This window comes from Schistocerca cancellata, chromosome 9 (assembly GCF_023864275.1).
Source record: "Schistocerca cancellata isolate TAMUIC-IGC-003103 chromosome 9, iqSchCanc2.1, whole genome shotgun sequence".
Taxonomy (NCBI): Eukaryota; Metazoa; Arthropoda; class Insecta; order Orthoptera; family Acrididae; genus Schistocerca; species Schistocerca cancellata.
Genome location: NC_064634.1, coordinates 14,480,316 through 14,602,211, shown reverse-complemented (window position 1 = coordinate 14,602,211; position 121,896 = coordinate 14,480,316). Strand labels below are relative to the sequence as shown.

General features: G+C 46.7%; 1 protein-coding gene across 1 annotated transcript; it reads left to right on the top strand.

Annotated features, from left to right (window-relative positions):
* Window positions 1-551: 551 nt before the first annotated feature.
* On the top strand, window positions 552-57,876 carry LOC126100702 (glucose dehydrogenase [FAD, quinone]-like; the record flags this gene model as incomplete). The annotated part of the gene is made up of 8 exons (XM_049911318.1): window positions 552-845; window positions 5,051-5,210; window positions 17,929-18,092; window positions 27,603-27,707; window positions 35,633-35,848; window positions 44,820-45,062; window positions 45,845-45,981; window positions 53,962-57,876. Coding segments are annotated over 8 exons (1,728 nt in total), but the record flags the coding sequence as incomplete, so codon positions are not given.
* Between the last annotated feature and the right edge of the window lie 64,020 nt (window positions 57,877-121,896).

Here is a 121,896-nt window from a genome sequence, read left to right as displayed (position 1 = left end):
TCGAGTAAAATATGACCATTATCGAAATTTTGGGACCTTCACCCAGAAGCCGACATGTAAAGATACAGGTAACGTCAAAATCTTTTTTTTCTTTTTTTTCTTTTTTTCTTTTTGGCTATTAGTTTCTGTGAAATCTTTCAGAAACGTTGCAGGGCGTGCGACTCGATTCTTTCAGCAGGTGTCGCCAAACAGCGTGCAGAAAGTGGGCAACGAATGTCTCAGTCATTCCAGTTAGCTGCCATTCTGTGCTGCCTCATTACACGAGACGAGGATATTTTCCGTGATGGGTCAAGCTGCCTCGCACGGGCAGCACCCTTCTGTGCGCACCTTTAGTGTTACGTTGCTCGGCTAAGGATATCTGGACGGCACTACCAGTAGCAGACCCCGTGCTGACGTTAAATGCCTCCACTGTGCTGGTGTGCAGAGCGATGCGCGGGGCCGTGCTGGGGCGGCTGGCAGCTGTGGTGCTGCTGCTGCTGTCCGGGGGCGGCGGGGGCGGGGCGGCGAGCCAGTCGCTGGCGGGGGCGGCGGCGCGGCTGCTGCGCGAGGCCCGCGAGTTCGCGGAGGCGCAGCCGGCGGACGCGGAGCCGCGCGCCGAGTACGACTTCGTGGTGGTGGGGGCGGGCTCCGCGGGGGCGGCGCTGGCGGCGCGGCTGTCGGAGCGGCCGGGCAGCAGCGTGCTGGTGCTGGAGGCGGGCGGCGACGAGGCGCTGGTGCCGGGCGGAGTGCCGCTGCTGGCGCCGCTGCTGCAGCTCGGCCCGCAGGTGTGGCGCCACCGCAGCCGCCCCGACGCCGCCGCCTGCCTCGGCTACGTGGGCCAGCAGTGCAACCTGCCCAGGGGCAAGGTGCGTGGCGGCTGCCGGCGTACACACCTACTGCTATCCTCCAAGTTACATGTCTGTGTAGCAATTCGAACACTGGTGATGCAGGTCACGGTCTGGTCTGTACGTGTCATACGCCTGAGGTGACAAAAGTCACGGTGCCTCTCCTAGCACGGCGTGCACCTCCTTTTGCCTGGTGGAAGTCCCCTGCTGAACCATTGACCCATGTTGCCGGTATAGGCGTCCACAATTCCGAAGGTGGTGGTGGTGGTTAGTGTTTAACGTCCCGTCGACAACGAGGTCATTAGAGACGGAGCGCAAGCTCGGGTTAGGGAAGGATTGGGAAGGAAATCGGCCGTGCCCTTTCAAAGGAACCATCCCGGCATTTGCTGAAACGATTTAGGGAAATCACGGAAAACCTAAATCAGGATGGCCGGAGACGGGATTGAACCGTCGTCCTCCCGAATGCGAGTCCAGTGTGCTAACCACTGCGCCACCTCGCTCGGTAATTCCGAAGGTGTTGCCGGTGCGCGATTTTGTGCAAGAGCTGACCTCTCGATTATGCCATATAAATGTTCAATGTAGATTCGCGTCGCGTGATTTGAGTGGTCAAATCATTCACTCTAATTGTCCAGAATGTTGTTCAAACCAATCGCAAACGCCGGCCGGAGTGGCCGAGCGGTTCTAGGCGCTACAGTCTGCAACGGTCGCAGGTTCGAATCCTGCCTCGGGCATGGATGTGTGTGATGTCCTCAGGTTAGTTAGGTTTAAGTAGTTCTAAGCTCTAGCGGACTGATGACCTCAGAAGTTAAGTCCCATAGTGCTCAGACCCATTTGAACCAAATAATCGCAAACAATTATGCCCAGGCACATGACTCTGTTGTTGGGGACCATGAAGTCTATGACTGGCTGCAAATGGTCTCCAAGTAGCCGAACATAATCGCTTCCGATCAATGACCGGTTGGACAGGAGGACCCGCTCCATTCCGTGCAAACACAAGCCAGACCATTATAGAGCCACCACGGGCTTCCACAGTGCCCTCTTGAAAACCTGTGTCCATGCTTCGTCGGACCTACACCTCACTCCGAACCTTCCGTCAGCTACTACCAATTGAAAACGGCACTCTTCTAAGCACGCCACGGTTTTCCAGTCATCCAGGGTCAAGCCGACACGGGTGTGAGCCCACGAGAGGCGCGATACGCGACGCCACGCTGTTAGCAATGGCTCTCGCGTAATTCGTCTGCTGCTATAGCTCGTTAACGCCAGATTTAGTTTTACTATCCTAACGGATACGTTCCTCGTACATCCCACGTTGAATTCTTTGCTTATTTCACGTAGTGTTGCTTGTCTGTTAACACTGACGACTCTAAACGCTAACACTGCTACTATCGGTCGTTAAGTGAAATCTCTCGGCCACTGCATTGCCCGTGGTCAGAGATAATGTGTAGTATCTGGTATTCTCAGCACACTCTCGACACTGTGGACGTCGCAATCTTCAATTCCGTAACGACAGCCGAAACTGGATGTCCTATGCTACTACCACTCCGCATTCTAAGTCTGTTAGTCCCTGAAGTGCAGCCATAATCACGTTGGAAACATTTTCACATGACACACTTCAGTACAAATGACAGCTCGACCAATGCACTGCCCTATTACACCTTGTCTACTGGCACCGTCTGTATGTGCAGATATCACTATCCCATTACTTTCGTCACCTCAGTGTTAACTGAAGTTCGCTGCGGCGTTCTCTGCCTCTGTATGAAGGTATTTTGATACAGTTTTCAATAATACACTCCTGGAAATTGAAATAAGAACACCGTGAATTCATTGTCCCAGGAAGGGGAAACTTTATTGACACATTCCTGGGGTCAGATACATCACATGATCACACTGACAGAACCACAGGCACATAGACACAGGCAACAGAGCATGCACAATGTCGGCACTAGTACAGTGTATATCCACCTTTCGCAGCAATGCAGGCTGCTATTCTCCCATGGAGACGATCGTAGAGATGCTGGATGTAGTCCTGTGGAACGGCTTGCCATGCCATTTCCACCTGGCGCCTCAGTTGGACCAGCGTTCGTGCTGGACGTGCAGACCGCGTGAGACGACGCTTCATCCAGTCCCAAACATGCTCAATGGGGGACAGATCCGGAGATCTTGCTGGCCAGGGTAGTTGACTTACACCTTCTAGAGCACGTTGGGTGGCACGGGATACATGCGGACGTGCATTGTCCTGTTGGAACAGCAAGTTCCCTTGCCGGTCTAGGAATGGTACAACGATGGGTTCGATGACGGTTTGGATGTACCGTGCACTATTCAGTGTCCCCTCGACGATCACCAGTGGTGTACGGCCAGTGTAGGAGATCGCTCCCCACACCATGATGCCGGGTGTTGGCCCTGTGTGCCTCGGTCGTATGCAGTCCTGATTGTGGCGCTCACCTGCACGGCGCCAAACACGCATACGACCATCATTGGCACCAAGGCAGAAGCGACTCTCATCGCTGAAAACGACACGTCTCCATTCGTCCCTCCATTCACGCCTGTCGCGACACCACTGGAGGCGGGCTGCACGATGTTGGGGCGTGAGCGGAAGACGGCCTAACGGTGTGCGGGACCGTAGCCCAGCTTCATGGAGACGGTTGCGAATGGTCCTCGCCGATACCCCAGGAGCAACAGTGTCCCTAATTTGCTGGGAAGTGGCGGTGCGGTCCCCTACGGCACTGCGTAGGATCCTACGGTCTTGGCGTGCATCCGTGCGTCGCTGCGGTCCGGTCCCAGGTCGACGGGCACGTGCACCTTCCGCCGACCACTGGCGACAACATCGATGTACTGTGGAGACCTCACGCCCCACGTGTTGAGCAATTCGGCGGTACGTCCACCCGGCCTCCCGCATGCCCACTACACGCCCTCGCTCAAAGTCCGTCAACTGCACATACGGTTCACGTCCACGCTGTCGCGGCATGCTACCAGTGTTAAAGACTGCGATGGAGCTCCGTATGCCACGGCAAACTGGCTGACACTGACGGCGGCGGTGCACAAATGCTGTGCAGCTAGCGCCATTCGACGGCCAACACCGCGGTTCCTGGTGTGTCCGCTGTGCCGTGCGTGTGATCATTGCTTGTACAGCCCTCTCGCAGTGTCCGGAGCAAGTATGGTGGGTCTGACACACCGGTGTCAATGTGTTCTTTTCTCCATTTCCAGGAGTGTAGATAGACTGATCCGTGTAGAAACAGATGGTACCACCACCAGCTTGCACAGTCCCTTGCTGACAACCCAGCTCCGTGGCTTCGTGGGGTCAGTGCCACATTCTAACCCTACCATTAGCTCTTAGGAGCTGAAACCAGGATTCAGCTGAATGCGCCACGGTTTTTCCAACCGGGGTCCAACCGATAGGGTCACGACAACAGGAGAGGCGCTGCAAGGGACGTCGTGCTGTTAGCAAAGCCCCTCGCGCAGGTGGTCTGCTCCCATAGCCCATAAAGACCAAATTTTGCCGCACTGTCCTAACGGATACCTTCATCGTACGTCCCACACTGATTCCTGCAGTCACTTGTCGGATTGTTGACTGTTTGTTAGCACTAACAACTCTACGCAAACGCCGCAACTCTCGTTGGTTTAGTGAGAAGTATTCTCGGCACACCATTTCGTGGATCGGAACAATCAATTCCCTAACGATTTCCAAAACAATGTCCCACGCATCCGGCTCCAACTACCATTCAGCGTTCAGAGTCTGTTAATTCCCATCATGCGAGCATAACCACGTCGGAAAACGTTTCATACAAATCACCTGAGTTCAAATGACAGATCCGCCAGTGCACTGTCCTTCCCTACCGTGTGTACGCGATACTACAGCCCTCTGTATATGTCCAGTCCACCCCCGGTAGCTGAGTGGTCAGCGCGACAGAATGTCAATCCTAAGGGGCTCGATTCCCGGCTGGGTCGGAGATTTTCTCCGCTCAGGGACTGGGTGTTGTGTTGTTCTAATCATCATCATTTCATCTCCATGGACGCGCAAGTCGCCGAAGTGGCGTCAAATCGAAAGACTTGCACCCGGCGAACGGTCTACCCGACTGGAGGCCCTAGCCACACGACATTTACATTTGTGTACGTGTATATCGCTACCCCGTGATTTTTGTCACCTCAGTGTGTTAATACGCTACACTACAGAGACTCCCTTAGAGACGCCACCTTAGTCTGGGACTAAGACCCGCGCCGCTGTCCAGGTGCTGGGCGGCTCCAGCAGCGTCAACTACATGATCCACACGCGCGGCAACCGGCGCGACTACGACGGCTGGGCCGCGCTGGGGAACCCCGGCTGGAGCTACGACGACCTCCTGCCCTACTTCCGCAAGCTGGAGAACGTCTCTGGCGTTCCAGACCTGGGTGAGTACTGCCGAGAGCCTGCCACCCTGGCAAGCACCGGGGTGGGTACAACACTGGACTGAAAAGTCTGGCGAATCGTTACAGAATCCTCTCCGCGCATTACATGACGCACCAGGCATATTGCAGTTTCACATTTATGTTCAACATGCACAATACGCTAGTACAGACCATTAGCAATCGGCCTAAGCTATTATAAAGTCATACTTAAATGAGCATTACAAACAGCAACAAAAATAACACACTGCTACAACAGAAATGCAGTAACATTTTAATAAAAATAAATCTGACGAGATCCGAAATGGAAAGGATTGACGGTTAATAAACACTGTCCTGTACATTAATGTGGGCACCTGTTAATAGCCTGAATAACCACCTTTTGCAGAGCAAACCTGCAGAAAGATAGTCAGTGACGTTCTTGAAGGTACCAACAGAGACGTGCAGTCAGGTCAAGCCCAGTGCTACTGCCAGCTGCAATAGGTTTCTCGGATGAGGGTCCACGGTGCGAACAGCCCGATCCCTGGCGTCCCACAGATTCTCAACTGGGTTTAAAACGCGGGAGGGGGGGGGGGCTGGTGGCTAGGAGGGTACGGCAGAATCATCTTGATGCTCTTCCAACCACGCAAGGACACCGCGAGCCGTGTGACACACTGCATTGTCCTGTTGGTAGATCGCCAAACTCCACGTAGGACGTTGTCCCCAAGGATAGATGCTTACTTAAGTTCATCCACAGTGCCTTCCACAATGACGACATCACCCACGTAGTGACACAAAATCACTCCGCAGAACATATCGTCGCTCCCTCCTCTGACTTCAATTTTTGCGAATATTGTTGAAGGGCCATGTCCACCAAAAGCCATCTGTCCGACGGAGCATAAGACCGTTTCATCTGAAACGGCCACGTGTCGCCGTTCAGTGGGCGTCCGGTTGAGGTACTGGCGCGTCAATTCCAGCTTTCGCCGCCGGTGAGCAGCTGTCAACGTGAGTGCGTGGATCAGGCGCTTCCTGCACAGGCCCATACGCAGCAACGTTCGATGAATGCTTTCTGACGAGGCACTGTTGGTAGCCCCTCGGTTCACCTGGGCTGTCAGTTGCACGTCTGTTCGCCCGTACACATCTCCGCAGCAGTCCTTCACCCCCGTCATCTGTGGCCCATGTTGCACCAAAGTTGCCTCGGCGCAAGTTCGATAAGTAGCACCATTTTCCCCACGCACGGGATATCGGCGGCACGCTAACAGTTTACAAACTTAGCCGTTTCCGCAACGTTTCCACCCTTAGCTCGAAAGACAGTGATCGTGCCCTTTTGGACGTCAGATAATTCCTTTCCGCATTTTGACAATGGCTGCACATTCTTCCGCGTCCCGCTCTCCACCCCGACCCTTTATATACCCTCCAGTGGTAGAGCTGCGACTTGCTGTCTGTGACTGGTCACTGCGAGTTGACATCGAACACGGGCGGTGGTCACATTAATGTGACTGGACCGTGTGGTTCTTTACTAACAGGAACTTCACTTGTTGTAGTTGTTGCTTTTATTGGAACCCGCTAAGTGTACCTTCCTGCCACTTTTATGTAAAACTGTGGTTCATAAACGGATATTTAGTAAGCACTCGACTACTCAAACCGAACGACCAATAAATTAAGAACAGCTACAATATCCAAAAGATAAGACGCTAGGACCAGTGGCAAACCGCGAACTCCCGTCTTACGAGAAAACTGCGAGCTCTTCCAAAAAATGCGGCCAACAGACGCACTGGGCGCCGCAAGTACCACACACTGTTGGTTTCTCTCCCCGGCAGAGGGCTGTATGTATCGAAGTGGTGAATGTTCCATTTGGAGACGTGTCAGCAGCAGTGGCTGGAAGCTGCTAAGCCACGGCTGGGGAGCAGCTTGTTGTCACCAACGTCCTGTCGTTCTTCTTCCCAGTAACGTATAGTCCTGTACCTCAAATGATTGGACCCAGTATCAGCAGTCAGTGGGGAAGCGTAAATTTTTAGGCCGTGGTATCCCGACGAAAACAAATTTGAAACATGAGTGCCGGCAGAGATTATCACAGAAACCTATCATTAAATTTGATCGATTAGTTTATAAGGAAAATTGATTTTTAAATCGTCAGTTTGACTGAACTCCAGACAATGGAGCCCTTAAGTTAATGTTGTCGATGACAATAGTCAGGCGCACGAAACCCTAAAAACGTAAATGAATACATGCTTACAGCTAGTATGAAAAAAGGCTGCCACATACTAAAACTTAGAAATAAAATACCGCATACTGCTATATACTGAAATCCATTGTAGGTGTGATTAACGCAGACATCAGGAAGTGTGATATCGAAAACTACTCCAACTGCTAAAAATTAATATGAAAACCAACATTTGACCTGAGTCGATCGTATCCCACTGAAGCTGTAAACTAAATCTGTTTTATCGATGGCATCTAACAATAGTTGTAAAATCCGATCGTATGTGTTTCTCTCACTATACAGCTACGTTCTTTACCGCTAATTTATTTGATACGCTCCTATCAGTTGACAACTGGCTCACGCTCTTTGCACGTAACAACCTTACAACCTTTCAAGACTTTAGTGTACAATCTCATGATATAATACCAAGAAAGAGTACACTAGCGTATCATGACACATTCACAGAAGAGCCAAAGAAACTGTTACACCTGCATAACACCGCGCAGGGCCCGTGAGACCACGCAGAAGTACCTCAACACGACGTGGCATGGACTCGACTACTGTCTGAAGGAGTGCTGGAGGGAAATGACACCATGAATCCTGCAGGAATGTCCATAAATCTGTGCGAGTATGAGGGGGTGAAGATCTATTCTGAACAGCACGTTGCAAGGCGTCACGGATATGCTCAATAATGTTTATGTCTGGAGAGTTTGATGTTCAGGGAAAATGTCTGAATTCAGAGGAGTGTTCCTGTAGCCACCCTGTAGCAATACTGGACGCGTGGGGTATCGCAGTGTCCTGCTGGAATTGCCCAAGTGCGTCGGAATGCACAACGGACATGAATGGAAGCAGGTGATCAGACGTACGCTTACGTATGTGTCACCTATCAGAGTTGTATCTAGACGTGTCAGAAGTCCCATATCACTCCTACTTCACACGCTGCCACGTCGCGATTCAATACGCAACAGCATTTATTGCACTACTTTTCAGTACGGCTCGTAGCTTTGGAGCCGTTGGCGGTGACAGAAACAGCCGCTTGTATCTTGGCGTGACTCGAACGCACCTGTCGCTAGCCTAGCTGTGCGAAGCGGTACCTGTGTCAGTTCGAGCGACAGAATACTCAAGCCCCTAAGAATATAAATAAACTATATTAAATATTACTCGATTTAGTTAAAAGTCAATACACTGCCCTTTGTTATTAAAAAGAAGATTGTGTAAAAATCTCAGCTTTCTAGCTGACATATTTTCAGAGTTAGAGAAAATTACCTAAAACACCCCAAACCGAGACTTGTAAGATTAAAGTCAGTTAGGATTCATAACAGTTTGTCTTTTAGTGTCATTTGGAATCATTATTGAAGTTCACAGAATGCTAGGTCAATTTGTTTGAATTTTCGTAATTAAAAACGTTAACTACACTCCTGGAAATTGAAATAAGAACACCGTGAATTCATTGTCCCAGGAAGGGGAAACTTTATTGACACATTCCTGGGGTCAGATACATCACATGATCACACTGACAGAACCACAGGCACATAGACACAGGCAACAGAGCATGCACAATGTCGGCACTAGTACAGTGTATATCCACCTTTCGCAGCAATGCAGGCTGCTATTCTCCCATGGAGACGATCGTAGAGATGCTGGATGTAGTCCTGTGGAACGGCTTGCCATGCCATTTCCACCTGGCGCCTCAGTTGGACCAGCGTTCGTGCTGGACGTGCAGACCGCGTGAGACGACGCTTCATCCAGTCCCAAACATGCTTAATGGGGGACAGATCCGGAGATCTTGCTGGCCAGGGTAGTTGACTTACACCTTCTAGAGCACGTTGGGTGGCACGGGATACATGCGGACGTGCATTGTCCTGTTGGAACAGCAAGTTCCCTTGCCGGTCTAGGAATGCTAGAACGATGGGTTCGATGACGATTTGGATGTACCGTGCACTATTCAGTGTCCCCTCGACGATCACCAGTGGTGTACGGCCAGTGTAGGAGATCGCTCCCCACACCATGATGCCGGGTGTTGGCCCTGTGTGCCTCGGTCGTATGCAGTCCTGATTGTGGCGCTCACCTGCACGGCGCCAAACACGCATACGACCATCGTTGGCACCAAGGCAGAAGCGACTCTCATCGCTGAAGACGACACGTCTCCATTCGTCCCTCCATTCACGCCTGTCGCGACACCACTGGAGGCGGGCTGCGCGATGTTGGGGCGTGAGCGGAAGACGGCCTAACGGTATGCGGGACCATAGCCCAGCTTCATGGAGACGGTTGCAAATGGTCCTCGTCGATACCCCAGGAGCAACAGTGTCCCTAATTTGCTGGGAAGTGGCGGTGCGGTCCCCTACGGCACTGCGTAGGATCCTACGGTCTTGGCGTGCATTCGTGCGTCGCTGCGGTCCGGTCCCAGGTCGACGGGCACGTGCACCTTCCGCCGACCACTGGCGACAACATCGATGTACTGTGGAGACCTCACGCCCCACGTGTTGAGCAATTCGGCGGTACGTCCACCCGGCCTCCCGCATGCCCACTATACGCCCTCTCTCAAAGTCCGTCAACTGCACATACGGTTCACGTCCACGCTGTCGCGGCATGCTACCAGTGTTAAAGACTGCGATGGAGCTCCGTATGCCACGGCAAACTGGCTGACACTGACGGCGGCGGTGCACAAATGCTGCGCAGCTAGCGCCATTCGACGGCCAACACCGCGGTTCCTGGTGTGTCCGCTGTGCCGTGCGTGTGATCATTGCTTGTACAGCCCTCTCGCAGTGTCCGGAGCAAGTATGGTGGGTCTGACACACCGGTGTCAATGTGTTCTTTTTTCCATTTCCAGGAGTGTATTTTTCATGGCGAACTGACCGTGGGTAATGGTCTTAAGTGCCATGTCGAGGACGTAGTAAGAAACTTGCATTGTGCAGGAAAACAATAAGCCCCCGACAAATGTATCCGAGTTCTTCAGTGAGTGGTCTTTTATACCGAGTCTTGTTTTGAGTTAGTATATGGTAAACATGCCGTCATGGAGCTGACGATCACAGTTCATGGTATTAAAGGTATTTCAATCATGCCGAAGTGTTGGCCAGTTGGAAGCTGAATAGGCCTTCCGACCAGATGCCCAACACCTCGGACGAGATGGGTCACCTGTTTATGAGATTTCGCTGCCGACTGCCCATCGCCCTGGCTCCAGCGTGCAGATAACGCGTGGGCCACCAGGTGGGAGGAGCAGCCACTGCTGACCGTACTGAGAGCGCAGCACTGATGAAGACTGCAGTCGGACCGTCAGCTGAGACCATCATGAGCCGTGTTACGCAAGCTGGTCAAGGAACAAGGCGTGCCGCCCACCGGACAAATCTTCCAACATAATCGTGCAAGCCGCTCTTGCCTTGTACGAAAAAGACGCAAATGGAGTAACTAATGCCAAAGAATTGTATTTAATTGTGAGAAATTCATTTCTTTCCGAGTTCAGTATCCACCAGGGCGACAGCAAGCGCCGAAATGTATCAGGATGCGATCAAGGCAAAATAAAATATCACACAGTGGGTGACCTACAGGGCACATGGGAATGCCTTTCAGGTGTGCGTTACGCAGAAGTGGAAGTACAACTATTGAATTGTCTTCAGATTCAGAAAGTGCCCACCCCGTTTGAAACTGTGTCACTCTCACTTTATGGTGCATTTATTTCGTCCATAAGAGTACTTTAGTTGAAGCACAGACATCTGTGAGATTGTTGTACTGGACATTTAAGGAAGCACAGTTACGTGATAAAAAAAACAATGTAATACGTCACACTAGATTAGGAACGTTTAAATGCGTACCACACTTAATACATTTATTCTTTTCACCACGGAACACATTTCTTGATAGCTACATGATCTGGTGTTACGTATTTGAAGTGAAATATCGGGATAGTTCGGATTTCATACTGACAGATATACCTGTAATGCAGTCATAATTAACAGGTTTTTTTCTCTCATTCGTGTATATTCCTTTAAATTATCAGGCACTCAAGTAGGAACGCCCTTGATTTGTTGACACGCAAGTAAGCCCTAATTAAGAGGCGTGGAGGCTGCTGGTTATGAAACGTTGATCGACAGGCGCAGGATCTTTGCGAGACACAAACGAAGTAATTCGTTGCATGGAACGTAACGTAACATCTGCGAACAGCAACAACACCGTACCTGCTAGGACGTCGGACATCAAGTACAAGAAGATTCTGACGATGCGGTCATATGCACAACTGAGAGATAACGCCCTTGCAATGTTCTCGCGCACCGAAATTGTTGCTGTGATAAGATGTTATGTGCCTAGTGATGTTTATATTAAAGCAATTACACACATATTCATAACAGAATAACGCAGATGAATTTTGTGGAAAGGAAGTGTTGCGAGACGCTGATAAAACGTTTAAAGCAATGCTCCTGCACTAGCTGACAAAGTAAAGATGCGATTCGAAAGTGCTTCTTCGCCGTCCGGGGTGGCCGAGCGGTTGTACGCGCTTCAGTCTAGAACCGCGCGATGGGTACGGTCGCAGATTCGAATCCTGCCTCGGGCATGGATGTGTGTGATGTCCTTAGGTTAGTTAGGTTTAAGTAGTTCTAAGTTCTAGGGGACTGATGACCTCAGATGTTGAGTCCCATAGTGCTCAGAGCGATTTGAATCATTTGATTTGAACCAAACGGCTTCACATGATTCTGTCCAGAATATTTTCACAAACATTCGCACGGAACGGAAGCACATGTCGACACATACGAGGGAAATTCAAGGTGTTCTCCGTCTGAAATTTTGTTTTATTTTCAGGCGGAGAGGGTGCGACGGATAATGTAAATGGGCGGTGGTGCGTCGGATACAAGCTACTGGACTCCCAGGAGAGATTCAATGATGTGATCGTAGCCGCGTTAGTCCCTTGCCGAAAACTTGACTTGGAGCCTGTAATTTTCAATCTCGATGCTACTTCTGTGTCGCATCGTGAATATGATATTGCGAGGGATAAACTAAATGGGCAGGTTAAAGTTCCCATTTTTAATACATGAATATGGTCATCTTGTACACTATTAAATTTAGTCCACCGAATTTTTAATTTGTCAGTGCGATCAGTACATTATTATTTGTCCACAGGAGCAAAAAATCCGTCTTTCTCTTCTACATGACCATCATTTGATGTAGGTCTTTGTCGATCTTGTCTTTCGTTTGCTTAAGTTTTGATAAGGCAATGTAACGCATAGAAGCAAATCCGGAGAATACGATGACGTGCACCATTCGAAGAGAATGCCCCGCAGCATTCCACCAAGTGTCCGAGCCGTTTGCAATGGCACCTGAGTGTGACGGCAGGTAGTATCCGTGTTTGTAATTTGTTGGGTTTGGCTTGAACAGCATCCTTGCACTGATTATTAACAGGCGGCGGCCGGCGGAAAGCATTGTCATATCCAAACCGTAGCGTTAAATGTGGTAAGCACGGTGCGTCGGTGTGTTGGGTATCTCAGTGCGAGTTCACGTAACTTGAGCCGGCAATCACTACGTACGCCGTTATGCATTTTTGCCACAATCACGGCAGTCGCACACGTTTGATCACGTTGTGAATATTAACTTTCAGTGGTTACACGGACACACTGCAGAAAACAAAGCGGAAGACTCCTCTAATGCCAACTAAGTCCTCTTTTATAATAATTAGGGTTGCACTCCGAAAAACGTACCATTTTACCCTAAGTAATAACTCCGTATTATCCCCTTTCTTGGAAAACTTAAAACTTCAGTGGTTACAAAATCGCCTGAAACAAGTAACTACACATACCCTGTTTTATACACGGTTATTGGGTGGCAAAAGCCACGAGAAGGCGATACGGTAACGTGTAGACTGGCATCGTCGGAGACTACGATTTGACCGTACATTCTCCCGGGTCGACTTCACGGTCGCGCGTATCTCCTATTCCTGCGAGAGGTTCAGTCGGACACGCTGGATGATGTTCCCATGCGATTCGACGCAGAGACAAGTGAGAGCACGTCTGCAGGCCACCTTTCCCGGTCGGTGGATTGGTCTCGGTGGCACTGTCTCACGGCCGCCACGATCAGCCAATCTGCCTCCAATCGATTTTTTCCTGTGGGGGTATCTGGAGGGCCTTCTGTACGAAACACCTGCTACATCGCCAGAGGACCTATTGTGTAGGATTGTTACGGCAGCAGGGTCTCTTAGAGATACATCAACAACAGGGTATCATCGAGGTACATCGAGAGAATAAGCTGCTCAATGCAGCGTCGATGTGAGGCGTGTCTCGATGTATCTGGGCAAAACTTGGAGCGTCTTCTGTAGCGAGAGTCAATTTGTGGCACATGACTGACTGCAACGCCATTTAGTAGCCCCGGACGGACTTTGCGACCCTTGTGCTGATCCTTGTTTTAGTCCGATGTGTCATGCCAGTTTGTAAATTTTTTATTTTAATTATCTTGTATATCGTCTTTGGTTCCTTAAGCCGCTAACTTGATAACTGCTTCTTCGTGTGCAACATTTGTCTCAGCGACTAAATAAACAGCTTTTATACTGTCAGTCATATGCGTTTTGCCCGTTTTAGTTTTGAACACACTTTGTGTCCAGTAACATGTAATTTGGTTTTGGTGTGTTTATAAAATAGGTGCACATTAAAACATCTTTAAACGCATTTCTACATTAAACTCCTATTGTCAAGTTAATAAAAACAATTACAGAACTTTTTAAATAATCCACTAAGATTAAGTGTGTACTTTCCTCAAAACTATGCCGCTGTGGAATTGAATTTGGTTATATCCTAAAATCTAGGCTGTCCTATTGTGAGCATTTATGTGCATGTTTTCCTATCCCCACTAAACGTTTTCCGTTTTTACATGTATTTACACTGTATGAGGAAGTATTGCCAACTGACGAGGTGGCTCATTCTGTCACGGTATTTGCGCTTTGGTGGCAATATTCATTTGAGATTTTATCTGTTTATAGGGCGTGTAAGTTATGGTGAGGCAAAAGTAGGAGAGAAAGTAACGGAGGAGTGACTAGTAATTAATATTTAGCTTCTAGCACTACCTGTGTGCGTCCATTATCTTGGATGGCAGGCAGTGCTACATTTATCTACAAAACTCAAACATACCTTCCATCTGCCTAGTGTATGAATCTAGTAAGAAGCCCAGTTTGTATTACAGCTTTCGGAAATAAAGAAAAGGCACGCGTGTGGCAGACGAACAGCCTTTCGCGTATAGCGGAAACTGACCTCAAACACGGTGGGGCAGCCACGACTGTCCACCCAAAATACGAACAGGCTGTTTGGTTGGTTGATTTGGGGAGAGGGTACCGAACAGCGAGGTCATCGATCTCATCGGGAGGGATTGAGAAGGAAGTCAACCGTGCCCTGTCAAAGGAACCATCCCGGCATTTGCCTGAAGCGATTGAGGGAAATCACAGAAAACCTAAATCAGGATTGCCGACGTGGATTTGAACCGCCGACGTCCCGAATGCGAGTCCAGTGTGCTAACTACTGTGCCATCTCGCTCGGTATTACGCCCAGAGTGAGTAAATCTATCGAGGTGTAGTTTGCGCTAAGTTACAGCATGCAGTATGGGGTATTTTCCGTAGTACGCAAGCAATTTTTAACGTTTATAGCTGCCGAATTGTGAAACCGACACTGCTTCTTCAAATTGAACTACAACATATACTTTATGTGATCCAAAGTATCCGGACACTCCCAAAAACATACTTTTTCATATTAGGTGACGGTGCATTGTGTTGCCACCTACTGCCCGGTACTCCATATCAGCGACCTCTGTAGTCATTAGACATCTTCAAAGAGCAGAATGGAGCGCTCCGCGGAACTCACGGGCTTCGAACGTGGTCAGTTGATTGCGTGTCACTTGCGTCATACCTCTATACCCGAGATTTCCACACTCCTAAACATCCCTAGGTCCACTGATTCCGATGTGATAGTGAAGTGGGAACGTGAAGGAAGACGTACAGCACAAGAGCGTACAGGCCGACCTGTCTCTTGAGTGAGAGAGGCCGCGGACTGTTGAAGAGACATGTAATAGGCATACATCTATGCAGACCATCACACAGGAATTCCAAACTGCATCACGATTCACTGCAAGTACTATGACAGTTAGGCGGCAGGTAAGAAAACTAGGATTTCACGGTCGAGCGGTTGTTCATAAGTCACAAATCACGCCGGTAAATTCCAAACGACGCCTCGCTCTGTGTAAAGAGCGTGAACATTGGACAATTGAACAGTGGAATAACGGTGCGCGGAGTGACGAATCACAGTACACAATGTGGCTATCCGATGGCAGGGTGTGGGTATGGCAAATGCCCGGTGAACGTTATCTGCCAGCGTGTGTAGTGCCAACAGTAAAATTCGGTGGCGGTGGTGTTATGGTGTGGTCGTGTTTTTCATGGAGGGGGCTTGCAGCCCTTGTTTTTATGCGTGGCACTATCACAGCACAGGCCTGCCTTCATGTTTTAAGTATCTTCTTGCTTCCCATTGTTGAATGGTTACACGACAATAACATCCATGTAACAGACTGGCGTGCACAGAGATCTGACCTGAATCCCACAGAACACCTTAGAGATGTTTTGGAACGCCTACTTCGTGCCAGGCCTCACCGACTCACATCGATACCTCTCCTCAGTGCAGCACTCCGTGAAGAATGGGCTGTCATTCCTTAAGAAACCTTCCAGTACCTGACTGAACGTATGCCTGCGAGAGTGGAAGCTGTTCAAAAATCGTTCAAGTGGCTCTGAGCACTATGGGACTGAACATCTGACGTCATCAGTCGCCTAGAAGTTAGAACTACTTAAACCTAACCAACCTAAGGACAGCACACACATCCATGCCCGAGGCAGGATTCGAACCTGCGACCGTAGCAGTCCCGCGGTTCCAGACTGAAGCGCCTAGAACCGCTCGGCCACAACAGGCGGCGTGGAAGCTATCATCAAGGCTAAGGGTGGGTCAACACGATGTTGAATACCAGCATTAACGATGGAGGGCGCCACAAACTTGCAAGTCATTTTCAGTGAGGTGTCCGGATACTTTTGATCACATGGTGTACCAACAATCGACGGATACACAGCCGCTGTGGATTTCCTGAGCGAAGTTATTTTCCTGCGTAGGCTGTTTAACTTTTGTAATAACCACTTTATTCCATAATTTAGCAATTAGCTAATTTCACCACATTAAAAAACTGTAATGTATGTAGCGCGAAGTTGGGTTCTATCAAAGCTACGGTTCGGTAGTTTTGGTAGAGTACATGAATGACGTAGTAAATTGTAGGATTACCGGTAGCATTGGTAGGAAGAGAAATGTAAAATAAAATGTGAAAGAGAAAGAGGGAACCGACGTTTTAGCCTTGTTTGTTTGTTCACTTCATTAGAACCGCACATCACTTAGTGTTAGCCCTTTAACTTCTGCATTTTTACGTAACCATATCAATTATTTTTTATGCAAGTAGTGTTTACATGTACAAACATTAAAAATGTACGTAATTATTCTTATTTTCTACTCAATAACAAGTTATTCATCATGATCAAAGGAAAGAGTTTCCTGTATGACTGGCAAGTTTCCGTAGAAGGTTATTACACGAGTGTTTTTATCAAGGCAGGAGATGCAAGTGCGTTATACCAATTGTAAAATTAGAACTGGGTTAGACAATAACTGTCATACATATATTATCTAATAAATGCGTGAATGGTATTCTTCAGGTATGTTTTTGAATTCCCGTATTCTTATATTTCATTCTTATATCAGTTCTTAAATCTCCTATTCTTATATTTCATTTATATGCTTATTCTTCAGGAGGACTCGGTGCATTCGCTTCGACGATATCGATCGTACAAAGAATCGACACAGAGAAATTCCCAACACTACGAGCATCGCGCGAAGGCACGTTTGCCTCTCCTCGTACGAATTTCACTCGGGAAAGAAACGTCATTGACACTGCTGAAGACTGCACGCGTTGGCAGTAATTTAACTGCTAACGTCGCATAATGGATCACTTCTCCGAAAAGTGGCGCATGCATTTGATCATGAATCAGTATACACCACAGGAATTTCACCGAAAACAATTCTAAATCATTTTTCCATAGTTTTTTTTTTAATTCTTTGACGAGACATATAGAGCTAGTAAACGAAAAGATGCAATATCACTTCAGTATACACTGGCAAACATTCGTGTTTTAATCTTCTACGGACTTGGTTAGATGAATGAACGGCAGAAATAAAAGTAATAATCAGGTATCGAACAATGGACGCGAAACTGTTAAGCCGCGACGCTAGCCCCTGTGCAGCAGCTTCGGCTGACTGTATATTCTGTAAAGGGCACACAAATTACCTCGAAAACTTCGACGGTCGTTTTCTCGAAAACGGTCGATTATCTGTGGATACGCCGGGACAACAGTTTGCTTATGTTGACCGCTCCTCCGCTGAGCGGGTTGTGGCACTTGACTTGTTGTCTTCGTCAGTCTGCTCCCTAGTTCCGCAGCCTGCACTTGCCTCGCCTGCTCCTGACGCCCTGGTCTCTCTGCCCCTCTGCCACTGTGCGCAGCGGCGGACACCGAGTTCCGAGGCACGTCGGGCCCCGTGTCCGTGGAGCGGCCGTCCTTCCGCACGCCGCTGGCCACTGCGTGGGTGTCGGCCGCTCAGGAGCAGCTGCGGCTGCCGCCGGCCGACTACAACGCCGCGGACCAGGCCGCCGTCAGCTTCCTGCAGGTACACGCCTCGTCTGGCACAGCGTTCCGAGGTGTGGGGTTCATCTGTTACTCTGAGCAACGGCTTAATCTGAGATGTACCCTTCACCCTGTGGCTCCTGCAAGATGCAATTTCCACCCCCACACTACTACAGAAGTCAGACAGACGCTCCTAACGTTCTAAAGAGAAATGCCTGAAAAACTTTCAGCAATAAATATCTTCTGGAGTCGTACGCTGTAAGGAAATGACACAAAAATTCACAAAATTTCTTTACGTAACTTCAAAAAATGGCTCTGAGCACTATGGGACTTAACATCTATGGTCATCAGTCCCCTAGAACTTAGAACTACATAAACCTAACTAACTTAAGGACAGCACACAACACCCAGCCATCACGAGGCAGAGAAAATCCCTGACCCCGCCGGGAATCGAACCCGGGAACCCGGGCGTGGGAAGCGCTTTACGTAACTAGTGGGATACTTGGGTACTGCAGTAGTGCTAGTTAGTGTAAGAAAAACATGAAACTAACGAAAGTTATTATTTTTTTGGCAAAAATTCTGAGAAATCACAATGGCACTTTTAGTTATGAATTGAACAAGTTATATCTTGGTTCTTTTCGGAATGTGAAGTTACCTCTCAAGGTTAGGATTCGCTAATGAAATTTCTATACAAAGTTTAAGATGCTTGTTGCCTAGGCAGAATGGCTGAGAGGCGCGCCTACTCAACTTGAATAATTATCCTTTAGAATGTTACTAGGTACGGTCGAGGCTGTCGCGTGTGAAATGCAGTGAAGTGTACTGTTGTGGACGAAATATGGGGCCCGCAATAGCTGTAGCGCACAATACCGTAAGCTGCGATGACTGCTGTTTGCGCCGCTCGCTGCTGACAAATAAGGTAACTCTCGTTCTATCTGGATTGACCTTCGCCAATCAAACTCTCCCTATGCATTGATGAAGCCAAGGATTCCTATTCACCCCTAGTCTTAACAATTGGCGTGGTACACCGGTCAGATAACCAGTCCACCGCGCTGCCACTCAAAAATTCGCTCGCAGGCGTTTAACTATAACTCTGTCCGTTCACACCGCACAATAAGTGTGTCGGTCAACACAGTGAACAACGCTTAATCGCAAGGACTCAATATAGAGCAGCACTTCGATTCTCTCTCGACAGAGGTACTCTCCCAGTGAAGTACTGAGGAGAGACTTGTTCCTCGCTCCAAGAGCGACAACGGAACGGCGCCTCTCCACACCAGACGTGAAGGGGTATATCTTTCGGTCTCTTCCATTATTCCTTCAGCTCAAGGCGTCATTAATATCGTCTGACAATCAGCACTGCTCTTCTAAAGCGGGAGAACGACGTTTCGTTTAAGGCGACCAATCCGGAAACCTGTAGCATTAGTGTTTGTCTTTTGCTGTCTCTGTGAAAATCTCAAACTGTGTGCTATGTGTAAAGAATGCGTAGGCTCGCCGCTCCCACACAATGTAGCGGAATTTGCATTTAAGCCGAACACGGGGTTGTTCCCCCTATCACTCAGGCCCACGCTTTCCGCTACACGGGTGGTCACCGGCCGACATCGGCTGGGTCGTCCTCTGAAGGGACCGGCGTCCCGTTGTGTGGTGTCTCTCCCGAACTAAAAGAAGCTGTGACCGTCGTATCTGGAATGTATGTGTCCACGCCAGCCTCGAGTATTTCAACCACGGTGCGCTTACTTGTTAACTGCATATCGTTTACATGAATTCATACAACATTGACTTTATCTTATCGAGTTTGGGTTCGAATGAAGAGTCTTGATGTGCGGAATATGATTTGTGAGGGCAGAATATGTAAGCAATGAAGGTCAGGAGACCACAATGTCTTACAGCATCTACAGGTACGCGCCACGCATACAATTTCTGGAGGTGCTTACAACTTTCCCGTATGCAATCCTGATCCATTACTATCACATAAGCATTAAAACATCATACGTGTCACTAAATTGTGACCAAATCTTTATTTAATCATCCAGATGTCACTGTTCTCTAGGTTACTCAGGACAGGGGGGGAGGGGAGGGTTATAACCGATTACAAATCCATTCGACTCGGCGTTGCATCCCCAATCGGTCCTATGACTATTTCCCGCCACTTACACTTTCTTCCAGCTTTGGCTGTCACTGGCTGCGGAAGTTACTCAGTGGGAAAAGAGCAGATTATCTCCAATAGAACCACACCGACTAAAGCAGCGCTCTGTTTAAATCGGCCTTCAGGCAGACGATAGTTTTACCTCAAGATGAACAAATATCTGCGTTTAAGTTTAGTGTGTTTATTTCCCTAGTACCAATGCTACAAGCAATGTCAGCTCAGTATAGCTGCCAAGTTCGTTAACTGCACTGAAATATAACTATCTATCAGAGTAAAACATTTTGAAAATTTAAAATTTCTTTACGAAACTATTTTAATGCTTAGATCACACTTAAATGAGAAGATAAAAATATGATGACTTCCTAATTTCAGTTACTAGTAACAACCATCTTCAGATCCGTAAACAAGCAAAATACAGATAATCGCCTGAGAAAAACCTCTTCATAAATTATCTTCAAAGTAGAAATGTAGAAATCTTCAAAGTAGAAATCTTCAATGTAGAAATCTTCAAAGTAGAAATCTTCAATGTAGAAATCTTCAATGTAGAAATCTTCAATGTAGAAATCTTTGAAGAAAGCAAGAAACATGAAGATGAAAGCTAAAAATCTGGTAGAAACGGCAATACCTAACAATGTAGGTAAAAAGCTGCGCATAAAAATTGATGTCTACGCGCATGACACTCAACTACAGTGTCACACCGTTTTTACTGCGACAGATGGTTTGATAGCCGTGCCATGATGTTCCCTTCAGTCATTTTAAAATTTTGAAGGTTATCCGGTGTGGACAAAATTATGGTAAGCCATTCACTGTTTTGTGTAGTCCTACAGGTCTACAGCCAGGCTGACCTCTGTTGTTGTTGTTGTTGTTGTTGTTAGAATTACATTTCCTGTTCATGTTGCCTTCTACACAAGTGCACGCCCCTGTTCGATGTTTATTACCGGTATATTCAGTTGGCGTTTAACCTGCACTCAATATGATCATGGCACTTTATACTGAAAGCATTAAACTTTTTGTCAGTGTAACTCTGTACAGTCAATTCTGATCACGTTCACATAATTTTTTTATATACTTCTTTATCTTTGTATTCTGTGTTTTCTTGGAAAATTTATACTTTGAATATCACTTCATAATGAGGTTTCTTTGTAATGCGATTTTCGGCATTTTGCTTCTTCAGAGATCTGAAAATTGCTGTTACGAATCTCTGGACATGGTAGCGCGTCATGGTGTACAAAACTACTAATGGAGAAAAACCAACGTTTCGGCCACGGTTAAAGCGCCATTCTTTTTGTTATGTTATTAGTGTTTAGCAGTTATTTCAGCTTCACACACCTGTAACTTCTGGGAATCAGAAATGGAATGGTGCAGCTCCTATCTTCAGTAATAGTCTAGATCTAATTATTATTGAAGGGATAAATTCTCTTTCTCATCCCATTAGGTATTTTATTTGAATCAGCAGAATTGAAAATAATAATACTGTCGATACCCAGAAGAAGGCTGCTGCAGTCGTGGCCGAAACACTGGTTTGTCTGCACCAGTAGTTTTATACAGTATCACGCGGAACCACACCCACTTTCACGTCGACTGGCTCTGGCCGCGGAGCGTACGCAATTATACGAAACTAGTTAGTCGTGACATTTTAATCTTCTTACGTAAATGCGATCTGGGTATTAAAAACTTTTGTAAAGCAAATTAAACTTGAACAAACTACATAAAGATCGCATTCTCCATTCCTGATGTCAGGCGTTACTAAGAGTAATTTGTTAGCAAGACAATCGACTTTCATGTCTGAACTCAATAACTGCTTAGGAAATTTTATCTCCTCCTCAAAATGCTGACTGAACCGCTTCCTAACTAAACAACGATGTAGGTAAATAACAACAATAATAATAATAACAATATCATTATTATCAAAAGGATCAATAATTAGGATTTACCGTCCTAACCTAAAAATGGATGAACCGGCAGGAATCGGAATTCTCGGCTTCCCGAATGGGAGCTAGAGTCTTCTCCAGTTTGGCATCTCGCTTGTTTTTATTCTCTCCTATAATCAATTTTTTTTATTTTTGTACCACAATACGTGACAAAATACGATAAAGCACTTTACCTACAATCAAAAATGTAGTAAATGTATATCTTCCGACATAATACACGCGAAATAATTAATAACAGCACTTTCGAATCAATGTGTATAGCGTGATATTGTTGGTTAGTTCTAACTGCTTACTGTCAGTACAGTGGCAATAGTGATTAACGAAATTTTCATCCAAAAGCATTTTTCAGTGTCCAGAAGAAAACAGCGAACGGTCAGCGGAAAGATTATAACTTTTTTTTGCGACACGCTCTACCGCGTTTAAATGTTGTCCCTATCACAATACTTGGAAAGACGGATTTAGTTCTTTGGTCGACTGCCACTTTGTCTACAGACAATGAGTAAAAGTTTTATCGATGTGCGGAACTGGAAAACGGACAGAGACCGAGTAAGTTTATTTTTGAGCTCATAATGAACAGTAAATTATTATTATAGTCACATTAGCATTTTTCATCCGACATTGAAGTCACCTGCCCCGGAACCTTCACGGCCTCCACAGTAGTTTCTGCGCCCACGTCTGCTTGCTTCCCACAGTTGGCAGTACCTGGTCATTCGCGATACGCGTCTGCCAGTACCTTCTTATGCCAGCACTGTTCACGTAAACCCAACCGTTTCAGTTAGTTATACGAATAAGTGGTGTCTGTTCTTTCGAACGACGCAGGGAAACTAATAATTTGAAGTAGGGTCGGTCCACAGGCTTCGTAAAATTATTTAACATAATTGTTTCCGTTACAGCAGTCAATTTAATGTTTACTTACTGGATTCATATAGCCGCTGATGCTTGGACTAGGGGCTATATTTAGGCCAATGTCTATATTCATATTTGAGACTTCTGCCTAATGATGGGTGGTAATACTGGAAATTTCAGCAAAAATAAATAAAAAATAAGTTATTTTAAAGCCGTAACAGGAAAGAACCATGTTTAATAATGTAAACTTAAGACACCGCTTCTACGACAGCCAGAATAAATGAAGAAAGGTGAAAGAAAAAGGGACAACGCAGTGTCAAATTACCCCTCGCGAGTAGCTAGGGATGGGTTTGCTTACTTATTCTCGAATTTCCCCTTTTACATTTGCAGCGTGCTTTAAGGAGAGAATCAGATACCTCTTTGTAGCCATCGACTCTTACCTTCTGCGGAGGATACTGAGGTGACAAAAGTCGTGCAAGAGCGATATACACGCAGACAGATGGCGGTATTATCGCGTACGCAAGGTGTAAAAGAGTGGAACACTGGAGGAACTGCTACTTGTACTCAGGTAATGCGAGTGAGAAGGTTTCCGACGCGATTACGGACGCACGACGTGAACTGATAGACTTTCAACACGGAATGGTAACTGGAGCTTAACGCAAGGGACATTCCATTTCCGACATCGTTAAGGAATTCAGTATTCCGAGGTCCATAGTGTCAAGAGAGCGACGAGAATACCAGATATCAGGCATTACCTCCCACCACGGGCAAAGCAATTGCCGATGGCCTTCACTTAACGACCGAGAGCAGCGGAGTTTGGGTAGAGTTGTCAGTGCTAACAGACAAGCAACACTGCGCGAAATAACGGCAGCAATCAATTAGAGGATATACGACGAACGTATCCGTTACTACAGTGCGCCGTTAGTGAGTTAGGGCAGCACTCGAAAGACGCGGGTGCCTCTGCTATCAGCACTAGAGATGGGCAAAACTGTTCTTTTCAGAGATTGGATCAGAACTGTTCACTCCCTGAAATGAATTAGCTCTTTTTCATGACTCACCACTCATTTACAGTAGAAAATAAATGGAAGGCACATTGCCCTTTAAACTTGGTTTATTCCAGTACTATACCTGTACTTTGATCTTGAACACAGATAATGAGTAAGAATTTTGTATTGTTTATTGAAATTTCCACGATATGACAAAGTTTTTGATTACTGATTTATTTTGCACTATCGTGGTTTTTTGGGTGATCGGAAAATTTCGTAACTTGAGATTTACATTAACAATATATTTGGTTATAATGTATTAAAATTTCATTAACCTCATAAAAATACATCGCAAGCCATATACACTCCTGGAAATGGAAAAAATAACACATTGACACCGGTGTGTCAGACCCACCATACTTGCTCCGGACACTGCGAGAGGGCTGTACAAGCAATGATCACACGCACGGCACAGCGGACACACCAGGAACCGCGGTGTTGGCCGTCGAATGGCGCTAGTTGCGCAGCATTTGTGCACCGCCGCCGTCAGTGTCAGCCAGTTGCCGTGGCATACGGAGCTCCATCGCAGTCTTTAACACTGGTAGCATGCCGCGACAGCGTGGACGTGAACCGTATGTGCAGTTGACGGACTTTGAGCGAGGGCGTATAGTGGGCATGCGGGAGGCCGGGTGGACGTACCGCCGAATTGCTCAACACGTGGGGCGTGAGGTCTCCACAGTACATCGATGTTGTCGCCAGTGGTCGGCGGAAGGTGCACGTGCCCGTCGACCTGGGACCGGACCGCAGCGACGCACGGATGCACGCCAAGACCGTAGGATCCTACGCAGTGCCGTAGGGGACCGCACCGCCACTTCCCAGCAAATTAGGGACACTGTTGCTCCTGGGGTATCGGCGAGGACCATTCGCAACCGTCTCCATGAAGCTGGGCTACGGTCCCGCACACCGTTAGACCGTCTTCCGCTCACGCCCCAACATCGTGCAGCCCGCCTCCAGTGGTGTCGCGACAGGCGTGAATGGAGGGACGAATGGAGACGTGTCGTCTTCAGCGATGAGAGTCGCTTCTGCCTTGGTGCCAATGATGGTCGTATGCGTGTTTGGCGCCGTGCAGGTGAGCGCCACAATCAGGACTGCATACGACCGAGGCACACAGGGCCAACACCCGGCATCATGGTGTGGGGAGCGATCTCCTACACTGGCCGTACACCACTGGTGATCGTCGAGGGGACACTAAATAGTGCACGGTACATCCAAACCGTCATCGAACCCATCGTTCTACCATTCCTAGACCGGCAAGGGAACTTGCTGTTCCAACAGGACAATGCACGTCCGCATGTATCCCGTGCCACCCAACGTGCTCTATAAGGTGTAAGTCAACTACCCTGGCCAGCAAGATCTCCGGATCTGTCCCCCATTGAGCATGTTTGGGACTGGATGAAGCGTCGTCTCACGCGGTCTGCACGTCCAGCACGAACGCTGGTCCAACTGAGGCGCCAGGTGGAAATGGCATGGCAAGCCGTTCCACAGGACTACATCCCGCATCTGTACGATCGTCTCCATGGGAGAATAGCAGCCTGCATTGCTGCGAAAGGTGGATATACACTGTACTAGTGCCGACATTGTGCATGCTCTGTTGCCTGTGTCTATGTGCCTGTGGTTCTGTCAGTGTGATCATGTGATGTATCTGACCCCAGGAATGTGTCAAAGTTTCCCCTTCCTGGGACAATGAATTCACGGTGTTCTTATTTCAATTTCCAGGAGTGTTTTTTTAAAGTGAACGTTTCCTTCCGAAGACGCCTAAAATCGCAAAATATAAATTTGACTGTAAAACGAAAGTGCTGCATATAGCCTTACGCAGAATAAAACAAGGAAAATATTGGTGTATCACATTTTGCGATACGTTTATCGGTTCGCTCGTAATTAAAGCGTAAATTCGAGTGTCCATAATAAAAATCCTATAGTAAGAGGAGTCATCAGGAACCTAATCTAATCAGTTTAAACTAATAAAAATAAAATAAAAACAATTGATGTATACATAACATAATAATGTAATATACATAGCGGTATTACTACGAAGAACAATATCCAGTAGGGACGAACTCCGATGCAGAGGTGCTGAGTCGAGCAGGTCGAGCCGCGAGCTGTATTACTGCGTGAGCTGAGACCGCAGAGACCAGAGTGACACCTGAGTCGCTTTGCTCAACACTCTGGCTAGAGTCGAGACGGTGGGGTGAGTGTTGAGCGGGCGAGATCCGAGGGTGGGGGGAGCGGTGAACTCACCCGCTCAGTGACAAATCGTCCGTTCCCTTGCGAGCAGGTTGTTGCAAGTAGTTCCTATGTTATCCGCTAGGTGGCTCTCTGTCCTGTTGCTCGCATCAGCTGCCCAAAGGGCAGGACGTGCGACTGAAACGATCGCCGACAGAGTGCGACACTGTACGTGGCAGACGACGCACAGAGACGGCATGGCATATGTGAAACACAAAATCCAATGGAGCACTGCACAATGCAGGCAGCCGAGGTAGAAGCAGGGCAGAGGCCGGCGCTGGCTGTGTTGTGTGGCGTGCACTGTGCTCTGACCAGCAGAGGCGCTGCTGATATGCTCCGTCTCTCTCTCTCTCTCTCTCTCTCTCTCTCTCTCTCTCTCTCTGCCGTGGGAAACGTTTGGAGCTACCGTTCTTTTTTTCTGAATCACTGATTGTTCACTCCTTTGAAAGATTCAACTCTATGAATTAGTTCAAGAGTGGATCCCCCATCTCTAATCAGCACGACTCCATCTGCAGCGCCTGTCCTGGGCTCGTGACCGTATCGGTTGGCCCCTGGACACTGGAAGACCGTCGCCTTGTCAGACGAGTCTCGGTTCCAGTTGGTAAGAGCTGATGGTGAGGTTCGAGTGTGGCGCATGCATGTACGCAAGTTGTCTACACGGCACCTTGCAGGCCGGTCTCATTAATGGTGTGGGCTGTGTTTAAATGGAAGCAAGTGGGTCCTGGTCGTGTCCGGCTACTTGGAGACCACTTGCAGCCATTCGTGGACTTCATTTTCCCAAACAACGACGGAATTTTTTATGGATGGCAATGCGCCATGTCACGCGGCGACAACGCTTCGTGAATGGCTTGAAGAACTCTCTGAACAACTGGAGCCAATGATTTGGCCACGCAGATCGCCCTATATGAATCCCATCTAACATTTATGGGACGTAGTCGAGAGGTCGGTTCGCGCACAAACCCTTGTACTGGCAGCACTTCCGCAGTTACGGACGGCTATAGAGGCAGCACGGCTGAATATTTATGCAGGGGACGTCGAACCACTTTCGGAGTCCGCGCCGTGTCGAGTTGTTGCACTACGGAGGTGTGACACGATATTAGGAGGTATCCCGTGACATCGACAGGGAGGGACTTTTGCACAGAGGTAGCGTAACACACGTGACAGTTAAGACACTGCACAATAGTTTCATTAATATAAGGGGCCGGCAGGAGGGTGGGTGGGTGAGGTGTGAACAAAATCTTCTCTGCACTATTCTAGTCCACTTTTTATCTATTTACCTACTTTCGCCTCTCTTTTACTCATCTCTCTGACAAGTGACCACGAGTTCCAGCGCCGCTCCGTCCACTCATTAGCTGTCGCGTGTGCAGGGCACCACCCGCGACGGCACGAGGTGCAGCACGTCCAGGGCCTACCTGCTGCCGGCCAGGCACCGCCCCAACCTGCACGTCAGCAAGCGCTCTCTCGTCACCAAGGTAAGCCGCACACACTCACCAGCCTCCCTCCTGTCTCATTACACTCACCTTTCGGTTACAGCATCATTGCAGTACCTGCAACTTGCCCCTCCCTGTTGGCCGTGCGGTCTAAAGCACGGCTTTCCGGGCGGCAAGGAGCGCCTGGTCCCCGGCACGAATCCGCCCGGCAGATTTGTGTCGAGGTCCGGTGAACCGGCCAGTCTGTGGATGATTTTTTGGCGGTTTTCCATCTGCCTCGGCGAATGCGGGCTGGTTCCCCTTATTCCGCCTCAGTTACACTGTGTCGGCGATTGCTGCGCAAACAAGTTCTCCACGTACGCGTGTAACCTCCCCCTCACTTATCGACCTTAATGACAGTGAAAAATGAAACCGCGTGTACCTAATGGGAGTTTTGGAAAAGCAATCGTCACCGAAGTTAACCTGTCGGTAAAGAGGGAGGAAAGGGTTACATCTAAATGAAAGGAAATGTGCTAATGAAACTGGTGGAAATTAATTTTGAAAAGGGGTAAAGTTAATAAAGAAAGTAAATGTGCAGCCGTTACGTTAACAATTAACTAGCGGTAATTAGGTATTTGAGATTTGGGGGAAATCACGGTCGCCAGTCCTAGGGACAATTACTATAGTAACTGAAAAAGAAAGGTTATTACACATATAATTAGCACTAGAAGCGTGGCAACTGAAGGTTGACAAGTGTAGTGTGAAAACTGAAAGTTTGTCAGAAGTAATAAATTTCGCTACACTCTGACTTAATTTAGCAAAAGAATTAATAAAACCGGAAAATCGAAAGTTAATTTAGTGACTGAAGTTAATAGTGAGCTTTCTTTCTGAAGCACATCGAAATTCAGTAAAATACGGTTAGTCTTGGACTACCTCAACAATCATTTCAAAAGCTACTTGAATGTACGCAATTTAGAAATAAGAGATTTAACTTTGAACTTGAATTAAATGATTCCGAACAATTAACAATAGTAAAATTTAGTACGTACCAAGCTGAGCTGCAGTCACAGGTAAGCTAAAATACGGTAACAAAGCTCGCACTCTTAATTCGTGCTTGTGTAATCTGAATATTGTAGCCAGCTATTAATGCCATAATTGAACTCTGAAATTAAAGCAGTGAAAACGAGTTAGCTATATTACTTTAATGCTGGCGTTTGAATTTCAACGACACTCGGGTTCATTTCGGAAAAGGATGGGGCTCTCCTTGATAATGCAATTGGGACAATGAGCAACAAACGTTCATGCTAAGTTGCTGTAATTTTGTGATGCAACAATTTTAAAAGTTTGAAAAGCTGAGGCCTGCCATACAGTTCTAAAACTTTACGTGCTTCCTGTCTTCCTTGTCGGTTGATTGAAGGTTTGAAGCCGTCGGTCGAGGAGGTGGCGACAGTCACTCATTGTCGGCCGTCGCTGTTGCAGAAGCTGGATGTTGGCGCGCCTTCTTCTCGACACGGTCACCAGGCGAAACGGGCTCTTGATGTGCGCTAGTTAATGTTTCCCGTCCGCGACACCATGTCAGAAACTATCATCGCAAGTCGAGCGCAATTACATGCTGCCAAACCCCGAAAGCGCGGCAACTCGCGGGAGCGTCACACAACACACCTGCTCCACTCGCTACTCCCGCCACACTCCTTCTGCCCAGCCCGCGCTCCACGCGGCAGAGTTAACGCTACCAAAGATCCTACACACTTTAATTCTTCACACGACCTATCGATGTAATCGTTCGATAGCGTAGTTTTACCTAGGCAAGACCCAGCGTAAAAATACAAATAATATTCACGAAACAAACCAATTATACATCGACATAAATGTATAAATATATATACACCAACAGTAAAACAATTACAATATACAAAGAGACAGAAATGTCATATCTTGAGGTAACAAAGCAAGGAAAAAAAATAATAGTACAATAGATGGAAATAGGAGGATATGCATTTCCGGCGTTACACGCGTACACCACCATTACTCTGTCACGCAAACATAGGGGTTACACTCGTCTGGTGTGAGACGTTCCCCTGGGGAGTCCACCGGGGGCCCAACCGCACAGTAACCCTGGGTTCGGTGTGGGGCGGTGGAGGGGTGAAGTGGACTGCGGTAGTCGTCGTGCGGTTGTGGACCAGTGCGGCTGCGGCGGGGACGGAGTCTCTCCGTCGTTTCTAGGTCCGCGGTTAACATACAGTACAATACAATACCTGCAACTTACAGACTGCTCTCTCTCTGTAGAACACAGCAGGTAACATACATAGTTGGTTTTGTCATTTACCTTACAAAGTCGTTCTATACAAATAAGATAAAACACTGAGGGCCCACCGAAAAAAGCACGCTTTTAACGAACATTGAGTGCAATTTCTGTAAAAATTGATATTCCCCTAGTATATCATTAATATAGTGTGTAACGCGCAGCAACTTATTACGAGATAACTCGTTGCAGTAAGGCATGCAGCGTCTAGTACAGTGGCTGCACGTTGGCTCTTTTTTAGTTTTTTTATTTATTTATTTTTTGTTTTGTCGCTTTGCTCACAGCACAGCTGACGCTGCCTGCCGTGAGAACTGCATAGCGTAACATTCTGTCGATACGAATATTCATACTCTCTACGAATCTAAATAATCCATATTAGGTATTATCCGATTTTGTTCAAATTTGGTACACAGCCTTTTGTTATTGATGGAATGATGCTGTCAAAATTTCAGATTTTTATTTATTATATTTCTGCAGATAGAGACAATTACCTATCCTAAAAGCTGCGCTTGTTTTTTTGAACCAAGTTAGGAACAATAACAGATTGGCTTTCATTATCATTTGAAGCGATTCCAAAGGTATCACTGCATAAAAATCAATTAATTACAATTTTCTTTCTAAAAGTTTAGTCACAGTGCATTACGTAATACCAAAATCGGTCAAAATTATTATTTGATTATATTTTGCCACGTGAGTGCGTGAGAATGATTGAGTGTATGTGGGACATATATTAAAATTTAATATTTCATTTTACGTAAAACCTTGTACTAATGAACCGTGGGAAACTTATGTTGCAACCACGATTCAGGTGACGTATGTCGTTGTGTGCTTGCTTTTGTATAAAAGCAGCCAGAATGGAAGTTAGAGGCGGAATAAGTTTATTTATCAATTTTAAGAATATTTCGCACTTCGTTTATTTTGATAAAACATAATACAATAAATTGAAGTTTTGCTGACATTAATTACCATCAAATTAGTGATTGGATAAGGCAAAATTTGCCGCGAGAATGGTCTGGTAGGAACGTTTTGATTGGTCGTGTAGAACAACAGCCAATCAGAATTAAGCTGTTCCCGCGCGGATAGAGGACAGTACCTCGAGAGGAGTCGCTTGCTAGCCCGTCTGCGGATAACACGATGTCAGATTGCTCCTTAAAAATACTCCGTAAGATGAGGAAATAGTGAGCTACTTTCGGTTCGAACATATTGTGACTGAAGCGACTGGAGTTACGAAGATTTTAATGAAAGTGTGGTGTTTCTGAGGTAAATAGTTTGAGAGAGATGAGCGTGTGAACTTTCTGATCGTAGTAACAACTCCGCATAGCGTGTTTCGTTCTCTGTACGGAATAGTTTGGAGAGTACCTTTTACGAAGAAGACCACTGAAACGACCGAAAGTTTAACTCACGAATAGCTGTGGGTCTGTGACTGGTAGAAGGTGAAAATTAGTCGGGTCGGACTAACTAAGATTCTGGCTGCTTTTCGAGTGAATATTTGTTATACAGGCAGTGAACTTTGGATGATAACGTTTTACCATATTAAATACGTACTTGATAGCCATTTCATGTATTTCAAAATGAATAAAAAGCAGAGTTAATGTAATTTTAAACGCTTTTGTGCAAGTAGACTGGAGATCCAGAACGCCCAATTTTTTAATCATGAACTTTCAGGAACTGACTTTCAACTCGAATTACGCGGCCTCTGTGTGGTAGGTATTAGGTAGTGGTTTCATCAACGCTGCTTTACACTGCCTAGCACGTATCTGCTAGCACAGAGTGAAAGGACATTGGCAAGAATCTTATCGAAGTAGGTGGACTGAACGAGATAGCGCCAAGAAAAACGCGGACGACCCACTCCACCCCGTCGCAGGTGCACCAAATGTCGTATTTGTTCCTTCCTCTTCGCCTCATCCGTTTCCTTCCTTTTCTTTTTTCTCCTTCCTTCCTTCCTTCAACAGATCATTTGATCACCGATGTGGAAGAAAGAAAAAAATGAGCAATAGTGAAGCACTCTTCTACACAGTCATTAAATGATAACGTTACTTCTTTAGGGTATAAGCGTTGCTTTCTTTGCATCTGTTGCAAATGACATGAAACGATATCGGCAAAAACCGGTCAGAAATGATGGATCCGCAATTTAATGGAGCACATATCATTGTAGCGAATCGAACTGCTGTGTACCAGTTGCGTCATGATAATCCACGATCCCGATTCTTTGCATCTGTTGATGTTACGTGACCTAAAGAGTTGTAGAAGTGGTTATGAAAGTGCAGTGGTGTAGCCTATGTATTTATATGGGTGATTGCTTTGTGTATTTTGCTAGTTTCTGCTCGTTCTAGAAAGAATTTTCTTAAATTGTCTACCTGTCCATAATGTAGGTTTTTTATGTCGATAAATCCCCTTCCTCCTTCCTTTCTGCTTAATGTGAATCTTTCTGTTGCTGAATGTATGTGATGTATTCTATATTTGTGGCATTGTGATTGTGTAAGTGTATTGAGTGCTTCTACGTCTGTGTTACTCCATTTCACTACTCCAAATGAGTAGGTCAATATTGGTATAGCATAGGTATTTATAGCTTTTGTCTTGTTTCTTGCTGTCAATTCTGTTTTCAGTATTTTTGTTAGTCTTTGTCTATATTTTTCTTTTAGTTCTTCTTTAATATTTGTATTATACATTTCTATTTTTCGTCTGTATCCTAGGTATTTATAGGCATCTGTTTTTTCCATCGCTTCTATGAAGTCACTGTGGTTATTCAATATGTAATCATCTTGTTTAGTGTGTTTTCCCTTGACTATGCTATTTTTCTTACATTTGTCTGTTCCAAAAGCCATATTTATATCATTGCTGAATACTTCTTATCTTTAGTAATTGGTTGAGTTGTTGATTTGTTGCTGCCAGTAGTTTTAGATCATCCATGTATAGCAAATGTGTGATTTTGTGTGGGTACGTTCCAGTAATATTATATTTATAATTTGTAATATTTAGCATGTTGGATAGTGGGTTCAGAGCAAGGCAGAACAAGAAAGGACTTAATGAGTCTCCTTGGTATATTCCACGCTTAATCTGTATTGGTTGTGATGTGATATTATTTGAATTTGTTTGGATATTAAGTGTGGTTTTCCAATTTTTCATAACTAAGTTTAGGAACTGTCTCAATTTAGGATCTACTTAGTTTATTTCCAATATTTGTAGTAAACCTGAGTGGGATACACTATCAAAAGCTTTTTGGTAATCAATGTATGCGTAGTGTAGGGACCTTTGTTTAGTTTTAGCTTGATAAGTCACCTCTGCATCTATTATCAGTTGCTCTTTACATCCCTGTGCTCCTTTGCAACAGCCTTTTTGTTCTTAATTTATAATTTTGTTCTGTGTTGTATGTGTCATTAATTTCTGTGTATGACTGAAGTTATATTTTGTATATTGTTGGTAGGCATGTTATGGGGCGATATTTAGCTGGGTTTGCTGTGTCTGCTTGATCTTTAGGTTTCAGATACGTTATTCCATGTGTAAGTGTATCAGGGAATGTGTATGGGTCTGCCATGTAACTGTTAAATAATTTAGTTAGATGTGAATGTATTGAGGTGAACTTCTTTAGCCAGAAATTTGCTATTTTATCTTTTCCAGGGGCTTTCCAGTTGTGAGTAGAATTAATTGCTTGGGTGACTTCATGTTGCAAAATTATCACTCCAGGCATTTGTGGTATCATCTTGTATGTGTGTTTCTGCTTGTATCCACCGTGCATGCCTGTTATGTTGTACCGGGTTTGACCATATGTAGCTCCAGAAGTGTTCCATGTCTGTTATGTTTGGTGGATTGTCTATTTTAATGTGTGTGCTATCTATTGTCTGGTAAAATTTCTTTTGGTTTGTGTTGAATGTTTGGTTTTGCTTCCTTCTATTTTCACGTTTTTTGTATCTTCTAAGTCGTTTGGCCAATGCTTGTAATTTCTGCTTCTTTTCATCTAATTGCTCTATCGCTTCTTGTTGTGAGATTTTACCTAACCTTTTTGGTTTTTTTTCTAACATTTCATTTCCTATAAATTGTGTTAGCTGTCCAATGTCTTTTCTCAGTTTTTCTATTCTGATCTGTAGCCTGTGTTGCCATGCTGGTTTTGTGGGTTTCTTCTGTGTGTTGGTTTGTTCTGATTACTGCCTAGTGTGTATATTTAGTGTCGTGAGTGCTCCTATATAAACCAGTAGTTGTAACTCTTCCATAGTTGTATTTTCATTTATTTTGTTGTGTGTGATTGTGTTGATAGTTATTCTTGTTTCGACTTGTGGGTTATTTGGTGGTCTATGCAAGAATGGTCTAATGTCTATATTTGTGTCTTTGTATTCTATATATGTCAGCTGAAATTTTTCTTCTATATCTAACATGTGTGTCACTTCATGTTCTATTTGTGCTTGTTCTGGTGGCTGTCTTAAGATTTCGTTTTCCTCTGACTGTTTAATTGATGCGTGGTGTTCTTTGTTTGTTTGCTCTGGGATGTTTGAGTCCATTACTGTATTTTCTTCTTTTTCTGATTGCACATTATTTTGTTCTAGTATTTGTTGTACTTGTTGTTTGATGTTTTCTAATTCTGACTGGGGTATCCTGTTATTTTTGATTATTACACGGATCTGATCAGCTAGTCATTGTTGTGTTAAAAATTTTAATTCTGGGTATCTGGTAATAAATGTTGTGTATACTTGTGATCTGTATCCAGTTGTGTTGGTTCCTAAGTTTGTTGCTCGGTAATAACAGAACATGAGGTGTCGGTTAACTTCATCTGACCATCTCATCCTCTGTCTTTGTTTTCCTTCTAGATTGGTTGCAGGAAGCATATCCTGCAAAACACCTCTATTTGGATTTAAATCATTTTCCGTGTGGCTAGCAGTGTCGTTACCATTGTGGACGGGCATAGGGTTCAAGCGTCGTCCCCGACCATGAAAGCGCTTGTCCGAGGCTTCATTAGTTCTGTCCTGATCCAACCAATCACACTAAAAAGGGGGTTAGCCCTATTAGTGGTTTGTTCTTTTCGTCGCCTTTTACGACTGGCAGAACATACTGGAGGCCTATTCTTTTCCGGGGCCTCCACGGGTTTTATTATTATTATTATTATTATTATTATTATTATTATTATTATTTTCCACCTGACTGGCTTCTTTCCTTTGAAAGCGATCATGTTTGTCTTACTTGCAGATATAATTAACTTGTAATATTTCTTACGAATATACGTATCGTACAAATTTCAGCCATCTGCTGCGCATACCCGTGTTGAAATCCTCGGCTGGGCTTTGGCTCGTTAGTGACGGCAATAGTATAGTAGAAAAACGTTTTGTACGTTTTCCGAAGAACCACCTATGATGTAATGGTGCCTCCTCCCATCAAGTCTACCGTAGACCACATTAAAAGCAAAAAGAACGAACCGATTTGCTGCATTTGCCTAAGTAGGAGCAAGTGTGTATATTCATAGTCTGACCCTGTACTCTAGACGATCCTTCTGTTGGTCCCCAGCCGAACGGCTGTCCAGAATACTTCATCCTTCCCTTTTATCACCAATAGAACCCGAGGTACGAACATCGGAAAAGCCGTTATTATGCGCGGCGTTTTGGAACACCTAAGTTGCGCACGCTGTCGCCTGCGCGCTGATATTCGCAGTCAGGTGCTACTGGGATGGGCTTGTATCTGTGTTTCTTCTTCTCCTCGGCAGGTCGTCATCGACGGCACGACCATGAGAGCAACCGGGGTGGAGTTCGAGCGCCAGGGCCGGCGGCGTAGTGTGCGCGCGCGCCGCGAGGTGGTGCTGTCTGCGGGCGCCGTCAACACGCCGCAGCTGCTGATGGTGAGCGGCGTGGGGCCGCGCCGGCACCTGGAGGCGCACGGCGTGCCCCTGCTGCGCGACTTGCCCGTCGGACTCAACCTGCAGGTAACGGCAGCGGGGCGGGAGCGCCGGCCGCCGAGGCGGCGTCCGCGCTGCACGTGCGACGGTTCTCGGACGTGCAGCTGGTCGAGTTTTGTGACGCCACAGTGCGAAACTTGACGTTCCAGGGCATTCCGAAGCTCGAAATACTGAGCAACACGAGTCAGACGTTTGCCTCGTGCAGAGGAATGTCGCCAATGAGGCGCAAGATCAAGTTCTACGTCACAAGCTGGACTCCGGAGACGCCATATTGGATTGGATTGTTTTTAGTTAAATGTCGTATTTGGTCCGTTTTATACTTCAGCTATAAATTAAACCAGAACACTGAGGATATCCCGAAAACAATCGTCTTTGTTGCGATTTTACATTATATATATATATATATATATATATATATATATATATATATATATATATATATAACGTATAGCTCACTCATGTCGTGCACGTCTTTAAGTTGGATGCCAATTTAGAGACTTGCGTCTTCCTAACGTAGCCCATTCATCCGGCCGCGAAAAGGGGACCTACAGTTTAACGTGAAATCCGAAACCAAGGGTCGTTTTTAGCGACTCCTCAAACCGCTGAGAGGAGAAGCCTAGGTTGAAACGCAGACTGAAAATCCAGGGTCCGATCGAGATACGAACCAAGTGAAGCGCTTCACTATACTACTAGACCACTGGGCCCAACAACAGTCGTGTGGCTCAGTGATCTGGTGCTAGTCTTCAAAGTGGACGCCACTTCGGCGACAAGCACGTCCTTAAAACCGGCGGCCAGGACTGTCACCCGTCCAAGTACCAACCGTTCCCAACGTGGCTCACCTTCGATGATCGGACTGGAACCGGTGCTACCAACGTTGCAACGCCGTTGGCTATTTGATTTAATGAACTAACACGTAACGCCTTATTGGTCGTTAAATAATTATTTCTAATTATAATTTGTGTGTTATGGAAGTATGCCGTTTCAATGTAACGGCGGATTGACGATTTACCAAAAACGTGTCATTCTTGGTATGATTTCTTATAATTAAATGTCAGTTAAAAACATATCGGCAGTTAAAGACTTCAGGACATGTTAACGTGATTGACACAGATACGAGAACACCAGTTCAGTTTAGTGTACTCGATGAATAGGCGCGGAAATTTGAACTCAAATTTAATTCTTGGCATTCTGTTATCTGAAAATATTTTTTCTTCTCTTTCACTTTTTGCAATTGCTTTCGATGTCACTGATTCGATCGCTGTTCAGCGTTTGTTTAATCGTCCAAGGACACTAGTTGATCTATGAGAGAGCTTGAACTGCTTCCACTAAAAGATTTCGCACTGTCTTGTTTCATGTCTTGTGTTTTACATGTTCTATAAATTCTGCAACTGAATAGAAGCAGCGATGTAATACGAACGCCTTTATGGTTTTAATAAAAAGTGAAAATGATGGAATAATATTCATCTTCTATGAAACAACATGGAACTTTCCTTTATGCCTTGTGTTAAGTTCACATATATTGACGTTTATGTACCAGCTGACAAACCTGAGACTGTCTACAATACACTTTTCCACCAGAGACAAAAAACAAACAAAAATGAGTGGTGTGTTTGTAGTGTGATATCGAGAAAATTTCACTTCCACGAGCTTGTGAAAACACCTTTGAAGTTAGGAAACACTTTCTGCACGCTGAGCGCAGCTGCTTTGCGTGTCTACAACGTGATTTTGTAGACGTCTCTGTGGCAACGCCTCTTCATAGCTGTATAGACTGCTATTGTTTTCACCTACAGCTGTTTGCGCCTTCCAGCTGAAAGTTGTCAAAAGCGCTGCCAGGTGTCGGGGATTTCCTTAAGTTGACTCGACTGTAGGAGTGTCTTAGTAGCAAACAATAAATTTACTAAAACTTGATTTTTTCACACATCTCAGGGTTTATCACGATAATATGGCATCAACTATGTGTCGTACAATGATATATTTGGTAGGTGCATTCAGCGGCTTATGTGAATACAGTTGCGAAATACACTAAAGAGCCAAAGAAACTGTTACCCCTGCCTAATATCTTGTAGGGCCTCCGCGAGCACGTAGAAGTGCCGCAACACGACGTGGCATGGACTTGACTAATGTCTGAGCCAGTACTGGAGGCAACTGACACCACGAATCCTGCAGGGCTGCCCATAAATCCGTACGAGTACGAGGGGTTGGAGATCTCTTCTGCACAACACGTTGCAAGGAATCGCAGGCATGCTCAGTAATGTTCATGTCTGGGGAGATTGGTGGCCTGCGGGAGTGTCTGAATTCACAAGAGTGTTCCTGGAGCAACTATGGACGTGTGTGGTGTCACATTGTCCTGCTGGAATTTCCCAAGGCCGTCGGCCTCACACCATTACAGAGCCTCCACCAACTTGCACAGTCCCCTGCTGACATGCAGGGTCCATGGATTCATGAACTTGTCTCCACAGCTCTACATGTCCATCCGCTCGATACAATTTAAAACGAGACTCGTCCGACCAGGCAACATGTTTCCGTTCATCAACACTCCAGCGTCGGTGTCGATGGGCCCAGGTGAGGAGTAAAGCTTTGTGTCGAGCAGTCATCAAGGGTGCACGAGTGGTCCTTCGGTTCCGAAAGCTCATACCGATCTTTCGTTGAATGGTTCGCACGCTGACTCTTGTTGATTGCCCAGCATTGAAATGTGCACCTATTTGCCAAAGGGTTGCACTTCCGTCACGTTGAAAGATTCTCTTCAATCGTAGTTGTCACATTCTTGCAGGATCTTTTTCAGGCCGCAACGATGTCGGCGATTTGATGTTTTACCGGATTCCTAATATTCACGGTACACTCCTGAAATGGTCGTACGGGAAAATCCCCCACTTTATCGCTGCCTCGGAGATTCTGCGTCCCATCGCTCGTGCACCGACTGTAACACCACGTTCAAAGCCACTTACACCTTGATAACCTGGATGATGATGATGTCTGGTTTGTGGGGCGCTCAACTGCGTGGTTATCAGCGCCCGTACAATTATCCAATCTTTGCTCAGTCCAATTTCGATACTTTCCTGGATGATGATGAAATGATGAGGACAACACAAACACCCAGTCATCTCGAGGCAGGTGAAAATCCCTGACCCCGCCGGGAATCGAACCCGGGACCCCGTGCTCGGGAAGCGAGAACGCTACCGCGAGACCACGAGCGGTGGACACCTTGATAACCTGCCGTTGCAGCAGCAGTAACCTGTCTCACAACTGCGCCAGACACACGTTGTCTTACATAGGAGTTGCCGACTGCAGCGCCGTATTCCGCCTTTTACATATATCTGTATCTGAATACGCATGCCTATACCAGTTTCTTTTGCCCTTCAGTGTATGTTACGAAGAGAGTTAGTAGCAACAAAGTAATAAATTTAAACGTCATGCATGAGGCGCTGGTTTTTGACGCGTCTCAATGTTTATGACTTTGTATGTCCTCAACTATTTTTCTCTCCTCAACTATTTTAAGTATGTGGTTCTTGTCTTCACATCGATTGTTGCCTGATAGTAAGGGAGTAAGGGATATCTGTACCAATCTTGGTTGAATTCGGTCCAATGGTTTAGGAGATGTGGAACATACATGCATACATCTGTTTTTATAATACGTATGGCTGCATGGATAATACAAGCAAAAGAACATGGATAGCATGCGGTCAAGTGAGGAAATGTGCATTTTAATGTCATCAACGCGGAAATGTTATGCACTTCCATTTTCGCCAACGAACTATGTTATTATTGTTCCAGGTACAGCCGAAAACTGCCTTGGAGATCGTTTCGGTCGCGAATGAAATCACGATGAGGAGCACGTTCCGTGATATGAGCCAATTTGTTTCTTACCGAAAACCAACCAAGAAGAAAACCATGTTCGGTCTATTTCACAATGACAGACACGTCCGTGTGAGAACAGCGTTTCAAGGTATTACATTTCAGGTTCTATAGATTCGACCCCATTGTACATTGGTACTGAGTTCAGGAAGACATTTTCGCGTTAACTGTTTTATTCCATACATCGCTAGCCAATGATACATTAATCCAACACAGTATAAAGCAAGGAGACTTATAATTATTCTCCATCAAGGGCTTCACCATTTTATATGTACGGTGGTGGGAAATCGTCGTGTTGAAATACACTCCTGGAAATGGAAAAAAGAACACATTGACACCGGTGTGTCAGACCCACCATACTTGCTCCGGACACTGCGAGAGGGCTGTACAAGCAATGATCACACGCACGGCACAGCGGACACACCAGGAACCGCGGTGTTGGCCGTCGAATGGCGCTAGCTGCGCAGCATTTGTGCACCACCGCCGTCAGTGTCAGCCAGTTTGCCGTGGCATACGGAGCTCCATCGCAGTCTTTAACACTGGTAGCATGCCGCGACAGCGTGGACGTGAACCGTATGTGCAGTTGACGGACTTTGAGCGAGGGCGTATAGTGGGCATGCGGGAGGCCGGGTGGACGTACCGCCGAATTGCTCAACACGTGGGGCGTGAGGTCTCCACAGTACATCGATGTTGTCGCCAATGGCCGGCGGAAGGTGCACGTGCCCGTCGACCTGGGACCGGACCGCAGCGACGCACGGATGCACGCCAAGACCGTAGGATCCTACGCAGTGCCGTAGGGGACCGCACCGCCACTTCCCAGCAAATTAGGGACACTGTTGCTCCTGGGGTATCGGCGAGGACCATTCGCAACCGTCTCCATGAAGCTGGGCTACGGTCCCGCACACCGTTAGGCCGTCTTCCGCTCACGCCCCAACATCGTGCAGCCCGCCTCCAGTGGTGTCGCGACAGGCGTGAATGGAGGGACGAATGGAGACGTGTCGTCTTCAGCGATGAGAGTCGCTTCTGCCTTGGTGCCAATGATGGTCGTATGCGTGTTTGGCGCCGTGCAGGTGAGCGCCACAATCAGGACTGCATACGACCGAGGCACACAGGGCCAACACCCGGCATCATGGTGTGGGGAGCGATCTCCTACACTGGCCGTACACCTCTGGTGATCGTCGAGGGGACACTGAATAGTGCACGGTACATCCAAACCGTCATCGAACCCACCGTTCTACCATTCCTAGACCGGCAAGTGAACTTGCTGTTCCAACAGGACAATGCACGTCCGCATGTATCCCGTGCCACCCAACGTGCTCTAGAAGGTGTAAGTCAACTACCCTGGCCAGCAAGATCTCCGGATCTGTCCCCCATTGAGCATGTTTGGGACTGGATGAAGCGTCGTCTCACGCGGTCTGCACGTCCAGCACGAACGCTGGTCCAACTGAGGCGCCAGGTGGAAATGGCATGGCAAGCCGTTCCACAGGACTACATCCAGCATCTCTACGATCGTCTCCATGGGAGAATAGCAGCCTGCATTGCTGCGAAAGGTGGATATACACTATACTAGTGCCGACATTGTGCATGCTCTGTTGCCTGTGTCTATGTGCCTATGGTTCTGTCAGTGTGATCATGTGATGTATCTGACCCCAGGAATGTGTCAATAAAGTTTCCCCTTCCTGGGACAATGAATTCACGGTGTTCTTATTTCAATTTCCAGGAGTGTATGTACCCAGGGTGTAATAGAGCGAGGATGTTACTTTGCGCTACACGTCTCAAAAGTATTAGTTACTGCTGGGAACACAACTCGTCGCATGTAAGATTTCCACAAGACCACTGTTCGACAAGTGTTTAAAATGATAGCCATGTCATACCTGTGTGGTCCTCACTGTGACCACAGGTGAGCGGCATTCCTCAGACAGTGCGGCTATCTGCTGATTCGTACGCCTTGCACTGAATTAGTTACAGAATGTCCAGTACATACTGTAGGCGCGTTTCAGTACCTTTTACCCAATGAGTATAGGGTAATATGCTACAGAAACTTGAAGGATCATCGGTGGAGAGGAGTGCTGGTAATTTCGCATGCTCCAAGAGCAAAGGTTAAGCCAAAAGTACGGCAGCTGAAACTGAGTACAGTATACATAATTGCTGCTATATTCCAACACGATAATGCCCCAACACACGATGATCCGTGTGCTCATGTTTTCTTTGAGGCAGAACAGGAAAATGGCTCCCTATCCTGTAAGTTGCAGTAACCAGTAAACATCACTGACTTTTGTATAGGATGTAGTTGGCGGGAAGTAGTTCACGAACAGGTAAAACATGTCGTTTATTCGAAGTCATGTTCCGTTTTTATTAAATCTGTAAGTACGTGAGAGCAAGGTCTGAATTCAGTATCTTTAATGTGTGTTTCATTCTATTCCGACGATTTCTTCGTGCCGTTACAAATTTTTAACCCTCCCTGAGTGTCGGAATTGGATACCAGAAAGTTTGCAAACAACACACTAGCGTAAAGTAAAATGAGTACCTCTACGGAAGTGATGTACAGTATGAACACCTGACTGAATGGGGCTCTCAGAGGGCAGCAGAGGCAACGACTAAATTCACCACGCTGGAGGAAGGTACGTTGAGTAAGTTAAGTGCTGAGCCTGTACTAGGAGCATTTATTATTATTATTATTCTGGATTTACAATGTGAGTACATTTTTCCAGCACCTATTCTAGATTACAGTAAGTTACTAATTATTGTTCTCCACTCTTCTCTATTTGTCCATAAATCTTCAGGAATGTTGTTCTTCCTTATTGCTGACTGAACTCCCTGTTTCCATGTATCAGGTGGTCGTCCCCTTTTTCTTCTTCCAATTGGTACCCAGTGGATTATGCATTTTGGTAGCCTTTCCTGTTCCATTCGTCTGATGTGTCCATACCATTTAAGTTGTTTGTGCTCGATGAAATCAATAATTGAATTTTTACATTTCATCTTGTCTCTGATTACTTCTTTTCTTATTCTTTCTCGTCTTGATATTCTTGCTGAACGTCTCCAGAAATCCATTTCTGTGGCTAATAATTTTGATTTCAGTTGCTATTTTGTTGTCCACACTTCTGAACCATATGTAATAATGCTCCTAACTATTGTTTTAAAAATCCTCATTTTGTTATCAGTTGTTATGTGTTTGTCCCAGAGAATTCCATTCAATAAAGAGATTGTCGTCTTTCCAGAATTTATTCTTGATCTAATTTCTTTGTCCTGTTTCCCATCATTTGTAATTTTCACACCTAAATATTTATATTCCTCAGTAGCTGTTATTGTTCCCATCCCTTCTTCTAATATTAAGTCTCCATTCACTCCACCAATTACCATGTACTTTGTTTTATTCATGTTTACATTTAGACCTGATTTTTTATATTCTTGAATCAATTTTCTGGTCATATACTCTATGTCCTCATAGTCTTGGGCTATAATCAGTTGGTCATCTGCAGATTTGATTTACTGAAAGAAAGGTGTATTGTTTGAAGCAACGTATTGGGTTAATAAACATTACAGACATAAAATGATGGGGTAGATGAGTACAATTCAAATTATTTACTGGATTTTAGGCAACTAGATTTCTGGACATACTGGAGACTTTATGGATTTTTGGAATATTTGCCCATCACCTGATTGTGAAGCATTGGCGCATCAGTGTTGGCACCGACGGTTCTCACCACTGATTGGATGGAACACTGTTACACTGCACTTCGTCGCTCTTCATCACTCGCAGCAACTGGTGAAAGCAGTGTAGACTATTGTCCGCTACGGTGAATGTCGGCAACCCATCTGTTGCCGTGCGCACGTCAGAACTGTAGCTGCGGGAGACACTGCAGAAGACAGTTTGTCCACAGGTTCAGGAGTTAATGACCACGTACAAGGCACATCCTGTCAGAATAATCAATAATGTTCTGGCTGTTGGCAGGTCCACAGTCAGCAAAGTCCGTCTATCTACAGGCTTCAATTAAGCTTCATTATTTCCACTTATCTCCAGCTTCAGTTCCTTCTTTCAATTGCTAATATTTTCTGTTGATCTTCGTGTATCAACTGTTGTTATCTTCTGCTCACTCCAGCTTCAGTTCCTTCTTTCAATTGCTAATATTTTCTGTTGATCTTCGTGTATCAACTGTTGTTATCTTCTGCTCACTCCAAGTTTAATTTCGACTTTATTTTGTATAGTGTCACGTGCAAGACACTTCTGAATGCTATATTTTCTGAAAAGGGTATTTGTCACAAAATCTCTCTCCGAAACTCGTTTCAAGACCCCCTGGTTTGGTTCAAATGGCTCTGAGCAGTATGGGACTCAACATCTTAGGCCATCAGTCCCCTAGAACTTAGAACTACTTAAACCTAACTAACCTAAGGACATCACACAACACCCAGTCATCACGAGGCAGAGAAAATCCCTGACCCCGCCGGGAATCGAACCCGGGAACCCAGGCCCCCTGGTTTCTTATGTTATCTATCGACTAAGCATTTTCTGTCATTCTCCAATACCACATTTTCTGTGATTTTTTCTTAGGGTCTGGACATGTGACCCACGCAGCGATACATCCCGTATCTGACATTTAACAACGACGTTGACGCATAAACAGAGGCTGGTGTACTCGTACACGGTCATCAATATAAAACTGGCCTGAAAAGTATTTGTAATAAGACTCGAGTCATGTTTCCTGTGTTCGAACTCTTTTAGACGGTACACTTACTTTCGCTACAGAGCCAGCTTCGCACCATTTTGCCACAAGTGCTACAATGCAGACTTTGCCGTAGGTTTTGTAGAAATACTTTAAGTCTCAAATTATTGTGTAAAAAGTCACGCACAAGTGTTTCACGAATTGTGTTTTGGTCAATATTTGACAATGAATACGGGCTGTTTTGTAGTGTGGACCACTGTGTTGCATTCAACTGGTAAGTAAACATGTCTGGTCCTCTTAGTGACTCACACGTAAAGAGACGGCGAAGTGCTCGGTACAGAGCATGTGTGAGAGGTGGACACCTATTGACTAGTTCATGGGAATCACGACTTTGTGCATTTTCCACGCTGGGTAGCAGTCCTCCGGGACTGGTTTCTGTTGTGCCCACCTCTGCCGCCACTCTGCAGCAGCCGGCCCGTGCGCAGGACCACGTGACGCTGGGCGGGCTGACGTTCCTGGTGAACGCGACGGGCGACCTGCAGGACCGGCTGGTGCTGGCCGACGCCGCGGCCTACCTGGCCTTCCTGCGCCGCCGCGGCGGGCCCTTCTCCACGCTGGGCGGCACCGAGGCGGCCGCCTTCTACGACGACGACGGCGACGGCTACCCGGACGTCGAGCTGCTGTTCGCCTCCGTCACCGACATGAACGCCGCCCTCATCAGGATCGCAGTGAGTCCTGACACCGGCAAACTCTCTCTCTATAGCACTGTGCTTCCAATCCGCAACCCACTGCCCCACCCCTCTGTGCTCAGCCACCGACCCCTGTCTCTCCTTCTCCCCAACCTCCCACCTTCGTTCCCTCGGCCTCTTACTTTCCTCCTCTCCTCATGCCTTTCCACCTCCCCTTTCCCCACTTCCAGCTCGTCGCTCTCCTCCACCCTCCAACTTTATCCCCCCTTCCTCCTGGCCTCCCATTCCTTTTCTCCCTCCTCAGTGCCTGACCATTTTCCCCTTCTGCTCAGCCTGCAACGATCCTGCCCCAAACTCATCCACGAATCTTCTTCCCTCCTGTCCCCCAGTCTCTCACCTCCCACCCCCAGCCCATCACCACCAACCGAACACCAGCCACCCACCTCGATCCTTCTCATAACCCCAGTCTCCCACCTTCTTCCTTCTGTCTGCCCCCTTCATCCCTCTCCCGAGCTTCCTCACTTCACCCCAGCCTCCCCCTTACTCCCTGACCCTCAACCTCACTGCCACTCCTTCCCTCTGACTCCTCCCCCTTTTAATTTGTACCTGCAATACCAAAAGCAAACTCAAAGACCTACCCTACCGCAAGTATCCTACAACACGTACTGATCCTTGTCTTGGGAGATTCCTCTAGAACAAGCCCCTCCCTGAACTGAGGTTACGATGTATAAACTAGAACGGAACAGCTGCTACCGCTGTATCGTGCTGCGCCCCACCCTGCAGGCAGTTCCGCTGCTGAGCCCTCGACCGTCTGTTGGCAGTCGGGACTGAGGGACGACGTGTACGACGCGGTGTTCCGTCCGTACGAGGGCCAGCACGGCTTCACCGTCGTGCCGTTCCCCCTGCGGCCTCGCAGCCGCGGCAGGGTGCGCCTCGCCTCGTCCGATCCGCACCAGCAGTGAGTACTCGCCGTCTCACTCATCCAGCACAAAACACACACAAGTACAGCCTATGTGCTCAGTGAAAACTACCCAGTCGTACGACATGTGGGAAGGCGCAGTACTACACGAGTTGAAAAAGTAGTTGCCGAAATCACATTAAACAACCAAACGGCGTTTACAGATGATTATTACTCCTAAAAGGTTGTCGTTCTTGTTGTTGTTGTTGTTGTCGTCATCAGTCCTGAGACTGGTTTGATGCAGCTCTCCATGCTACTCTATCCTGTGCAAGCTTCTTCGTCTCCCAGTACCTACTGCAACCTACATCCTTCTGAATCTGCTTAGTGTATTCATCTCTTGGTCTCCCTCTACGACTTTTACCCTCCACGCTGCCCTCCAATGCTAAATTGGTGATCCCCTGATGCCTCACAACATGTCCTACCAACAGGTCCCTTCTTCTAGTCAAATTGCGCCACAAACCCCTCTTCTCCCCAATCCTATTCAACACCTCCTCATTAGTTATGTGATCTACCCACCTAATCTTCAGCATTCTTCTGTAGCACCACATTTCGAAAGCTTCTATTCTCTTCTTGTCGAAACTATTTATCATCCATGTTTCACTTCCGTACCTGGTTACACTCCTTACAAATACTTTCAGAAACGACCTCCTGACACTTAAATCTATACTCGATGTTAACAAATTTCTCTCCTTCAGAAATGCTTTCCTTGCCATTGCCATTCTACATCTTATATCCTCTCTATTTCGACCATCATCAGTTGTTTTGCTCCCCAAATAGCAAAACTTAACTAGTATCGCAAGTGTGTCATTTCCTAATCAAATTCCCTCAGCATCACCTGATTCAATTCGACTACATTCTATTATCCTCGTTTTGCTTCTGTTACAAAGTATCGTGTGAGTAGTGCCTCCCGTCAGGTAGACCGTTCGCCGGGTGCAAGTCTTCCGATTTGACGCCACTTCGGCGACCTGCGCGTCGATAGGCATGGAATGATCATGATTAGGACAACACAACACCCAGTCCCTGAGCGGAAAAAATCTCCGACCCAGCCTGGAATCGAACCTGGGCCCTTAGGATTGACATTCTGTTGCGCTGACCACTCAGCTACCGGGGACGGAGGTGATGTCCATCTTAAATGTTCATCTTATATCCTCCTTTCAAAACACTGTCCATTCCGTTCAACTTCTCTTCCAGGTCCTTTGTTGTCTCTGACAGAATTACGATGTCATCAGCAAACCTCAAACTTTTAATTTCTTCTCCGTGGATTTTGATAGCTACTCCAAATTTTTCTTTGTTTCCTGAACAACTTGTTCAATACACAGATTGAATAACATCTGGGATAGGCTACAACCCTGTCTCACTCCCTTCCCAATCACTGCTTCCCTTTCATGCCCCTCGATTCTTATAACTGCCATCTGGTTTCTGTACAAATTGTAAATAGCCTTTCGCTGCCTGTATTTTACTCCTACAACCATCACAATTTGCAACAGTATTCCAGTCAGTATTGTCAAAACCTTTCTTTAAGTCTACAAATGCTAGAAACGTAGGCCTGCCTTTCCTTAACCTTTCTTCTAAGGTAAGTCGTAGGGTCAGTATTGCCTCACGTGTCCCAACATTTCTACGGAATCCAAACTGATTTTCCCCGAGGTCAGCTTCTATCAGTTTTTCCATTCGTCTGTAAAGAATTTGCGTTAGTATTTTGCAGCTGTGACTTATTAAACTGATTGTTCGGTAATTTTCACATGTATCAACCCCTTCTTTCTTTGGGATTGGAATTATTATATTCTTCTTGGAGTCTGAGTGTATTTCGCCTGTCGCATACATCTTGCTCACCAGATGGTAGTGTTTTGTCAGGACTGGCTCTCCCAAGGCTGTAAGTAGTTCTAATGGAACTACTACTGGGGCCTTGTTTCGACTCAGGTCTTCCAGTGCTCTGTCAAACTCTTCAATGAATTCGAAAGTAAAGTTCTATGTACTGACTTGGCAGAAAATCCTAAGAAATTTTGGTCTCACGTCAAAGCAGTAGGTGGATCAAAACAAAATGTCCAGACACTCTGTGACCAAAATGGTACTGAAACAGAGGATGACAGACTAAAGGCCGAAATACTAAATGTCTTTTTCCAAAGTTGTTTCATAGAGGAAGATTGCACTGTAGTTCCTTCTCTAGATTGTCGTACAGATGACAAAATGGTAGATATCGAAATAGACGACAGAGGGATAGAGATACAATTAAAATCGCTCAAAAGAGGATAGGCCGCTGGACCTGATGGGATACCAGTTCGATTTTACACAGAGTACGCGAAGGAACTTGCCCCCCTTCTTGCAGCGGTGTACCGTAGGTCTCTAGAAGAGCGTAGCGTTCCAAAAGACTGCAAAAGGGCACAGGTCATCCCCGTTTTCAAGAAGGGACGTCGAACAGATGTGCAGAACTATAGGCCTATATCTCTAACGTCGACCAGTTGTAGAATTTTGGAACACGTATTTTGTTCGAGTATAATGACTTTTCTGGGGACTAGAAATCTACTCTGTAGGAATCAGCATGGGTTTCGAAAAAGACGGTCGTGTGAAACCCAGCTTGCGCTATTCGTCCATGAGACTCAGAGGGCCATATACACTCCTGGAAATGGAAAAAAGAACACATTGACACCGGTGTGTCAGACCCACCATACTTGCTCCGGACACTGCGAGAGGGCTGTACAAGCAATGATCACACGCACGGCACAGCGGACACACCAGGAACCGCGGTGTTGGCCGTCGAATGGCGCTAGCTGCGCAGCATTTGTGCACCGCCGCCGTCAGTGTCAGCCAGTTTGCCGTGGCATACGGAGCTCCATCGCAGTCTTTAACACTGGTAGCATGCCGCGACAGCGTGGACGTGAACCGTATGTGCAGTTGACGGACTTTGAGCGAGGGCGTATAGTGGGCATGCGGGAGGCCGGGTGGACGTACCGCCGAATTGCTCAACACGTGGGGCGTGAGGTCTCCACAGTACATCGATGTTGTCGCCAGTGGTCGGCGGAAGGTGCACGTGCCCGTCGACCTGGGACCGGACCGCAGCGACGCACGGATGCACGCCAAGACCGTAGGATCCTACGCAGTGCCGTAGGGGACCGCACCGCCACTTCCCAGCAAATTAGGGACACTGTTGCTCCTGGGGTATCGGCGAGGACCATTCGCAACCGTCTCCATGAAGCTGGGCTACGGTCCCGCACACCGTTAGGCCGTCTTCCGCTCACGCCCCAACATCGTGCAGCCCGCCTCCAGTGGTGTCGCGACAGGCGTGAATGGAGGGACGAATGGAGACGTGTCGTCTTCAGCGATGAGAGTCGCTTCTGCCTTGGTGCCAATAATGGTCGTATGCGTGTTTGGCGCCGTGCAGGTGAGCGCCACAATCAGGACTGCATACGACTTAGGCACACAGGGCCAACACCCGGCATCATGGTGTGGGGAGCGATCTCCTACACTGGCCGTACACCACTGGTGATCGTCGAGGGGACACTGAATAGTGCACGGTACATCCAAACCGTCATCGAACCCATCGTTCTACCATTCCTAGACCGGCAAGGGAACTTGCTGTTCCAACAGGACAATGCACGTCCGCATGTATCCCGTGCCACCCAACGTGCTCTAGAAGGTGTAAGTCAACTACCCTGGCCAGCAAGATCTCCGGATCTGTCCCCCATTGAGCATGTTTGGGACTGGATGAAGCGTCGTCTCACGCGGTCTGCACGTCCAGCACGAACGCTGGTCCAACTGAGTCGCCAGGTGGAAATAGCATGGCAAGCCGTTCCACAGGACTACATCCAGCATCTCTACGATCGTATCCGTGGGAGAATAGCAGCCTGCATTGCTGCGAAAGGTGGATATACACTGTACTAGTGCCGACATTGTGCATGCTCTGTTGCCTGTGTCTATGTGCCTGTGGTTCTGTCAGTGTGATCATGTGATGTATCTGACCCCAGGAATGTGTCAATAAAGTTTCCCCTTCCTGGGACAATGAATTCACGGTGTTCTTATTTCAATTTCCAGGAGTGTATACGGTATCCCAGGTAGATGTCGTGTTTCTTGACTTCCGCAAGGCGTTCGATACAGTTCCCCACAGTCGTTTAATGAACAAAGTAAGAGCATATGGACTAGCAGACCAATTGTGTGATTGGATTGAAGAGTTCCTAGATAACAGGACGCAGCATGTCATTCTCAATGGAGAGATGTCTTCCGAAGTAAGAGCGATTTCAGGTGTGCCGCAAGTGAGTGTCGTAGGACCGTTGCTATTCAGAGTATACATAAATGACCTTGTGGATAAGATTGGAAATTCACTGAGGCTTTTTGCAGATGATGTTGTGGTGTATCGAGAGGTTGTAACAATGGAAAATTGTACTGAAATACAGAAGGATCTGCAGCGAATTGACGCATGGTGCAGGGAATGGCAATTGAATCTCAATGTAGACAAGTGTAATGTGCTGCGAATACATAGAAAGAAAGATCCCTTATCATTTAGCTACAAAATAGCAGGTCAGCAACTGGAAGCAGTTAATTCCATAAATTATCTGTGAGTACGCATTAGGAGTGATTTAAAATGGAATGATCATATAAAGTTGATCGTCGGTAAAGCAGATGCCAGACTGAGATTCATTGGAAGAATCCTAAGGAAATGCAATCCGAAAACAAAGGAAGTGGGTTACAGTACGCTTGTTCGCCCACTGCTTGAATACTGCTCAGCAGTTTCGGATCCGTAACAGACAGGGTTGATAGAGGAGATAGAGAAGATCCAACGGAGAGCAGCGCGCTTCGTCACAGGATCATTTAGTAATCGCGAAAGCGTTACGGAGATGATAGATAAACTCCAGTGGAAGACTCTGCAGGAGAGACGCTCAGTAGCTCGGTACGGGATTTTGTTAAAGTTTCGAGATCATACCTTCACCGAAGAGTTAAGCAGTATATTACTCCCTCCTACGTATATCTCGCGAAGAGGCCATGAGGATAAAATCAGAGGGATTAGAGCCCACACAGAAGCATACCGACAATCCTCCTTTCTACGAACAATACGAGACTGGAATAGAAGGGAGAACCGATAGAGGTACTCAGGGTACCCTCCGCCACACACCGTCAGGTGGCTTGCGGAGTATGGATGTAGATGTAGATATCTTCCATTTCATCTTCATCTAGATCCTCTTCTACTTCCATAATATTCTCCTCAAGTACATCGCCCTTGTATAGACCCTCTGTATACTCCTTCCATCGTTCTGCTTTCCATTCTTTGGTTCAAATGGCTCTGAGCATTATGGGACTTAACATCTGAGGACATCAGTCCCCTAGAACTTAGAACTAATTAAACGTAACTAACCTAAGGACGTCACACACATCCATGCCCGAGGCCGGATTCAAACCTGCGAGCTTAGCAGCAGCGCAGTTCCGAACTGGAGTGGCTGGAACCGCTCGGCCACAACGGCCGGCTGCTATTTTGTACTTAATAGAATGTTCATCAACATTATAAATGACTAGAGTTTCCTGTTATTACTGATAAATACGAAAGTTGTTTATGAACAAAAAAACATTTTATGTAAGTTCGAGGAAGTATTGAAGCGATGTTTGAATTTTTTTACTTTTTTTAGGAAATTGCCTTTTTTAGCACTACGTGATATAACTATTTTTTGCTTTCCCCCCTTTCTGACGTTATAAATAAAAAAATTTCGAATAAAAATCTCAGTTGAACATTGAAATTTTCAATTTTGCTAGAAATACTGTTTATTTTTAAGTAACAGACAGGAAGATAACTAAGCAGAACAAAAATGTCGTAGGTTGCGAGGCCACCTATGCATGCTCTCTCTGTTTCTAGACAGTTTACGATTTCTGGTTTCTAGGGAAATCTAGTAAGCCAGTGATGACATAAAAACAAACAAAGCGATCGTTATGAGGTTACGCCGTACAGGTATGCGACATACCCGGCGTACAGGTAACGCAGGTGCAACCTCAACCGACCAAAGCTAAACTACCGCAGTCTACAGCTACTTAGTGTGATAGTCTGGTGTAGCCTACCGTGGTTTTACGAGTCTACTTGCTGATTATATACAGGGTGATTTTGTTACATGGGGACATGCTGCATGGGACCAGCCCTAGGAGGATGAGGAGAAACAGAGCCTCATTTAGACAAACGGCGTTTGTTGCAGGCTACCTTTAGGAGGGGGCAGTATCATCAACCCCCGCATCAATCAGTTGTGGGCTTCGGATAATCCCGATGGTGCTGTGGTAGCGAACCATCAGCACTGACTGAACTTCACTGTATGGGCGGGGATTATTGGCGAAAGCGTCATGGAAGGAGTCATCCTTCCACAAGACCTTAAGGGCGACGAATATCTTTACATTCTGCTACAAGAAGTGCCTTTGGTGGCACACAGGGATTGTGGCTACTACATGACGGTGCTCCAGCTCACTACCCTATTGAGTGTGGACCTGAAACAGCAGTACAGACAGAATATTCTCACTTGCCTTGGACGATCTCAGAAGTGCTTTAGATTACTGAAACCTACACTGCAAAAATCTTCGAAGTCCATCTTCAAGTGGGCGTACCCCTCTTGGAACGCATTTCTGGACCTAAGCGCGTATCGCATATGACCTTTTTAGCTTTGTCACATTGCAGCGCAGTTTCCCTACACCAATTATTTTTTTCTTTTGATTTCAGTGTTATCTGCACAGCGCAATCAGGACGTTAACGATTATATGGGTTTAGTTAACGCGTTTGTCAACCTTTAAAGCGGAGATGAAAGCGAGGAAATCTCTCTGGGCGGGATGGATGTCCAGTTACAACAAGTTGTTAATTTTCATGAAATTGAGGGGCTCATCTGCTGGCGTAACAACTTATTACATTTAGTCAAGTGGTTTATTTTTCCATCAACACACGGGTTTATTGATATGTCAGACTGAAACCGATTAAAAAATGTCAGATTCGTTCAATAATCATTAGGAGAAACTTCATCAGAGGGACATTCTTTCACTGCGACTCAGTCTGCTACCTACCGGCTACTTGTCCTAAATCATAAATCATCAACACTTTGAAGTAATTCCCTATCAGTCAAGGGGCAATTACGCTACAGTACAAGACACAAATACCAATCAGTAACTTGTTCTTGCTGTTCACTGAAATTCCTATAACTTAATTCTTTGAGACCGAGACAAGCAGTCTCTGTTGAATGCTTTTTCGAATCGATACTGAAAATAGCTACATAGTTTGGAGTTGCAAAATGTGCACCAGAGTCTCTATCACCACCTTCTCGTATTTGACGTGTCTACTGCTCCATCAGGTGCTGGTGAGGAGCATTCACTGCCTTCCAGCTGCTCGGATTACTCACTGAATCCCTTGTCTGTCTTAATCAGCCCCTCTCTGAGGTTTTATTCCATTCTACATTGATTACGGGTGCACATAGCCATCTCTGCTACGTCTGTCGGGGATTTTCTCTTCGATGCTTTCCTCGACACGTGATCGTCTTTATGTTTGACTATCATTCTAACGTGTACTCGACATCCTTCCCTTATTCACGCTGGACAGTACCCCGCCATTCCGTCGACCCCGACCCTCGGCGCTGCTGGCAAGGTGTCAAATGTAGTGCTCGCAGGCACGTTTGACCACATTTTCTACGGTCTTGACAGCATCGTATGCTCTCAGAGATAGTTTCCTATAGTACACACTCCACTTAGCAATACCACCAAGTATACACCCAGATGAACAGTGCAGCAGTGGCACGCTCTCCCATACTGCGAATCGAATGTGTACCATATTCACATGCTGCATAGACCTAGACGAATAATGCACCAGTGGTACTTTCTCCCCATAGTGGGAGCGAAATGAGGGGCAGTGTATCCAGTTACGATGCCCCTGCAGGCCGTATAGATGTAGACGAATAATGCAGCAGCGGCATTGGAAGTCGTGACACGTGGACAGGCTTTACAGAGCTAGTGGCAGTGGCAGACTCCGCGGCGTGCCCGCAGGCCGGTGCTGGAGATGGGCTACTTCAGCGACCCGCGCGACCTGGAGCTGGTGGTGGCGGGCATCCGCGCGGCGGAGCGCGTGGCCGGGGGCGGCGCGCTGCGGCGGCTGGGGGCGCGCGCCCTGCCGCCGGCGGTGCCCGCGTGCGCGCGCCTGCCCGCCGGCTCGGACGCGCACTGGCGCTGCGCGGCGCGCCACCTCTCGTTCACCATCTACCACCAGTGCTGCACGGCGGCCATGGGGCCGCGCGGCGTGCTCGACGAGCGGCTGCGCGTGCGCGGCGTCGCGGCGCTGCGCGTCGTCGACGCCTCCGCCATGCCGCTCATCCCCTCCGGCCACACCAACGTGCCCGTCATCGCGCTGGCCGAGCGCGCCGCCGACCTCATCGCGGAGGACCACCGGGGGGCCTAGCCGGCAGCAGGTCTGGGGCCGGCCCCCGTCGACCGCTTCACCGTCCACTGTGCCACTCCTTTAAACATTTCCTTCGTCTCCTGCACTGTTTCGACCGACATCGACGACGTATCGTCTGTGACAATCGCACAGATACCAATAACGCCAGATGTCACACACCGACACACAAAGATGACACGACGATCTCTATTACTTAGTGTATTACAAAATACAGTATACGAGGTGAGACATACTGGCAGATTACAACTCTGTGCCGGACGGAGACTCGTACTCGGGACCTTCGCCTATCGCGACCAAGTGCTCTACCGATTGAGCTACCGCAGCACGACTTAAGGCCGGTTCCCACTAGGGATGCCGCGCGTCAAAACCGCGCGTCATCGGCGTGGTTGCCATGGAAACGGCGCCAGCAGCGCGGCGCGGCGGGCTCTGCGTCGCGGTTTGACCATGTCGAACCGCTTCCGCTGCCGCGTGACGCGCCCCAGGTCCGCGCCTCCAATCACAGAACGCGCTGAGCGTGACCTCACGTACGGAACCCCGGGCCACACGAAATTCGCCGAACCGCTGGCGCGGACGCGGCGGCAGCCATGAAATACTTATCATCCGATTCTGAGGAAACTATTCGGTAGAAAAATTTGATTCTTGGGCATGTTACAGCCTGATATCTTCTCTCGATAAAGGACGGAATTTCTTTTCGTTATTCATCGCGGTTACTTGCTGTATCGCACTTACATAAACCTTTGCACGAAATTTTAATGAGTGTGCAGAGGTAAAAACGCATTGCGTGGACTTTGCGTACAGTTCATTTTAAGTAACACATTATTGCGTATGAAATTTAGTCAACATATCGAAATTGTTTTTAAAGCTGAGAGCAGATCGACAACTATCACCGTTCTCGAGATATTGAATGATATGTCGGCGGACAGGCTGTGCCGTGACAGCGCGCGGCTCGCTCGCGTCGCGACCGGTACTTCGTCCTGCTCGTTGTAAACCATGTGGTTGTATCAACTGCAAATTTCGTAAACGGTTCAAGAAATCGAAACGTGGTTTTTTGCAAACGATAACTTGTGGAAAGTCATGTATTTCGTCGCATGATAAATATCCAAAATCTGTTTATCTACCGAGATATGAAAGTAACTACAGTTTTTCAGAAAGAATATATGAATTTTTTACATGGCATTTAATAGCATGTGAAATGAGAAGTTAAAGCGAAACTAATTTCCAAATTTTGCAGGAGAGCTTCTGTGAAGTTTGAATTTTGGAAAGTAGGAGATGGGGTATTGGCACAAGTAAAGCTGTGAAGAGACAACGTGCGTCGTGCTCGGGTGGCTCCGTAGGTAGAGAGCTTTGCCCAGCACAGGGAAAGGTTCCGAGTTAGAATCTTGGTCTGGCACATTGTTTTAATCTGTCAGGAAGTTTCATATCAGCACACTCTCCGCTGCACACTGAATATTTCATTGGATCGGATTGTTTGGGGGAGGAGACCAGACGGCGAGCTCGTCGGTCTGATCCGAATAGGGAAGGACGGGGAAGGAAGCCGGCCGTGCCCTTTCAAAGGAACCATCCCGGCATTTGCCTGGAGCGATTTATGGAGATCACAGAAAACCTAAACAAGGATGGCCAGACGCGGGATTGAACCGAATGCGAGTCCAGTGTGCTAGCCACTGCGCCACCTCGCTCGGTGAATATTTCATTCTGGAGGTGTGTGAGAAACGTCATGACACCAATAACTGATGTGCAGCCATCATATAACTGTCATTCAAGCAATATTGACGATATTCAGACCAGTTATCAATCGTGTGATTATTGCCAAACATGTTTCGGGATAACATTATCCTATTTTCAAGTGCTTAAAAAGTTTTTTATGCCATTACGTCTCGTCACAACAGTTGGAAACTGGATCTCGTGAACGATGCATGCTTCGTCTTGTATTTTTTTTATATTTATGGCTTGTTTCCAACTTGTGACGAGGCCTAATGGCATTAGGCACCTGAGAATGGGATAATGTTGTTCCGAAAAATGTTTGACACTAATCACACGATTGACAACTGGGCTGAATACTCACAACATTGCAATAAAGACACCGGTTTTTTGATTACCAGACTTTTGTTTTTCAAACAACCATCTTGTCCACTTCAAAGTAGTTTCTTCCCGCAGCTATGCACCGGCGGAGTCGTCCTACCCACTCTTGGCAGCAGCTCTGAAGGACTTCAACTGGTACAGCCTTCAACATGTCGATGACATTCTTTTGAATGTTCTCCTGAGTACCAAAATGACGTCCTTCTGAGAGATTTTTTAACTTCCGGAAAAGAAAAAAGTCACGGTCTCAGATCAGGTGAATAGGAGGGCTGTGAAACAACAGTAACGTTTTTTGAGGTCAAAAATTCCATGACGGAAGTGGCCGTGTGACACGGGGCGTTGTCACGGTGCGGCGTCCACTTGTCTGCGGTGTCCAGTCTCACTGGAGTCACCCTTTTCTTGAGCTTTTCAAGGACAATGTTTGTGAAACACTTCGTTGACATTTTGCCCTGGAGCAACACATTGTTCATGCACGACACGCCTACTGTCAAAAAACAAATCAGCATTGTTTTGATGTTTGATTTGCTCAATCCAACTTTCTTTCGGTCGAGGAGATGTCTCAGTGTGCCTCTCCTGACTCTGCAACTTTGTCTAAGAATCGTACTAAAAAATCCAGGATTGACCACCTGTGATCTCCTTCGTGATCATTGGCAACCCACTCAAGACTGTACTTGTGCTCAGTTGTGAGGTTTGTTGCCACAATTTTAGCACAAATCTTTCGAATGTGCAAATCTTCGGTCAAAATTTGATGTAAGGTGAAAGCGTGAGTTTAACAGGTGACCCATCATCGTTATTGTTAAACATCGGTCTGATCTCAAAACAGCAAGCACACGTTCAACGTTTTCGTTGGTTTTTGAAGCTGAAGATCTCCCTGAGCGAGGTTCATCTTCAACGGGTTCTCGGCCTTCCAAACAGGATTTGTGACAGCGAAAAACTTGTGCTTTTGCAAGAAATGTCCCCCGCAGACCTGTTTCAACTTTTCAAAGGTCACACGCGTGGATTTCCCAAGCATACGAGATGTTATAACGTTGGCCTAAATTCCGCTGCTCCATTTTAATAACGCACAACAAAAACGTGACTTCATTGATGGCGCTCACAAAAATAACGTGATGGCAGTACGGAGCTGAACTCGGACTGAGGGATGAACAGAGCGGTCTGCGCAAGCAGAACACAGCGCTGCCAGATCGCTCCCAGTGCTTTTCTTGCACACCTCATATTGTGATAAGTATCGGGACACCTACTAGTGGACATTAATATCGGGTCTGTCCACACCTCACCTTTATGACAGCTTGAATTGTGTTGGGTGTCTGGCTGTCTGTGCAGGAGCGGTAACCCATTCTTCCTCAAACGCCGGAACTAGAGCAGGTAGTGATGTTGGACGCTAATGTCTGCAACGAAGTGGACATTCTGACTGATCCCAAAGCTGTTCAATTTGGGATTCAAGGTAGACCAGTCTGTTCTAGGAATGTTACTGTTCACAAACGAGTGCCTCAAAGACCTGCTTTGCGACAGTACGCACTGTCATACCGATACAACCGTCGTCTCCCAGCTGTTCTTCCACTGTACGCAGTACCTACTGCTGGTGTAAAATGTATTAATGTAGTCCTGCATTTACCGCGTCAATAAGCGCAGTAACAGGACCACACCCTAACCACCAAAAACACCCCGCAAACCGCAACACCACTTCCTCCGTACTTCACTGTTGGCGCTACACATGACGACAGATAACGTTCTCCAGGCGTTCGCCAGGCCCAAACCCTACAATAAGATTGCCACAGGGTGTAGCATGGTTCAGAAGTCCAGCCAGTCACTGTCCAGTCTCGCCGCTCTTTGCATCATCCCAAGTGCCGCCTAGCACCGATCACACAAACGCTCACTACGGACAGTCACTGTCTTAGCTCACGTACTGGCAGCACTTTGAATCTCACAAATGGCACCTTCCGCTGATTTCAAGTGATTTATTTTACACCGCCCTCCGCATGATCGACGGCCTGTGTGCGCCAGTACATGAGGCCTACCTGGCCTTGGTTTCGCTTTGGTCGTCCCTTTGCGTTTCTACTTCACAGCCACATCTACAGCAGATTTGGGCAGCTTTAGAAGGGTTGAAATTTCACTAATGGATTTGTTACTCAGCAGTCATCGAATGACCAGTCCACGTTCGAAGTCAGCGGGCTACACTTACCGACCAAGTCTGCTGCTATTGCTTCTGTTTATTGACGTGTTCGGCTCTCGCGACATCTAGTGGTCAACTTCGCGTTACATGGGAGTGTCCGGATGCTGTTGATAAAACTGTGTTGTAACATTTGTGATCTGGTACTATACGCCTACAGACATGCTCTGGGTCAGATTTTGGATGTTTTGGCAAGTTACTGATAGCAACGGTTTTGTGGTAGTTAAGACTGTCTTATGTTTAGGAATCAACTACAGTGGAAGTATGAACAGAAGATGATTGTTGATCAATCGAAACCGTTTATCTAGTCGCTGTTCGGCTCTACTGCGACGAGGACTTTATATTTTTTAACTGATACCACTACATTTGGGTGGAGCATAGATTTTCCAAGAAAGAAATGGTCTTTTGCTGCCTAACATTTCATTTTAGAACTCTGAGAATAATAAATTGCAGGAACGCAGAATCAGTCACATCGTATGTCAGCATAATTGCAGTGAAACTGCACATTTCGTGCTCTTGCTCGTGTTCACGTTATGCGAGTACATCTCATATTAGGTCTAAAATCCGAACGATAACACCCGAAAGCACCACTCGTTTTCCATTGGACTCGCATTCCGAAGGAAGACGATTCAAAATCGCGTCCGGCCATTCTGATTTAGGTTTTCCGTCATTTCCCTTAATGGCTTCAGCCAAACGTCAAGATGGTTCCTTTGAAAGGGCACGACCGACTTCTTTCCCATCCATCGCTAATCCGAGCTTGCGCTCCGTCTGTAATGACCTCATTGTCAACGGGACGTTAAATACTGTACTCCTCCTCGTTTGCCACATGACACACTGCACTTTCTCCAAGACTCACGTTAGCAAAATTAACAGCAAAATATATTATTTAAAATAGGTTAAATTATACCTTTTTATAGCAAACTTATGAAACATATTTACTTGATAATAATATTCCTTCCTTATCCTCTTCATCCATAACACTTTAAGTCACCACACTCAATATTTTTATATACTTCTCAGTGTAAATGATGTATTTTGAAGCACTTGCGAAACACACATGAATACTGAAATTCGAAATTCTACTTTGTAATAATGTAATTCTCTAGTAATAAATAATTTATTTCTTATATTTGTCTGAGCTGTTATTTAACTTTTCTGTCCGTTCTCTTCCTCGTTCGCTGCTGTACATAGCCAGAATATTTGCAGAAGTGCCCATGGATCTAAAGGTAGTCTCAGTCTAACACTACTTATTGCACGGGTACTATGCTCTTGGCTTCCTTTGGTCTACCAACTCTCTTACCCAGACAATTATACACGGAAACTTAATGCTTAGCCTGGAATTCGAATCGCGGTTCCATCACTTCTTTTACGAATCACGTCACTTACAGCGTCGTGAACAGACCTAAGTGTGTCGACTGTTGGACTCTGACTTGATTATCACGGAGCCATCAGACCACTCCTCACCCTATTTTATGGTGTCACAAGTAACACCGGGGAAACTGAGCAGCACTATTATCTGCACTACTACTTCCGTTATTAAACACAGGCGGTTTCGCCGCATAAAAAACGTTGCACCTCTCAAGTGAATAGCTTCATAACAAACAAGGTTCTTATTTTCACTTCTCTCCACACACACACACACACACACACACACACACACACACACACACACACACACACACACACCATTCAACCAGCTCTCATATTTTCATTGATAATTTAGCATCAACCGTTAGGCTCTAGAATTAGCAACTCCTAACAGTATCGGACTTTATCGAATACTTGAGAGTTTGTAAAAATTTTAATAAGAAACCGGCTATTTCTTGAATTTTATCCATAATGGATGCAGTTGGACTCCGTGACTGTTCCTTTATGGTTATAGAATACATTCAGTTACATGTTTGAGTGCTGAGTGTTGGAGAAAAAGAACAAATAATATGATGATGACTCAATAGATCCAACTGTAACAATTCAAAGTTGCTGTGCGACTTACGTCGTAAGGTATTATAGTACTTACATACAGCTGTAGCATCCACGTCACTTCCACACTACATTCCTGACGTTCTATTTACAAAAGTATCTTTATTTTTGTACACATTATCTGTATATTATACATCATTGTAAATATTAGTATTTCCATATTATAATTTTGGAACAGTAGACGTTAGTAACCTCAGAAGCACAAGTATTCGCAACATCGGTGTAAAACCCTAAGATGTTTTGGTTTTACGTAAAACCAGTAAGCAGATCGAAATCCTCTGTTCATTCACTCAGTGACCATACCGGTACCGAAATAACAATGAGAAGACCAAAATAGTGAATTCCGTCTTCCGAAATTGTGTCACCGCAGAAGATCGTACGAACGCCGAAATGGCAGATATTAAGATAGACGTTCACGGAGTAGAAAAGGAGCAATGGAAGCTTAGTAGTGGAGATGACATCTGTGCGATTTGACAAATGATTACACTAAAGATCGTGATCCCATTCTAGTAACAGTTTATCGTAGATCGCTGGAGCAACGAAGGGTATATAGCAACTGAAAAAAAGCGCATGTCTTTAACGTTTTCAAGAAGAGTCGTAGGACAGGTGCATATAATTATAGGCCTATGCCGTTGACGTTAGTCAGTTTTTAAATATAGAATGTGTTTTCTCTCACGAATTATGACGTATTTTGCGAACAAAAGTCAATATGGATTCCGCAAACACAGATCTTCCGAAACTTAGCTCGCTCTTTTTCTCTATGAGATCCATAGAGTTGTAGACAACCCTCTCAGGTTGATTCTGATCATCTAGTAGAAAGCGTCGGTTGTTCTTCAAAGCTGTTCGCCGATGATGCGGTTGTCCATAACGAAATAGCAACGCCACAAAACAGTATCGACCTGCAGACGACTGGTGAACGGTGCGGGCTCTGGCTGTTCACCAGGGACGTAAATAATAAATAAATTTACATACTGCATACACATAGGAAAATAAATCCACAACTGTACAACTACAGAATTCATTACCAATTGCTGGGGTCAGTATCTACCATAATATATCTAGGCCATTATATTGGACTGAAGGACACAGAAAAATTTCAGCGAAAGGCAGCTCGCTTTGTGTTATCGCGAAATAGTTGACTGAGTGGAGCGTCATGGATATGACAGAAGTGTTGGCATGGCAGTCATTAAAATAAACACGTTTTTCGCTGCGGCAGGGCCTCTTCATGAAATTTCAATCACAAACGTTCGCCTTAGAGTGAGAAAATATTTTGTTGGTGCCCATCTACGTAGGTAGAAATGATGGTCGAATAAAATAAGAGAAATCAGAGTTCACACGCAAAGGTTTAAGTGTTCGTTTTCGCCACGCGGTGTCAGGGAGTGAAACGGTAGAGAAATGGATTGAAGGTGGTTCAATGAACCTTCTGCCAGGCACTTAATTGTGGATAGCAGAGTAGTCGTGTAGAAGTAGATGCACATCTTGAGCACGTTATATCGTACAAGTATTTAGAGGCAATAACAAAGAAGCGATATGAAATAACAAAGAAGTAGTATTAGAGAAGGCGAATGGAAGTCTTAGATTTAGTGGAAGGGATCTGGGGAAGTGTCGTGTGTCTACTACGGGATTTCAGGAAGCAAATTACACATGTCGTCCCACGCTAAGAATTTTGCAAGTAAAATGTTGCGCTCTGTCAAAAGAGAGTACGTATTCTGGGTTCCCTGCAGATGCAGTTCTGCCGCGGTACAGATAACACGGTGCAAGTGAACTGGAAACGTACTCCAGAGTTGAAGTTCGCGGGACAGTGTGATTCTTGTGAGTAAAATGTCTAAACTGTACACAGAACCACTGCGAAATTCTGGCGGTGTACAGACCAAACGCGATGTCGCATCCAGCCGTAGTGAAATGAGTGAAATGGTGTCGAGAATTTAACCGCACGGATGTGGTCGGGAAGGGAAGCGTTCGACACAGATCGCAACAACAAAGTCCAGGCGTTGTTATCTACAACCTGAAATAACATAAAACAAAGGAGAAAACTATTTTCCAACGATGAATACGTTCACACAACTATCCTCGAACAGCTACGTGACCATGTAGCGGATTTCTGTCGTCGAGAGTATGTGTTTGTGACTATGTTGAAAAATAGTGTCATGCATCTGTGTCTCTTTGAAATGTAGTGCAGCGCTCGATCAGTATTACTTGTGGTGCCATAATGACGTGCTTGAAGTTCTCTCGTATGTAGGGAATGGCTTACAAGAACATATAGAGAACAATTCTTGAATATTATTCCAAATTTTATAATCTTTAACAATCAGCCGGGACAACATACATGGAACGATTTACAGACCCGCTGGTGGGATCTAAAACGGGCATTATAGCCAGTAAGAAAGTGAAACAGAAAGAGAAATTTTGGTGGCATTCTGATAGCCTCTGAAGGTTCCAAGACGCAGTTCTTCGAAACACCCTGACTGGTAAATTTACAGAAGTTATATTTTAGGAATTCTGCGTGACTATTTTTGCAATCGCTATCTTATAGCTCACAGCGGGAGTAAGATGGAGAGAGGTTAGCCCCTATACAGAGGCATTTAGAAAGTGCTTTCTCGTTCATTCAATTCGCGAGTGAAACAGGAAAGGAAACTGGTAACATTAGTACGCGGTAGCCCGCACTTCGCACTACTCGTTAAGGTGACAAAACTCGTGGGGGGTACCTCCTAACACAGTGTAGGACCTCCGGCGTGGTGCAGCAACTCGACGTGGAGTTGACTCGTCAAGTAGTTGAACATCCATTGCAGAAATATTGAGCCGTGCCACCTCTTCAGCCGTCCGTCAGTGCGAAAGTGTTGCAGGTACAGGATTTTGTGGAAGGACTGACCTCTCGTTTACGCCCCACAAATCTTCAATGCGATTCATGTAAGGCAATCTGGGTGGCCAAATTACTCGCTCCGATTGTCCACAATGTTCTTCAAACCAGTCGCGAACAATATGCGCCCAGTGACATGCGCATTGTCATCCATAAAAATTCAATCGTTGTTTGGCAACATTGTGAATGGCTGCAAAGGGTCTCCAAGTAGTCAAACATGATCATTTACAGCCGATGACCGGTTCGGTTGGGCCACAGGACCCAGTCCATGCCGTGTAAACGCAGCCCGTGCGATTAGGGAGCCATCACCAGCTTGCACACAGCCTTGTTAACAATTTTGGCCCACAGCTTCATGGGGTGTGCGCCACCCCCGGAACCCTACAGTCAGCTCTTTCCACGTGAAATCTGAACTCGTCTGACCAGGCAACAGTCTTCTAGTCGTCTAGGGTCAAACCGATCCACACTGATTTCTACGGTCATTTCATGCAGTGTTGCTTGTCTGTTAGCACTGACAACTCTATGCGAACGCCGCTGCTCTCGTGAAGGACGCCGGCCACTGCACTGTCCATCGTGAGAGGTAATGCCTGAAATTTGCTGTTCTCGGCACACTCTTGACATTGTGGATCTCTGAATAGTGAATTCCCTAACGATTTCCGAAATACACTCCTGGAAATGCAAAAAAGAACACATTGACACCGGTGTGTCAGACCCACCATACTTGCTCCGGACACTGCGAGAGGGCTGTACAAGCAATGATCACACGCACGGCACAGCGGACACACCAGGAACCGCGGTGTTGGCCGCCGAATGGCGCTAGCTGCGCAGCATTTGTGCACCGCCGCCGTCAGTGTCAGCCAGTTTGCCGTGGCATACGGAGCTGGTAGCATGCCGCGACAGCGTGGACGTGAACCGTATGTGCAGTTGACGGACTTTGAGCGAGGGCGTATAGTGGGCATGCGGGAGGCCGGGTGGACGTACCGCCGAATTGCTCAACACGTGGGGCGTGAGGTCTCCACAGTACATCGATGTTGTCGCCAGTGGTCGGCGGAAGGTGCACGTGCCCGTCGACCTGGGACCGGACCGCAGCGACGCACGGATGCACGCCAAGACCGTAGGATCCTACGCAGTGCCGTAGGGGACCGCACCGCCACTTCCCAGCAAATTAGGGACACTGTTGCTCCTGGGGTATCGGCGAGGACCATTCGCAATCGTCTCCATGAAGCTGGGCTACGGTCCCGCACACCGTTAGGCCGTCTTCTGCTCACGCCCCAACATCGTGCAGCCCGCCTCCAGTGGTGTCGCGACAGGCGTGAATGGAGGGACGAATGGAGACGTGTCGTCTTCAGCGATGAGAGTCGCTTCTGCCTTGGTGCCAATGATGGTCGTATGCGTGTTTGGCGCCGTGCAGGTGAGCGCCACAATCAGGACTGCATACGACCGAGGCACACAGGGCCAACACCCGGCATCATGGTGTGGGGAGCCATCTCCTACACTGGCCGTACATCACTGGTGATCGTCGAGGGGACACTGAATAGTGCACGGTACATCCAAACCGTCATCGAACCCATCGTTCTACCATTCCTAGACCGGCAAGGGAACTTGCTGTTCCAACAGGACAATGCACGTCCGCATGTATCCCGTGCCACCCAACGTGCTCTAGAAGGTGTAAGTCAACTACCCTGGCCAGCAAGATCTCCGGATCTGTCCCCCATTGAGCATGTTTGGGACTGGATGAAGCGTCGTCTCACGCGGTCTGCACGTCCAGCACGAACGCTGGTCCAACTGAGGCGCCAGGTGGAAATGGCATGGCAAGCCGTTCCACAGGACTACATCCAGCATCTCTACGATCGTCTCCATGGTAGAATAGCAGCCTGCATTGCTGCGAAAGGTGGATATACACTGTACTAGTGCCGACATTGTGCATGCTCTGTTGCCTGTGTCTATGTGCCTGTGGTTCTGTCAGTGTGATCATGTGATGTATCTGACCCCAGGAATGTGTCAATAAAGTTTCCCTTCCTGGGACAATGAATTCACGGTGTTCTTATTTCAATTTCCAGGAGTGTAGAATAGCAATGTTATCGGCGAATCTTATCACTGACATCATTTCAAGGTGAATTTTGATCCCATCCTTGAAACTTTCCTTTACTTCCGTTATAGCTTCTTCTGTGTACAGATTTAAGAGTAGAGCGAAAGACTGCATCCCTGTCTTACACGTTTCTTAATCCGAGCTCTTCGTCCCTCGCCCTCCACTCTTCTTGTCCCTTCTTGGATCTTGTACATATTGCGTATTACCCGTCGTTCCTTATAGTCCACCCTATTTTTCTCAGAATTACCAACACCCTGCACTATTTTATATTGTCGAACACTTTTTCCAGGTCGACAATCCTATGAACGTATCTTAATTTTTCTTCAGTCTGTTGTGGCAGAAACAGATTACGTTCTTAAGAGGCAAACCGTTACAGCAGCATACTCCGAGATCTTCTGACGAGGTTACGGGTGGCGTCCAAGACGAAGCCTTGACGGTAGCTGTCCAAAAGGGTGTGTCTGCTTCACGCTTCAAGGCAGCTCTGCACCTAATTCTGCACGAAACGCAGCCGCACATGCTGCTTCCTTGGACAATGAAATTAAATTTGTCTACCTGCCTCCTTCTCCCCCCCCCCCCCCCCCCGGCAACCATATGCCCCTAACACGACACTCAGTGACTTCTTTCCTTTCTTCGTCAGATGAATACGACGAGGTGATCTTAAAGATGCAACGTACACTGCCGGAAAAAAAAAAAAATAGTGCACCTGGAAAGACGACGTCGATTTGGATCCGATGACGGCATTTGCCACCTGCGGGATACTAGATTTACTGACGATGGTTTCAACGTCGTTCGTCCAGCGTAGTGGCACAGATCAGATACCAGAGCGACATCTGCGTCTACCACTTAATAGGGAATGCTCGTAGGTAGAAGGCTGAGTGTGGTGCAGAAGTGGGAAGTAAGCAGGCAATGAAGACGCACTCCAGCATCCTACAGCCAACTGAGCGAATTAAAGGGGTCAAATTGCCGCCTTCCGAGTGGCGGGATGGTCCTTTTGGAGAATTGGAGGATAAGTTGGAATTGCTGCGTCAGTTTTGCAACGATGCTGGTATCTGTGGTCACTTCAACCCGTAGACGAGGTTCCGGATATCCACGCAGCACAGACGCCTGCCAGCGTCGTCCTACTGTAAGGGCGGCAGCGGAAGACCGTACGGCTGCCACAGCACAGATGAGAGGGCTTGCGAGCGCAGGCGTGTCAACCCGAACTGCAGCGAACCGATTACCAGCAGTGGGGCTAGGAGCGAGCACACCTCTAGCCCACGCTCCACTCACGCCACAGCACCGACGTGCACGACTCGGATGGCGCTGTCGAAGAATCACTTAGAAGAAAGCACGTCATACTGCATGCACGCGAGTGATGGTCGCATGTGCGTATGACGTATATCTGGCGAGTGCCGTCCCATACAGTGCATTCGTCCGAGAAAAACTGGCCCCGCACCAGGCCTGACGGTCTGGGGTGCGATTTAAGTTACAACTCTCGTTCACTTCCGGTGTTTCTGGAGTGGACACTAACCAGTGCTCCATAGGCGCAGAATGTCGAGAGGCCCGTTCTTTTGCCGTTCTTGAAACAGGAAGCTGATATGTTGTTCCAGCAAGATAACGCAGGTCCTTGAAATTCAGAGTGTTGTGCAAGACGTGCAGCAACTTCCTTCGCCAGCACGATCTATGGACTTGTGTCCAATAGAGCACGTGTGGGATTTCATGGGACGACAAGTGACTCGTGCAACTCGTCAGCCGACAACTTGTAACAACAACGACTCTGTACTAACGTATATATAAGTAATTCTTTTCATCTGATTTTACGATAAACTTCTGTAATTGATGTTCTGATTTCATTTCTTTTTGTTTCATGCCATTGTGTTAAGAAAACTGTAAACAAGTTTCAATGTGAATATTAATGTTTATGTCAAATGTCAAGTAATATTGTAATAGAATTGAGATGTAACAAATGTTGAAACTGTTGTAAGATGCTTAAAATTTTAACTGTGCGTCTGGTCCATACGTAGGCAATGTGTTAGGATATGTAGAATGCAAAACCTCAGGTAAATACCCGGTCTGTCAGGGAGCGGTAAAAGGTGGATGGCAGGCGAGCGCGGGAAAATGCGCGCAGGCACTGCACGCCACAACGGGCTCAGTTGTTGTTGGAGTTTGGTATTGGTTTGACAACACCTTCTGGAGCGAGGAGGCTCTCCTGGAAGACGTAGTTTCACTGAGCCTCGGGTATGCTGTTCCAACGCCCACACTGAATGGTAAAATTCCATAGGCACTAAATGGAAAAGTACTGCGACGCTAAGAAGAATTAAAGTGCCTATACATCAAGACCCATAGCTGTGGTTGTATGTGTGCTCTGTGCGTCGCAATCTCGCCGCCCGCCAACCGCCGCATCGATACGAACAGGTTGAAACTTTTAGTACTGTATTCGTGTGGATCAGAGAGTGAACTGTCTTTGCTTGGGGCAATAACAACCTAAATTTTACCAGAACTTTTCCATCATTTAATTATCCTCACAACTAACCTAGACAGGGTCCTTTCCAAATGTTGTGCAACCCGAGTGTCCCAAAATGAAAATTAAAATTTGTGTTAGTAATAATTATTTGCAAAACTAGCTATATTAGAATGCTGTTTAAAGAAATGTTTTGTTAATGAACAAGTAAATGAATAACGAAGGTCTAACGAAGTTGAAAGATAACTTTAGTATTGATATAGTAATTAAGTTTATTATTTCGAGACAGATTTAAAAGCATTTAAATGAGCAGTAAATAAGATGAAAAGAGTAGTAACTTATATTCAGTAATCATTTTTTAATACAGCGATCATAGCAGTTTCGGGATCCCTCCCCCCCCCCCCCCCCTCATTCATTTGAATTCTGAAGTGTTTTAAATTGGTTTGACCAGCAAAAGTTAAAGTCAATATAAAAGTCAAAATTTATCAGTGTTTTATCTTTATCAAAATTTACATTTTGTGTGTGGCACGAAAGTGCAATTTCTAGGGTAACCTATGCCCGATTTTAATCAGATAAATAGACAGTATAAAGTTTTGTAGTATACATTATAGTGTAGTGTTATGTATTCATGGTTTTCCATATCAGTACAGAACGTGAAACTAGCAGTGCAATAGATTTTCTGGTTCTAAAATTCTACTATATTATGCAGTGTTACAACTTGTTGTTTTGCATGAATATATACCAACTTGTACAGGGAAGAAACTCTGTTAATGCCTAATTAGGCTGGCGACCGTATTATTATCAAATTGGTAGCATCTTCTGGGATAGTTTGGATCCATTCTGACGTGGAATTGCATTTCGAACTTACTTGACGGGTCATTGTTATTACAGAGTGAATGTAAGTCTTATTTGCCACCATTCAGGCACACACGGTCGATATCTATGCGAAAATCCTTTCTCATGAGGTGAATCCCGCTCACTTACCATAGCACAGGCTTTGACGAGTACTGTGCCAGGGATTACAAACTCTTACAGAATTATGCGACCAGGTTGACCAGGCGCGGCATAACGTATGCCAGGACAGTTTTCGCTGTCTGTACGATCGAGCAGATGCCGGAGTCAGCGCCTGCACCGCCGGCCGTGGAGGTTACACAGCGTACTAGAAGGGGTGTTTTAGGATGGGTACCTCAGAACCACTTGTGCTACGGATCTGTAGGTGTAATCATCTCATTACTTCATACGCACCACTGCAACAATAAATCTTGAGTGAACTGGGAACCTCAAAAACTGTGTACCAATTTTTTTCCAGCAGTGTATTTCCTTAATAAGCGAAAACGCAGACGTCTGCAAGCAAGGTCTCTGCGAAGTCAACCAACGTTGCAAAAAAATGCGTCACACTGAAGGGAGAATATATAGAGGAAGACAGACACCGACACCCAGGCTTCGTGGTCGCAGCTTGAATTTTTCGAGGTGATCGTTAGAAGTTGGCTACTGACCACGTAGCGTCGGATTTGTAACTACCTTCCAGTTTAAAGAATGAATTTTCACTGTACAGCGGAGTGTGCCCCGATATGAAACTTCCTGGCAAATTAGATCGGTGTACCGGACCAAGATCCGAACCTTGGACCTATGCATTTGGCGAGCAAGCGTTCCGATCTACCCAAGCCATGTCCCAGCAATATGCAGGAGCACTAGTCCTACAAGTTACTGACGAGAATTCCTGTGGATTTTGGAAGGTAGTGGCGAAAGTGAAGCTATGAGGATGGGTCCTGACTCGTGCTTCGGCACCTCAGTCGGTAGAGCACTTGCCCGCGAGTTTCAACTGTCCCTGGTTCGAGTCCTGCTTTCTCCCAGCAAATTTCACCTTCCAGTTTATCTTTTGTTCTCTTCTGCAGTCCGCCTGCTTAGCTGAAAAAATAAATAAATAAATAAAGTGGCAACGTGCTTGCCTCCCATGCAGTGGGCCCAGGTTCGATTACCGGCCGGGTTGGACATTTTCTCCGTTCATGGACTGGATGCTGTGTTGTCATCATCATCAATTCATCCTCATCACCGGCGCTCAAGTCACCCAATGTGGCGTCGAATGAAATAAGACGCACTCGGCGGCCGAACTTCCCCGATTGGGGCCTCCCGGGCAACAAAGCCACATGCTCATATCTTTTTCTCTTCTGCAATTTGTCTTCCATGTATTAACTTTTTTAAAATTAGGGCTACTCTGCATCAAGTTCTGTTGCTATGTACTCTGGAAAAATGTTGCTTCCGTCATTCCTCTTCGCTTTATTGTAATGTTTTTCGGTCTCTAATGTCCTATAATAGGCATGGCTTGTTTGCATGCACTAAATGAACTCTTTCAGCAATTCGCGATTACTTTGCTTTGGGTCGTAGGTCATGATTTAGATTTAGTTATTGCCTTTCTTTGTCACCACTAAGCACTTATCAAGTCCGTAAATAATATTAACGAGCCGAGACGCACGGCAGTAAACCTGACGGGAGTCACCGTAATCAAGTTCACCCGGCTGAAATACCTACCGTAATCTTTATCGATCATGCATATAACTGACTCGTGTTGTACTGTTTAGTGGGTAACTTCTGATACCAAACAATTTATCAGATAGGATCAGCAGCACTGTAACACTGATCGCTGACGATGCTGTTGCATACACGAGGGTATCGTCGTTGGAAGTTGGTAAGGAAAGGCAAAAAGACTTGCACAAGATTTTCCCTTGGTTTAATGGCTGACAACTCTCTTTAAATACGGATAAACGTACGGCAGAGTCTATAACAAAGACAATGAACACGATAGTATTTGATTACGCGACTGTCCGTCCTCTTCTGGGGTATAACATATTTTATTTTGAGCGTCCTTTTTTACGCGAGGTCTATACTTTTGAATCTCAGTCCTGTTAGATTACAAAGAAGCTTGCGCGCGTTCTTCAGACATCGGTGTAGTCATTAGAAAATATAAAAGGCACAACCGCCACTTTAAGAACCCCAATTCTGTGATAGATTTCACTTAAACCTTACTTCAGCATTAGAAGTTATTCAGTCTATCAGATAAAATATACTTTGAATAATATTTCAAGGCAAAAGTGAAATTTATCACTGTCAATGTAGCTATGCAGAATGCATTCTAAAGTACCGTAGCCTTCTAGTGAATAAAAGCCATATACGTGTGTATTGCCTAGATATCCTCATCACAGAATTATTTAAGAAAGGAATAGGATTGTAATCTAAAAGACTGGTTTAACTTAAAAATTAAGTGCAAGTTTTCGTAAACTACCATGGCAGGATAGAATTTCAGAGTCGATATTCAGACTACTTTATTTTGTTGTTCGATGAATCTGCTCCACCTAACAATTTTAAAGATTCAGGTTATTCAGTTCAAAGCGTATAATAAATAGAAAGCTAATGTAGCGCCAACCACCACAGGACAAAACGGGTGTTGTTATCGCACTTAATATTACCGCTCGAAACTACAACTACCGCTACTCTTGTAGCAGTCAGTCACATTTTTAGACTAGTGCCTGACAAGCTCCATTATATTGGACTGAAGCAGGACACAGAAAAATTTTTGCGAAAGGCAGCTCGCTTTGTGTTATCGCGAAATAGTTGAGTGAGTGGAGAGTCATGGATATGACAGAAGTGTTGGTATATCAGTCATTAAAATAAACACGTTTTTCACTGCGGCAGGGCCTCTTCATTAAATTTCAATCAGAAACGTTCTCCTTAGAGTGAGAAAATATTTTGTTGGTGTCCTTCTACGTAGGTAGAAATGATGGTCGAATAAAATAAGAGAAATCAGAGCTCACACGCAAAGGTTTAAGTGTTCGTTTTCGCCACGCGGTGTCAGGGAGTGAAACGGTAGAGAAATGGATTGAAGGTGGTTCAATGAACCTTCTGCCAGGCAGTTAATTGTGGATAGCAGAGTAGTCGTGTAGAAGTAGATGCACATCTTGAGCACGTTATATCGTACAAGTATTTAGAGGCAATAACAAAGAAGCGATATGAGATAACAAAGAAGTAGTATTAGAGAAGGCGAATGGAAGTCTTAGATTTAGTGGAAGGGATCTGGGGAAGTGTCGTGGGTCTACTACGGGATTTCAGGAAGCAAATTACACATGTCGTCCCACGCTAAGAATTTTGCAAGTAAAATGTTGCGCTCCGTCAAAAGAGAGTGCGTATTCTGGGTTCCCTGCAGATGCAGTTCTGCAGCGGTACAGATAACACGGTGCAAGTGAACTGGAAACGTACTCCAGAGTTGAAGTTCGCGGGACAGTATGATTCTTGTGAGTAAAATGTCTAAACTGTACACAGAACCACTGCGAAATTCTGGCGGTGTACAGACCAAACGCGATGTCGCATCCAGCCGTAATGAAATGAGTGAAATGGTGTCGAGAATTTAACCGCACGGATGTGGTCGGGAAGGGAAGCGTTCGACACAGATCGCAACAACGAAGTCCAGGCGTTGTTATCTACAACCTGAAATAACATAAAACAAAGGAGAAAACTATTTTCCAACGATGAATACGTTCACACAACTATCCTCGAACAGCTACGTGACCATGTAGCGGATTTCTGTCGTCGAGAGTATGTGTTTGTGACTATGTTGAAAAATAGTGTCATGCATCTGTGTCTCTTTGAAATGTAGTGGACCGCTCGATCAGTATTACTTGTGGTGCCATAATGACGTGTAACTTACTGCTTGAAGTTCTCTCGTATGAAGGGAATGGCTTACAAGAACATATAGAGAACAATTCTTGAATATTATTCCAAATTTTATAGTCTTTAACAATCAGCCGGGACAACATACATGGAACGATTTACAGACCCGCTGGTGGGATCTAAAACGGGCATTATAGCCAGTAAGAAAGTGAAACAGAAAGAGAAATTTTGGTGGCATTCTGATAGCCTCTGAAGGTTCCAAGACGCAGTTCTTCGAAACACCCTGACTGGTAAATTTACAGAAGTTATATTTTAGGAATTCTGCGTGACTATTTTTGCAATCGCTATCTTATAGCTCACGGCGGGAGTAAGATGGAGAGAGGTTAGCCCCTATACAGAGGCATTTAGAAAGTGCTTTCTCGTTCATTCAATTCGCGAGTGAAACAGGAAAGGAAACTGGTAACATTAGTACGCGGTAGCCCGCACTTCGCACTACTCGTTAAGGTGACAAAACTCGTGGGGGGTACCTCCTAACACAGTGTAGGACCTCCGGCGTGGTGCAGCAACTCGACGTGGAGTTGACTCGTCAAGTAGTTGAACATCCATTGCAGAAATATTGAGCCGTGCCACCTCTTCAGCCGTCCGTCAGTGCGAAAGTGTTGCAGGTACAGGATTTTGTGGAAGGACTGACCTCTCGTTTACGCCCCACAAATCTTCAATGCGATTCATGTAAGGCAATCTGGGTGGCCAAATTACTCGCTCCGATTGTCCACAATGTTCTTCAAACCAGTCGCGAACAATATGCGCCCAGTGACATGCGCATTGTCATCCATAAAAATTCAGTCGTTGTTTGGCAACATTGTGAATGGCTGCAAAGGGTCTCCAAGTAGTCAAACATGATCATTTACAGCCAATGACCGGTTCAGTTGGGCCACAGGACCCAGTCCATGCCGTGTAAACGCAGCCCGTGCGATTACGGAGCCATCACCAGCTTGCACACAGCCTTGTTAACAATTTTGGCCCATAGCTTCATGGGGTGTGCGCCACCCCCGAACCCTACAGTCACCTCTTTCCGCGTGAAATCTGAACTCGTCTGAGCAGGCAACAGTCTTCTAGTCGTCTAGGGTCAAACCGATATGATGACGAGGCAAGGAGAGGCGGGCTGCTAGCAAAGGCACTCGAGTCGGACGTCTGCTACCACAGCCGATTAACGCCGAATTTCGCTGCATTGTCCTGACGGATCCGTTCGTCGTACGCCCCACACTGATTTCTGCGGTCATTTCGTGCAGTGTTGCTTGTCTGTTAGCACTGACAACTCTATGCAAACGCCGCTGCTCTCGTGAAGGACGCCGGCCACTGCACTGTCCATCGTGAGAGGTAATGCCTGAAATTTGGTGTTCTCGGCACACTCTTGACATTGTGGATCTCTGAATAGTGAATTCCCTAACGATTTCCGAAATACACTCCTGGAAATGGAAAAAAGAATACATTGACACCGGTGTGTCAGACCCACCATACTTGCTCCGGACACTGCGAGAGGGCTGTACAAGCAATGATCACACGCACGGCACAGCGGACACACCAGGAACCGCGGTGTTGGCCGTCGAATGGCTCTAGCTGCGCAGCATTTGTGCACCGCCGCCGTCAGTGTCAGCCAGTTTGCCGTGGCATACGGAGCTCCATCGCAGTCTTTAACACTGGTAGCATGCCGCGACAGCGTGCACGTGAACCGTATGTGCAGTTGACGGACTTTGAGCGAGGGCGTATAGTGGGCATGCGGGAGGCCGGGTGGACGTACCTCCGAATTGCTCAACACGTGGGGCGTGACGTCTCCACAGTACATCGATGTTGTCGCCAGTGGTCGGCGGAAGGTGCACGTGCCCGTCGACCTGGGACCGGACCGCAGCGACGCACGGATGCACGCCAAGACCGTAGGATCCTACGCAGTGCCGTAGGGGACCGCACCGCCACTTCCCAGCAAATTAGGGACACTGTTGCTCCTGGGGTATCGGCGAGGACCATTCGCAACCGTCTCCATGAAGCTGGGCTACGGTCCCGCACACCGTTAGGCCGTCTTCCGCTCACGCCCCAACATCTTGCAGCCCGCCTCCAGTGGTGTCGCGACAGGCGTGAATGGAGGGACGAATGGAGACGTGTCGTCTTCAGCGATGAGAGTCGCTTCTGCCTTGGTGCCAATGATGGTCGTATGCGTGTTTGGCGCCGTGCAGGTGAGCGCCACAATCAGGACTGCATACGACCGAGGCACACAGGGCCAACACCCGGCATCATGGTGTGGGGAGCGATCTCCTACACTGGCCGTACACCACTGGTGATCGTCGAGGGGACACTGAATAGTGCACGGTACATCCAAACCGTCATCGAACCCATCGTTCTACCATTCCTAGACCGGCAAGGGAACTTGCTGTTCCAACAGGACAATGCACGTCCTCATGTATCTCGTGCCACCCAACGCGCTCTAGAAGGTGTAAGTCAACTACCCTGGCCAGCAAGATCTCCGGATCTGTCCCCCATTGAGCATGTTTGCGACTGGATGAAGCGTCGTCTCACGCGGTCTGCACGTCCAGCACGAACGCTGGTCCAACTGAGGCGCCAGGTGGAAATGGCATGGCAAGCCGTTCCACAGGACTACATCCAGCATCTCTACGATCGTCTCCATGGGAGAATAGCAGCCTGCATTGCTGCGAAAGGTGGATATACACTGTACTAGTGCCGACATTGTGCATGCTCTGTTGCCTGTGTCTATGTGCCTGTGGTTCTGTCAGTGTGATCATGTGATGTACCTGACCCCAGGAATGTGTCAATAAAGTTTCCCCTTCCTGGGACAATGAATTCACGGTGTTCTTATTTCAGTTTCCAGGAGTGTAGAATGTCCCATTCGTCTAGCTCTAACTACTATTCCACCTTTGAAGTCTGTTAATTTCGGTCATACGGCCATAATCACGTCGGACACATTTTCACAAGAATCACCAGAGTACAAGTGACAACTGCGCCGATGCACCGCCCTCTCGCACCTCTTTTACGCGATGCTGCCGCCCTGCGTCTTTGTGCGTATCGCTACCCCACGACTTTCGTCACCTCGGAGCCAGTAAGGCGGCGCTCGATCCCGCCGACGTTTCCAGCATTCTGTACCTCACGTGGAATTCCGAACTGCGTCACGGGCGCAGCAGAAGGGCTGCGCGGACAAGTTGCCAGCAGCAGGCCGGGGCAGCGCTGGAGGCGGCGCCGCATCCATCACGGCTGTCAGGGTGTTGCGTCACCGCTCCCCTCCCGACCCCTCCCCTCCCCACTCCCCCCCCCCCCTCCCGCTCTCACACGTGCCCTGCACGAGTAAGCGCGGCGCCCACTGGGGCTCCGGCAACCTTGCTCCTCCAGTGGCCTACGCCAGCCACCGTCAGATTACAGAGGAGTAATAAACATCAAAACATCACAAAGAGGCTACACTGTAAAGCGTTAAGTAACTAACCTGCTGCTTGTACTGCGGGAGATCAAGGACAATCGACACATTCATTCTATTTCATTCAGGGCGTAATAACAGCAAAAAGACAATGTTTCTTTCTTTCACAAAGCAAAGGAAGTGATAACTTATCAACAAGTTGTGCAAAAAAGAGACAGCAGTTATAACAATCAAAAGTCATGTACAGAGCAGTAATTGAGAAGGAAGTGAGACACTTTGCAAACCACTATGAAGTACATGGCAGAGGGTACTTCCCACTGTACCAGGTGTTTCGATTTTTCCCCGTTTGGAGCGTGGGAAGAGTGACTGTTCAAGTGGTTCCGTGTGCGCTGTATTTAACCTTTTACTCACACTGCCCATGAGGACGATATATAGGAGATTGCAGTGTATTCCTAGAGACATCATTTAAAGCCGGTTCTTAACTTTGGAAGTAGGCTTTCTCGGAATACTTTACGTCATCTTCAACAGCATACCAGTTCAGTTCCTGTGACAGTCTCCTACGGGTCAAACAAACCTTTGACGAATCGGCCTTTCCTTCAGATACGTTCAAATGGTTCAAATGGCTCTGAGCACTATGGGACTTAACATGTTAGGTCATCAGTCCCCTAGAACTTAGAATTACTTAAACCTAATTAACCTAAGGACATCACACACATCCGTGCCCGAGGCAGGATTCGAACCTGCGACCGTAGCAGTCCCGCGGGTCCCGACTGTAGCGCCCAGAACCGCACGGCCACCGCGGCCGGCTCAGATACGTTCAACATCCCCCAGTAAGTTCCATTTCGTGCGGGTCCCACACACTGGAGCAATATTCCAGAATGGGTCGCACGAGCGATTGAAAGCAAACTCCTTTGCTGACTGACTGCATTTCTCGGTTATTCTACCAGTAAGCCACAGTCTACCTGGAACAGCGCGACCGCTACGGTCGCAGGTTCGAATCCTGCCTCGGGCATGGATGTGTGTGATGTCCTTAGGTTAGTTAGGTTCAAGTAGTTCTAAGTGCTAGGGGACTCATGACCTCAGATGTTAAGTCCCATAGTGCTCAGAGCTATTTGAACCATTTTTGAACAGTCTACCAACTGTTTTACCCACGACTGAACCCATGTGATCATTCCATTTCATACCTCTATAGAGTGTTACACCCAGGTATTTGTACGAGTTGACCGATTCCAAATGTGTCTCACCGATAGTGTAGCCACAAGATACTAATTTTTTTTCGGTTAGCGAAGTACACGGTTTTCACACCTCAACATTTAAAGCAGGTTGCCTCTCTCTGCACCACTGTGAAATCTTGTCAAGATCTGACTGAATATTTATGCACCTTCTTTGGGACAGTACTCCAATATAAATACACTCCTGGAAATTGAAATAAGAACACCGTGAATTCATTGTCCCACGAAGGGGAAACTTAATTGACACATTCCTGGGGTCAGATACATCACATGATCACACTGACAGAACCACAGGCACATAGACACAGCCAACAGAGCATGCACAATGTCGGCACTAGTACAGTGTATATCCACCTTTCGCAGCAATGCACGCTGCTATTCTCCCATGGAGACGATCGTAGAGATGCTGGATGTAGTCCTGTGGAACGGCTTGCCATGCCATTTCCACCTGGCGCCTCAGTTGGACCAGCGTTCGTGCTGGACGTGCAGACCGCGTGAGACGACGCTTCATCCAGTCGCAAACATGCTCAATGGGGGACAGATGCGGAGATCTTGCTGGCCAGGGTAGTTGACTTACACCTTCTAGAGCACGTTGGGTGGCACGGGATACATGCGGACGTGCATTGTCCTGTTGGAACAGCAAGTTCCCTTGCCGGTCTAGGAATGGTAGAACGATGGGTTCGATGACGGTTTGGATGTACCGTGCACTATTCAGTGTCCCCTCGACGATCACCAGTGATGTACGGCCAGTGTAGGAGATCGCTCCCCACACCATAATGCCGGGTGTTGGCCCTGTGTGCCTCGGTCGTATGCAGTCCTGATTGTGGCGCTCACCTGCACGGCGCCAAACACGCATACGACCATCATTGGCACCAAGGCAGAAGCGACTCTCATCGCTGAAGACGACACGTCTCCATTCGTCCCTCCATTCACGCCTGTCGCGACACCACTGGAGGCGGGCTGCACGATGTTGGGGCGTGAGCGGAAGACGGCCTAACGGTGTGCGGGACCGTAGCCCAGCTTCATCGAGACGGTTGCGAATGGTCCTCGCCGATACCCCAGCAGCAACAGTGTCCCTAATTTGCTGGGAAGTGGCGGTGCGGTCCCCTACGGCACTGTGTAGGATCCTACGGTCTTGGCGTGCATCCGTGCGTCGCTGCGGTCCGGTCCCAGGTCGACGGGCACGTGCACCTTCCGCCGACCACTGGCGACAACATCGATGTACTGTGGAGACCTCACGCCCCACGTGTTGAGCAATTCGGCGGTACGTCCACCCGGCCTCCCGCATGCCCACTATACGCCCTCGCTCAAAGTCCGTCAACTGCACATACGGTTCACGTCCACGCTGTCGCGGCATGCTACCAGTGTTAAAGACTGCGATGGAGCTCCGTATGCCACGGCAAACTGGCTGACACTGACGGCGGCGGTGCACAAATGCTGCGCAGCTAGCGCCATTCGACGGCCAACACCGCGGTTCCTGGTGTGTCCGCTGTGCCGTGCGTGTGATCATTGCTTGTACAGCCCTCTCGCAGTGTCCGGAGCAAGTATGGTGGGTCTGACACACCGGTGTCAATGTGTTCTTTTTTCCATTTCCAGGAGTGTAACTGCATCATCTGCAATAACTCTGACGTTCAACAGATCAGCATTATACAGCATAACGAGCAAGAGTCGCAACACACTTCCACACGCAAAGTTCATTCCGTACACCTGCTGATGACTCTCCAGCCAAGATAACTTGTTGCGTCCTCCCTACCAAAAAATCCTCAATGCACTCACAAACTTCGTTTGATGCCCCATACGATCGTACTTTTGATATTAGCGCAGATTTGGTATGGATTAAAACACTTTTCGGTAATCTATAAATACTGCAACTACTTGACGGCCTTGATCCAAAGCCTTCTCAGCAATCCGCGAGAGAAAAGTGCGAATTGAATTACCTAAGATGAATTTTTCCGAAACCCGTTCTGCTTGGTACGGAGGAGGTCATTCTGTTCGTCTTATCTTAGAATATGTTATAAGATTCTACAACAAATCCTACTCCACTGTTACTCATTCTATACAGTGTAGGCGAGAAATCCCCGTTCCCTTAGTATCGAACGCTAATACATTTGATTTATTTTACCACAAGTACTTACCTACGTAGTAAGTCTCCAATGTGTCGGAATCTTCGCCATCGTGCAGTAAACGCATTTACGTATCCCCCCCATGCTCTTCTTGACACAGGTCTCAGCATGTCCGGTGTTATAGTGCGAGAGACATCCGTAACAGCCTTGCTCATTTCTTCGTTTGTTGCATAACGATGTGCAGATACATGAGCCTTAATAACGAGTTGCTAGGTGCGATGAGGTCAAGGCTTCTTGGTAGCCACTTCAAGGAGAAGCGGGTTTTGCTGGTGAACAGCGACCCATCCATCATCTTGGACAGTGTTCATTTAAGAACTCGCGCGAAGCAAGGACGTAGTGAAGAGGCGCTCCGTCCTGCTAGAGCCCTATGCGTCCTGTGAGGCCCCTTTCCTCAAACTAAAGTATTAACCATCTTTGCAACATGCGTAAATTAATTTGCTCCATTGAAAGTCCCTTAAAAAAAAGTACAGTACAAGTAGTTGCTGTTATGTCATTGTAGCCCATATAATATTACGTGAGGCGGGTTTCTTTCTAGCTCGACTGTGTAATGAAGATTGTCTCTGGTGCAAACGATAACATTTCTAGCTCATGAGCTCCGTAAAACAATAAAGCACGAGTCATTATTACAACGGAGTCGACCTCTCCTGAGAACTGAATCAGAACAGCTGCCGTGTCGGTAGGAGAGACGGAGCGCTTCCGTCGCAGTGTCAAATGCAACAGTGTCAGGTCCATTTGGGTGCAACGGTGCCAGACCTTGTACTGCCATCTATACTGACAATGAGGCGCATTATGGGCAAGAGTAGCAGTAATAACGAAGTCTGTACTGGCCCGATCGTGCTGACAGATACATTGGTCAGCTCTCTGTGGCCGTGCAGACGCCGGGCTCTTGACGCATCGCTGTGCCTCGGGTGTACCGCCAGGACCCGTCTACACAGAAATTCACCGCCTCCAGTGTGAACTGCCGTAGGCTGCGACGTATTCACCATCGACGGTTGCGGATCGTAACAGCGAATACACGGGCCAAAGCGCAAGTAATCAGTCGACAGTTTCGTTCTGAACAACCTGCTGTTGAGTAGCTGTACCACCCACAACCATCCGGGCCATGGAGTACCGAAGTTGGCGCCCTCACACGTGTACCTCTGCTCAGTGCTGAGGAAGTCGTCACAGGGAACAGAGCATTCGAGGGGATGGTGGTTCAGTTTCCTGTCCAGCCCTCACCTGGTTAAAGGTTGGTTGGTTTCGTGGAAGGAGACCAGACAGCGACGTCATGGGTCGCATTGGATTATGCAAAGAAGGGGAAGGAAGTCGGTCGTGCCCTTTCAAAGGAACCATCCCGGCATTTGCCTGAAACGATTTAGGGAAATCACGGAAAACCTAAATCAGGATGGCCGGACGCGGGGTTGAACCGTCGTCCTCCCGAATGCGAGTCCAGTGTCCAACCACTGCGCCATCTCGCTCGGTGCCTGGTTAAAGGAAATGTCGGAATGTTTACTGTAAAAAGAGGACATGGGTGATTTTGTTCCCCAATCGGAGCTTGTGTTCCACCTCTAATGATCTCGTTGTTGACGGCACATTAATTCATAATCATCTTTCCGTCCGTCGGCCCTCCCTTCCTTCCTTCCTTCCTTCCTTCCTTCCTTCCTTCCTTCCTTACATACTTACTTCCAGTGACACATACGATTATATCGAAATCCGTCGAGTACGGCTGGCGGGGAGGTGACGGTCATGTGCGAGTCCGGTCCCAATTGACTTCGGCTGTTGCATAGTCCGCAACTGCATTCGGTCAGGACAGTAAGGACCAACAACTCTTGGTGTACGGTGTATAAATCGATCAGTTACAAACTATCTGCGACACACTTCCTGATCTTGCGCAATCTTGCACGATCTGGCCCTAGAATTGGATGAACGAGTCCGACCGATCGCCGTTTCATCCTCTGCCAATGGCGTCACTGGCTGCGGGACAGAAGGGCCTGGAATCAGGACAGCACTCTCTCGCTCGTCGTCGGGCGTCTTGACCTTGGAGCCGCTTTTAATCTGTCGAGTAACTCCTCAGGTGGCCTCGCGAGGCTCAGTACAGTCCTCCCACCAAGGCAATACCCGTAACAGCACTAGAGATGGGGGATCCGCTCTTGAACTAATTCATAGAGTTGAATCTTTCAAAGGAGTGAACAATCAGTGATTCAGAAAAAAGAACGGTAGCTCCAAACGTTTCCCACAGCAGAGAGAGAGAGAGAGAGAGAGAGAGAGACGGAGGATATCAGCAGCGCCTCTGCTGGTCAGAGCACAGTGCACGCCACACAACACAGCCAGCGCCGGCCTCTGCCCTGCTTCTACCTTGTCTGCCTGCATTGTGCAGTGCCCCATTGGATTTTGTGTTTCACATATGCCGTGCCGTCTCTGTGCGTCGTCTGCCGCGTGCAGTGTCTGGCGCAGCTTAACTTCGCATCGCACTCTGTCGGCGATCGTTTCAGTCGCACGTCCTGCCCTCTGGGCAGTTGATGCGAGCAACAGGATAGAGAGCCACCTAGCGGATAACATAGGAACTACTTGCAACAACCTGCTTGCAAGGGAACGGACGATTTGTCTCGGAGCGGGTGAGTTCACCGCTCCCCCCACCCTCGGAACTCGCCCGCTCAACGCTCACACCACCGTCTCGACTCTAGCCAGAGCGTTGAGCAAAGCGACTCAGGTGTCACTCTGGTCTCTGCGGTCCAGCTCACGCAGTAATACAGCTTGCGGCTCGACCTGCTCGACTCAGCGCCTCTGCATCGGAGTTCGTCCCTACTGGATATTGTTTTTCGTAGTAATACCGCTATGTATATTACATTATTATGTTATGTATACATCAATTGTTTTTATTTTATTTTTATTTGTTTAAACTGATTAGATTAGGTTCCTGATGACTCCTCTTACTATAGGATTTTTATTATGGACACTCGAATTTACGCTTTAATTACGAGCGAACCGATAAACGTATCGCAAAATGTGATACACCAATATTTTCCTTGTTTTATTCTGCGTAAGGCTATATGCAGCACTTTCGTTTTACAGTCAAATTTATATATTTTTTTCTTATTCTGGTACGGATTTTGCGATTTTAGGCGTCTTCGGAAGGAAACGTTCACTTTAAAAATATATGGCTTGCGATGTATTTGTATGAGGTTAATGAAATTTTAATACGTTATAGCCAAATATATTGTTAATGTAAATCTCAAGTTACAACATTTTCCGATCACCCAAAAAACCACGATAGTGCAAAATAAATCAATAATCAAAAACTTTGTCATATCGTGGAATATTCAATAAACAATACAAAATTCTTACTCATTATCTGTGTTACTTCAAAATAGGATCAAATAAGATCAAAATACAGGTATAGTACTGGAATAAACCAAGTTTAAAGGGCAATGTGCCTTCCATTTATTTTCTATTGTAAATGAGTGGTGAGTCATGAAAAAGAGCCAATTCATTTCAGGGAGTGAACAGTTCTGATCCAATCTCTGAAAAGAACAGTTTTGCCCATCTCTAGACAGCACCTGGAATCGAACCCGGCTCACCCGCATAGCAGTCTGCCGCGCCGATCACACAGCTACGGAGGTGGACAATACACATGTTTATGTGGATAATTATCATCTGTCTATGAAGTGAAGTGTTTGCGTGACTTGCAAAAGTTTTAATGATATATAAAGCTCCCATTTAATTTCTAAGTACTTTAAACAGGTTTTTGAAGTTTTTGCGACAGTATTTCTGATCTTTTACAGACAAAAGCGTATCTCCTGTCCATTCCCATTTCTTTACTCGATATTTTTCTACTTGAGGGGCGTTCAATAAGTAATGCTACACTTTTTTTTCTGAAAACATACTGGTTATATTGACGACTGCACTACACCACACTGTTCCCCTCTCTTTTGGCTACAAAACCCTATTTTTCAACACAGTCTCCGTTCAACGCGACCATCTTGGCTACCTCACTGGGAGAGCCAGTATGTTCGCACCACGCCACCACCCTACTGGTCGACGTCGGGGCCAGCGTCTCGCTGCATCAGTAACGCCCCCGGCATCCGCGTACTGCCTCCCGCGGAGTGCGTCCTCCAGTGAGCCAAACAGGTAGAAGTCGGCAGGTGCGAGATCCTGGCTGTAAGGCGGACGAGGGAGGACAGCCCAGTGGAGTGGTTGTCAGCTCCTCTCGGGTATGCAGGCTTATGAGAGGCCTTGCGTTGTCACGGAGAAGGAGAAATTGGTTTGTATTTTTCTGCCGACGAACACGCTGAGGTAGTTTCTTCAGTTCCCTGAGGGTAGCAGCCTGAGGGCGCACATCAAGCAGAATAACCCTCTCAGGGCACCAGAAGACCGCCGTCCTGACTTTATCCTCCAATGAGAGTGTCCGCACGTCACGGCACCGCAGGAGCCGCGGCTACACACGGCCGGCCAGCACGCGGCACGCCCGGCAGGTTTGCGACGGCGACAGGCGCCTCGCCCGCCGAATCGCCGTGCTTTTATTCACTGCCAGGTCTTCGTAGACATTCTCGAGATACCTTCGAACACCTGAAGTGCTCTGGTTTTCCGCCAAAAGGAACTCAATGACAGTTCTCTGCTTGCAATTCACCTCCGTTACACACACTTTTTGAACACTTCGTATAGCGCCGCCAACTACCTGAACTTCATGGAATTATAGGGGCTGAGAATATTCCACCGTGTCTCACAACAGATTCCTCAATTTTTCAATAGAAATTGGCCCTTAAAAATTGCGTTGCTTTTAGTTATTGAACACCCGTCGTAAAATAAAGCAAACTATCATCAACCCAAAGGTTTAACTAGCGACTACTCATCGGCTGAATTTTTAGATATAAATTAAGGGAAAAAAAACATCAACAACAACAACTTAAACATTAGTGTCATGCAATATTTTGTGTAATGTAATATCTTGTACAGACATCTTTTATTACCCTGACACGTTCCACATCATTACGAAGTGTCGTATTCGTGATCTATGGAACAAGTATTATTCTAATCTAATCTACATAAATTCGTGCCGGAAGCTCGCGAGTGTAAGTGAGGACCTCTTTTCGCCACCTTTCGGTCCTAATCTATATCTACATTTACACTCCGCAAGCCACCCAACGGTGTGTGGCGGAGGGCACTTTACGTGCCACTGTCATTACCTCCCTTTCCTGTTCCAGTCGCGTATGGTTCGCGGGGAGAACGACTGTCTGAAAGCCTCCGTGCGCGCTCGAATCTCTCTAATTTTACACTCGTGATCTCCTCGGGAGGTATAAGTAGGGGGAAGCAATATATTCGATAGCTCATCCAGGAACGCACCCTCTCGAAACCTGGCGAGCAAGCTACACCGCGATGCAGAGCGCCTCTCTTGCAGAGTCTGCCACTTGAGTTTGCTAAACATCTCCGTAACGCTATCACGGTTACCAAATAACCCTGTGACGAAACGCGCCGCTCTTCTTTGGATCTTCTCTATCTCCTCTGTCAACCCGATCTGGTACGGATCCCACACTGACGAGCAATACTCAAGTATAGGTCGAACGAGTGTTTTGTAAGCCACCTCCTTTGTTGATGGACTACATTTTCTAAGGACTCTCCCAATGAATCTCAACCTGGTACCCGCCTTACCGACAATTAATTTTATATGATCATTCCACTTCAAATCGTTCCGCACGCATACTCCCAGATATTTTACAGAAGTAACTGCTACCAGTGTTTGTTCCGCTATTATGTAATCATACAGTAAATGATCCTTCTTTCTATGTATTCGCAATACATTACATTTGTCTATGTTAAGGGTTAGTTGCCACTCCCTGCACCAAGTGCCTATCCGCTGCAAATCTTCCTGCATTTCGCTACAATTTTCTAATGCTGCAACTTCTCTGTATACTACAGCATCATCCGCGAAAAGCCGCATGGAACTTCCGACACTATCTACTAGGTCATTTATATATATTGTGAATAACAAGAAACCATTTATTGTTAAAACTTTACTTACGAGTTTCGAGTCCAAGATGCTACTCCAGACGGGTGTAAAAACAAATGTGCGCAACGGAAAATAATAAACGCTAAAATGAAGATTTGGCCCTGTCTGACTACCCCCTGAAGCAGATCTTAGGATCTCTTAATGGACTGTAACATATAAATTACAACCTAAACATAAAATGAATGATGTAGGTAATTAATCCTACTAAATGAGAAACGTTGTTCCTGCTTATATATTAATTGTAGATTTAAAAAAAACTTTGTATTATAAAGTTTACATTTACTAAGTAAAATTACTAGTCAGTTGCCAAACTCTGCCCTTTATTATTACTGCGCGATCTAATATTAATAACGCGAAATGACTGACATCATGTACGTACCGAACACTAGAAGACACTACTTTCAAAGGTGATCTACGGCGGTGTGGAACCTCAGTGGAAATAGACTTACGTGATCACAGGTGTTTAGCTTTTATAGCCCTAATAAGCCGAAGCAATTTGCGGTATCACCGTACGCACTGCGTCCGGTGCGTCGAAGTGATGGTTCTCGAACTCGTCTGCGACGATGGAAGAACTACAGCCACAGATAAACTCTTTCAAACGCTGGGACGGCAGAGGGCGGTCCTCTAAGTAATATACTCTAACACTGTCTTCTCTTCTCTATGGTCTACAGACGAGAAACGCGTACTCCCAGCCACAAGGACCGAGTTCAGATAACGTCTCAACGTAACTACAGGTAGAGGAGGTGCTCTCAATTACTGAACGCTGCGTATTCAACGAGACTTCCAACCCGGAGGCGAAGTCCAGAATCGTGTAGGTTCGCAACAGTACAGTGCCTAACTGTTCTAACTATAAACTCTCCTGAGAGCAAGGACATCAAGTCCGTCTGTCCCAACAGAAGCTGATACCGGGCGACCGTCACACACGGGCGCTCACAGCGGAAGATCTCGTCTCCCCCACCGCTGGCCTCCCAGCAAGGCTCGGCTTCCCACCCTCGTAATTCCGAGAACGAGTCGTATTCCCGAAACCATGGAATATTCTCCTTCTCTACAGATTCTTCCGAACGCCGACCAACCGTATTTTAGTCTTTTGTCGTCCAGCGCGGAAAGTTTGCGGGGAAAAACCTACACTTGTACAATGGTATGCTTCTGAGTAAAAAAACCGCAGAAATAACCGAGCCTGCGTGATTTCCAAGGTGACGCTCCCTCGTTCTTCTCAGCAGCGTCCAAGATTTTCGTAGTTTCCGAAGTATAACCCTTCCCGTCCGGTTACAAACCGGCCGGTCGCGACTAGAGATGGGCAAAACTGTTCTTTTCAGAGATTGGATCAGAACTGTTCACTCCCTGAAATGAATTAGCTCTTTTTCATGACTCACCACTCATTTACAATAGAAAATAAATGGAAGGCACATTGCCCTTTAAACTTTGTTTATTCCAGTACTATACCTGTATTTTGATCTTATTTGATCCTATTTTGAAGTAACACAGATAATGAGTAAGAATTTTGTATTGTTTATTGTAATTTCCACAATATGACAAAGTTTTTGATTATTGATTTATTTTGCACTATCGTGGTTTACTGGGTGATCGGAAAATGTTGTAACTTGAGATTTACATTAACAATATATTTGGCTATAATGTATTAAAATTTCATTAACCTCATACAAATACATCGCAAGCCATATATTTTTAAAGTGAACATTTCCTTCCGAAGACGCCTAAAATCGCAAAATCCGTACCAGAATAAGAAAAAAATATATAAATTTGCCTGTAAAACGAAAGTGCTGCATATAGCCTTACGCAGAATAAAACAAGGAAAATATTGGTGTATCACATTTTGTGATACGTTTATCGGTTCGCTCGTAATTAAAGCGTAAATTCGAGTGTCCATAAGAAAAATCCTATAGTAGGAGGTGTCATCAGGAACCTAATCTGATCAGTTTAAACAAATAAAAATTAAATAAAAACAATTGATGTATACATAACATAATAATGTAATATACATAGCAGTATTACTACGAAGAACAATATCCAGTAGGGATGAACTCCGATGCAGAGGCGCTGAGTCGAGCAGGTCGAGGCGCGAGCTGTATTACTGCGTGAGCTGAGACCGCAGAGACTAGAGTGACACCTGAGTTGCTTTGCTCAACGCTCTGGCTAGAGTCGAGACGGTGGGGTGAGCGTTGAGCGGGCGAGTTCCGAGGGTGGGGGGAGCAGTGAACTCACCCGCTCCGAGACAAATCGTCCGTTCCCTTGCGAGCAGGTTGTTGCAAGTAGTTCCTATGTTATCCGCTAGGTGGCTCTCTGTCCTGTTGCTCGCATCAACTGCCCAGAGGGCAGGACTTGCGACTGAAACGATCGCCGACAGAGTGCGATGCGAAGTTAAGCTGCGCCAGACACTGCATGCGGCAGACGACGCACAGAGACGGCACGGCATATGTGAAACACAAAATCCAATGGGGCACTGCACAATGCAGGCAGCCAAGGTAGAAGCAGGGCAGAGGCCGGCGCTGGCTGTGTTGTGTGGCGTGCACTGTGCTCTGACCAGCAGAGGCGCTGCTGATATGCTCTCTCTCTCTCTCTCTCTCTCTCTCTCTCTCTCTCTCTCTCTCTCTCTCTCTCTGCCGTGGGAAACGTTTGGAGCTACCGTTCTTTTTTTCTGAATCACTGATTGTTCACTCCTTTGAAAGATTGAACTCTATGAATTAGTTCAAGAGCGGATCCCCCATCTCTAGTCGCGACTCTACTGTGCCCCAGGGCTCAGGTGCCCCAACGTCCGTCTCGTCACCTCCTGTGTTTAAGCAACACCTGTGTGGGCCTTCCACCCAGGGCTTGAGTTTCGCCTGCCGTTTCATTTCCACTGTCATTCCAACCTCTACTAGTATAGACAATCATTCATTATGATAATTCATTCTGATAATAAAAACACTGCATCACCTTTCATGCAATAAGCGTTAACAATTATTTTCAAGGCGTACGTGACAATGTCAGTTTCCTTTATATATTCATATACAGGGTGTTACAAAAAGCTACAGCCAAACTTTCAGGAAACATTCCTCACACACAAAGATATAAAATATGTTATGTGGACATGTGTCCGGAAACGCTAGATTTCCATGTTAGAGCTCATTTTATTACTTCTCTTCAAACCACATTAATCATGGAATGGGAACACACAGCAACAGAACGTACCAGCGTGACTTCAAACACTTTGTTACAGGAATTGTTCTAAATGTCCTCCGTTAGCCAGGATACATGCATCCACCCTCTGTCGCACGGAATTCCTGATGCGCTGATGCAGCCCTGGAGAATGGCGTATTGTATCACAGCCGTCCACAATACGAGCACGAATAGTCTCTGCAATTGGTACCGGGGTTGCGTAGACAAGAGCTTTCAAATGCCCCCATAAATGAAAGTCAGGAGGGTTGAGGTCAGGAGAGCGTGGAGGCCACGGAATTGGTCCGCCTCTACCAATCCATCGGTCACCGAATCTGTTGTTGAGAAGTGTACGAACACTTCGACTGAAATGTGCGGGAGCTCCATCGTGCATGAACCACATGTTGTGTCGTACTTGTAAAGGCACATGTTCTAGCAGCACAGGTAGAGTATCCCGTATGAAATCGTGATAACGTGCTCCATTGAGCGTAGGTGGAAGAACATGGGACCCAATCCAGACATCACTAACAATGCCTGCCATAACGTTCACAGAAAATCTTGTGTTGATGACGTGATTGCACAATTGCGTGCGGATTCTCGTCAGCCCACACATGTTAACTGTGAAAATTTACAATTTGATCACGTTGGAATGAAGCCTCGTCCGTAAAGAGAACATTTGCACTGAAATGAGGATTGACACATTGTTGGATGAACCATTCGCAGAAGTGTACCCGTGGAGGCCAATCAGCTGCTGATAGTGCCTGCACACGCTGTACATGGTACAGAAACAACTGGTTCTCCCGTAACACTCTCCATACAGTGATGTCAACGTTACCTTGTACAGCAGCAAGTTCTCTGACGCTGACATTAGGGTTATCGTCAACTGCACGGAGAATTGCCTCGTCCATTGCAGGTGTCCTCGTCGTTCTAGGTCTTCCCCAGTCGCGAGTCATAGGCTGGAATGTTCCGTGCTCCCTAAGACGCCGATCAATTGCTTCGAACGTCTTCCTGTCGGGACACCTTCGTTCTGGAAATCTGTCTCGATACAAACGTACCGCGCCACGGCTATTGCCCCGTGCTAATCCATACATCAAGTGGGCATCTGCCAACTCCGCATTTGTAAACATTGCACTGACTGCAAAACGACGTTCGTGATGAACACTAACCTGTTGATGTTACGTACCGATGTGCTTGATGCTAGTTCTGTAGAGCAATGAGTCGCATGTCAACAGAAGCACCGAAGTCAACATTACCTTCCTCCAATTGGGCCAACTGGCGATGAATCGAGGAAGTACAGTACATACTGACGAAAGTAAAATGAGCTCTAACATTGAAATTAAGCGTTTCCGGACACATGTCCACATAACATCTTTTCTTTATTTGTGTGTGAGGAATGTTTCCTGAAAGTTTGGCGTACCTTTTTGTAACACCCTGTATACGATGTACAACCTATCATATGGTACCTAATTGTGTTTGTAGATCACACCAAAGTAAACGAATATTAAGCAGTGAAATCGGGAGGAACGTGTGAACTGGTGTTCAGTATCAAAGTTCACTTGTTACCAAAGCAGCAATTAAAATAGAAATTAAAAAATGTAAGCAATAAAGCACCTACAGGGCTGAGACGAGGGAGACAGGGAAACGTTAGCAACGAGGAGTGTGTGGCGCGTTGCCTAACCTGCAGGCCGCGGCACCTCGCAGCGTTGTGCCGACGGCGGCTGGCGGCTGGCGGCTGTTCACCGAGTCCTCAGGTCGTCCCTGATGGACGCGGACGCCACGTGCCGACTGCTCCAGGTCATGGGGTCAGGGTAGGACAATAATGTGCAAACAATGCCAGAAATGAGTGCTTGAATCGTAAATGCAGATGCTGGCCAAGCCCGCAGGTTGCGCTGTTGCGTTTGACCACGAGCGGCACCTCTGCAGTTTCCTCAATACGTTACAAATGTCAGCCGTAGTAAAACAGTGTTCCATTTAGTTGCGAGTGTATGACGCATCTAAGTGAATTATAACATAGACGAATTAAGCGTGCTTGTATACTGAGTGCTTGCGGAACAGATATGTGGCCTGTATTTATCCATTCCGAGACAATGGAAAATTGTACTGAAATGCAGGAGGATCTGCAACGAATTGACACATGGTGCAGGGAATGGCAATTAAATCTCAATGTAGACAAGTGTAATGTGCTGCCAATACATAGAAGGAAAGATCCTTTATCATTTAGCTATAATATAGCAGGTCAGCAACTGGAAGCAGTTAATTCCATAAATTATCTGGCAGTAGGCATTAGGAGTGATTTAAAATGGAATGACCATATAAAATTAATCGTCGGTAAAGCAGATGCCACACTGAGATTCATTGGAACAATCCTAAGGAAATGCAGTCTGAAAACAAAGTAAGTAGGTGAAGTACACTTGCTTGCCCACTGCTTGAATACTGCTCAGCAGTGTGGGATCCGTACCAGATAGGGTTGATAGAAGAGATGGAGAAGATCCAACGGAGAGCAGCGCGCTTCGTTACAGCATCATTAAGGAATCGCGAAAGATGATAGATAAACTCCAGTGAAAGACTCCGCCGGAGAGACGCTCACAAGGGAACCTCCCCATCACACCCCCCTCAGATTTAGTTATAAGTTGCCACAGTGGATAGACCTTGAAAAACTGAACACAGATCAATCGAGAAAACAGGAAGAAGTTGTGTGGAACTATTAAAAAAATAAGCAAAATGTACAAACTGAGTAGTCCAAGCGCAAGATAAGTAACATCAAGGATAACCATAATTGAGGAGCGCCGTGGTCCCGTGGTTACCGTGAGCAGCTGCGGGGCGAGGGGTCTCTGGTTCAAGTCTTCCTTCGAGCAAAAAGTTTAATTTTTTATTTTCAGACAATTATCAAAGTTCAGGCACTCACATATAATCAACTTCGCTCTCCAAAATTCCAGGCCATGTTCAGATTTGCTTGGACATATGCAGGATTTGAAAGTCTACACACGGAAATTTGAAAACGTTAAAAACATATGTTTTGACAGAGCACAGGGAAAAGTTTGCGACTGTGAGACTTTTGGATTCATGTGTTGCAGTTTATGTGACAAACTCTTATGTTTTCATCACTTTTTTGGGAGTAATTATCACATCCACAAGAAAACCTAAATCGGGCAAAGTAGAAGAATCTTTTTACCCATTCGCCAAGTGTACAAGTTGGGTGGGTCGACAAGATATTCCTGTCGTGTGACGCACATGCCGTCACCTGTGTCGTATAAATTATATCAGACGCGTTTTCCTGTGGAGGAATCGGTTGACCTATGACCTTGCGGTCAAATGTTTTCGGTTCCCATTGGAGAGGCACGTCCTTTCGTCTACTAATCGCACGGTTTTGCGGTGCGGTCGCAAAACACAGACACTAAACTTATTACAGTGAACAGAGACGTCAATGAACGAATGGACAGATCATAACTTTGCCAAAATAAAGAAAAAATTTTTGCTCGAAGGGAGATTTGAACCAAGGACCTCTCGTTCTGCAGGGACCACGGCGCTCCCGAGCTTCCATTGTCCTTGATGTTGTATATGTTTGCGTGGACTACTCAGTTTGTCTATTTTGCTTATTTCTTTATAGTTCCACATAACTTCTTCCTGTTTTCTCGATTGATCTGTGTTCAATTTTTCAAGGCCTTTCCACTGTGCCGACTTATAACTAAATCTGAGGGGGGTGCGATCGGGAGGTTCCCTTGTCAGTAGTTCCGTACGGGCTTCTGTTGAAGATTCGAGAACATACCTTCACCGAGGAGTCAAGCAGTACATTGCTCCCTCCTACGTATATCTCGCGAAGAGACCATGAGGATAATATCAGAGAGATTAGATCCCACACAGAGGCATACCGACAATCTTTCTTTCCACGAACAATGCGAGACCGGAATAGAAGGGAGAACCGATATAGGTACTCAAGGTACCCTCCGCCACACACCGTCAGGTGGCTTGCGGAGTATGGATGTAGATGTAGATGTAGAAAGGTAGTCTAAGTATTTGGTGTTTCAAGAGGCACACTATTCAAGATTTGCATTGCATACGGGGAAAGCGGAAAAACAAGATCGGCCAAGTCACAACGCAGATGTAAGTATATGTTATGTGAACGTGACAGACGGTCACCGAACCGAGTGCGGCGAAAAAATAAGATGACGACAGGTGAAAAAGTCACCGCAGAACTGAATGTCGCACTCGTGAACCACGACAGCATCAAAACACCACGAAGGGAGCTGCATAAACATGAAATTTCATGGCGAGCCGAAATACCGAAACCATTCATCAGTGAAGCCATAAAGCCTAGATTACGGATCAATGGAAGAATGTCATTCGATGAGACTTGTTCACACTATTTCCAAGCGAGTTTATGACCTAACTGTGAAACACAGCAGAAGTTCTGTAGTGATTTGGGAAGCCATATCGTTGTATTCCATGTTCCCATGGTTCCTCTGCAAGATTGCATTACTGCCCATGACTGTGTGACCATTTTCGCTGATCAGATCCATTCCATGGCACGATGTTTATTCTCCAATTGTGATGCTGTGTTCCAAGATGAGAAAGCTCCTGTTCACATAGCTCACATCGTCCAGGATGGGTTTTGGTGGGTTCTGTGAGCGTGAGAATGAACTGTCTCATCTCCCCTTCCTACCGCAACACCTTTCTGGTCTGCTTTGGGGAGACGGGTGAGTGGTCACTATCCCCCTCCATCATCATTTCCTGTGGTTGCCATTGTTTTGCAGGAAGAATGGTATGAGATTCCACTGAAAAACATACGTGGCCTGTATTTATACATTCCAAGACGACCGTGAACTGCTTTGATTGCCAACGCGTTTCCTAAATTGTATTAGGCCTGGTTCTGGGTTGTATTTTTGGTGTTTCCACATTTTTCTCCAACCCTTGTAAGTGAGGCTGAGTGACCCCTCACTCCTATTGCAAAATTCTGTTCCCGTAAGAAAACAGCAGACTATCAGGGCAGGCAATTTCTATTCCCACTCTAAACGCCCGTTCCTGTAGAAAGCAAAGTCTGTCTTACCAGTCAGTTCTGAGGGAATTCTCCAGATCTGTTTTGTTGCTAACACCTGGCTGGTCCTAAACAGCAATTACCTCCCAGAGATGTATCCCTGAACTCCTGGTGTCCGTCTTCGAACCAAGGTGCTTCTCTAACGGTGACCGACATCTTTGTAACCGCCAATAATTACAGTATAAAAGGAGATGTCTTAAAATTAACCTGAGCCGTGGCGGCTCGGGTTTGATCTATCGAACGTACCGCGTATAATATTATCGCTTTATCGCGGAGGAAAGGGAGAAGTGGCGCCCCCTCGTGGGGGAAGTCGGCGAGGCAGCTGTGAAAGTCGAGTAGTGGGATTCTGGAGGGCGAGCAGAAACAGGGAGACAGGCAGTAGTGCGCGGAGCGTGAAGCCGTGTCTGCCGACGCCGTGTGTGGTGGCGAGAGGGAAGTTCGCCACGTTACCTGATTGTGTTTGAGCGTTTGCGGCGGACTTGGTGGGTAGAGGCGCCGATGCTGTCGGGAACATGCTGCCTCCTTGTTTATGATAGTTTTGCCGTTTGCTTCTAGTGACTACATTCTCGTCTCTATGGCTCTGTGACTGGTGTGATGCCATTGCGAGCACAGTTGGTTTGCATATAAGCAGCAGTTTGTTCTCAGTGTCCATCGTTCTGGCGATTATTGAGTGTGCTTGCCGTTATGGTGTATTTATTGAGCAGTTGCCTTGGACGCTTGACCGTGCTATTAGAAGACCATTGCGTAAGGCCGCGTTTATCCTGTGAGGACTTGTGTTCTGCATTTAAAAACTTAGTGGTTGTCAGTCACTGAATTGCTCAAATGCATTCATACTTCTCTGATTAAGTGTTATTGTTTTACGCCCCTCTGAATGGGAAAATGATAAAGGGCCTTACCATTACTGACCTTCTTGTGTGCCACTGACTTGGTTGTGTTTTTCAGCCACGTAATTTGTGCGTTTATTGTAACGAACCGATGTCTGTTTCTGATTAATGTTTCCCTGTGGCACTGAGTGTTAATCTTGCAACGAACACTGGTTTAGATATTTTAAGCAGTGTGTTGCAGGACATATCCTGCAAGCGGAGAGCGGAGGCGGTTTATTGGCCGTGATGATGTGTTGGTAGATCCATTTCACGAGTCCAGGCCAGTCACCCGGAGATGTAGAAGTTGTATGTTGTGTTAAGTTAATGCTCCTTATTTTAAACGTAACGTGCTCATGCATGAAGTTTATGTGGTTTTGCGCTGATTGCGCGGTATGTTTAGATGAATTCAATGTGTTAAGTGGGGTGCTCTGAGGTGCTGCAAGTAGTGGATAGACAGCTGTTTTGGACACGTTGTATCTGCAAATAATTTATGTCCTCATTACGTTGGTGAGTTGCTTGCCCTTTGTGTCACAGGTGGTGCTAATTTCATTAATTTAGCCACCGGTCTTCGCAGAGGCTGCGGGAGGAACCGACCCACTGTGGCAAGCAGTTACGTAGTCGCGCCCGCCCACCGTAGCGGGCGTTGTCGACTAGCCCGACGCCTTCCTGCGCTTCGAGACGGGAGCGTGTTGACTGGTTTCTTACGGCTTACAGTCTGGGGAACCAACCGTGCCTTTGGTGTACACGTGGGAGACTTATGTTTTGCTTCCAGTACCTCGGAGTGGCTCTGTGGGTAATGAGAACGACTTATGTTGTTGGTGGCTCAGGCCGAAAGTGGTTCATTTGCTAAACAGAAGGTGTATATGCATTTCTTTCCCATAATTCTGTAAACATGTTTAGGTCGTTGTGTTATGGCCATTAACTTATTCAGACATTTAATAGCAAGGATGTGTATTGAATTCTGGTTTCAAGTTGTGTTGATTATGTGGGAAAATTCCTTTGAACAGACATTTATTTAATGAGAAACCAACTGAATGGTATTTGTGAGTTGAAGTTTATTGTGTTCCTAAACATATTAACGATTATTTTTAGTAGTTCACTTACGCAATTTGTTGATTTACAAGGCCTGTTGTGTTGTTTCCTTTTAAAAGTATTATCAATGTTATTAATAAAGAAGTGTGTTGTAAAAAAATAGTGAATGAAGTGCCTCAAATCCCTTTGGTCCACACCTTCCGTCATTCACCCTTGGGTGGTATTAACAAACCGTGAAAGCCCACGTCAAACCTATCCCAAACATACTGCTTTATAGAGTGAACAATATTAAGTAATTTTTGTCTCTTTCTAGTCTCGGGGACACACAGAAAATTGGGAGGCACAGATTATTATTTTTATTTACAGCTCAGTTCTGTAATAAAATAAATGTATTATTTCTTATGACACAAATTTGTATTTTTACATATGTTAAACAGGTCCTAACTTTATGAACTGTTCAATGCGTAGATACAGATGTTCAAATCGCTCTGAGCACTATGGGACTTAACTTCTAATGTCATCAGTCCCCTATAACTTAGAACTACTTAAACCTAACTAATCTAAGGACAACACACACATCCATGCCCGAGGCAGGATTCGATCCTGCGACCGTAGCGGTCGCACGGTTCCAGACTGAAGCGCCTAGAACCGCTCGGCCACACCGGCCGGCGATACAAATGGAGTAAACACACATGTCTGCGAGTGCGGAATAACAACGCACACCATTATACAAATGCCCTCGTTTTCTGAATTCGGAGCAATATACTGTAATTGCAGCTAGGGAGATTTCCTGAGTGTGTATTCTACCCGCGTAACTTGCAAGTACGAATGGATGCCTACTCTTTTAGGCGCTAGCACGTCCTGATATTGAGTACCTCTATTTCTTACTAATTCGGAAAGCTAGGCCCACCTGCTTTAGGGGAAGTCATGTGCACAGTCACTTCGCTTAACTTCTCTTCTGTTTTTTAAAATGCGTGTCATTTTACACGTAACAAACTTTGTGGAGCAGACTGTTTTGTCCCCTAAGCATGCCGTTTCAAGTCACTATGACAATTCCGTTGGAATGAAGTTATTTGATCATGCCGAAGTCAGTCGTTGTGGTTTATCTTAATAGTTTCCCACATATTCTGAATTCATGAGAAATTGTTGAAGTTCCTGACTAGAGCTAACCGATGTCAATTTTCTGGCAATAGGCGTTCGACAGTACATTTACAAGATTACAAAAATCGACTAAAAGAACATTTTACTTCCTTGGACAAATGTAGACACTGAATGAAACTACGCTCAACAATTGGGACATACAGGAGATCTTAGGTTAGGTTAGGTTAGGTTAGTGTTGTTTAACGTCCCGTCGACAACGAGGTCATTACAGACGGAGCGCAAGCTCGGGTTAGGGAAGGAAATAGGCCGTGCCCTTTCAAAGGAACCATCCCGGCATTTGCCTGAAACGATTTAGGGAAATCACGAAAAACCTAAATCAGGATGGCTGGAGACGGGATTGAACCGTCGTCCTCCCGAATGCGTGTCCAGTGTGCTAACCACTGCGCCACCTCGCTCGGTACAGGAGATGTTAACATGCCTTCTGTCGTGCAGTATAATATTTTATGCTTTGTCCATTTCAGATTCAACGAACACATTTATAAGGAAATTAGTCTATAGGTGTTAAACCGATTATTAAAAGCGGAATCTGATGACCTGTAGATTTCGAATCCCATCATCTGTGACAAAATGAAGAATGCGGAAACAAGGAGGAAAGTACGAGTAGGATAAGGCAGTTTTTTTAACACAAACTACACGTCTCACTACACTTCTCCAAAGACGTTCCTCTGTTTTCTAACAGCCTGTCTTATAAATGTGCCAAAGTTCTGCAAGCAGACCATCACATTTCCTTTCACTTCATCTTCATCTTGGAAATTTAACTGTAAAGGTCGTCGTGAGTACTATGTTCTCTCCCGATGCCGCAACAACACTTTCCAAAAATATCTCGGTCGCATGTATCACTTCCTTCGCTGAACATTTGTACGACATACTTTCAACAATCGTTGAATTTTCTATGGGTTCGTATCTGTGACGAACTCCCGACGAACAACAAAAATGATAAAATGCAACTAAACTCGGTAACAGGTTTTCGTCTGGTAATGTGCAAGTCGTGTTTCAGATCCTGTGCTCGTGTTTCAGATGATTTACAGTATTTGTTTTCATGATTTTTGTGCTTCCGACGAGCCGCCACAAACATACCGCCGGTAATTATCTTTAACTGTTGTGACTTACACTCTAATTTCAGAAAATAAAGAAGAGGAGGACGAGAACTGAGACGGAGCATAAAGTTCGTATGTTCAACAGCGGGTCTCCCGCCACAGTAAGTCTTAAAACAGGACAGAACTCTTACTTTTATCTGTTTTAAATACGTATTATACTAGCTGTACCAAGCGTGCTGGTACACCGTGAAACGTAGAGGAGCGCTGGTCTGAGGAAAAGACTCGAGTCCGGCACGCAGATTTAATTCGTACAATTACTTAACAACCTATTCCGCAGACGCACTATTGCACTACGCTGTTGATTTAAAGGAAATAAACGCAACATAATAGACATACTAGACTTCAAGAAGAATATAATAATTACAATCCCAAAGAAAGCAGGTGTTGACAGATGTGAAAACTACCGAACTAAAAAGTCACGGCTGCAAAATACTAACGCGAATTCTTTACAGACGAATGGAAAAACTAGTTGAAGCCGACCTCGGGGAAGATCAGTTTGGATTCCGTAGAAATATCGGAACACGTGAGGCAATACTGACCCTACGACTTATCTTAGAAGAAAGATTAAGGAAAGGCAAACCTACATTTCTAGCATTTGTAGACTTAGAGAAAGCTTTTGACAATGTTGACTGGAATATTGTCTTTCAAATTCTGAAGGTGGCAGGGGTAAAATACAGGGAGCGAAAGCCTATTTACAATTTGTACAGAAACCACATGGCAGTTATAAGAGTTGAGGGGCATGAAAGGGAAGCAGTGGTTGGGAAGGGAGTGAGAAAGGGTTGTAGCCTCTCCCCGAAGTTATTCAATCTGTATATTGAGCAAGCAGTAAAGGAAACAAAAGAAAAATTCGGAGCAGGTATTAAAATCCATGGAGAAGAAATCAAAACTTTGAGATTTGCCGATGACATTGTAATTCTGTCAGAGACAGCAAAGGACTTGGAAGAGCAGTTGAGCGGAATGGACAGTGTCTTGAAAGGAGGATGTAAGATGAACATCAACAAAAGCAAAACTAGGATAATGGAATGTAGTCGAATTAAGTCGGGTGATGCTGAGGGAATTAGATTAGGAAATGAGACACTTAAAGTAGTAAAGGAGTTTTGCTACTTGGGGAGCAAAGTAACTGATGATGGTCGAAGTAGAGAGGATATAAAATGTACACTGGCAATGGCAAGAAAAGCGTTTCTGAAGAAGAGAAATTTGTTAACATCGAGTATAGATTTAAGTGTCAGGAAGTCGTTTCTGAAAGTATTTGTATGGAGTGTAGCCATGTATGGAAGTGAAACATGGACGATAAATATTTTCGACAAGAAGAGAGTAGAATCTTTCGAAATGTGGTGCTACATAAGAATGCTGAAGATTAGATGGGTAGATCACATGACTAATGAGGAAGTGTTGAATAGCATTGGGGAGAAGAGAAGTTTGTGGCGCAACTTAACTAGAAGAAGGGATCGGTTGGTAGGACATGTTGTGAGGCATCAAGGGATCACCAGTTTAGTATTGGAATGCAGTGTGGAGGCTAAAAATCGTAGAGGGAGACCAAGAGCCGAATACACTAAACAGATCCAGAAGGATGTAGGTTGCAGGAAGTATTGGGAGATGAAGAAGCTCGCACAGGGTATAGTAGCATGAAGAGGTGCATCAAACCAGTCTCAGGACTGAAGACAGCAACAACAACAATAGTCATACAAGCATTTGACGCGGTGCCCTATTGCAGGTTGTTAAAGAATGCAATAAGATCACAGATACGCGAGTGGCTCGAAGACTTCTTAAATAATAGAAGCCAGTATGTTGTCCAAGACGGGGGATGTTCACAGAGACAGGAGTGCCCCAGGGAAGTGTGGTAGGAGCGCTGTTGTTGTCTGATGTTCGGTTTGTGGGGCGCTCAACTGCGTGGTTATCAGCGCCCGTACAATTACCCAGTCTTTGCTCAGTCCAATTTCGCCGCTTTCCTGGATGATGATGAAATGATGAGGACAACACAAACACCCAGTCATGTCGAGGCAGGTGAAAATCCCTGACCCCGCCGGGAATCGAACCCGGGACCCCGGGCTCGGGAAGCGAGAACGCTACCGCGAGACCACGAGCGGCGGACTCTGCTGTTGTTGTCTGTATGCATGTATTATTTGGCGGTCAGGGTGAGCAGCCGTCTGCGGTTGTTTGCTGATGATGCCGTGGTGTACGGTAGGTGTCAAAGTTGAGTAACTGTAGGAAGATATAACATGGCTTAGACAAAATTTCCAGTTGGTGTGATGAATGGCAGCTATCTCTAAATGTGGAAAAATATAAGATAATGCGGATGAGTAGGAAGAACAGACCTCTAGTGCTCGGATACAGTATTACTAGTGCCCTGTTTAACACAGCCAAGTCGTTTAAATATCAGAGCGTAACGTTCCAAAGCGATATGAAGTGGAACGAACATGTGAAAACTGTGGTAGGGAAGGCAAATGGTCGACTTCGGTTTATTGGGAGAATTTCAGGAAAGAGGGTTCACCTGCAATGGAGACCGCGTATAGGAATCTGTTGCAACCTATTCTTGAGTACTGCTCGAGTGTCTGGGATCCGTACCAGGTCGAATTGAAGGAAGACATCGAAGCTATTCACAGGAGCGATGCTAGATTTGTTAGCGGTGTTTCGAACAAAACTTAAGTGTTACGGAGATGTTTCGGGAACTCAAATGGGAATCCATGGAGTGAAGGCGACGCTCTTTACAGTAGACACTATGGAGAAAATTTAGAGAACTGGCATTTGCAGCTGACTTCCGAACGATTCTGCTCCTGCTCCTGCCAAAATACATCGCGCTTAGGGATCTCGAGAATAAGAGAAATTAGGGCAAATACGGAGGCGTACAGAGAGTCGTTTATCCCTCGCTCTGTTTGCGAATGGAACAGGTGGGGAAATGGCAAGTGGCGGTACAGGGAGCCTCCGCCACGCACCTTACGGTGGCTTGCGGAGTATCTGCGTAGACGTAGATACAGAACAGATATGGAACGTTCTCTTGAAAATGACCTAAACGGTCCGACAAATATTTCTGTAGCAGGCCTAGTTACAATGAGCCGCATTGAAGGATCACTCAAAGATTGTGGTTTATGCGATCTGCAGGTAAATGACGTAAAATGAGACGCTCTCCATCGTCTTAAAGAAAGCTTGAGTCTTCCTGAAGATCACCAAACCACAGAAACAAGCACTATGTCTACTGCAATAGTAAAATGAATACACGGGGGCGATAACGAAAATAGACTGGCCGTAACTAATAATGTGGCTGCCTTGCAGATAGCCGGCCGCTGTGACTGAGAGGTTCTAGGCGCTTCAGTCCGGAACCGCGCTGCTGCTACGGTCGCAGGTTCGAATCCTGCCTCGGGCATGGATGTGTGTGACGTCCATCGGTTAGTTAAGTTAGGTTTAAGTAGTTCTAGGGGACTGATGACAGATGTTAAGTCCCATACTGCTTAGAGCCAGCCAGCCAGCCTTGCAGATAGTAAGAAGTACGGCTCGACCTTTTTCTTGTCTATATACGACTAAGGTCTTAATCTACTGCTACTGTACGGATCTTAAGACTGATTTATAAGTATCTTTCGATAACAAGGCGTTGCGGCTTGCAGGAAGGAACACTCTCCCCAATACGGCATAAAAATAAGGAAACATTAAGGAAGAGCCAAAAATTACCTATACTTTTTGGTCTACTATGTATTTGCAAAAAGCAGCGGTTCGAAATGTGCGTTATTTCTTAACATATTCTGCTTCCTTTCCAATGCTCTTGGCTCAGCGGGCCACAGGCTTGCCTATTCCTGTCAAGAAGAAGATTTAAAGTTGGTCGCGAAGCCAGTTTTGTGCTGCTTTCTGCACCTCCAAATCCGAGGAAAATTAACCTTGCAAAGTAAAGAGGTTCGACGGTGTGGTGTCCCACGTGCGAGAGGACTGCAAGATGCAGCAGAAACACTTTCTTTGACAACAGACCTCCGCGTTTGCTGAGAACTGCGGGCTTTAGCCGGTTTTCCAAAATGTCACTTTAAAACTCTTCGGTGATATTTGTTCTCTTTGTCATGTACTCTTACAGTTAAGGCCCACATCTGTCCCAAAAAGTGGTTAACATAAGCTTTCCTGACAATTGTAGAGTTCTGAATTTTTATTTATTTATTTCTGATCCGGCATGTTCCACAACATCCTCTGGCATTTTGATTCTGACGCATAGCAGTCAATCTTGATTTCACCATCGTGGCCGGCCGGAGCGGCCGTGCGGTTCTAGGCGCTACAGTCTGGAACCGAGCGACCGCTACGTCGCAGGTTCGAATGCTGCCTCGGGCATGGCTGTGTGTGATGTCCTTAGGTTAGTTAGGTTTAATTAGTTCTAAGTTCTAGGCGACTGATGACCTCAGAAGTGGCATAGTGCTCAGAGCCATTTGAACCATTTTCACCAACGTGACTATGCTTGTGAAAAGGGAATCGCCTTCCCTGTTGAAACGGTCAAGTAAACGTTGGCAGTTGTCAACACGTTTGACACTGAGGCCTTCGGCGAGCTATCCTAGTCCCCACCGCGCATTGTGATTGAGAGACAGAACCATGGAGGACCTGCAAAGAAGATGACCATAGATGGTAACTCGCGTACTCGCTAAAAGCAATCCTTGGACTTGTGGATCTCTTGGATCGTGTTAGTCGTTGATGGGTCACTTTCAAACATCTCCATCCACAAATAAAAACTTTTGTGTGACACGCCATTCTCCCCGTTCCCTGCTGAAAGTCTTCGATGAATTTCATCCCCTTTCATCCATTCCCACGAAAGAAATGGTATCTCCGCTCGTTGTTCTTCCTTCGTACGGGGTACCAGCGGAGCAGACATGTTTATACACTCCTGGAAATTGAAATAAGAACACCGTGAGTTCATTGTCCCAGGAAGGGAAAACTTTATTGACACATTCCTGGGGTCAGATACATCACATGATCACACTGACAGAACCACAGGCACATAGACACAGGCAACAGAGCATGCACAATGTCGGCACTAGTACAGTGTATATCCACCTTTCGCAGTAATGCAGGCTGCTATTCTCCCATGGAGACGATCGTAGAGCTGCTGGATGTAGTCCTGTGGAACGGCTTGCCATGCCATTTCCACCTGGCGCCTCAGTTGGATCAGCGTTCGTGCTGGACGTGCAGACCGCGTGAGACGACGCTTCATCCAGTCCCAAACATGCTCAATGGGGGACAGATCCGGAGATCTTGCTGGCCAGGGTAGTTGACTTACACCTTCTAGAGCACGTTGGGTGACACGGGATACATGCGGACGTGCATTGTCCTGTTGGAACAGCAAGTTCCCTTGCCGGTCTAGGAATGGTAGAACGATGGGTTCGATGACGGTTTGGATGTACCGTGCACTATTCAGTGTCCCCTCGACGATCACCAGTGGTGTACGGCCAGTGTAGGAGATCGCTCCCCACACCATGATGCCGGGTGTTGGCCCTGTGTGCCTCGGTCGTATGCAGTCTTGATTGTGGCGCTCACCTGCACGGCACCAAACACGCATACGACCATCATTGGCACCAAGGCAGAAGCGACTCTCATCGCTGAAGACGACACGTCTCCATTCGTCCCTCCATTCACGCCTGTCGCGACACCACTGGAGGCGGGCTGCACGATGTTGGGGCGTGAGCGGAAGACGGCCTAACGGTGTGCGGGACCGTAGCCCAGCTTCATGAAGACGGTTGCGAATGGTCCTCACCGATACCCCAGGAGCAACAGTGTCCCTAATTTGCTGGGAAGTGGCGGTGCGGTCCCCTACGGCACTGCGTAGGATCCTACGGTCTTGGCGTGCATCCGTGCGTCGCTGCGGTCCGGTCCCAGGTCGACGGGCACGTGCACCTTCCGCCGACCACTGGCGACAACATCGATGTACTGTGGAGACCTCACGCCCCACGTGTTGAGCAATTCGGCGGTACGTCCACCCGGCCTCCCGCATACCCACTATACGCCCTCGCTCAAAGTCCGTCAACTGCACATACGGTTCACGTCCACGCTGTCGCGGCATGCTACCAGTGCTGCGATGGAGCTCCGTATGCCACGGCAAACTGGCTGACACTGACGGCGGCGGTGCACAAATGCTGCGCAGCTAGCGCCATTCGACGGCCAACACCGAGGTTCCTGGTGTGTCCGCTGTGCCGTGCGTGTGATCATTGCTTGTACAGCCCTCTCGCAGTGTCCGGAGCAAGTATGGTGGGTCTGACACACCGGTGTCAATGTGTTCTTTTTTCCATTTCCAGGAGTGTATTATCTGTGACAGGACGCAACTGACGTGGTTGGGGATGGAACGACGGAAGGAAGATTAAGGTTTAATTTACCGTCGATAACGACGTCGTTTGAGACGGAGCACAAGCTAGGACTGTTTCAAGGATGGTGAAGGAAATCGGCCGTGCCCTTTGAATACAACCATCCCGGCAGTTGCATTGGGCGATTGAAGGAAATCAAGGATAACCAAAATCTGGATGGCCAGAGGCGGATTCGAACAGTCGCCCTCCCTAATGCGAGTCCAGTGTGCTAACGACTGCGCCAACTCATTCGGTTCGGGATCGAGTGGCGCGTACATGAGTACAGTGCTACAAAACTGAACGCGTGCACGCATAGGAGTGTTATGCTGACGTGTTGATAATTTTCGTCTCTCCGCAGTAATGACCCTTATAAACAGCGAGGCTTTAGAACCACCGGTCTGTAGTAGTTCAACGAGTTAAGGCCTCACAAGCGCTGTTCGTGAACCGGCTCTGGTACGGCGCGCGCTTCACCTATAAAGGGGAAGGAGCAGTGCACGTCGCGACGCTGAATGGTGGAAGCTGTCGTGCGGCGGGAAATCGTAGGCAAGCCGCAGCACGAGAGGGCAATCTGACGCCCCCGGAGGGCGCGCGAGGCATTGTGGGAAGCCGCCGGTACTCGACAAAGCAGGCGGCCCGCTAATTGCGCGCCCGATCAAAACAGCGGCGCCCTACACCCACCAGCCACACACGGCGCACGCTCGTACCGTTTTGTTTCGTCTCGTGAACTACAGAAACGTTTTCTTTTTTACCCTCGCCAGGAACTTAATGAGTCGCTTGCCTTCAGCGCCTGAGACTGAAACAGCGAGCAGCGCCAAGGGCAATTCCTGTGTTGTAGCAGTGTGCTGCCGCTGTCGTTATGGTGGGACTCTTTCATCACTTTGTAAGAAAAACTCGCGTTTTACGCTGGTCACTTGTTTGGTATCCAGCAAAAAATACGTGAGACCTGTCCAACTATTTACCGTGGCATGCATCGCGCTACTGTCGACCTTGAACCGTTCCCTCAAACGTGACACGTCCCATCACGACAGATCAACTCAGTGGCTCAGTACGAGCAGTCCGCTGCGAACGTGCTTGACGTCCAGCCCAGCACAACGGAAAATGATGAGCCTAATTCTTTACAACATGCGGGAATGGAGACAGACAAGTTTGTACTTTGGGGCCGTCACCACGAACGGAATATATTTGGCAAGCATTAAAATTTGCAACATCAGTCGAATTTCTTTTGTGCCAGATCTCGTACACCAGGGCGCGACATCATGCCTGTAGTACAGCGTTCTTCCACTTCCACTCAGCTCATATTTACTTCGTTCTGCCTAAGAACACAGATACGGGTTGAAAAGCAGTTGCGCTCTAATACAATGCAGTAAATAGTCTTTTGAACAGCCTCACTCTTCATCTGACACCAATCTAGTATGATACCTACATATATTATAATAAATATAAGTTTGTACTTGTGTATGTTCCACAAGTCGTCCTAAATCAGTGGATCGATTGCTACCAAACTTGGAACAGATTTCAGTTTTTGGCTGAAAAGAAGTACGGTGGAGTGAGAAAAGAGAGGGAGGAGGAGATTGACAAAGTGAGGGGAGAAGAGAGAGGCAAAGGGAGGGTGGAGGAGGAAGAGAGAGGGGTAGAAGGTAGGAGAAAGGTGGAGAGGAGGTATGGTCAGGTGGAAGAGGTTGTGAGGAGCTAGATGGGGAGGGAGGGAGAGAGAGAGAGAGAGAGAGAGAGAGAGAGAGAGAGAGAGTGGAAGGAGGAGTGTGATGAAGCAGCTGGAAGAGATGGACAGAAACAGAAAGGTGGAAAGCAGATTAGAGGGTGATTTCAATTTTTCTTCATTATTTTGATGAAACACTTTCGACAAAATCTGGCATATACAAGACTCGTTTGTCTACTTGTTTCGGGGGCAAAGGTCATGCCACAAGGCTGAATACCACACACAAATGTGACATCCTCTCTGGTGACGCTTGGTGTGAAACAGCAGAGATTCAAACGCACACCGAGGTGATATCCACATATACAGATGGCGGTAGAGTCGCGTACACAAGGTATAAAACGGCTGTGCATCGGCGGGGCTGCCTTTAGAACTCACGTCATTCATGTGAGCTGGTGAACTTGGTAGTTGGTGCTAGAGTTTCGTAAACCGTCAGGGAATTCGGTATTCCGAGATAGTGTGTCTAGAGCGTGTTGAGAATACAAAATATCTGGCATTACCCCTGACCGGCGACAACACAGTGGCCGACGGCCTTCATTCAACAACCGAGAGCTACGGCCTTTGCAGAGAGCTGTCAGTGCTGACAGACAAGCAACAATGAGTGAAATAACTGCAGAAATCAATGTGGGACGTGCGACGAACGTATCCGTTAGGACAGTGCGGCGTAATTTGGCGTTAAAGGGCTGTGGCAGCAGACGACCGACGCGGGTGCCTTTGCCGACAGCACGACGTCGTGTGCGACGCCTCTCCCGGCTGTGTGTCCGTATCGGTTGCGCCCTGGACGACTGCAAAACCGTGGCCTCGTCAGATCAGTCCCGACTTCTGGTCGGTAATAGCTGATGGTTGGGTTCGAGTGTGGCGCAGACTCCAGGCAGCCATGGACCCAAGTTGTCAGTCAACAAGGCACCGTGCAACCTAGCGGTGGATCCCTAACGGTGCGTGGTGTGTTTACATGGAACAGACTGCGTACTCTGCTCCAACTGAACCGGCTAATGACTGGAAATGCGCAAGTTCGGCTACTGGGACTCTACATGCAGCCACATCATGTTCCCAAACAATAGAACTTACATGGATAACAATGCGCCATATCACTGGACCACTATTGTTCGCGACTCGTTTGAAGAACATTCTAAGCAATTCAAGCGAATGATTTAGCCCTCATGAAGCCCATCGAACATTCATGAGACATGATAGAGAGCAGTTCGTGCACCGGCAACACATCCGCACGTACGAAGAGGAAGCGTGGCTCAGTATTTCTGCAGGGAGGGAGCTTCGAACGATTTGTCGACTCCAGGCGACGTCGAGTTGCTGCACTACGCCGAGCAAAAAGGACTCCGAACACGAGAATAATACGAGTCATATGATTTGTGTCACCTAATTACACATATGTGACATATACGGCACACGGTTACGCGGGCGAAGCCACAGGTGAAGGGCACGTTTGCCGTAACACGGTCCTAGCTGAGTGTTAGCGGCCGATCGACGAACACGTTACCAGATAGCTCGCGATCAAAACCGAGTAGAAATAAATGGAATTTTTTTATCCTAAATTAAATTCAAAGAAGCAGTTTCGTGTCTGACTGATTCAGAGTCTTCCAGTAATTATGAAACACGTTAGCTTCCACTTACGGTCGTCAACACTTTTTTTTTTTTTATTTATTTGGATTACATTCTCGGGTGTTATAAATCTTCAGGCAGAAATCACACGCAGAGATGCTTACAAGAATAAATAGTGCAACACACATTTTCTTCGGCGCGCCTGTGTTCTCGTCCCGTCTGTGTAGTGTGTTAGAGGGACACTTTGAGGTAGCTGGAGGAAGGACGTTTTGGTCAGCCTGAAGATGTTGGGTTGGTGTTTCCCTAATCCTCCAAGAGGCATGGTCAGAAGCCGGGTCAGGATCAAGTGATTTCCCCATCATGGCCGCTGCTTTCCAGTACCTGTAGCAGAGAAACGTATGACAGTTGTGGCAGGAAGCACCACATCACAGAAGCGCCCTAAGCGGGAGCAGGAAATCGGCAATGGAAGTGCCTACATTCCGCTCCAGATTCTGATTGGCTGGAAGACTTAAATTTGGAATAATGTGGTGGATCGGTTTGGAGCTCGCTAAATCGAGCACCCAGCCGACAGCATTCGTGTGGGCAGAAATCGCTTTACTTCTGCGACAGAGGCGGAGTTTCCGCAGTGTACTTCGTAAGTGATGGAATAGGTGATTTTTCGCGATGAACTACATTATTTCTTGCAGTATGGAAAACTGGGGGAATCCTGAATTCTTTCGAGTAATTTCCGGTTCTCTTTGCCGTTTAGCGAGTGTGCACACACCCAGCCAAGTAGCCAACTGGATGGTGGTGTTTTTGAGCCGTCCGGCTTGCTTGAATCAAATTCTTTTGAGATGGTTCTGCTGCACCTTCTACTTTCTTGGATAATTCGACTGTTCTCTCGAATATTTCCCGTCAGAGGGACTCTTGCGTAGCGAACGCGAGGCTGTTTGGGGTCGTGACGTTGCCCTGGCGCTCTCTTGGAGGATAGCGCCGTGGGTTGTGTGGCGCGAGTGATGCAGACTGCGACGACAGGCGCCGGGGCCGTCGGCTGCAGCGTCTCTGAGGTGGTCGTCGGTCGTGTAGTAGCGCGGTCCGGCTTGCCGTTGCTAGAGACACGCGTAACTCGCAGAGTTGTAATGCATCCTCAAGAGCAGCTCAGGAGGTTGTGTGTTATTTTGGAATTCTGTGGAGCGGGCTCTCGTGGAGGCTGCAATGAACTGGTGACATTGTGGCACAATATTCTGGGAGTCTTGTCACTTATTATTCCTCTGATACCGTGTCGCCGCCGTGGTAATTCCACCTGGTCAAGACGTGGTTTTCGTCTACTAAGTGCTGTAGAAGGCAATTAGAGTTTTGGTACTAATACGGTTCCTGTACCCTGGATACATCTGAAAGCCGAGTTGTGTTTATTCTGGTGTCAACGTTTGACCAGTACTGTGACTGTAAGTTAGTCGTCTGTTGTTAACATTCTAACCAATAGCTGTTGCACGTAACAAGTGTGTAAGTGCCATCCCTGATGTTTTAATTATTTTGGTAGCTTGTGGTAACAAATCTGTGTTTCAAGTACTTCTGCCCAAAGGTTTTTCTACATTAACGCACTGTAAAGACCACCCTGATGACTGATGGTTTGTTAAAAACCCAAGAAGCAGCCATTTGACAGTGGGGCTTGTACCAATTTGTTGTTATTTGAAGCCATGCTCTTAAGTAATCTGTGTTTTAATTTGTCATATTGTCAGCTAGTCAATGTTTTAATTTGTCATGCTGTAAGTTAGTCAATGGTATTTATTACTTGGTGTTATTTACAATCACCATTTAAATGTAAGCTGACACTAGAGTTTTCTTGCAGCTGGTACCGTTTGCGATCAGATGCCTCAGCTCCTGTACACTGATTAGCCACAACATTACGACCGCCGACCTACTATCAATATAAACGTATCCTGGCGATAGCGGTGGCTGAACACTTCCTGTTTCCCTAAATAACCTAACTATCCGGCGAACGGTCCGGACACTTGGATGATGTCGTCCAGGATACCGAGCAGCACACATAGCACACGCCCGTTGGGCATTTTGATCACAATAGGCATAAATAAACACGATATCGACCTTTTCCGCAATTGGTAAACGGTCCATTTCAACACGGGTAATGTATCACGAAGCAAATACCGTCCGCACTGGCGGAATGTTACGTGATACCACGTACTTGTACGTTTGTGACTATTACAGCGCCATCTATCACAAAGCGAAGAAAGAGGTCCAACTAAAACATTCATATTTCTTTACGTACTACAGGAATGTGTAATAAAAAATGGGGGTTCCTATTTTTAAAAAAACGCAGTTGATATCCGTTTGACTTATGGCAGCGCCATGTAGCGGGCCAACCATAGTGCCATCTCGTTTCCCGCTTCAAGCTAGACGAGTTTCGTTCTTTGTAGTTTTTTTCGTTTGGTGCTTATTTCGTGGGAATTTGGCCCGGTCACGATCAGTGGACCAGCCTGTAGGTGTGTGACGTCGTAGGCTGGGCAGACGGGTAAAGCGGGACAAGGGGGGAGAACTGTGCCGGAATGCCGGAACTAACCTCAGACTTTAATGTTGGGCAGAGTACAAGTGTGTCCGAACACACACTGAACCGAACACTCCAAACGATTGGCCTCTGCAGCCGACGAGTCATGCACGTTCTTCCAGTGTTCACACCACGACGTCAGCTGAAATGGGTGCGTGTGCCATCAGCACTGCACATTGGCGCGGTAGCAGAGCACTGCATTCTTTGCTCAATCCCGATACCTTCGCCATAATGCCGATAAGAGGACGCAGGTCCGTCTTCTTCCAGGCGAATAGCTCGTTGACGCCTGTACTGTGACGGGGCAGCTGCTCCATATTATGTTCTGAGGAACATTCACGTGAGCATCCGTGGATCCCGTGAAGCTCGCTTCATGACGGCCAAAGAGTACTAAGCACTGGTTGGAGACCACGTACACCCCTTCATGACGACGTTTCCCCGACAGCAGAGGCATTTTTCAACAAAACAATGCGCCATATCACAAGACCAGTGTAAGTAGGCTGTTTAGGTTCTTATGTTGGTAACGCCGCCGCCACGTAGCGCTCTCTGTATGAAAATCACTGGCTGTGCTAGATGCAGTCTGTCTAGTTTGCATTGTTGTCTGCCATTGTAGTGTTGGGCAGCGGCAGCTGGATGTGAACAGCGCGTAGCGTTGCGCAGTTGGAGGTGAGCCGCCAGCAGTGGTGGATGTGGGGAGAGAGAGATGGCGGAAGTTTTGAAATTGAACTGCTATATATATTATGATTATTAAGGTAAATACAGTGTTTGTTCTCTATTAAAATCTTTCATTTGCTAACTATCCCTATCAGTAGTTAGTGACTTCCGTAGTTTGAATCTTTTATTTAGCTGGCAGTAGTGGCGCTCGCTGTATTGCAGTAGTTCGAGTAATGAAGATTTTTGTGAGGTAAGTTATTTGTGAAAGGTATAGTTTAATGTTACTCAGGGCCATTCTTTTGCAGGGATCTTTGATAGTCAGATTGCGTTGCGCTAAAAATATTGTGTGTCAGTTTAAGCACAGTCTTGTATAAATTCTTCTAAGGGGACGTTTCACCAGGAGTGTGACGGAGTGGCTCGAGCAACACATCTTCACCCGATCGAACATATCTAGGATGTGAAAAAGTGGCGTCAGAGCTTATGGCCCCCTTCTCGAAATTTACGACAGTGAGGCCTTCAGACGTGGCGCCAACGCCCTGCAGCCACTTACGGAGGCCTCACTGCTTCCAAGCCACGACTCGTCGCCGCTGTTGTCCTAGCTGAAGTCGGACATACCGGCTGTTAGGTCAGTGACCATAAAGCTCTGCCTGATCAGTGTAGCTAACTGCTGAGCAGTGGCGGCTTTAGTTTTGCCGGGGATGCCACTCCACTGGCGCCACTAACTACTTGTACAGTCGACATCGCTCCTGGTCATATGGCTGCGCTAGGGCCTTTGGTCGAGGAGTGTGTGTTTTTGGGTTCGGCAGTCCGTGGTACAGGCAGTTAGCGGGACGCCAAATGTCTGGCGAGTCGATTTCTGCGGCGCTCCTGCTGCCCGGATGTGGCGCTCGCGAGGCCGCGAGTTGTTAATTTGGTCGCAGCCGAAGTTTTCCGGGTGGATTAAGTACTGATAGCGGCGAGTTGCGGGAAGGGCAGCTGCCGCCGCGTGCAAAGCCCCGGGCCAGCTCTGGAGGCCGAAACATTACGGCGCCCGTACATCACCTGCACTGACTGGAGGCAGCAACAGCCCTGCTTCGAATCCTGGAAGTCGCGGCTCGTTCGCACCTAATGTTGATCAATTATTGGCAGTCGTTATCGGAAGCCCACGTTTGTGTTAATGTTGAATTAGACTCGTCACGTTCATTACGCTTCCGAGTGTTTGTGTGGATAGTCTCTGGTCAGTGTAACTGATTTTAATCTGTTTGTTCCAGATCACATTCATTGCAACTGTATGGATACACTCTGTTGCAAATTGATTTTATGTAATCGGGACTGCAATAGTCTGTGTCGAAGACGACGCACTGTTAAAAGATACTGTGCCCTGGTATTTGGATTTGCAAGTGGTTGTAGTTCGCGTCTTCAGTTTTCGTGTAATATTAAGGAGCGTGAAGGTCGTTTAGCCACATCTGCAGTAAGCTAATATTTCCTACATGTTAGATATTGTCGTTTGTGGCCTTATTCGGGCAGATTACTGTTTCCTTCCTGATGCATGTTGGCAGGGTAGTTCTGCCAGCGAACGACGCACTCCCTTTTCGCCGGCCGGTGTCGCCGAGCGGTTCTAGGCGCTTCAGTCCGGAACCGCGAGGCTGCTACGGTCGCAGGTTCGCATCCTGCCTCGGGCATGGATGTGTGTGATGTCCTTAGGTTAGTTAGGTTTAAGTAGTTCTAAGCTCTAGTGGACTGATGACCTCAGATGTTAAGTCCCACAGTGCTCAGAGCCATTTCACACGTAGTTGGTATGACTCCTTACTTGTATTCAGGTACTTATGTATATTCGTGGTTTTAAGCCCTGTCCTTAATGGTATACATTGTTAAGGTATTTTATTAATGAATTGATTCCGTTCAAGTTCTTTAAATTATTGTGATCGTTGTTACTCATTGACAAGGTTTTTAATTTGTAATTACAACAACTGTTGTCAAGCAATAAAGTTTATTTCATGAAGTGACAGATGAAACATGTAAGCCACATTCCATGTGTGTTTCCTTAAAATTATTCCAACCCTTGTTGTGAGGTATCAGGTACTGTCTGAAAAGGCTGTGCGCCTGAGATTTACGTTCTTTGGTATTCGTGTATGTAATCTTTAAATTTTGAAATTTTCACTAGCTGAAGTTATATAATTATTGTTACTTCTTTCAAAATTTGTTCATTGCAGTGTAGTTTGCTATAACACCTTTTACAAGTTTCAATGCTTTCTATGGTAACTGCAAGTTCATTCTTCTGGGACTGAATTAGTTCTAAATTCGCAAAAGTGCAGCTAATTTTTTAATTCACGTTTTAACTTGAATCGTTGTTACCTAAGCTTTGTTTTCCTGAGCTACAGTTAGCGTGTAAATTTTGAGTTTTCAGTCTGGTTTCATGTGGGTCACAATCACACTGTTAAACCGTTATTTCTTGTAGCACGATGTCATTATAAATTGTACTATGAAGCATATACCATCTGTTATTCGATTCTGTGGAAGTTAAAACAAGGTTCTTGGGTTTTAATACTGCAGTTCGACTCTGTGTGTAACAAAATTATTTTAAGCGAAATGTGTTATCTAACTTCGCCCAGCACCTTACCACATCCTCCCCGCTCCTACGACTACATTTTCCGTTAACGAGAGGCAGTTGGCTACGAACAATACACGTTAATAATGTGTATTTTCATGGATTTCTCGCTGGTAGGTTCTAGTGTGATTTTTTTCCTAATTGACTTGAAGTTGTATTTACGTTTCGCTGATGAGGAAATTATCGCCTGGAGCTGTTAGCTGCCAGTTGGAGGTGGCTTATGAAATACTGGCGCTGTAGGTTTTCCAGTCCAGTATTCGGACCTCGGTACCTTCGTGAGTAGTTATACAGCTGCCGGTTTTTTTTTAATTACCAACAACGGAATAGTAGCTAGTTTAACCATGTCTCGGGAGCCAAATCAACGCTGGTGACCATTATTCGTACGCATTTCGCGTGTTTAGTAATGCGAAGAATCGATCCAAGTGTACCAGCCCGCGTTTCCGGTGAGACCTGTGCAGCAGTCCGCCACCTGAGCTGTCCCGGGCGCCGCACATCGCGGCGAGTCCGTGGGAACGTGGTCACGTGCGACGCCGCGGGAGCTCCGAGCCACCGGCGGCAGGAATGTTGCTCAAGACCTGACATTGCCGCCTGGAGAGCGATCAGTTTATTCAGCGTAAAGGCGGCTTCTGAAACGAAATTTTTTATTGCCTTGACCGCGTGTATGTACACTGGATTAGTGGTTTCGACAGGATTAAGTTCCTATCTTCAGAGAGCCTACGGATTATGAAATCATGTTGTGCGATAAACCGCACGTTTGTATTCGTACCATAGTAACGTACTAATAGTAAAAAGAGAGTAGAACATTAAAAAATATAGCTGTGTCTTCATAGCAAGACAGAGTCACAGAAGCGTGGCAGATGAAGGAGTACGGCATACGTCTCGTCTCGGCTACGTACTGAATACCTGTATGCAGCCGGAAGCCGACCCAGACACACGCGGCACCTCTTGCCGTGCCACACCTTTATGGCTGTCTTGCCGTGAAGACACAGCTATATTTTTTAATGTTCTTCTCCCTTTTTAGTATGAGCTCGTTACGACGGTAGCCATGCAAACGTGTGGTTTATCGCACAGCATGATTCGATAACCTGTACGCTATCTGAATATGGCGGCTTAGTCCTGTGGAAACTAGTAATCCAGTGCAAATATACGCGGTCAAGGCAATAAAAAGTTCGTATCAGAAGCGTTCTTTACAAGGAACGTTTCTGTTCAGACTTTGATCGAAACATCAGGCAAGTACGAACGGTGTCCAAGTCATGGACTACAAAAATAGAAATAAAACCAGATAACAACGACATTATTTTATAGCGCTCGTATGGTTTCACTTGTCAATATAATACTACTGTCGTAGTTTCTACCTGGTTTTACTTTTATTTGCGTACTCTATGACTTGGACACCGTTTCTATTCGTGTGATGTTTGGACTCGTGCCTGTATTTATGTCTGTGTGCGTATCTGCATTTTAGATAGAATTCCTGACGATCAATAAGACTCGAAATTACTATCTCAGTAAAAATAATTTAGACAGTCGTAGCGAGAAAGACCACGTTTATCATCTGACTATAGTCCTACCTTTTAAAAAAATATACACGTTTCATATAACCGCCTATTTTCAAAACCGGTCTGAAGGGCAGCTAACGTACACCAGCACAATGTGCCGGATGACACTTGTCGGTCTGAAGCAGTCATCGCCGAGCTGCGGTCCGAATGAAGTGTTGGTGCGGCCCGCGGTTATCAGCTGTACTTCATATAGAAACTAACAGCAGAGTAGGAAAACGTCAGCTAACGTAAACAGCTTCTTAACAACGTATTTTTCTTGCTAGTTACTAGGCCGTCAAGGTATCTCAAAACTACAACCAACAATCAGATAAAAAACCTGATATCATGTTGCGATGGCACTGGTTTTTGTACAAAAAATTGGTCACTATGTAAGCCTTCAAAAAAGTGCTTGTTACAAATTTTTGTGTGTGATACCTTTTAACATACAGTTTCAGAATGTGTAAGTATATGCACGGCTTATGAAAACAATTTCATTTTGAATGGCCACGAGACAACCCCCTCCCCTCCCCTCCCCTCCCCTCCCCTCCGCTCCCCCTGTGTCCGGCCACCGCTTCTTCCTATGCGGCCTGACGTATCGCGCTACAATGTCAACATTGTCTCTGAAGCAAAAAAGTTTGACGACCACTGGTCTAAAGCGTGGATACAGGACCGTGCGAGGATGGATGCGGGGGAGTCGGTCGTGGCTGAATCGTGCCATCTCATCCATGAGCTATTACGTGTAACACATTTGTCACGATTAGAGCTGCAACGCCCAGCTAACGAAGTTACAACAGACCATGGACAGCATAGTTACTTTCATGAAAAATAAAATGAGTATCAAACCATGTTCAACAACTGCACTGTGAGTTTCTTGTTTTTGTTTATTCCAAACTGTTACGCCAATCCCAAAGAAAGCAGGTGACGACAGATGTGAAACTTCAGTTTAATAAGTCACAGCTGCAAAATACTAACGCGAATTCTTTACAGACGAATGGAAAAACTGATAGAAGCCGACCTCGGGTAAGATCAGTTTGGATTCCGTAGAAATGTTGGAACACGTGAGGCAATACTGACCCTACGACTTATCTTAGAAGAAAGATTAAGGAAAGGGAAACCTACATTTCTAGCATTTGTAGACTTAGAAAAAGCTTTTGACAATGTTGATGGAATACTCTCTTTCAAATGCTGAAGGTGGCAGGGGTAAAATACAGGGAGCGAAAGGCTATTTACAATTTGTACAGAAACCAGATGGCAGTTATAAGAGTCGAGAGTCATGAAAGGGAAGCAGTGGTTGGGAAGGGAGTGAGACAGAGTTGTAGCCTCTCCCCGATTTTATTCAATCTGCATATTTAGCAAGCAGTAAAGGAAACAAAAGAAAAATTCGGAGTAGGTATTAAAATTCATGGAGAAGAAGTAAAAACTTTGAGGTTCGCCGATGACATTGTAATTCTGTCAGAGACAGCAAAGGACTTGGAAGAGCAGTTGAACGGAATGGACAGTGTCTTGAAAGGAAGATATAAGATGAACATCAACAAAAGCAAAACGAGGATAATGGAATGTAGTCGAATTAAGTCGGTAGATGCTGAGGGAATTAGATTAGGAAATGAGACACTTAAAGTAGTAAAGGAGTTTTGCTATTTGGGGAGCAAAATAACTGATGATGGTCGAAGTACAGAGGATATAAAATGTAGACTGGCAATGGCAAGGAAATCGTTTCTCAGGAAGAGGAATTTGTTAACATCGAGTATAGATTTAAGTGTCAGAAAGTCGTTTCTGAAAGTATTTGTATGGAGTGTAGCCATGTATGGAAGTGAAACATGGACGATAACTAGTTTGGACAAGAAGAGAATAGAAGCTTTCGAAATGTGGTGCTACAGAAGAATGCTGAAGATTAGATGGGTAGATCACATAACTAATGAGGAAGTATTGAATAGAATTGGGGAGAAGAGAAGTTTGTGGCACAACTTGACTAGAAGAAGGGATCGGTTGGTAGGACATGTTCTGAGGCATCAAGGGATCACAAATTTAGTATTGGAGGGCAGCGTGGAGGGTAAAAATCGTAGGGGGAGACCAAGAGATGAATACACTAAGCAGATTCAGAAGGATGTAGGCTGCAGTAAGTACTGGGAGATGAAGAAGCTTGCACAGGATAGAGTAGGATGGAGAGCTGCATCAAACCAGTCTCAGGACTGAAGACCAGAACAACAACAACAACGCCAACAACAACAACGCCAATCCATAAAAGGTGCTGGAAAAAGGCATACTTTTTTTCAGATTTCGGCGACTACAGTTACCTAATGCTTCCTCTTTTGCATTTCCTTAAGCATACACAATTATAAAACACCTATCACGGTCTTTAAAGCCATGCAGCGAAGTACATTCACAAGAATGAAGATTACTTTCGATGTACAATGGACTACGAGAATACCTACGAATTTCACAAAGCAAAAATCGGACACCACGCACGAAATCAAATGGGTGACATGAAATCTGTAAGAAGAATCGATGCTAAAACCGTTCTTTCTGCATCCCTGTCTGTGCCCACCTCAGTCAAGCCGGAGTACCTCACAACTCTGGGTTGGAACTTTTCATTTCGGCATCAAAGTCTCTTTCACAAGCAACTGGGAACGCGCTCTGAGCCGGAGCGGCAGTAATTTGATGGGGATTAGTGCGGACCACCTCCCCCTGCCAGTCAGCGTCCCTCCCTCGCAGGAGGCGAGCGAGGGGTGGAGAGCGCGCGTGGACAGGGGGCGGACTTAACGTCCGCCAACTCGGCTGCTCGGGGAGAGCTGGGCGCTTCTTCCGCAAGAAGTAAGCCAGGCCCTCCGCTGCTAACCAGCTCCTCTGCCTACAGCAGGAACGGTTTTGTTGCTTCAGGAAAGCCGCACTTCTATCTCGAGTTTGAAGTCGTAAGAAAGGCGTGAGGACAGAACCTCGAGTTCTGCAAGCTTGACAGCGGAACTGTTACATGTTAAGTCTTTCTTTAAATTGAAAATTATGTTCTTCGTTATTCAGCAACACTTTCGCGTACTTTAAATACTGCAGTTACCACTATACAATACTTACCGCACGACTTTCTGCTTAAAGGTGGTCAAACTGTGGCATGAAATTGATAAGAAAAATTCAACTTTGCATCCACGTGGAGCGCACCGAGCGAAAGCGCAGTGGACATATAAGGAAAATCGTACACAAGACGCTGGTACGACCGATTCTAGGGTATTGTCCCAGCGCTGGGAGTCCTTATTAAGTAGGCACGGCAGCATGCCCAGAAAGAATTGAGAGACACGTTGTAAGTGTCGTAATAGAATGGCACAGCCCATATCAAAGAATAAGAGAGATCTCTGACGATCTAAAATGTGGATACCCGGAAAAAAGATGCCATTGCTACTACACAACCCTCTCCGATAAATTTAGATGACCGGTATTAGAAACAAACGGTGTGATGATTCTTCACTCGTCTTATGATACCTGATTGGAAATAAGATCAGCGATATTAGGGTGCATACAGACCCACGCTCACTCATTTTTCCTTCATTCAATACGCGAATGAAACAGCAAATGCTGGCACGAAGAACACTTCTCTGGGTAGCGTACTTTGGCTTGAGGAAGCTGTATTAGGTGCTGATGTAGGTGGTGAAGTGTCCACGGCAGGTGGTAAATTAAATCCTGCCAACAAACGTAGCCTGACGACAGAGACAGCGGAATTAGAGAAGTCCTGGCGAATGGAACAGAGAGGGTGCACGCAGATAATATCTTCAGTCATACACTCCTGGAAAATGAAATAAGAACACCGTGAATTCATTATCCCAGGAAGGGGAAACTTTATTGACACATTCCTGGGGTCAGATACATCACATGATCATACTGACAGAACCACAGGCACATAGACACAGGCAACAGAGCATGCACAATGTCGGCACTAGTACAGTGTATATCCACCTTTCGCAGCAACGCAGGCTGCTATTCTCCCATGGAGACGATCATAGAGATGCTGGATGTAGTCCTGTGGAACGGCTTGCCATGCCATTTCCACCTGGCGCCTCAGTTGGACCAGCGTTCGTGCTGGACGTGCAGACCGCGTGAGACGACGCTTCATCCAGTCCCAAACATGCACAATGGGGGACAGATCCGGAGATCTTGCTGGCCAGGGTAGTTGACTTACACCTTCTAGAGCACGTTGGGTGGCACGGGATACATGCGGACGTGCATTGTCCTGTTGGAACAGCAAGTTCCCTTGCCGGTCTAGGAATGGTAGAACGATGGGTTCGACGACGGTATGGATGTACCGTGCACTATTCAGTGTCCCCTCGACGATCACCAGTGGTGTACGGCCAGTGTAGGAGATCGCTCCCCACACCATGATGCCGGGTGTTGGCCCTGTGTGCCTCGGTCGTATGCAGTCCTGATTGTGGCGCTCACCTGCACGGCGCCAAACACGCATACGACCATCATTGGCACCAAGGCAGAAGCGACTCTCATCGCTGAAGACGACACGTCTCCATTCGTCCCTCCATTCACGCCTGTCGCGACACCACTGGAGGCGGGCTGCACGATGTTGGGGCGTGAGCGGAAGACGGCGTAACGGTGAGCGGGACCGTAGCCCAGCTTCATGGAGACGGTTGCGAATGGTCCTCGCCGATACCCCAGGAGCAACAGTGTCCCTAATTTGCTGGGAAGTGGCGGTGCGGTCCCCTACGGCACTGCGTAGGATCCTACGGTCTTGGCGTGCATCCGTGCGTCGCTGCGGCCCGGTCCCAGGTCGACGGGCACGTGCACCTTCCGCCGACCACTGGCGACAACATCGATGTACTGTGGAGACCTCACGCCCCACGTGTTGAGCAATTCGCCGGTACGTCCACCCGGCCTCCCGCATGCCCACTATACGCCCTCGCTTAAAGTCCGTCAACTGCACATACGGTTCCCGTCCACGCTGTCGCGGCATGCTACCAGTGTTAAAGACTGCGATGGAGCTCCGTATGCCACGGCAAACTGGCTGACACTGACGGCGGCGGTGCACAAATGCTGCGCAGCTAGCGCCATTCGACGGCCAACACCGCGGTTCCTGGTGTGTCCGCTGTGCCGTGCGTGTGATCATTGCTTGTACAGCCCTCTCGCAGTGTCCGGAGCAAGTATGGTGGGTCTGACACACCGGTGTCAATGTGTTCTTTTTTCCATTTCCAGGAGTGTGTATGAGGAATAATACAAAATTTCCTGAACAGCAAAACATGAAAGCAAATGAGGATTATATTCTACAAAACAATGGCAACCCCATAACAGATTCACGGGTCTTAAACGTACACCCTTACAGCGAAGGGGTGCCCCGACGATACTACACGCCCCCGTTTTCTTGTCCTTCATGGCAAGCCATCCTGGTCTTACACTGCAGCAAGATACTGTCTGCCCACACACTGCGAGAGTTCCTACGGCTCGTCTTCGTGTTTGACAAGTACTCCCGTCCCTTCCCCAGGAAGGTCGCTCCATCTCTCCCCACCTGAGAGTGTGTGGAGCGTTACTGGCAGGGCCCTCCAGTCAGCTGGAGACTTTGACGATCTGACACTCTGACTGGACAGAATGTGGCGCGATATCCCTCGGCAGGGTAGCCTACAACTCTGTCAGTGCCACGCCGAATAACTGGTTGCGTAAGTAGCACAGGTGGACCAACCCGTCACTCACTCGCTCAATTTGCGAAGCTCTTTCTGTCGAATAAATCGTCCAATTTTTCTGAAACTGAAATCATTTGCTTGTCTGTACCTGTACTGCCTATGTACTATTCCCATCTCATTCGCATAATTCTTTCGAGGTGCGTCGTTTTTATTTATTTATTGGGACTAACCGAGACCAGATGATGCAAATAAATGGAACCTGACTGAATATCACTAAAGGAAAATAAATGATCAAGCCATTTCAGCAGAGATGCCTCGGGAGTGGTCAATCTTAGGCGTGTGAAAAAAGCGCTGCAGGAATGTATAGTTTTTCCAGCTGTCCAGCAATCGTCTCTTAAAATTTCGGGCTGAACACAGTTTGACCTCGATGAAGAGCATAGAAAGCCGTCCCCAGACGGTCGTAGCTCAGTCCATAAAATTGCAGTTCAGAAGGATGTAGGTTGCAGTAAGTACTGGGAGATGAAGAAGCTTGCACAGGATAGAGTAGCACGGAGAGCTGCATCAAACCAGTCTCAGGACTGAAGACCACAACAAGTCCTTTCCTCGCATCGAACAACCGACGGATAGAGAGGAGATGGTCAAGGAAACGATTGGCACTGGAACTGAACATTTGTCCTAGACCTTAAACGGTGACGATGATGCATAGTATGTGCCCTGTGGCACACATCTTACGGTGGATTTCAGAAGAGGATGCAGATGCGTACTCTTTTTTTTGGTAGGTCACTTTTCCCAGTGCCCTCGCCTCGCTCCCAGGGAAGCGCGGACGGGGCAGCCTGGTTGAGGCCCTCGTTGCGCGACTGGAGCTCATACGCGGCGGGTATGACTAAGCACTCGAGGCAGGCGAGGGGTGGCCGCCGCCAAAGCCCGCCCTCGCCGCCGCCGGCACAAATATTGATCGCGGCCCGTCGCGCACTTGGTTACCATAACAAGGGGGTCAGGCCGAGACAATGACAGCCGGCCGTCTGGAGGAGGTGGAGAGGCGCGGAGCAGTCGATACAGGGGCAGGGGCAGGGGGAGGGGGAGGGGCAGACGCGAGGGTGGCTGCAGCCTCAGCTGCTGCGGCTACAGCGGGGGGGGGGGGGGGGGGGGAGCTGGAGGCAGGCGCTAGCGCGGCACCACGCTCATCGCTGATTTTACAGCCAGCGCAAGTTGCCGAAAAAGAAATCAAATTTTCGAAACTTTTCAAACTCGAAAAATAGCAATGGTTAAGGCAGATGTAAAACAGAAACATTCTCTGACACAGTTGCCGAGCATCGAGTGTTGTTCTCCTTTTGGAACGCAATACAGCAGCGATTCTGCGTGGAATTCGACAAATTGTTGGCCGGTTTCCGGAGGTATGTGGCACCACATGCTAATGCAAAGGTCACTCAATTCCTGTGAAGTGTTGTTGTTGTTGTGGTCTTCAGTCCTGAGACTGGTTTGATGCAGCTCTCCATGCTACTCTATCCTGTGCTAGCTTCTTCATCTCCCAGTATCTACTGCAACCTACATCCTTCTGAATCTGCTTAGTGTATTCATCTCTTGGTCTCCCTCTACGATTTTTACCCTCCACACTGCCCTCCAATGCTAAATTTGTGATCCCTTGATGCCTCAAAACATGTCCTACCAACCGATCCCTT